The sequence below is a fragment of the Eleutherodactylus coqui genome, chromosome 4 (assembly GCF_035609145.1).
Source record: "Eleutherodactylus coqui strain aEleCoq1 chromosome 4, aEleCoq1.hap1, whole genome shotgun sequence".
Lineage (NCBI taxonomy): Eukaryota > Metazoa > Chordata > Amphibia > Anura > Eleutherodactylidae > Eleutherodactylus > Eleutherodactylus coqui.
In genome coordinates this window covers 226,253,858-226,398,036 of record NC_089840.1, presented here as the reverse complement: position 1 = coordinate 226,398,036, position 144,179 = coordinate 226,253,858, and the positions used below count along the sequence as shown (strand labels likewise).

Here is a 144,179-nt window from a genome sequence, read left to right as displayed (position 1 = left end):
TTTAAAAAAAAAGGGAAACATTCTATTTGGCCTGCCTCTGACAGTCCTCAGCGTTCTGGGTACGTGTGTGGTGGGTGGAGAACGTAAAGAAATCATACGCAGCCAACTACGTTTAACAGCAGGCTTGCGCCAATTTATTTCCTGCCTGGGAAAAATCACCGCTCTGCTGTAGTTAATAACTCTGCAACCCTGCAGTTCTGTGACACATTTGCAGGGCCAGAAGACATATTTATTATTGATTGAATATACGCAGTGGGCCTTTCCTTTAAAAAAAAGGGAAAACATTCTATTTGGCCTGCCTCTGACAGTCCTCAGCGTTCTGGGTACGTGTGTGGTGGGTGGAGAACGTAAACAAAAATCATACGCAGCTAGCTAAGTTTAACAGCAGGCTTGCGCCAATTTATTTCCTGCCTGGGAAATCAAATCACTGGTAATACAGCATGCTGAGGGGTAGGGGTAGGCCTAGAGGACGTGGACGCGGCCGAGGACGCGGAGGGCCAAGTGAGGGTGTGGGCACAGGCCGAACTCCTGATCCAGGTGTATCGCAGCCAACTGCTGCGCGATTACGAGAGAGGCACGTTTCTGGCGTCCCCGCATTCATCGCACAATTAATGGGTCCACGCGGGAGACCTTTATTAGAAAATGAGCAGTGTGAGCAGGTCCTGTCGTGGATGGCAGAAAGTGCTTCGAGCAACCTATCGTCCACCCACAGTTCTGCGCCGTCCACTGCTGCAAATCCGAATCCTCTGGCTGCTGCTCCTCCTTCCTCCCAGCCTCCTCACTCCACTACAATGACACATGCTCAGGAGCGGGAAGACTCCCAGGAACTGTTCTCGGGCCCCTGCTCAGATTGGGCAGCAGTGGTTCCTCTCCCACCAGAGGAGTTTATCGTCACTGATGCCCAACCATTGGAAAGTTCCCGGGGTCCGGGGGATGAGGCTGGGGACTTCCGGCAACTGTCTCAAGACCTTTCAGTGGGTGAGGAGGACGATGACGATGAGACACAGTTGTCTATCGGTCAGGTAGTAGTAAGGGCAGTAAGTCCGAGGGAGGAGCGCACAGAGGATTCGGAGGAAGAGCAGCAGGACGATGAGGTGACTGACCCCACCTGGTTTGCAACGCCTACTCAGGACAGGTCTTCAGAGGGGGAGGCAAGGGCAGCAGCAGGGCAGGTTGCAAGAGGCAGTGCGGTGGCCAGGGGTAGAGGCAGGGCCAGACCGAATAATCCACCAACTGTTTCCCAAAGCGCACCCTCGCGCCATGCCACCCTGCAGAGGCCAAGGTGCTCTAAGGTCTGGCAGTTTTTCACAGAGACGCCTGACGACCGACGAACATTGGTGTGCAACCTTTGTCGCGCCAAGATCAGCCGGGGAGCCACCACCAACAGCCTCACCACCACCAGCATGCGCAGACATATGATGGCCAAGCACCCCACAAGGCGGGACGAAGGCCGTTCACCGCCTCCGGTTTGCACCGCTGCCTCTCCCCCTGTGCCCCAACCTGCCACTGAGATCCAATCCCCCTCTGAGGACACAGGCACTACAGTCTCCTGGCCTGCACCCACACCCTCACCTCCGCTGTCCTCGGCCCAATCCAGCAATGTCTCGCACCGCACCGTCCAGCCGTCGCTAGCGCAAGTGTTTGAGCACAAGCGCAAGTACGCCGCCACGCACCCGCACGCTCAAACGTTAACCGTCCACATAGCCAAATTTATCAGCCTTGAGATGCTGCCGTATAGGGTTGTGGAAACAGAGTCCTTCAAAAGTATGATGGCGGCGGCGGCCCCGCGCTACTCAGTTACCAGTCGCCACTACTTTTCCCGATGTGCCGTCCCAGCCTTGCACGACCACGTCTCCCGCAACATTGTACGCGCCCTCACCAACGCGGTTACTGCCAAGGTCCACTTAACAACGGACACGTGGACAAGCACAGGCGGGCAGGACCACTACATCTCCCTGACGGCACATTGGGTGAATTTAGTGGAGGCTGGGACAGAGTCAGAGCCTGGGACCGCTCACGTCCTACCCACCCCCAGAATTGCGGGCCCCAGCTCGGTGGTGGTATCTGTGGCGGTGTATGCTTCCTCCACTAAAGCACCCTCCTCCTCCTCCTCCTCCTCCTCCAACGCAATCTCTGTCTCGCAATCAAGATGTGTCAGCAGCAGCGCGTCGCCAGCAGTCGGTGTCGCGCGTCGTGGCAGCACAGCGGTGGGCAAGCGTCAGCAGGCCGTGCTGAAACTACTCAGCTTAGGAGATAAGAGGCACACGGCCCACGAACTGCTGCAGGGTCTGACAGAGCAGACCGACCGCTGGCTTGCGCCGCTGAGCCTCCAACCGGGCATGGTCGTGTGTGACAACGGCCGTAACCTGGTGGCGGCTCTGCAGCTCGGCAGCCTCACGCACGTGCCATGCCTGGCCCACGTCTTTAATTTGGTGGTTCAGCGCTTTCTGAAAAGCTACCCACGCTTGTCAGACCTGCTCGTAAAGGTGCGCCGGCTCTGCGCACATTTCCGCAAGTCCCACACGGACGCTGCCACCCTGCAGACCCTGCAACATCGGTTTACTCCGCCAGTGCACCGACTGCTGTGCGACGTGCCCACACAGTGGAACTCTACACTCCACATGTTGGCCAGGCTCTATGAGCAGCGTAGAGCTATAGTGGAATACCAACTCCAACATGGGCGGCGCAGTGGGAGTCAGCCTCCTCAATTATTTTCAGAAGAGTGGGCCTGGTTGGCAGCCATCTGCCAGGTCCTTGGAAACTTTGAGCAGTCTACCCAGGTGGTGAGCGGCGATGCTGCAATCATTAGCGTCACCATTCCTCTGCTATGCATCTTGAGAAGTTCCCTGCAAAGCATAAAGGCAGCCGCTTTGCGCTCGGAAACAGAGCCGGGGGAAGACAGCATGTCGCTGGATAGTCAGAGCACCCTCCTGTCTATATCTCAGCGCGTTCAGGAGGAGGAGGAGCATGAGGAGGATGAGGAGGAGGGGGAAGAGACAGCTTGGCCCACTGCTGACGGTACCCATGCTGCTTGCCTGTCATCCTTTCAGCGTGTATGGCCTGAGGAGGAGGAGGATCCTGAAAGTGATCTTCCTAGTGAAGACAGCCATGTGTTGCGTACAGGTACCCTGGCACACATGGCTGACTTCATGTTAGGATGCCTTTCTCGTGACCCTCGCGTTACACGCATTCTGGCCACTACGGATTACTGGGTGTACACACTGCTCGACCCATGGTATAAGGAGAACCTTTCCACTCTCATTCCCGAAGAGGAAAGGGGTTCGAGAGTGTTGCTATACCACAGGACCCTGGCGGACAAGCTGATGGTAAAATTCCCATCCGACAGCGCTAGTGGCAGAAGGCGCAGTTCCGAGGGCCAGGTAGCAGGGGAGGTGCGGATATCGAGCAGCATGTACAGCACAGGCAGTACAACAGTCTTTAAGGCCCTGGACAGCTTTATGGCTCCCCAGCAAGACTGTCGGCGGGAGCACTGTAAAAGGATGGTGAGGGAGTACGCAGCCGATCGCACGACCGTCCTCCCTGACGCCTCTGCCACCTACAACTACTGGGTGTCGAAGCTGGACACGTGGCCTGAACTCGCGCTGTATGCCCTGGAGGTGCTTGCTTGTCCTGCGGCTAGCGTCCTGTCAGAGAGGGTGTTTAGTGCGGCTGGGGGAATCATCACAGATAAGCGTACCCGCCTGTCAACCGACAATGCCGACAGGCTTACACTCATCAAGATGAACAAAGCCTGGATTTCCCCAGACTTCTCTTCTCCACCAGCGGACAGCAGCGATACCTAAGCAATACGTAGGCTGCACCCGCGGATGGAAGCATCGTTCTCTCTCACCATCCAAAACGGGGACATTTCTGCTTCATCAATCTGTGTATAATATTCCTCCTCCTCCTCCTCCTGCTCCTCCTCCTGAAACCTCACGTAATCACGCCGAACGGGCAATTTTTCTTAGGGCCACAAGGCTCACTCATATAATTTTTCTAAACAATTTTTATACGTTTCAATGCTCTTAAAAGCGTTGAAACTTTAACTTGAACCAATTTTTCGTTAAACTGGGCTGCCTTCAGGCCTAGTTACCACTTAAGCCACATTAACCAAAGCGATTAATGGGTTTCACCTGCCATCTTGGTTGGGCATGGCCAATTTTTTCTGAGGTACATTAGTACTGTTGGTACACCAATTTTTTTGGGCCCTCACCTACAGTGTAATCATAGTAATTTCTATGTTCTTCGCCTGCACTCATGGTACAGAAAGGTGTGTGTGGTTGGCCTACACTTTAGCTACATAAATGTAACTGGGGCCTTGTCTATACTGCAGCTACTGAAATGTGAAAGAGACTGTTATCTCCCTAAACTGCTGCAATGGGAATGTTACTGGGGCCTGTCTTGAGTGCTACTATTACTGAAATGGAACTTTGACTGCGCTCCCCCTATACTGCTGCTAGTGATATGTTAGTGGGGCCTGTCCCTAATGCTACCGCTGAAATGTTAATAATTGTGGGCTCTGCCTATACCGCTGCTAATGGTATGTCACTGGGGTGTGGAAACAGAGGCTTCACAAAGACATGATGGTGGCGAGGCCATTTCCCACCAACGCTGTTACTGTTAGGGCGCCCACCCACTGGCGTTTGCGATTTCCGTGCGTGAAAAACGCCGTTTTGCGATTTCCGTGCGTGAAAAACGCCGTTTTTCCCGCATTTTTCCCGCGTTTTTCGCGGCGTTTTTTGCCCCGTTTTCGCGGCGTTTTCATTAATTTCCATTGACTTTCATGGGTGCATTAGGAGAAAAATAAGGACACATATGCAACTGACAGTTCCTATGTTAAAAAACGCCACGCAACGCAACGCAAAACGCCAGTGGGTGGGAGTACATTCAATTCTAATGGCACTTGAGAAAAAACGCAAAACGCAGAGAAACGCAAATCGCCAGTGGGTGGGCGCCCTTAAGGTGCATATAACAACGGACACGTGTAGAGGACACATAGTGCCTCCAAAGCATCCCCCTCCTCCTCCAACAATGAAAACATTCTTGGCAAATACCTTTGCATTGGTCCGTCTGGTGGCAGTCCAAGAATTTCACCTTTAATGACACAACAAGAGAGCACCACCACCATCCCCCCGCCACGGCCCACTTAATCCTGGCCACATTCCCAAAACCAACTACATAAAACCGCGCTACCAGGTCCGCAGTCATGACCACATTACCACCAACGAGGTTACTGTTAAGGTACATATTACCAGTCAGACTGGGGCATGCAGTGTGGGCCGAAGCCCACCTGCATTAAGCACGACATTACTACCTCAGCTGTGTTGGGCAATGCAATGGGATATTTTTATGTACCGCCGGTGGGTTCCAGGGAGCCACCCATGCTGTGGGTCCACAGGGAATTATAAATGCATCTGTTTCCACTTCTAAAGAACCCCAGTCAGGCTGGGGCATGCAGTGTGGGCCGAAGCCCACCTGCATTAAGCACAACATTACTACCTCAGCTGTGTTGGGCAATGCAATGGGATATTTTTATGTACCGCCGGTGGCTTCCTGGCACCCACCCATGCTGTGGGTCCACAGAGAATTATAAATGCATCTGTTTCCACTTCTAAAGAACCCCAGTCTGACTGGGGCATGCAGTGTGGGCCGAAGCCCACCTGCATTAAGCACGACATTACTACCTCAGCTGTGTTGGGCAATGCAATGGGATATATGTATGGACCGCCGGTGGCTTCCTGGCACCCACCCATGCTGTGGGTCCACAGAGAATTATAAATGCATCTGTTTCCACTTCTAAAGAACCCCAGTCTGACTGGGGCATGCAGTGTGGGCCGAAGCCCACCTGCATTAAGCACGACATTACTACCTCAGCTGTGTTGGGCAATGCAATGGGATATTTTTATGTACCGCCGGTGGGTTCCAGGGAGCCACCCATGCTGTCGGTCCACAGGGACTTCACAATAGGGAGTTGTACCTGCCTGTGTCTATGAATTAAAAAGCCCGGTCTGACTGGGGCATGCAGACACCTTGACAGAATGAATAGTGTGTGGCACATAAGTTCCCCATAGCTATGCCCACGTGTGCAGCTCCTGATGGCGGTGGCACAGGATTGGATTTCTCATTGCTTCTGTACAGCATTGTGGGCTATCATCCCGCCCCTTTTAAAGAGGGTCGCTGCCTAGCCGTGCCAACCCTCTGCAGTGTGTGCCTGCTTTTCCTGTGGCAGACGCACTTATAAATAGACATGAGTGTGGCGTGGCATGAGGGCAGCTGAAGGCTGGGCAGGGACAGTTTGGTGTGCGCTGTGGACACTGGGTCGTGGGGGGGGGGGTTGGGCAGCATGTAACCCAGGAGAAGTGGCAGCGGAGTGTCATGCAGGCAGTGATTGTGCTTTGTTGGAGGTAGTGTGGTGCTTAGCTAAGGTATGCTTTGCTAATGAGGGCTTTTCAGAAGTAAAAGTTGTTGGGAGGGGGGGGGCACTCTTGCCGCTATTGTGGCTTAATAGTGGGACCTGTGAACTTGAGATGCAGCCCAACATGTAGCCCCTCGCCTGCCCTATCCGTTGCTGTGTCGTTCCCATCACTTTCTTGAATTGCCCAGATTTTCACACATGAAAACCTTAGCGAGCATCGGCGAAATACAAAAATGCTCGGGTCGCCCATTGACTTCAATGGGGTTCGTTACTCGAAACGAACCCTCGAGCATCGCGATAATTTCATCCCAAGTAACGAGCACCCGAGCATTTTGGTGCTCGCTCATCTCTAAATAGAACCCATTCATATCAGTAGGTTCATTCTCATGAGTGTGTCTTGGACCTGCTCTATTTTTGTGTGTATCTGCGCACCAAGGGCCTCATAGAAGTCTATGCGAGGTGTGCAAATGTGCACTTAATATATATGCGCAAATTTGCAATACACCATGCAATACGGGCAGTATGAACTCTAGATATGGCGCTGGCTAAGCTGCCAGATGAACTAGTAGAAGTATGCCTGTGAGTATCTATATGTGCTTATATGTGTGCATACACATGTATATTTAGGTGTGTACGTACTTGGATGTGTCAAGAGAATAAGGGTTGGGTGAGTATCATTACGGTAGTACGGACAGAGCATATAAATATATTTTATGTTGTGATAAAACCTTCATGAAACTCCTTAAAGGGCATCAATAGGGGTAAAAAGTAATAAAAATATTATAGGTAGTAACAATGAGGGAAATAATCAGAGACCCCAATAACACCGTTGTAGGGAGATACTGCTGAAGAGCCTCAGCTTTAGGCCTCTTTAACACAGGCTACAGCGATCTCACATCTGTGTTCTGTGCGATATTGCTGCGATTTTGTATTGCTACAAAGTCATGATGGCTGTGATTGGTTCATTGATTGCTGCCATGATTGCCTGAGCTGTGGCGCTCAAGAACCAATCAGAGCCAGTGCTTCCTGGATGCAGGGTTTTTGAACCCCTGACAAGGAAACGCTGGGGAACAACTACAAGCAAGTGTGCCAGGGGCCTGCAAGGAGACGTGCAGTGGAGCAGACAGCGCCTCTTAGGTAATGTATTGTGGGACATGGGGCGGAGGGTGGGGTGCTCAGTAGACGGGCACTTGCTCTACTCGCAGGGACCGAAGAGACATCTAATTCCCGCTATTTAACTCTTTACACGCCGCGGTCATGGCAAAATTAGCTAAACAGAAAGTAAATTTCTTTAAAAAGTGTAAAATAAGTTGCCAAAACCCCCCCAAAACTATATAAATTTGGTATTGGTGTAATCGTACTGGCCTGCAGAATTATATTAACATGTTATATATACTCCATGGTGAACACTGTTAAAAATAACATTAAAAACATATCAAAATTACAGATTTTTTTTTGTATAAATTCTTTATTTATAAATTTTGGGGTGGATACTGAAAGAAAAAAAGGAAATCCGCTTATCGGGATCAAAAACCGGGAAGCATGTGGGAAAGAAAAACAAGAAACAGTTTCTCTGCGAACATGCAGAGCAATATTAGAATACCAAATTAAAAGCTGACTATTCTGTTTAAGTAAGAGGGAATTTTTTGCTCCCTGACTACATTCAGCAGATATACTGTCTAATATAGTCTGAAATAAAAAGCAATCAAAACCTTATATGTTCCCAAAAATTGGATAAATGAAGACTAGAGTTCATCTCACAAAAAAACCAAGCCTTTATAGAGCTCCGTCTAAACTTCGTGTCTCCGGATCGTGCTGACCCCGAGAATAATGTTATCATGGTATGTATTTTGTAAAATATTATAAAAATGAAATCCAAAAAACTAAATGACAGAATTCTCTGTTTTACCCCCAATCCCCCTAAATAATTTATAAAGGTTCTACAGTACATTATACATATGTAAAAATGATGTCATTAAAAATGAAACTTGTCCTGCCAAAAACAAGACCTCATACTGCGGTGTCGACTGAAAAATTAAAAAGTTATGGCTCTTGGAATGCGATGATGAAAAAAATAGAAAAACTAGTTGGCCATTAAGGCACAAACAGTCTGGGTCACTAAGGGTTAATGTTTCAAACTTTATACACACAACAGCAGCAACATGACAAGCAGATGACATCATAGACATCATGTGATGTCACAATTGGTGCAGCTGGTTAAAGTTCTAATGCTGAACCACCTTGTGTCATTTCAGCCTGACATCCTGAAGAGGACGAATCCAAGTATGCGACTCCTTGCTTAGTGCTGAGGCCTCGTACACACTTTCTCAGCTATACGATGTGTGACATCTGGGCGCGCCCTTAGATTGTAAACTTTTAGGACTAGAGTTTCTACTGCATATTAGTCTGTAAGCTCTTAAGAGCAGAGTTTCTATTGTACACTACATTGTAAGCTCTTAGGAGCAGGTTGTATAACATGTCGCTTTCTTTACAGGATCCTGAGCTTATAATAATATACAGATACAGCAATATGCAGCAGGACAGATTAGATCCGGGGTGATATCCGATCGCCACATCTGGGGTCAGGAAGGAATTTTTTTTCCCCTGATGACTTTCCGGGGGTTTTCTTCGCCTTCCTCTGGATCTCGGGGTCCAGGGATTCTCATCTCAGAACAATGGTGTGAACGGACGCAGGAAGTTCTGTGGTCTCCACCGGGCTGACATTAGAGTCTCTGAGAGCCTTCTATTATTTATTAAAGGGCCGGTAATGTTTTATTACAATGTTGCTTATTGCTATTTCAATAAAGACATTAAAAATATACATATTGTGATGCTTGTTTTTTATCCGCTCGTCTTACGTGCTGGCCATAATGAGAGCGATTGCTGCTGATTAGTGTTCCAGAAGTACAAATAGACTTATCCTGCATACATAAAGATGTGTATCATCTCCTAAAGACATGGCGGCAGCTGCTGAGGGACAGAAACTCTGGTGGACTCCACATACAGAGAACAGAGAACATATCACTCCACCCATAATGCCAAATCCTGTCTCACGTTACATAACAAGCGTTATGGGGGTTCAGTGTCTATTCTAGGGTCACTAACATTGTGTGTCCTCCAGTCTACACAACATACTACCTGAAAGCTGAAGGTTGGGACAGGAAGAGTAACCAAGTACAGAAGACGAAGAGGTTTTGTATAAAAACAGGAAACAGACTGACGAGTAGAGATGAGCGAGCACACTCGTCTGAGTATTAGGGTGCTCGAGATGCTCGTTACTCGAGACGAACACCACGCGGTACTCGAGTCAATTCCATTTCCCTTTCCTGCATGTTTAGCGCCATTTTCTAGCCAATAAACATGCGGGGAAGGCATTACCACTTCCTGCTGTGACGTGCCAGCCCTCTGCCCGCCAACAGCAGTGAGTGGCTGGGCCGATCAGGTGACCGCCGAGTACTTAAAATGGTCCCGCCCACGGCTCGTCTCAGACGCATGCTGGCAGTGGTTAGGGAAAGTACTGCAGCTGATATGGGGAAAGTGTAAGGCCTCATGTCCACGGGGAAAATCAGGCCCGCTACGGATTCTCCATGGAGAATCTGCAGCGGGTCCCTCCTGCCCCGCGGACATGAGCGCTGAAAATAGGAATTTAAAAGAATTAACTCACCCGCAGCGGGCCGGGAAGGTCTTCTCTTCCTCACGGCCGGATCTTCTTTTTCGGCCGGCGGATGAACACGTCACGCCGGCGGCACGTCGCCGGCGTGCCGCGCGCATGCGTCGGGCACATCCGCCGAGCCGAAGCAAGAAAGAGCCGGCTGTGAGGCAGAGAAGACCTTCCCGGTCCGCTGCGGGTGAGTTAATTCTTTTAAATTCCTATTTTAGGTCTCCCGCGGATCCACCCAGCTTCCATAGGCTTCAATAGAAGCCCATGCTGCTTGCCTGTCATCCTTTCAGCGTGTATGGCCTGAGGAGGAGGAGGAGGAGGATCCTGAAAGTGATCTTCCTAGTGAAGACAGCCATGTGTTGCGTACAGGTACCCTGGCACACATGGCTGACTTCATGTTAGGATGCCTTTCTCGTGACCCTCGCATTACACGCATTCTGGCCACTACGGATTACTGGGTGTACACACTGCTCGACCCATGGTATAAGGAGAACCTTTCCACTCTCATTCCCGAAGAGGAAAGGGGTTCGAGAGTGTTGCTATACCACAGGACCCTGGCGGACAAGCTGATGGTAAAATTCCCATCCGACAGCGCTAGTGGCAGAAGGCGCAGTTCCGAGGGCCAGGTAGCAGGGGAGGTGCGGAGATCGAGCAGCATGTACAGCACAGGAAGTACAACAGTCTTTAAGGCCCTGGACAGCTTTATGGCTCCCCAGCAAGACTGTCGGCGGGAGCACTGTAAAAGGATGGTGAGGGAGCACGTAGCCGATCGCACGACCGTCCTCCCTGACGCCTCTGCCACCTACAACTACTGGGTGTCGAAGCTGGACACGTGGCCTGAACTCGCGCTGTATGCCCTGGAGGTGCTTGCTTGTCCTGCGGCTAGCGTCCTGTCAGAGAGGGTGTTTAGTGCGGCTGGGGGAATCATCACAGATAAGCGTACCCGCCTGTCAACCGACAGTGCCGACAGGCTTACACTCATCAAGATGAACAAAGCCTGGATTTCCCCAGACTTCTCTTCTCCACCAGCAGTCAGCAGCGATACCTAAGCAATACGTAGGCTGCACCCGCGGATGGAAGCATCGTTCTCTCTCACCATCCAAAACGGGGACATTTCTGCTTCATCAATCTGTGTATAATATTCCTCCTCCTCCTCCTCCTCCTGCTCCTCCTCCTGAAACCTCACGTAATCACGCCGAACGGGCAATTTTTCTTAGGGCCACAAGGCTCACTCATATAATTTTTCTAAACAATTTTTATACGTTTCAATGCTCTTAAAAGCGTTGAAACTTTAACTTGAACCAATTTTTCGTTAAACTGGGCTGCCTCCAGGCCTAGTTACCACTTAAGCCACATTAACCAAAGCGATTAATGGGTTTCACCTGCCATCTTGGTTGGGCATGGCCAATTTTTTCTGAGGTACATTAGTACTGTTGGTACACCAATTTTTTGGGCCCTCACCTACAGTGTAATCATAGTAATTTCTATGTTCTTCGCCTGCACTCATGGTACAGAAAGGTGTGTGTGGTTGGCCTACACTTTAGCTACATAAATGTAACTGGGGCCTTGTCTATACTGCAGCTACTGAAATGTGAAAGAGACTGTTATCTCCCTAAACTGCTGCAATGGGAATGTTACTGGGGCCTGTCTTGAGTGCTACTATTACTGAAATGGAACTTTGACTGCGCTCCCCCTATACTGCTGCTAGTGATATGTTAGTGGGGCCTGTCCCTAATGCTACCGCTGAAATGTTAATAATTGTGGGCTCTGCCTATACCGCTGCTAATGGTATGTCACTGGGGTGTGGAAACAGAGGCTTCACAAAGACATGATGGCGGCGAGGCCATTTCCCACCACTGCTGTTACTGTTAAGGTGCATATAACAACGGACACGTGTAGAGGACACATAGTGCCTCCAAAACATCCCCCTCCTCCAACAATGAAAACATTCTTGGCAAATACTTTTGCATTGGTCTGTCTGGTGGCAGTCCAAGAATTTCACCTTTAATGACACAACAAGAGAGCACCACCACCATCCCCCCGCCACGGCCCACTTAATCCTGGCCACATTCCCAAAACCAACTACATAAAACCGCGCTACCAGGTCCGCAGTCACCACCACATTACCACCAACGAGGTTACTGTTAAGGTACATATTACCAGTCAGACAGGGGCATGCAGTGTGGGCCGAAGCCCACCTGCATTAAGCACGACATTACTACCTCAGCTGTGTTGGGCAACGCAATGGGATATTTTTATGTACCGCCGGTGGGTTCCAGGGAGCCACCCATGCTGTGGGTCCACAGGGAATTATAAATGCATCTGTTTCCACTTCTAAAGAACCCCAGTCAGACTGGGGCATGCAGTGTGGGCCGAAGCCCACCTGCATTAAGCACAACATTACTACCTCAGCTGTGTAGGGCAATGCAATGGGATATTTTTATGGACCGCCGGTGGCTTCCTGGCACCCACCCATGCTGTGGGTCCACAGAGAATTATAAATGCATCTGTTTCCACTTCTAAAGAACCCCAGTCTGACTGGGGCATGCAGTGTGGGCCGAAGCCCACCTGCATTAAGCATGACATTACTACCTCAGCTGTGTTGGGCAATGCAATGGGATATTTTTATGTACCGCCGGTGGGTTCCAGGGAGCCACCCATGCTGTGGGTCCACAGGGAATTATAAATGCATCTGTTTCCACTTCTAAAGAACCCCAGTCAGACTGGGGCATGCAGTGTGGGCCGAAGCCCACCTGCATTACGCACGACATTACTACCTCAGCTGTGTTGGGCAATGCAATGGGATATATTTTGGACCGCCGGTGGCTTCCTGGCACCCACCCATGCTGTGGGTCCACAGAGAATTATAAATGCATCTGTTTCCACTTCTAAAGAACCCCAGTCTGACTGGGGCATGCAGTGTGGGCCGAAGCCCACCTGCATTAAGCACGACATTACTACCTCAGCTGTGTTGGGCAATGCAATGGGATATTTTTATGTACCGCCGGTGGGTTCCAGGGAGCCACCCATGCTGTCGGTCCACAGGGACTTCACAATAGGGAGTTGTACCTGCCTGTGTCTATGAATTAAAAAGCCCGGTCTGACTGGGGCATGCAAACACCTTGACAGAATGAATAGTGTGTGGCACATAAGTTCCCCATTGCTATGCCCACGTGTGCAGCTCCTGATGGCGGTGGCACAGGATTGGATTTCTCATTGCTTCTGTACAGCATTGTGGGCTATCGCCCCGCCCCTTTTAAAGAGGGTCACTGCCTAGCCGTGCCAACCCTCTGCAGTGTGTGCCTGCGGTTCCTCGTCATGGCAGATGCACTTCTAAATAGACATGAGGGTGGTGTGGCATGAGGGCAGCTGAAGGCTGTGCAGGGACACTTTGGTGTGCGCTGTGGGGGGGAGGGGGGGCGGTTGGACAGCATGTAACCCAGGAGAAGTGGCAGCGGAGTGTCATGCAGGCAGTGATTGTGCTTTGTTGGAGGTAGTGTGGTGCTTAGCAAAGGTATGCCATGCTAATGAGGCCTTTTCAGAAGTAAAAGTTTTTGGGAGGGGGGGGGGCCCACTCTTGCCGCTATTGTGGCTTAATAGTGGGACCTGTGAACTTGAGATGCAGCCCAACATGTAGCCCCTCGCCTGCCCTATCCGTTGCTGTGTCGTTCCCATCACTTTCTTGAATTGCCCAGATTTTCACACAAGGAAACCTTAGCGAGCATCGGCGAAATACAAAAATGCTCGGGTCGCCCATTGACTTCAATGGGATTCGTTACTCGAAACGAACCCTCGAGCATCGCGATAATTTCGTCCCAAGTAACGAGCGCCCGAGCATTTTGGTGCTCGCTCATCTCTAAATAGAACCCATTCATATCAGTAGGTTCATTCTCATGAGTGTGTCTTGGACCTGCTCTATTTTTGTGTGTATCTGCGCACCAAGGGCCTCATAGAAGTCTATGGGAGGTGTGCAAATGTGCACTTAATATATATGCGCAAATTTGCAATACACCATGCAATACGGGCAGTATGAACTCTAGATATGGCGCTGGCTAAGCTGCCAGATGAACTAGTAGAAGTATGCCTGTGAGTATCTATATGTGCTTATATGTGTGCATACACATGTATATTTAGGTGTGTACGTACTTGGATGTGTCAAGAGAATAAGGGTTGGGTGAGTATCATTACGGTAATACGGACAGAGCATATAAATATATTTTATGTTGTGATAAAACCTTCATGAAACTCCTTAAAGGGCATCAATAGGGGTAAAAAGTAATAAAAATATTATAGGTAGTAACAATGAGGGAAATAATCAGAGACCCCAATAACACCGTTGTAGGGAGATACTGCTGAAGAGCCTCAGCTTTAGGCCTCTTTAACACAGGCTACAGCGATCTCACATCTGTGTTCTGTGCGATATTGCTGCGATTTTGTATTGCTACAAAGTCATGATGGCTGTGATTGGTTCATTGATTGCTGCCATGATTGCCTGAGCTGTGGCGCTGAAGAACTAATCAGAGCCAGTGCTTCCTGGATGCGGGGTTTTTGAACCCCTGACAAGGAAACGCTGGGGAACAACTACAAGCAAGTGTGCCAGGGGCCTGCAAGGAGATGTGCAGTGGAGCAGACAGCGCCTCTTAGGTAATGTATTGTGGGACATGGGGCGGAGGGTGGGGTGCTCAGTAGACGGGCACTTGCTCTACTCGCAGGGACCGAAGAGACATCTAATTCCCGCTATTTAACTCTTTACACGCCGCGGTCATGGCAAAATTAGCTAAACAAAAAGTAAATTTCTTTAAAAAGTGTAAAATAAGTTGCCAAAACCCCCCCAAAACTATATAAATTTGGTATTGGTGTAATCGTACTGGCCTGCAGAATTATATTAACATGTTATATATACTGCATGGTGAACACTGTTAAAAATAACATTAAAAACATATCAAAATTGCAGATTTTTTTTGTATAAATTCTTTATTTATAAATTTTGGGGTGGATACTGAAAGAAAAAAAGGAAATCCGCTTATCGGGATCAAAAACCGGGAAGCATGTGGGAAAGAAAAACAAGAAACAGTTTCTCTGCGAATATGCAGAGCATTATTAGAATACCAAATTAAAAGCTGACTATTCTGTTTAAGTAAGAGGGAATTTTTTGCTCCCTGACTACATTCAGCAGATATACTGTCTAATATAGTCTGAAATAAAAAGCAATCAAAACCTTATATGTTCCCAAAAATTGGATAAATGAAGACTAGAGTTCATCTCACAAAAAAACCAAGCCTTTATAGAGCTCCGTCTAAACTTCGTGTCTCCGGATCGTGCTGACCCTGAGAATAATGTTATCATGGTATGTATTTTGTAAAATATTATAAAAATGAAATCCAAAAAACTAAATGACAGAATTCTCTGTTTTACCCCCAATCCCCCTAAATAATTAATAAAGGTTCTACAGTACATTATACATATGTAAAAATGATGTCATTAAAAATGAAACTTGTCCTGCAAAAAACAAGACCTCATACTGCGGTGTCGACTGAAAAATTAAAAAGTTATGGCTCTTGGAATGCGATGATGAAAAATAGAAAAACTAGTTGGCCATTAAGGCACAAACAGTCTGGGTCACTAAGGGTTAATGTTTCAAACTTTATACACAACAGCAGCGACATGACAAGCAGATGACATCATAGACATCATGTGATGTCACAATTGGTGCAGCTGGTTAAAGTTCTAATGCTGAACCACCTTGTGTCATTTCAGCCTGACATCCTGAAGAGGACGAATCCAAGTATGCGACTCCTTGCTTAGTGCTGAGGCCTCGTACACACTTTCTCAGCTATACGATGTGTGACATCTGGGCGCGCCCTTAGATTGTAAACTTTTAGGACTAGAGTTTCTACTGCATATTAGTCTGTAAGCTCTTAAGAGCAGAGTTTCTATTGTACACTAGATTGTAAGCTCTTAGGAGCAGGTTATATAACATGTCGCTTTCTTTACAGGATCCTGAGCTTATAATAATATACAGATACAGCAATAGGCAGCAGGACAGATTAGATCCGGGGTGATATCCGATCGCCACATCTGGGGTCAGGAAGGAATTTTTTTTCCCCTGATGACTTTCCGGGGGTTTTCTTAGCCTTCCTCTGGATCTCGGGGTCCAGGGATTCTCATCTCAGAACAATGGTGTGAACGGGCGCAGCAAGTTCTGTGGTCTCCACCGGGCTGACATTAGAGTCTCTGAGAGCCTTCTATTATTTATTAAAGGGGCGGTAATGTTTTATTACAATGTTGCTTATTGCTATTTCAATAAAGACATTAAAAATATAGATATTGTGATGTTTGTTTTTTATCGTCTTATGTGCTGGCCATAATGAGAGCGATTGCTGCTGATTAGTGTTCCAGAAGTACAAATAGACTTATCCTGCATACATAAAGATGTGTATCATCTCCTAAAGACATGGCGGCAGCTGCTGAGGGACAGAAACTCTGGTGGACTCCACATACAGAGAACAGAGAACATATCACTCCACCCATAATGCCAAATCCTGTCTCACATTACATGACAAGTGTTATGAGGGTTCAGTCTCTATTCTAGGGTCACTAATAGAGATGAGCGAGCACCAAAATGCTCGGGTGCTCGTTACTCGGGACGAAATTCCCGCGATGCTCGAGGGTTCATTTCGAATAACGAACCCCATTGAAGTCAATGGGCGACCCGAGCATTTTTGTATTTCGCCGATGCTCGTTAAGGTTTCCATGTGTGAAAATCTGGGCAATTCAAGAAAGTAATGGGAACGACACAGCAACGGATAGGGCAGGCGAGGGGCTACATGTTGGGCTGCATCTCAAGTTCACAGGTCCCACTATTAAGCCACAATGCCGGCAAGAGTGCCCCCCCCTCCCAACAATTTTTACTTCTGAAAAGCCCTCATTAGCATGGCATACCTTAGCTAAGCACCACACTACCTACAACAAAGCACAATCACTGCCTGCATGACACTCTGCTGCCACTTCTCCTGGGTTACATGCTGCCCAACCCCCCTCCCCCCTGCACGACGCAGTGTCCACAGCGCACACCAAACTGTCCCTGCGCAGCCTTCAGCTGCACTCATGCCACACCACCCTCATGTCTATTTATAAGTGCGTCTGCCATGAGGAGGAACTGCAGGCACACACTGCAGAGGGTTGGCACGGCTAGGCAGCGACCCTCTTTAAAAGGGGTGGGGCGATAGCCCGCAATGCTGTACAGAAGCAATGAGAAATATAATCCTGTGCCACCGCCATCAGGAGCTGCACACGTGGGCATAGCAATGGGGAACCTATGTGCCACACACTATTCATTCTGTCAAGGTGTCTGCATGCCCCACTCAGACCTGGCTTTTTAATTCATAGACACAGGCAGGTACAACTCCCTATTGTGATGTCCCTGTGGACCCACAGCATGGGTGGGTGCCAGGAAGCCACCAGCGGTACATAAAAATATCCCATTGCATTGCCCAACATAGCTGAGGTAGTAATGTCATGCTTAATGCAGGTGGGCTTCGGCCCACACTGCATGCCCCAGTCAGACTGGGGTTCTTTACAAGTGGACACATGTAGGTTAAACTCCGTGTGCACCTACAGCATGGGTGGCTCCCTGGAACCCACCGGCGGTACATAAAAATATCCCATTGCATTGCCCAACACAGCTGAGGTAGTAATGTCGTGCTTAATGCAGGTGGGCTTCGGCCCACACTGCATGCCCCAGTCTGACTGGGGTTCTTTAGAAGTGGAAACAGATGCATTTATAATTCCCTGTGGACCCACAGCATGGGTGGCTCCCTGGAACCCACCGGCGGTACATAAAAATATCCCATTACATTGCCCAACACAGCTGAGGTAGTAATGTCGTGCTTAATGCAGGTGGGCTTCGGCCCACACTGCATGCCCCAGTCAGACTGGGGTTCTTTACAAGTGGACACATGTAGGTTAAACTCTGTGTGCACCTACAGCATGGGTGGCTCCCTGGAACCCACCGGCGGTACATAAAAATATCCCATTGCATTGCCCAACACAGCTGAGGTAGTAATGTCGTGCTTAATGCAGGTGGGCTTCGGCCCACACTGCATGCCCCAGTCAGACTGGTAATTTGTACCTTAACAGTAACCGCGTTGGTGGTAATGTGGTGGTGACTGCGGACCTAGTAGCGCGGTTTTATTTTGTTGGTTTTTCGGAATGTGGCCAGGATTAAGTGGGCTGTGGCGGGGGATGTTTTTGAGGCACTACGTGTCCTCTCCACGTGTCCGTGGTTATATGCACCTTAACAGTAACAGCGTTGGTGGGAAATGGCCTCGCCGCCATCATGTCTTTGGGAAGCCTCTGTTTCCACACCCCAGAGACATACCATTAGCAGCGGTATAGGCAGAGCCCATAATTAGTAACATTTCAGCCGTAGCATTAGGACAGGCCCCACTAACATATCACTAGCAGCATTATAGGGGGAGCACAGTATTAGTTCCATTTCAGTAATAGTAGCACTCAAGACAGGCCCCAGTAACAATTCCGAAGCAGCAGTATAGTGGGAGCGCAGTCTTCGTTCCATTTCAGTAATAGTAGCACTCAAGACAGGCCCCAGTAACAATTCCGAAGCAGCAGTATAGTGGGAGCGCAGTCTTCGTTCCATTACAGTAGCTGCAGTATAGACAAGGCCCCAGTTACATTTATGTAGCTAAAGTGTAGGCCAACCACACACACCTTTCTGTACCATGAGTGCAGGCGAAGAACATAGAAATTACTATGATTACACTGTAGGTGAGTGCCCAAAAAAATTGGTGTACCAACAGTACTAATGTACCTCAGTAAAAATTGGCCATGCCCAGCCAAGATGGCAGGTGAAACCCATTAATCGCTTTGGTTAATGTGGCTTAAGTGGTAACTAGGCCTGGAGGCAGCCCAGTTTAACGAAAAATTGTTTCAAGTTAAAGTTCCAACGCTTTTAAGAGCATTGAAACGTATAAAATTTTTTTAGAAAAATTATATGAGTGAGCCTTGTGGCCCTAAGAAAAATTGCCCGTTCAGCGTGATTACGTGAGGTTTCAGGAGGAGGAGCAGGAGGAGGAGGAGGAATATTATACACAGATTGATGAAGCAGAAATGTCCCCGTTTTGGATGGTGAGAGAGAACGATGCTTCCATCCGCGGGGGCAGCCTACGTATTGCTTAGGTATCGCTGCTGTCCGCTGGTGGAGAAGAGAAGTCTGGGGAAATCCAGGCTTTGTTCATCTTGATGAGTGTTAGCCTGTCGGCACTGTCGGTTGACAGGCGGGTACGCTTATCTGTGATGATTCCCCCAGCCGCACTAAACACCCTCTCCGACAAGACGCTAGCCGCAGGACAAGCAAGCACCTCCAGGGCATACAGCGCTAGTTCAGGCCACGTGTCCAGCTTCGACACCCAGTAGTTGTAGGTGGCAGAGGCGTCACGGAGGACGGTCGTGCGATCGGCTACGTACTCCCTCACCATCCTTTTGCAGTGCTCCCGCCGACTCAGCCTTGACTGGGGAGCGGTGACACAGTCTTGCTGGGGAGCCATAAAGCTGTCCAGGCCCTTAAAGACTGTTGCACTGCCTGTGCTGTACATGCTGCTCGATCTCCGCACCTCCCCTGCTACCTGGCCCTCGGAACTGCGCCTTCTGCCACTAGCGCTGTCGGGTGGGAATTTTACCATCAGCTTGTCCGCCAGGGTCCTGTGGTATAGCAACACTCTCTATTCTGACTCAATAACATGGCTGTAAGCGTATCGGCTGAAGTAACTTCTCTTGTAGTTATGAACCAGTACTCACACCAGGTATATGTTGTCAGACAGCATCCAACTCGACTGCAGAGGCATGGGAGAAGATTCCAGGGTTTATTCAGGTATCTTGTATAATGCACATTCAGCAGTAGGTAAAAAGAGTGATGGTTAGCCAGAGCACAGAGTAGAGACCAAAGACATAAGCTATAGACAGGAAACTCCCCAGCAGGAGGAAAGGGAGGGGTTATGCAACACAGGGGGGTACAGAGAGCCAGGAGGGACAAACTAAAGAAGGCAAGCACTTACAGATACAGTACAGGTTATACATGTCAATGAATAGAGTCAGGTAGATGAGACATGACACTCCCCGTCTGAAATCTTTAGATTTCACTGAATACTGTTTTGACATAATGTCCTTCAAAGTCCAGAAATTCTTGTTTAACCTAAAAAACAAGTAAACGAATGCAACAGCAATAATAAATGAACAAATCAACTGTTGTGGCAAAGGTAATCCACAGGTGGACTTCTTCAGATTCTCTCGGTTGCAGTCTGCGGTGATATGCTCCCCGCCATGAGCTGTGTAGGATAATCAAGCTTCCTTAGGTGACTTCCTGCCTTGGAAGAAAAGGCACTAGTTCAAATTCTGTGACTGTAGGGTGTGCCTTACACATATGCCAACCACTAAACTTTGACGATGCGTTCTTTACAAAACACTGAGCAATGTGAGTTAGTCTGCCAATAGCTTGCACGAGAGATCTCCATGTCGAGAAACGTTCAAAGCGATGTGACTTCAGCTTCACCTTAGAAGTTACAGAAGTGTAAAGTGTAGAACTTAGGGCTCTGATTTCCTTGTCAGACGCAGGGTCCACCAGATCATAGATGGCATTGGTAGGTAACAAACAAGGATCTTCGTATAGAAAACTTGGAGGTGAAGACCATATGTGGTCTAGCAGATCTGATGTTGGTGCGGCTCTTGTTCCCCGGTCGGCTGGATTAAGTTCTGTAGGGATGTAATGCCACTGGTTAGGGGTGGAGAAACTTCTGATCCTTTCTACTCGGTGTCCTACATACACGTAGAATTGTTTTGTTTGGTTGTGTATATAACCGAGAACAACCTTACTGTCTGTGTAAAAGGTGAATGAATCAAATGCGACGTCCATTTCATCCCTTATCACTTCGGCGATCTCTACTGCTAGCACGGCTGCACAGAGTTCAAGTCTTGGTATGGAATGCGCAGGTTTTGGGGTTAGTTTGGCCTTACCTAGTACGAATCCACAGTGTAGCTCATTGTTGGCTCCTGAGATCTTCAGATAGGCCACTGCGGCTATGGCTTCCATTGATGCATCAGAGAAGATGTGTATTTCCCTTTTGACAGCAGCTGAAAGAGAACTGGGAGCATAACAGCGCGGTACTTGGAGTTGTTCTAATACTTTCAAGGACCTTTTCCATTTTTCCCACCTTTGTTGTTTCTCAACAGGTAAGGGAGCGTCCCAATCCATATTCTCAGTAGTAAGCTGTCTCAGAAGTATCTTGCCCTGAATAGTGATGGGGGCTATGAATCCGAGAGGATCATAAAAACTGTTCACGACCGATAAAACTCCACGCTTGGTGAAAGGTTTGTTGCAAGCTAATACTTGAAATATAAATGTATCTTGTTCGATATTCCAGAGCAATCCTAGGCTGCGTTGTATAGGAAGAACCTCAGAGCTGAGGTCAAGGTCCCGCAAGTTGATTGCATGATCGTCAGATGGAAAGGCCTTCATTACTTCCTTGCTGTTGGAGGTAATCTTGTGAAGCCTAAGGTTTGCGGCAGACAGCATTTCCTTGGTTCTGGTGAGGAGATCAATCGCCTCTGCGCTTGTGGGTAAGGATTTAAGTCCGTCGTCTACGTAGAAGTTCTTCTCGACGAATTGCCGAGCATCCGATCCGTGCTCCTTCTCACCTTCTTGGGCTGTCCTCCTCAGTCCATAGATTGCTACAGCAGGTGATGGACTGTTGCCAAAGACATGTACCTTCATCCGGTAATCTATGACCTCTTTGCTGACATCATTGTCCTTGTGCCATAGAAACCTGAGATAGTTTCTGTCATCTTCCTTAACGATGAAGCAATGGAACATCTGCTGGATGTCAGCCATAACCGCAACGGGTTCTTGTCTGAAGCGAATTAGAACGCCCATGAGGCTGTTGTTTAGGTTAGGGCCTGTGAGGAGAAGGTTGTTGAGAGAGACACCTTCATGCTGAGCACTGGAATCAAACACAACTCTGATTTGTTCAGGCTTGCGGGGGTGATACACGCCAAAGGACGGAAGGTACCAGCATTCTTCTCCTTCCCTTACCGGTGGCGCAGGTTCTGCATGGTCTCTATCGAATACCTTCTGCATGAAGTCTACGAAATGTTTTTTCATTACTGGTTTTCTCTCAAGAGTGCGTTTCAGAGAGGAGAATCTAGTGGTAGCTTGCTGCCTATTGTTAGGTAGCTTTACTCTTGGAGAACGGAAGGGTAAGGGAGCTACCCAGCTATTGGAGTCATCTTGGGTGAATTCCCTTTCCATGACCTTGAGAAATTCAATGTCTTCTCTAGCAGGTGCCAACTTGTTATCGTCACTTGTTGTATTGAACACTGTTGATCCAAGACTGTCATCCCAGAGGAAAGTGTTTGTACTGTCTTGTTGGTCGTGGTGCCACTTACTGTTAGTCAGTTTCTCCTTCACCCGATAATGGTGTGGGCATGGATGAAAATAAGTACCGCGACCATTTGGCAAGATGTGTGTTTTAAATGAGGAAATCTTGGTTGGCTTTTTCATCTTGTCTATACAGACATTGCCTATGATGACCCATCCTAAGTCAAGGCGCTGGGCAAATGGTGCATCATGAGGTCCATTAATTTGCTGACGTATTTTGTGCACCCTAAGAATGTCTCTACCCAGCAGAAGTAGAATCTCTGTGCTCTTGTCAAGGGCTGGTATTTCGTTAGCTATAGCCCTTAGGTGGGGATGATGGAAAGCGGCCTCTGGTGTAGGGATCTCTCCCCTATTGGATGGTATCTGATTACATTCAACAAGTGTGGGCAAGGGTATCTCAAGGTTGCCCTTAAGAGAGGCTACTACAAGTCCGCTGGCTCTTCTCCCCGAGACCTCTGTCACTCCACTACATGTACCCAAGGTGTATGGGTAAACATCTCCCTTTATGTTAAACAAATCAAAGAGTTCTGACCTTGCAAGTGATCGGTTGCTCTGGTCATCGAGGATGGTGTACACCTTCATAGTCCTTTCTGGTTGACCCTGGGGGTACACATCGACTAGGCATATCCTTGCACAGGACTGGTCACAAATGCCTTCTCCACAGACTTCTGTGCATGAAGAAGATACAGTGGTAGGACTTTCTGCTTGATCTGTGTTCTCCCCGCCGTACGTTGGTGGGGTAGGGAAACTTGTAGCTGGTGCGGTTCTAGGTTGAGATGGATGAAGAGCTTGTACATGATCTTCACGACCACACTCAATGCATTTGATGGCATTTTTACAGTCTTTAGCGATGTGTTCAGTAGAAGCGCAACATCTGAAACATACCCCAAACTTCTTTAGAAGCTCCTTGCGTTCCTGGAGTGGTTTCTTCCTGAAGCCGATGCACTTCTTGAGGGGATGAGGCTTCTTATGTAAGGGACACAGGCGATTAGGGTTTTCAACCTTTTCATCTTGATTGCTCTTGTAACTGACTCCCTGTGAAGCTGACAAAGTAGAGGGAAAAATATCAGTCTTTTTTACTGACACTGGACCTCTGCGGCCTTTGTAGTCGATGCGTGGGTTGTCAGACTTGAATAGATGTGGACCGGGATTGGATTCCTCATAGGAGAAGCTTGGATCGTTCTTGGATTCTGCAATGTTTTTGATGAACTCACAGAAGTAGGCAAATGGAGGAAAGGAGACTTGATTTTCTCTCTTATATCTTGACCCCAGAGCGGTCCACTTCTCTTGAAGGTTGTATGGCAGCTTTGACACGATTGGGTTTACTCCACGAGCAGTGTCCAGGTAACTGAGGCCAGGTAGGTGAGTGTCTCCCTTGGCCAGCTGTAGCTCTAGCAGTAAGTCACAGAGCTCTTGGAATTTCTGATTGTCTTTACCAGATATCCTTGGAAAGGCTTGCAGACGTTTGAACAGAGCGTTTTCTATTGCTTCGGGACTACCATAGGTTCTCTCCAGTCTCTCCCAAGCGGCTGCAAGGCCTGCTGCTGGATTTTCAATGTGGACAGATCTGAGTCTCTTTACTCGTTCTGTAGACTGTGGGCCAAGCCACCGGATCAGTAGATCTAGTTCTTCCGAAGCAGTAATGCCGAGATCGTGAGTTGCAGTTCTGAAGGCACATTTCCAGCCTCTGTAATTCTCAGGCTGGTCGTCGAACCTTATCAGTCCTGTCTTGGTGAGCTCACGACGTACCATGTATTTTGCAAACTCTGACATGTCGGTTTTCTCTGACTTCAGGTGTGAAATTGGTTGAGTGGTGCTAATCACATCGTTTGTGGTGTTTTGCATGAGAGACGTAGGTACATATGGGGCTGCCAGGGTATTCAGCCTGGGAGCTGGTTTGAAGTCCATAGGTTTGGTGACATGTGGATATGGAACCATGTAATTGCTAGAGGTTTGGAGAACCGCTGGTATTTTGAATTGTCCATGAATACCGGTATATTGAGCTTGCTGGGGTGCAGAGCCTTGGTGCTCCATATAGGATGGAAGGTTGGTGTGAGGAACGAGCGGAGTTCTGTGCTGACTTTGCATGCCTGGTGCTGTGGAAGGATGTGCGGCCTGCCGCTCTGGAGAGACGTCTGTTTTGTCTGGAATGTTTGCGGCAGGTGGGGAATTGAAGCATTGGCTTAGTACATAGTCTCTTGTACGCTTGAGAGGTTCCTCTGCATCCATTCCGCTGAAGTCAATGCTGTCTCTTTCGCTCTGACTCGCGGCTTGTTCTAAAACTCTTAACCTTGCTACGGCTGTAGCATGTTCGCATTGTTTCTCCAGAGCCTCTATTTCCGCCTTTCTATGTGCAGCTTCCACTTCTGCCTTTCTATGTGCAGCTTCCACTTCCGCTTCCTTATGTGCAGCTTCCACTTCTGCTTCCTTATGCGCAGCTTCCACTTCCGCTCTCTTCTGCGCAAAGACGGCCTGTATCTTAGTCGCTTCCACTTCTACGCGTGCTTTTAGAAGCTGCTCACTGAGGGTGGAATGCTTTGAAGATCGTGACCTAGATGTACGCTTGGAGTGCCTGGTAGAGTCAGAAATGTGAGATGACACCTTCTGAAGTTGCGCAATTCTCACTTCTGTCTTAGACTTAATGTCGCGTACTAAGCTGTCTCTTCCTACACTGAGATGTTGGAAGCTTTGCAATTCCTCTATGGAATCCTCTGTGTTTAATTTTCTCAAAGCATTTTCGTACTCCTGGACCTTTATATTATAATGTTCATACGTTGCACAAAGCTGTTGCAGGGCTCCCTCTAGTGGTGACACGTGGAGTGAAGACAGACTCTGCTGAATGTTGGAGACATGACTTAGTAATGTTTCCCACAGTTTCAAAATGTCAGAGGAAAGTTCCTGCTTGAGACTTTCAAGGTTCTCTCTAACTTTCCAGGTTGGCTTATTAGAGCGTCTGTCTCTCTCACTAGACTGCAGACTAGGGTCCATGCTAGCTTGTGCCTCAGAGTGTCCTTCAGCCATGATGCAGCACACAGGATGGAGGTAACACTGAGGAGAGTTATAGCTTGGTGGGAGGTTATGAGCTGCAGCTGTGGTTGTATGTGGAGCTGCTGGAGGAGTCTTTACAGCAGTGTCTGGCTGTATTTATACACTCTTTTTACTATTCTGACTCAATAACATGGCTGTAAGCGTATCGGCTGAAGTAACTTCTCTTGTAGTTATGAACCAGTACTCACACCAGGTATATGTTGTCAGACAGCATCCAACTCGACTGCAGAGGCATGGGAGAAGATTCCAGGGTTTATTCAGGTATCTTGTATAATGCACATTCAGCAGTAGGTAAAAAGAGTGATGGTTAGCCAGAGCACAGAGTAGAGACCAAAGACATAAGCTATAGACAGGAAACTCCCCAGCAGGAGGAAAGGGAGGGGTTATGCAACACAGGGGGGTACAGAGAGCCAGGAGGGACAAACTAAAGAAGGCAAGCACTTACAGATACAGTACAGGTTATACATGTCAATGAATAGAGTCAGGTAGATGAGACATGACACTCTCGAACCCCTTTCCTCTTCGGGAATGAGACTGGGAAGGTTCTCCTTATAGCGTGGGTCGAGCAGTGTGTACACCCAGTAATCCGTAGTGGCCAGAATGCGTGTAACGCGAGGGTCACGAGAAAGGCATCCTAACACGAAGTCAGCCATGTGTGCCAGGGTACCTGTACGCAACACATGGCTGTCCGCACTAGGAAGATCACTTTCAGGATCCTCCTCCTCCTCCTCCTCCTCAGGCCATACACGCTGAAATGATGACAGGCAAGCAGCATGGGTACCGTCAGCAGTGGGCCAAGCTGTCTCTTCCCCCTCCTCCTCATCCTCCTCATGCTCCTCCTCCTCCTCCTGAACGCGCTGAGATATAGACAGGAGGGTGCTCTGACTATCCAGCGACATACTGTCTTCCCCCGGCTCTGTTTCCGAGCGCAAAGCGGCTGCCTTTATGCTTTGCAGGGAACTTCTCAAGATGCATAGCAGAGGAATGGTGACACTAATGATTGCAGCATCGCCGCTCACCATCTGGGTAGACTGCTCAAAGTTTCGAAGGACCTGGCAGATGTCTGCCAACCAGGCCCACTCTTCTGAAAAGAATTGAGGAGGCTGACTCCCACTGCGCCGCCCATGTTGGAGTTGGTATTCCACTATAGCTCTACGCTGCTCATAGAGCCTGGCCAACATGTGGAGCGTAGAGTTCCACTGTGTGGGCACGTCGCACAGCAGTCGGTGCACTGGCAGATTAAACCGATGTTGCAGTGTCCGCAGGGTGGCAGCGTCCGTGTGGGACTTGCGGAAATGTGCGCAGAGCCGGGGCACCTTTACGAGCAGGTCTGACAAGCGTGGGTAGCTTTTCAGAAAGCGCTGAACCACCAAATTAAAGACGTGGGCCAGGCATGGCACGTGCGTGAGGCTGCCGAGCTGCAGAGCCGCCACCAGGTTACGGCCGTTGTCACACACGACCATGCCCGGTTGGAGGCTCAGCGGCGCAAGCCAGCGGTCGGTCTGCTCTGTCAGACCCTGCAGCAGTTCGTGGGCCGTGTGCCTCTTATCTCCTAAGCTGAGTAGTTTCAGCACAGCCTGCTGTTGCTTGCCCACTGCTGTGCTGCCACGACGCGCGACACCGACTGCTGGCGACGCGCTGCTGTGGCTGACACATCTTGATTGCGAGACAGAGGTTGTGTTGGAGGAGGAGGAGGAGGAGGGTGGTATAGTGGAGGAAGCATACACCGCCGCATATACCATTACCGAGCTGGGGCCCGCAATTCTGGGGGTGGGTAGGACGTGAGCGGTCCCAGGCTCTGACTCTGTCCCAGCCTCCACTAAATTCACCCAATGTGCCGTCAGGGAGATGTAGTGGCCCTGCCCGCCTGTGCTTGTCCACGTGTCCGTTGTTAAGTGGACCTTGGCAGTAACCGCGTTGGTGAGGGCGCGTACAATGTTGCGGGAGACGTGGTCATGCAGGGCTGGGACGGCACATCGGGAAAAGTAGTGGCGACTGGGAACTGAGTAGCGCGGGGCCGCCGCCGCCATCATACTTTTGAAGGACTCCATTTCCACAACCCTATACGGCAGCATCTCAAGGCTGATAAATTTGGCTATCTGGACGGTTAACGCTTGAGCGTGCGGGTGCGTGGCGGCGTACTTGCGCTTGCGCTCAAACACTTGCGCTAGCGACGGCTGGACGGTGCGGTGCGAGACATTGCTGGATTGGGCCGAGGACAGCGGAGGTGAGGGTGTGGGTGCAGGCCAGGAGACGGTAGTGCCTGTGTCCTCAGTGGCAGGTTGGGGCACAGGGGGAGAGGCAGCGGTGCAAACCGGAGGCGGTGAACGGCCTTCGTCCCACCTTGTGGGGTGCTTGGCCATCATATGTCTGCGCATGCTGGTGGTGGTGAGGCTGTTGGTGGTGGCTCCCCGGCTGATCTTGGCGCGACAAAGGTTGCACACCACTGTTCGTCGGTCGTCAGGCGTCTCTGTGAAAAACTGCCAGACCTTAGAGCACCTTGGCCTCTGCAGGGTGGCATGGCGCGAGGGTGCGCTTTGGGAAACAGTTGGTGGATTATTCGGTCTGGCCCTGCCTCTACCCCTGGCCACCGCACTGCCTCTTGCAACCTGCCCTGCTGCTGCCCTTGCCTCCCCCTCTGAAGACCTGTCCTGAGTAGGCGTTGCAAACCAGGTGGGGTCAGTCACCTCATCGTCCTGCTGCTCTTCCTCCGAATCCTCTGTGCGCTCCTCCCTCGGACTTACTGCCCTTACTACTACCTGACCGATAGACAACTGTGTCTCATCGTCATCGTCCTCCTCACCCACTGAAAGGTCTTGAGACAGTTGCCGGAAGTCCCCAGCCTCATCCCCCGGACCCCGGGAACTTTCCAATGGTTGGGCATCAGTGACGATAAACTCCTCTGGTGGGAGAGGAACCACTGCTGCCCAATCTGAGCAGGGGCCCGAGAACAGTTCCTGGGAGTCTTCCCGCTCCTGAGCATGTGTCAATGTAGTGGAGTGAGGAGGCTGGGAGGAAGGAGGAGCAGCAGACAGAGGATTCGGATTTGCAGCAGTGGATGGCGCAGAACTGTGGGTGGACGATAGGTTGCTCGAAGCACTTTCTGCCATCCACGACAGGACCTGCTCACACTGCTCATTTTCTAATAAAGGTCTCCCGCGTGGACCCATTAATTGGGCGATGAATGTGGGGACGCCAGAAACGTGCCTCTCTCCTAATCGCGCAGCAGTTGGCTGCGATACACCTGGATCAGGAGTTCGGCCTGTGCCCACACCCTCACTTGGCCCTCCGCGTCCTCGGCCGCGTCCGCGTCCTCTAGGCCTACCCCTACCCCTCAGCATTCTGTATTACCAGTGATTTGATTTTCCAGGCAGGAAATAAATTGGCGCAAGCCTGCAGGCCAAATATACTTTTTTCCCTTTTTTTTTAAAAGGAAAGGCCCACTGCGTCTATTCAATGAATAATAAGTTTAATAACTGTGTTGTGCCCCTGCAAATATGTCACAGAACTTTAGTGTTGCAGAGTTAGTAACTATAGCTGAGCAAGGAATTTCACAGGCAGGAAAGAAAGTGGCGCAAGCCTGCTGTAAAACGTAGCTGGTTGCGTCTGATTTTTTTACGTTCTCCACGCAGCACACACGTACCCAGAGCCCCAAGGACTGTCAGAGGCAGGCCAAATATACTTTTTTCCCTTTTTTTTTTAAAAGGAAAGGCCCACTGCGTCTATTCAATGAATAATAAGTTTAATAACTGTGTTGTGCCCCTGCAAATGTGTCACAGAACTTTAGTGTTGCAGAGTTATTAACTACAGCTGAGCAAGGAATTTCACAGGCAGGAAAGAAAGTGGCACAAGCCTGCTGTAAAACGTAGCTGGTTGCGTCTGATTTTTTTACGTTCTCCACGCAGCACACACGTACCCAGAGGCCCGAGGACTGTCAAAGGCAGGCCAAATATACTTTTTTCCCTTTTTTTTTTAAAGGAAAGGCCCACTGCGTCTATTCAATGAATAATAAGTTTAATAACTGTGTTGTGCCCCTGCAAATGTGTCACAGAACTTTAGTGTTGCAGAGTTATTAACTACAGCTGAGCAAGGAATTTCACAGGCAGGAAAGAAAGTGGCGCAAGCCTGCTGTAAAACGTAGCTGGTTGCGTATGAATTTTTTACTATCTCCACCCACCACACACGTACACAGAACGCTGAGGACTGACAGAGGCAGGGCACATAGAATATTTCCCTTTTTTTAAAAAGAAAAGGCCCACTGACTATATTCAATCAGATAAGAAATCTGTTCCACAGAAATACAGTTATATGAAGTGCAGCAGAGCGGTGATTTTTCCCAGGAAGGCAGGAAATAAATTGGCGCAAGCCTGCTGTTAAACGTAGCTGGCTGCGTATGAATTTTTTACTATCTCCACCCACCACACACGTACACAGAACGCTGAGGACTGACAGAGGCAGGGCACATAGAATTTTTCCCTTTTTTTAAAAAGAAAAGGCTCACTGACTATATTCAATCAGATAAGAAATCTGTTCCACAGAAATGCAGTTATATGAAGTGCAGCAGAGCGGTGATTTTTCCCAGGAAGGCAGGAAATAAATTGGCGCAAGCCTGCTGTTAAACGTAGCTGGCTGCGTATGAATTTTTTACTATCTCCACCCACCACACACGTACACAGAACGCTGAGGACTGACAGAGGCAGGGCACATAGAATTTTTCCCTTTTTTTAAAAAGAAAAGGCCCACTGACTATATTCAATCAATAATATATGTCTTTTGGCCCTGCCTACACAATTCTCTCCCTGTAGTATTACTGCAGGGCGCAATGCTCTGCACAGCCGATTTTGAAAAAAAATAATATGCAACACTGCTAACAGCAGCCTGCACAGTACTGCACACGGTTAAATGTGGCCCTAAGAAGGACCGTTGGGGTTCTTGAAGCCTACACTCACTCCTAACACTCTCCCTGCCTAACCACAACTTCTGTCCCTGGACTATTACTGCAGGGCGCAATGCTCTGCAGACAGCCGATTTTGGAAAAAAAAAATTGTGCAACACTGCTAACAGCACCCTCCACAGTACTGCACACGGATAGATGTGGCCCTGAGAAGGACCGTTGGGGTTCTTGAAGCCTACACTCACTCCTAACGCTCTCCCTACAGCAGCACCAGCAGCAGCACTTTCCGTCAGCTAACTCAGTCACAAGGCATCTGAGGCGAGCTGCGGGAGGGGCCGACTTTTATACTCGGGTGACATCTGATCTCCCCAGCCACTCACAGCATGGGGGTGGTATAGGGCTTAAACGTCACAGGGGGAAGTTGTAATGCCTTCCCTGTCTTTCAATTGGCCAGAAAAGCGCACTAACGTCTCAGAAAGGAAACTGAAAGTAACCGAAACATCGCGTGGTACTCGTTACGAGTAACGAGCATCCCGAACACGCTTATATTCGCCCGAGCATCAAGCTCGGACGAGTACGTTCGCTCATCTCTAGTCACTAACATTGTGTGTCCTCCAGTCTACACAACATACTACCTGAAAGCTGAAGGTTGGGACAGGAAGAGTAACCAAGTACAGAAGACGAAGAGGTTTTGTATAAAAACAGGAAACAGACTGACGAGTAGAGATGAGCGAGCACACTCGTCTGAGTATTAGGGTGCTCGAGATGCTCGTTACTCGAGACGAACACCACGCGGTACTCGAGTCAATTCCATTTCCCTTTCCTGCATGTTTAGCGCCATTTTCTAGCCAATAAACATGCGGGGAAGGCATTACCACTTCCTGCTGTGACGTGCCAGCCCTCTGCCCGCCAACAGCAGTGAGTGGCTGGGCCGATCAGGTGACCGCCGAGTACTTAAAATGGTCCTGCCCACGGCTCGTCTCAGACGCATGCTGGCAGTGGTTAGGGAAAGTACTGCAGCTGATATGGGGAAAGTGTAAGGCCTCATGTCCACGGGGAAAATCAGGCCCGCTACGGATTCTCCATGGAGAATCTGCAGCGGGTCCCTCCTGCCCCGCGGACATGAGCGCTGAAAATAGGAATTTAAAAGAATTAACTCACCCGCAGCGGGCCGGGAAGGTCTTCTCTTCCTCACGGCCGGATCTTCTTTTTCGGCCGGCGGATGAACTCGTCACGCCGGCGGCACGTCGCCGGCACGTCGTCGGCGTGCCGCGCGCATGCGCCGGGCACATCCACTGAGCCGAAGCAAGAAAGATCCGGCCGTGAGGAAGAGAAGACCTTCCCAGTCCGCTGCGGGTGAGTTAATTCTTTTAAATTCCTATTTTAGGTCTCCCGCGGATCCACCCAGCTTCCATAGGCTTCAATAGAAGCCCGCGGGAGCCGTCCCCGCGGGAGACCCGCACGAAAATGGAGCATGGTCCAGATTTTTTCATGCTCCACTTTTTTTTAAATCACTTTTATTGACCATCTGCGGGTATTTATCTACCCGCGGGTGGTCAATGCATCCCTATGGGGTGCAGATCCGCGTGCGGGAGAAGAGTTAAAATCCGCTGCGGATTTTAATTCTTCTTTTGCCCGTAGACATGGGGCCTTAGAGTAGGATCCTGTCGTCAAGAACCCCAAGGGTCCTTCTTAGGGCTACTCCTTATTGTGTGCATTATAGTTGTGGCTGGCTGGGAGCAGTAGTGCACCAATTTTCTTTTTAAATATATATCTCTCTGCAGGGCATTACAGCTCTCCTTCTGCAGTGCATTAGGCAGAGTTGAGGGAAAGAGCTGCTTATATAGGGAACGTGTTTGAGTAGGATCCTGTCTTCAAGAACCCCAACGGTCCTTCTTAGGGCTACTCCCCATCGTGTGCATTACAGTTGTGGCTGGCTGGGAGCAGTAGTGCACCTTTTTTAATATATATATATATATCTGCAGAGCATTACAGCTCTCAGTCTGCAGTGCATTAGGCAGAGGTCACACCGCGAAACAGTACTCTAATATTTCCTGGGACACTGCAGATCATTGCAGCTATACCGCCCTATGTGTGCAGTGCCTTAGGCAGGGGGCTCACTCTCATCGCTAAACAGAACTTTAATATTTCCTGGCCCACTGCAGATCATTGCAGCTATACCATTCTATGTGTGCAGTGCCTTAGGCAGAGGGCTCACTGTCATCGCTAAATGGTACGCAAATATTTCCTGGCCCACTCCAGATCATTGCAGCTATACCGTCCCATGTGTGCAGTGCCTTAGGCAGAGGGCACACTCTCATCGCTAAATAGTACTCTAATATTTCTGGGGACACTGCAGATCATTGCAGCTATACCGTTATATGTGTGCAATGACTTAGGCAGAGGGCTCACTCTCATCGCTAAATAGTACGCAAATATTTCCTGGCCCACTGCAGATCATTGCAGCTATACCGTCCTATGTGTGCAGCAAAGAATCCCCCAACTGTTTCCCACAGCACCCCCTCGCGGCAAGCCTCTGTGCAGAGGGCTAGATGTTCAAAGGTGTGGAGGTTTTTCAGTGAGAGCACGGACGACCGACAAACAGTGGTGTGCAACGTGTGCCGCACCAAGATCAGCCGGGGAGCCACCACTACCAGCCTCACCACCACCAGCATGTGCAGGCATGTGATGGCCAAGCACCCCACAAGGTGGGACGAAGGCCATTCAGCGCCTCCGGGTAACACCACAATCTGCCACAAAGATCCAATCCCCTTCACAGGACGCTGTCTTTGCTTTCAATTCCTGGTTATTGTTACAAGGCTTGTATAAAGAGTCTAACGTTAATTTGAAGAAATGCTGTCTTCCAATAGGTGGTACTGTGGAGGGTTTGAGTTAGCTCCCTTATCTGCATATTACTCTAAAGTGCATGAATGGCTTTTTAAGCTTTCTCACTCAACGTCTAGGTGCTCTCCCTAAGGAGAAAAGATAGCGTTTCTGACCCTCATCACAGGCCTCTCTCCAGCAAAGCCAGAATCCTGCTGGCCAGGATTGAACAAACATCTTTTAATACTTTTTTACTGACCGATACTGGAAGTGTCATATACTCTTTTAGTAAAACGTTTAATGTCAGTTTAGGATAAATCCAAAACTTTCTTTAAAACAATAAAAAAAAACCTCTTTGACAGTAAAGATATAATATATACAGGCCATACATATTCTTCTTAGACTTCTGGCCCATTTAGATGAAGCAGTTTTCATAGACCGTTGGTTACTAGAGTGGGTACAGCAGAATCTCTGGGGTCCCATAAACTAGATTTCATTGGGGATAATTGCAGCCTCACATAGCATTCAGTTTATTAAATGGATTGTACCTAGAGATGAGCGAGCACGGAAATGCTTGGGTGCTCGTTGCTCAAGTCGAACTTTTCGCGATGCTCGAGAGCTCGTTTCGAGTAACGAACCCCACAGAAAGGGATAGGGCAGGGCAGGGGCAGCATGCAGGGCTGCATCTCAGGCTCCCCGGTCCCACTATTAAGCCACAATAGGGGCAATAGTCTGCCCCCTCCCAACAATTGTTAATTTGGACAAACCCTCATTAGCAAGGCACACCTTAGCTAAGCACCACACTATCTGCAACCAAGGGCAATCACTGCCTGCGGGTGACACCGCTGCCTCTTCTCCTGGGTTACATGCTGCCCAACCCCCCGCACGACCCTACGTCCACAGCACACACAAAAGTTTCCCTGCGCAGCCTTCAGCTGCCCTCATGCCACACGCTCGCTTCATAGCTACACCATCCTCATGTCTATTAATAAGTGCGTACTGGATGAGCAGTAACCGGATGCACACACTGCAGAGGGTTGGCAGGGCCAGGCAGCGACCCTCTTTGAAACGGCACGGTCTTCATTCCAATCCTGTGCCACCTCCGTCAGGAGCTGCAAACGTGGCCATAAAGGGGACTCAGGTGCCAGCACTTTTACACATCTCCACAATGCAGCAATACTCAGTGTGGGAAGCACATAAGTGGGCCCAAGGTCAAGCTCGTTCCCAGCCTCCATCTTGTGTGACCCAAGGTGCCGCGAGTTACATAGCAATGGGGAATCTATGTGCCCACACACTATTCATTTTGTGTTGGTGTCGGATAGCTCAATCGACACCGCAAGGGGAAAGCCATCTGCACAATGCCCCCTACCCAACTCAGTCAGTGTCTTTGTGTCAGACAGGTCAAACACCGCTATGGGAAGTCTGTGTGCACCCACAGCATAGGTGGGTCCTAGGCAACCCAAGACATGAACCATGAAGAAATCAGAGTGCCCAAACATGGCAGACTTTTACTGTGCCGAGGACATAGTCTTCAGCCCACACCCTCAGCAATCGCAGGCATGAAGCGGACTTTGATGCTAGTCCACCTGTGAAGGTCTCAATAAATCAGTTACGTTTTCTTTCACCGCTCCAAAGACTGGATTAGCCAGGAAAAAGTTCCACAGGCCCATCATCATTCCAATCTTGTGCCACCTCCGTCACAAAAATTGTCAGGAGCCGCAAACGTAAGCATAAAGGGGACTCAGGTGCGAGCACTTCTACACATCTCCACAATGCAGCAATACTCTGTGTGGGAAGCACATGAGTGGACCCAGGGTCAGGCTCAATCCCAGGCTCTCCTTGTGTGACCTAAGGTGCTGTGAGTTACCGTGTGGTGTTCATCTCAAGCACCCTAATACTCGAGCGAGCATCAAGCTCGGACGAGTGTGCTCACTTATCTCTACTGACGATTAATAATGTAAGGCGTCTTAGGCCTAGTGCCCACGGCCGTGCCGTGCTCCGCAAGTGGAATACCGCAGCGGAGCCTGTCACGGCATCCTCCCCCGAGACCCCATACTTACCTCCGGATCCGCCGCACGACGTCCTGCATAACGCTCCGGAGCGCATGCGCAGTAGAGCGCATGACGTGCCGGCAGTGTCATGTGACGCGGCTGGCGGTAGGCGGGGATGCGGTTTCGCTCTATCTTCCGCTGTGCTTACAGCGGATAGATAGCGTGACAGACGGCTTCCATTGACTGCAATGGAAGCCATCCGCGCGCGACACCCGCGGCAAAATAGAAAATGCCACGGGTAAGTATGTATGATTTCACGATGCGGAATTCCACGGTGGAATTCCGCACTATGAGCATTGTGCTATTAGGTTCAATAGAACCTAATAGCTGCTGGGCAATGTGACGGATTTCCGCTGCGTGATACGCGGCGGAAATCCGCTCGTGGGAATTAGCCCTTAACAAGAAAGTGGAGACTTGGATCATTTTCATTCATATCGAAACAATGGAAATCCATTAAAGTGGATGTTTTGGGCAAAATGATAAGTTGTTAAAGTCTTTCTCATTTAAATACAAGCAGTATATGTACTGAAGTTTCACCTCTGCACGGGAGTCAGGAAGGATAGCTGGTGGTCTCACAAGTGTTGCGTTGACCGCTATCTAAATGCCTGAGGGCGGCTTCAGACGACTGTATTTGCTTGTGTTTTTGCATGTGTGAAATATTTTTCTGCAATATGCAGAGAATAGAACCCATTCATATCAGTAGGTTCATTCTCATGAGTGTGTCTTGGACCTGCTCTATTTTGTGTGTATCTGCGCACCAAGGGCCTCATAGAAGTCTATGGGAGGTGTGCAAATGTGCACTTAATATATATGCGCAAATTTGCAATACATCATGCAATACGGGCAGTATGAACTCTAGATATGGCGCTGGCTAAGCTGCCAGATGAACTAGTAGAAGTATGCCTGTGAGTATCTATATGTGCTTATATGTGTGCATACACATGTATATTTAGGTGTGTACGTACTTGGATATGTCAAGAGAATAAGGGTTGGGTGAGTATCATTACGGTAGTACGGACAGAGCATATAAATATATTTTATGTTGTGATAAAACCTTCATGAAACTCCTTAAAGGGCATCAATAGGGGTAAAAAGTAATAAAAATATTATAGGTAGTAACAATGAGGGAAATAATCAGAGACCCCAATAACACCGTTGTAGGGAGATACTGCTGAAGAGCCTCAGCTTTAGGCCTCTTTAACACAGGCAACAGCGATCTCACATCTATGTTCTGTGCGATATTGCTGCGATTTTGTATTGCTACAAAGTCATGATGGCTGTGATTGGTTCATTGATTGCTGCCATGATTGCCTGAGCTGTGGCGCTCAAGAACCAATCAGAGCCAGTGCTTCCTGGATGCGGGGGTTTTGAACCCCTGACAAGGAAACGCTGGGGAACAACTACAAGCAAGTGTGCCAGGGGCCTGCAAGGAGACGTGCAGTGGAGCAGACAGCACCTCTTAGGTAATGTATTGTGGGACATGGGGCGGAGGGTGGGGTGCTCAGTAGACGGGCACTTGCTCTACTCGCAGGGACCGAAGAGACATCTAATTCCCGCTATTTAACTCTTTACATGCCGCGGTCATGGCAAAATTAGCTAAACAGAAAGTAAATTTCTTTAAAAAATGTAAAATAAGTTGCCAAAACCCCCCAAAACTATATAAATTTGGTATTGTTGTAATCGTACTGGCCTGCAGAATTATATTAACATGTTATATATACTGCATGGTGAACACTGTTAAAAATAACATTAAAAACATATGAAAATTGCAGATTTTTTTTGTATAAATTCTTTATTTATAAATTTTGGGGTGGATACTAGAGATGAGCGAACGTACTCGTCCGAGCTTGATGCTCGGGCGAATATTAGCGTGTTCGAGATGCTCGTTACTCGTAACGAGTACCACGCGGTGTTCGGATTACTTTCACTTTCATCTCTGAGACGTTAGCGCGCTTTTCTGGCTAATTGAAAGACAGGGAGGGCATTACAACTTCCCCCTGTGACGTTCAAGCCCTATACCACCCCCTGCTGTGAGTGGCTGGGGAGATCAGATGTCACCCGAGTATAAAAGTCGGCCCCTCCGGCGGCTCGCCTCAGATGCCTTGTGTGTTAGCTGAGGGACAGTGCTGCTGGTGCCGGAGCTGCTGTAGGGAGAGCGTTAGTAGTGAGTGTAGGCTTCAAGAACCCCAACGGTCCTTCTTAGGGCCACATTTAACCGTGTGCAGTACTGTGCAGGCTGCTGTTAGCAGTGTTGCATTTTTTTTTTTTTTTTAAATCGGCTGTGCAGAGCATTGCGCCCTGCAGTAATACTACAGGGACAGAATTGTGTAGGCAGGGCCAGAAGACATATATTATTGATTGAATATAGTCAGTGGGCCTTTTCTTTAAAAAAAAAGGAAAACGTTCTATTTGGCCTGCCTCTGACAGTCCTCAGCGTTCTGGGTACGTGTGTGCTGGGATGAGAACGTAAAGAAATCATACGCAGCCAGCTACGTTTACCAGCAGGCTTGCGCCAATTTATTTCCTGCCTGGGAAAAATCACCGCTCTGCTGTAGTTAATAACTCTGCAACCCTGCAGTTCTGTGACACATTTGCAGGGCCAGAAGACATATTTATTATTGATTGAATATACGCAGTGGGCCTTTCCTTTAAAAAAAAAGGGAAAACATTCTATTTGGCCTGCCTCTGACAGTCCTCAGCGTTCTGGGTACGTGTGTGGTGGGTGGAGAACGTAAACAAAAATCATACGCAGCCAGCTACGTTTAACAGCAGGCTTGCGCCAATTTATTTCCTGCCTGGGAAAAATCACCGCTCTGCTGTAGTTAATAACTCTGCAACCCTGCAGTTCTGTGACACATTTGCAGGGCCAGAAGACATATTTATTATTTATTGAATATACGCAGTGGGCCTTTCCTTTAAAAAAAAAGGGAAAACATTCTATTTGGCCTGCCTCTGACAGTCCTCAGCGTTCTGGGTACGTGTGTGGTGGGTGGAGAACGTAAAGAAATCATACGCAGCCAGCTACGTTTAACAGCAGGCTTGCGCCAATTTATTTCCTGCCTGGGAAAAATCACTGCTCTGCTGCACTTCATATAACACTGCAGTTCTGTGGAACACATTTCTTATCTGATTGAATATAGTCAGTGGGCCTTTTCTTTAAAAAAAAAAGGGAAAACATTCTATTTGGCCTGCCTCTGACAGTCCTCAGCGTTCTGGGTACGTGTGTGGTGGGTGGAGAACGTAAAGAAATCATACGCAGCCAGCTACGTTTAACAGCAGGCTTGCGCCAATTTACTTCCTGCCTGGGAGAAATCACCGCTCTGCTGTAGTTAATAACTCTGCAACCCTGCAGTTCTGTGACACATTTGCAGGGCCAGAAGACATATTTATTATTGATTGAATATACGCAGTGGGCCTTTCCTTTAAAAAAAAAGGGAAAACATTCTATTTGGCCTGCCTCTGACAGTCCTCAGCGTTCTGGGTACGTGTGTGGTGGGTGGAGAACGTAAACAAAAATCATACGCAGCCAGCTACGTTTAACAGCAGCCTTGCGCCAATTTATTTCCTGCCTGGGAAAAATCACCGCTCTGCTGCACTTCATATAACACTGCAGTTCTGTGGAACACATTTCTTATCTGATTGAATATAGTCAGTGGGCCTTTTCTTTAAAAAAAAAGGGAAACATTCTATTTGGCCTGCCTCTGACAGTCCTCAGCGTTCTGGGTACGTGTGTGGTGGGTGGAGAACGTAAAGAAATCATACGCAGCCAGCTACGTTTAACAGCAGGCTTGCGCCAATTTATTTCCTGCCTGGGAAAAATCACCGCTCTGCTGTAGTTAATAACTCTGCAACCCTGCAGTTCTGTGACACATTTGCAGGGCCAGAAGACATATTTATTATTGATTGAATATACGCAGTGGGCCTTTCCTTTAAAAAAAAGGGAAAACATTCTATTTGGCCTGCCTCTGACAGTCCTCAGCGTTCTGGGTACGTGTGTGGTGGGTGGAGAACGTAAACAAAAATCATACGCAGCTAGCTAAGTTTAACAGCAGGCTTGCGCCAATTTATTTCCTGCCTGGGAAATCAAATCACTGGTAATACAGCATGCTGAGGGGTAGGGGTAGGCCTAGAGGACGTGGACGCGGCCGAGGACGCGGAGGGCCAAGTGAGGGTGTGGGCACAGGCCGAACTCCTGATCCAGGTGTATCGCAGCCAACTGCTGCGCGATTACGAGAGAGGCACGTTTCTGGCGTCCCCACATTCATCGCACAATTAATGGGTCCACGCGGGAGACCTTTATTAGAAAATGAGCAGTGTGAGCAGGTCCTGTCGTGGATGGCAGAAAGTGCTTCGAGCAACCTATCGTCCACCCACAGTTCTGCGCCGTCCACTGCTGCAAATCCGAATCCTCTGGCTGCTGCTCCTCCTTCCTCCCAGCCTCCTCACTCCACTACAATGACACATGCTCAGGAGCGGGAAGACTCCCAGGAACTGTTCTCGGGCCCCTGCTCAGATTGGCAGCAGTGGTTCCTCTCCCACCAGAGGAGTTTATCGTCACTGATGCCCAACCATTGGAAAGTTCCCTGGGTCCGGGGGATGAGGCTGGGGACTTCCGGCAACTGTCTCAAGACCTTTCAGTGGGTGAGGAGGACGATGAGGATGAGACACAGTTGTCTATCGGTCAGGTAGTAGTAAGGGCAGTAAGTCCGAGGGAGGAGCGCACAGAGGATTCGGAGGAAGAGCAGCAGGACGATGAGGTGACTGACCCCACCTGGTTTGCAACGCCTACTCAGGACAGGTCTTCAGAGGGGGAGGCAAGGGCAGCAGCAGGGCAGGTTGCAAGAGGCAGTGCGGTGGCCAGGGGTAGAGGCAGGGCCAGACCGAATAATCCACCAACTGTTTCCCAAAGCGCACCCTCGCGCCATGCCACCCTGCAGAGGCCAAGGTGCTCTAAGGTCTGGCAGTTTTTCACAGAGACGCCTGACGACCGACGAACAGTGGTGTGCAACCTTTGTCGCGCCAAGATAAGCCGGGGAGCCACCACCAACAGCCTCACCACCACCAGCATGCGCAGACATATGATGGCCAAGCACCCCACAAGGTGGGACGAAGGCCGTTCACCGCCTCCGGTTTGCACCGCTGCCTCTCCCCCTGTGCCCCAACCTGCCACTGAGATCCAATCCCCCTCTGAGGACACAGGCACTACCGTCTCCTGGCCTGCACCCACACCCTCACCTCCGCTGTCCTCGGCCCAATCCAGCAATGTCTCGCACCGCACCGTCCAGCCGTCGCTAGCGCAAGTGTTTGAGCACAAGCGCAAGTACGCCGCCACGCACCCGCACGCTCAAACGTTAACCGTCCACATAGCCAAATTTATCAGCCTTGAGATGCTGCCGTATAGGGTTGTGGAAACAGAGTCCTTCAAAAGTATGAAAGTATGATAGCGGCGGCGGCCCCGCGCTACTCAGTTACCAGTCGCCACTACTTTTCCCGATGTGCCGTCCCAGCCCTGCACGACCACGTCTCCCGCAACATTGTACGCGCCCTCACCAACGCGGTTACTACCGAGGTCCACTTAACAACAGACACGTGGACAAGCACAGGCGGGCAGGGCCACTACATCTCCCTGACGGCACATTGGGTGAATTTAGTGGAGGCTGGGACAGAGTCAGAGCCTGGGACCGCTCACGTCCTACCCACCCCCAGAATTGCGGGCCCCAGCTCGGTGGTGGTATCTGTGGCGGTGTATGCTTCCTCCACTAAAGCACCCTCCTCCTCCTCCTCCTCCTCCAACGCAATCTCTGTCTCGCAATCAAGATGTGTCAGCAGCAGCGCGTCGCCAGCAGTCGGTGTCGCGCGTCGTGGCAGCACAGCGGTGGGCAAGCGTCAGCAGGCCGTGCTGAAACTACTCAGCTTAGGAGATAAGAGGCACACGGCCCACGAACTGCTGCTGGATTTCCCCAGACTTCTCTTCTCCACCAGCGGACAGCAGCGATACCTAAGCAATACGTAGGCTGCACCCGCGGATGGAAGCATCGTTCTCTCTCACCATCCAAAACGGGGACATTTCTGCTTCATCAATCTGTGTATAATATTCCTCCTCCTCCTCCTCCTGCTCCTCCTCCTGAAACCTCACGTAATCACGCCGAACGGGCAATTTTTCTTAGGGCCACAAGGCTCACTCATATAATTTTTCTAAACAATTTTTATACGTTTCAATGCTCTTAAAAGCGTTGAAACTTTAACTTGAACCAATTTTTCGTTAAACTGGGCTGCCTCCAGGCCTAGTTACCACTTAAGCCACATTAACCAAAGCGATTAATGGGTTTCACCTGCCATCTTGGTTGGGCATGGCCAATTTTTTCTGAGGTACATTAGTACTGTTGGTACACCAATTTTTTGGGCCCTCACCTACAGTGTAATCATAGTAATTTCTATGTTCTTCGCCTGCACTCATGGTACAGAAAGGTGTGTGTGGTTGGCCTACACTTTAGCTACATAAATGTAACTGGGGCCTTGTCTATACTGCAGCTACTGAAATGTGAAAGAGACTGTTATCTCCCTAAACTGCTGCAATGGGAATGTTACTGGGGCCTGTCTTGAGTGCTACTATTACTGAAATAGAACTTTGACTGCGCTCCCCCTATACTGCTGCTAGTGATATGTTAGTGGGGCCTGTCCCTAATGCTACCGCTGAAATGTTAATAATTGTGGGCTCTGCCTATACCGCTGCTAATGGTATGTCACTGGGGTGTGGAAACAGAGGCTTCACAAAGACATGATGGCGGCGAGGCCATTTCCCACCACTGCTCTTACTGTTAAGGTGCATATAACAACGGACACGTGTAGAGGACACATAGTGCCTCCAAAACATCCCCCTCCTCCAACAATGAAAACATTCTTGGCAAATACCTTTGCATTGGTCTGTCTGGTGGCAGTCCAAGAATTTCACCTTTAATGACACAACAAGAGAGCACCACCACCATCCCTCCGCCACGGCCCACTTAATCCTGGCCACATTCCCAAAACCAACTACATAAAACCGCGCTACCAGGTCCGCAGTCACCACCACATTACCACCAACGAGGTTACTGTTAAGGTACATATTACCAGTCAGACTGGGGCATGCAGTGTTGGCCGAAGTCCACCTGCATTAAGCACGACATTACTACCTCAGCTGTGTTGGGCAATGCAATGGGATATTTTTATGTACCGCCGGTGGGTTCCAGGGAGCCACCCATGCTGTGGGTCCACAGGGAATTATAAATGCATCTGTTTCCACTTCTAAAGAACCCCAGTCAGACTGGGGCATGCAGTGTGGGCCGAAGCCCACCTGCATTAAGCACAACATTACTACCTCAGCTGTGTTCGGCAATGCAATGGGATATTTTTATGGACCGCCGGTGGCTTCCTGGCACCCACCCATGCTGTGGGTCCACAGAGAATTATAAATGCATCTGTTTCCACTTCTAAAGAACCCCAGTCTGACTGGGGCATGCAGTGTGGGCCGAAGCCCACCTGCATTAAGCACGACATTACTACCTCAGCTGTGTTGGGCAATGCAATGGGATATTTTTATGGACCGCCGGTGGGTTCCTGGCACCCACCCATGCTGTGGGTCCACAGGGAATTATAAATGCATCTGTTTCCACTTCTAAAGAACCCCAGTCAGACTGGGGCATGCAGTGTGGGCCGAAGCCCACCTGCATTACGCACGACATTACTACCTCAGCTGTGTTGGGCAATGCAATGGGATATATTTATGGACCGCCGGTGGCTTCCTGGCACCCACCCATGCTGTGGGTCCACAGAGAATTATAAATGCATCTGTTTCCACTTCTAAAGAACCCCAGTCTGACTGGGGCATGCAGTGTGGGCCGAAGCCCACCTGCATTAAGCACGACATTACTACCTCAGCTGTGTTGGGCAATGCAATGGGATATTTTTATGTACCGCCGGTGGGTTCCAGGGAGCCACCCATGCTGTCGGTCCACAGGGACTTCACAATAGGGAGTTGTACCTGCCTGTGTCTATGAATTAAAAAGCCCGGTCTGACTGGGGCATGCAAACACCTTGACAGAATGAATAGTGTGTGGCTCATAAGTTCCCCATTGCTATGCCCACGTGTGCAGCTCCTGATGGCGGTGGCACAGGATTGGATTTCTCATTGCTTCTGTACAGCATTGTGGGCTATCGTCCCGCCCCTTTTAAAGAGGGTCGCTGCCTAGCCGTGCCAACCCTCTGCAGTGTGTGCCTGCTTTTCCTGTGGCAGACGCACTTATAAATAGACATGAGTGTGGCGTGGCATGAGGGCAGCTGAAGGCTGGGCAGGGACAGTTTGGTGTGCGCTGTGGACACTGGGTCGTGGTGGTGGGGGGGTTGGCAGCATGTAACCCAGGAGAAGTGGCAGCGGAGTGTCATGCAGGCAGTGATTGTGCTTTGTTGGAGGTAGTGTGGTGCTTAGCTAAGGTATGCTTTGCTAATGAGGGCTTTTCAGAAATAAAAGTTGTTGGGAGGGGGGGGGCACTCTTGCCGCTATTGTGGCTTAATAGTGGGACCTGTGAACTTGAGATGCAGCCCACCATGTAGCCCCTCGCCTGCCCTATCCGTTGCTGTGTCGTTCCCATCACTTTCTTGAATTGCCCAGATTTTCACACATGAAAACCTTAGCGAGCATCGGCGAAATACAAAAATGCTCGGGTCGCCCATTGACTTCAATGGGGTTCGTTACTCGAAACGAACCCTCGAGCATCGCGATAATTTCGTCCCAAGTAACGAGCGCCCGAGCATTTTGGTGCTCGCTCATCTCTAAATAGAACCCATTCATATCAGTAGGTTCATTCTCATGAGTGTGTCTTGGACCTGCTCTATTTTTGTGTGTATCTGCGCACCAAGGGCCTCATAGAAGTCTATGGGAGGTGTGCAAATGTGCACTTAATATATATGCGCAAATTTGCAATACACCATGCAATACGGGCAGTATGAACTCTAGATATGGCGCTGGCTAAACTGCCAGATGAACTAGTAGAAGTATGCCTGTGAGTATCTATATGTGCTTATATGTGTGCATACACATGTATATTTAGGTGTGTACGTACTTGGATATGTCAAGAGAATAAGGGTTGGGTGAGTATCATTACGGTAATACGGACAGAGCATATAAATATATTTTATGTTGTGATAAAACCTTCATGAAACTCCTTAAAGGGCATCAATAGGGGTAAAAAGTAATAAAAATATTATAGGTAGTAACAATGAGGGAAATAATCAGAGACCCCAATAACACCGTTGTAGGGAGATACTGCTGAAGAGCCTCAGCTTTAGGCCTCTTTAACACAGGCAACAGCGATCTCACATCTGTGTTCTGTGCGATATTGCTGCGATTTTGTATTGCTACAAAGTCATGATGGCTGTGATTGGTTCATTGATTGCTGCCATGATTGCCTGAGCTGTGGCGCTGAAGAACTAATCAGAGCCAGTGCTTCCTGGATGCGGGGTTTTTGAACCCCTGACAAGGAAACGCTGGGGAACAACTACAAGCAAGTGTGCCAGGGGCCTGCAAGGAGACGTGCAGTGGAGCAGACAGCGCCTCTTAGGTAATGTGTTGTGGGACATGGGGCGGAGGGTGGGGTGCTCAGTAGACGGGCACTTGCTCTACTCGCAGGGACCGAAGAGACATCTAATTCCCGCTATTTAACTCTTTACACGCCGCGGTCATGGCAAAATTAGCTAAACAAAAAGTAAATTTCTTTAAAAAGTGTAAAATAAGTTGCCAAAACCCCCCCAAAACTATATAAATTTGGTATTGGTGTAATCGTACTGGCCTGCAGAATTATATTAACATGTTATATATACTGCATGGTGAACACTGTTAAAAATAACATTAAAAACATATCAAAATTGCAGATTTTTTTTGTATAAATTCTTTATTTATAAATTTTGGGGTGGATACTGAAAGAAAAAAAGGAAATCCGCTTATCGGGATCAAAAACCGGGAAGCATGTGGGAAAGAAAAACAAGAAACAGTTTCTCTGCGAACATGCAGAGCATTATTAGAATAACTGATTAAAAGCTGACTATTCTGTTTAAGTAAGAGGGAATTTTTTGCTCCCTGACTACATTCAGCAGATATACTGTCTAATATAGTCTGAAATAAAAAGCAATCAAAACCTTATATGTTCCCAAAAATTGGATAAATGAAGACTAGAGTTCATCTCACAAAAAAACCAAGCCTTTATAGAGCTCCGTCTAAACTTCGTGTCTCCGGATCGTGCTGACCCCGAGAATAATGTTATCATGGTATGTATTTTGTAAAATATTATAAAAATGAAATCCAAAAAACTAAATGACAGAATTCTCTGTTTTACCCCCAATCCCCCTAAATAATTAATAAAGGTTCTACAGTACATTATACATATGTAAAAATGATGTCATTAAAAATGAAACTTGTCCTGCAAAAAACAAGACCTCATACTGCGGTGTCGACTGAAAAATTAAAAAGTTATGGCTCTTGGAATGCGATGATGAAAAAAACTGAAAAACTAGTTGGCCATTAAGGCACAAACAGTCTGGGTCACTAAGGGTTAATGTTTCAAACTTTATACACACAACAGCAGCGACATGACAAGCAGATGACATCATAGACATCACGTGATGTCACAATTGGTGCAGCTGGTTAAAGTTCTAATGCTGAACCACCTTGTGTCATTTCAGCCTGACATCCTGAAGAGGACGAATCCAAGTATGCGACTCCTTGCTTAGTGCTGAGGCCTCGTACACACTTTCTCAGCTATACGATGTGTGACATCTGGGCGCGCCCTTAGATTGTAAAGTTTTAGGACTAGAGTTTCTACTGCATATTAGTCTGTAAGCTCTTAAGAGCAGAGTTTCTATTGTACACTAGATTGTAAGCTCTTAGGAGCAGGTTGTATAACATGTCGCTTTCTTTACAGGATCCTGAGCTTATAATAATATACAGATACAGCAATAGGCAGCAGGACAGATTAGATCCGGGGTGATATCCGATCGCCACATCTGGGGTCAGGAAGGAATTTTTTTTCCCCTGATGACTTTCCGGGGGTTTTCTTCGCCTTCCTCTGGATCTCGGGGTCCAGGGATTCTCATCTCAGAACAATGGTGTGAACGGGCGCAGGAAGTTCTGTGGTCTCCACCGGGCTGACATTAGAGTCTCTGAGAGCCTTCTATTATTTATTAAAGGGCCGGTAATGTTTTATTACAATGTTGCTTATTGCTATTTCAATAAAGACATTAAAAATATAGATATTGTGATGTTTGTTTTTTATCGTCTTATGTGCTGGCCATAATGAGAGCGATTGCTGCTGATTAGTGTTCCAGAAGTACAAATAGACTTATCCTGCATACATAAAGATGTGTATCATCTCCTAAAGACATGGCGGCAGCTGCTGAGGGACAGAAACTCTGGTGGACTCCACATACAGCGAACATATGACTCCACCCATAATGCCAAATCCTGTCTCACATTACATGACAAGTGTTATGGGGGTTCAGTCGCTATTCTAGGGTCACTAACATTGTGTGTCCTCCAGTCTACACAACATACTACCTGAAAGCTGAAGGTTGGGACAGGAAGAGTAACCAAGTACAGAAGACGAAGAGGTTTTGTATAAAAACAGGAAACAGACTGACGAGTAGAGATGAGCGAGCACACTCGTCTGAGTATTAGGGTGCTCGAGATGCTCGTTACTCGAGACGAACACCACGCGGTACTCGAGTCAATTCCATTTCCCTTTCCTGCATGTTTAGCGCCATTTTCTAGCCAATAAACAAGCGGGGAAGGCATTACCACTTCCTGCTGTGACGTGCCAGCCCTCTGCCCGCCAACAGCAGTGAGTGGCTGGGCCGATCAGGTGACCGCCGAGTACTTAAAATGGTCCCGCCCACGGCTCGTCTCAGACGCATGCTGGCAGTGGTTAGGGAAAGTACTGCAGCTGATATGGGGAAAGTGTAAGGCCTCATGTCCACGGGGAAAATCAGGCCCGCTACGGATTCTCCATGGAGAATCTGCAGCGGGTCCCTCCTGCCCCGCGGACATGAGCGCTGAAAATAGGAATTTAAAAGAATTAACTCACCCGCAGATTGTAAACTTTTAGGACTAGAGTTTCTACTGCATATTAGTCTGTAAGCTCTTAAGAGCAGAGTTTCTATTGTACACTAGATTGTAAGCTCTTAGGAGCAGGTTGTATAACATGTCGCTTTCTTTACAGGATCCTGAGCTTATAATAATATACAGATACAGCAATAGGCAGCAGGACAGATTAGATCCGGGGTGATATCCGATCGCCACATCTGGGGTCAGGAAGGAATTTTTTTTCCCCTGATGACTTTCCGGGGGTTTTCTTCGCCTTCCTCTGGATCTCGGGGTCCAGGGATTCTCATCTCAGAACAATGGTGTGAACGGGCGCAGCAAGTTCTGTGGTCTCCACCGGGCTGACATTAGAGTCTCTGAGAGCCTTCTATTATTTATTAAAGGGCCGGTAATGTTTTATTACAATGTTGCTTATTGCTATTTCAATAAAGACATTAAAAATATAGATATTGTGATGTTTGTTTTTTATCGTCTTATGTGCTGGCCATAATGTTCTGGATCATAGTTTTCTCCGGCAGGTTTTGGGGTATTTTGTAGCTTCCGAATTGTATCGTGTGCACACATCGTCGACCAGATCAGACACAAATGCTGGTCTAAAACTGGGAGAGTCTCTACAATGTATAGAGGCTCAGGCTTTTTATTATAACACATGATAACCGCCCTTCAATGGGCGTGCAACAGATTACATCAGTAACATATAAGATTCTCATTTGTCGAGATCATATAGAATCTCCCACCTCTCTGCCCACCCTCTCCAAGTGCTGATGTGGCATGGACTCTGTCCTAGCTCCAGTCATTTCTGTGTGCGTGGCAACCCATTGTTTTGAGAGGTCTCTGTGTGGGGGGTAATATGGCTAGGAAAACACTCAGTGTTGGACAAGTATATACATATAATCCTATGACCTTTAACTCTTAGAGGCTTCTTGTGCAATTTGTGTAATCAGAGCAAATACCATAATTAGATTGTGTGTTCATTACCCTCCACTAAGTTAAAAGTCATTACAACAGCATAATACATTTGGTTTATACAAATCGATAGACATTTTACACTAAATAATCATCATCTCTATCACAATAATGAGAGCGATTGCTGCTGATTAGTGTTCCAGAAATACAAATAGACTTATCCTGCATACATAAAGATGTGTATCATCTCCTAAAGACATGGCGGCAGCTGCTGAGGGACAGAAACTCTGGTGGACTCCACATACAGAGAACAGAGAACATATCACTCCACCCATAATGCCAAATCCTGTCTCACGTTACATAACAAGCGTTATGGGGGTTCAGTGTCTATTCTAGGGTCACTAACATTGTGTGTCCTCCAGTCTACACAACATACTACCTGAAAGCTGAAGGTTGGGACAGGAAGAGTAACCAAGTACAGAAGACGAAGAGGTTTTGTATAAAAACAGGAAACAGACTGACGAGTAGAGATGAGCGAGCACACTCGTCTGAGTATTAGGGTGCTCGAGATGCTCGTTACTCGAGACAAACACCACGCGGTACTCGAGTCAATTCCATTTCCCTTTCCTGCATGTTTAGCGCCATTTTCTAGCCAATAAACATGCGGGGAAGGCATTACCACTTCCTGCTGTGACGTGCCAGCCCTCTGCCCGCCAACAGCAGTGAGTGGCTGGGCCGATCAGGTGACCGCCGAGTACTTAAAATGGTCCCGCCCACGGCTCGTCTCAGACGCATGCTGGCAGTGGTTAGGGAAAGTACTGCAGCTGATATGGGGAAAGTGTAAGGCCTCATGTCCACGGGGAAAATCAGGCCCGCTACGGATTCTCCATGGAGAATCTGCAGCGGGTCCCTTCTGCCCCGCGGACATGAGCGCTGAAAATAGGAATTTAAAAGAATTAACTCACCCGCAGCGGGCCGGGAAGGTCTTCTCTTCCTCACGGCCGGATCTTCTTTTTCGGCTGGCGGATGAACTCGTCACGCCGGCGGCACGTCACCGGCACGTCGTTGGCGTGCCGCGCGCATGCGCCGGGCACATCCGCCGAGCCGAAGCAAGAAAGATCCGGCCGTGAGGAAGAGAAGACCTTCCCGGTCCGCTGCGGGTGAGTTAATTCTTTTAAATTCCTATTTTAGGTCTCCCGCGGATCCACCCAGCTTCCATAGGCTTCAATAGAAGCCCGCGGGAGCCGTCCCCGCGGGAGACCCGCACGAAAATGGAGCATGGTCCAGATTTTTTCATGCTCCATTTTTTTTAAAATCACTTTTATTGACCATCTGCGGGTATTTATCTACCTGCGGGTGGTCAATGCATCCCTATGGGGTGCAGATCCGCGTGCAGGAGAAGAGTTAAAATCCGCTGCGGATTTTAATTCTTCTTTTGCCCGTGGACATGAGGCCTTAGAGTAGGATCCTGTCGTCAAGAACCCCAAGGGTCCTTCTTAGGGCTACTCCTTATTGTGTGCATTATAGTTGTGGCTGGCTGGGAGCAGTAGTGCACCAATTTTCTTTTTAAATATATATCTCTCTGCAGGGCATTACAGCTCTCCTTCTGCAGTGCATTAGGCAGAGTTGAGGGAAAGAGCTGCTTATATAGGGAACGTGTTTGAGTAGGATCCTGTCTTCAAGAACCCCAACGGTCCTTCTTAGGGCTACTCCCCATCGTGTGCATTACAGTTGTGGCTGGCTGGGAGCAGTAGTGCACCTTTTTTAATATATATATATATATATATCTGCAGAGCATTACAGCTCTCAGTCTGCAGTGCATTAGGCAGAGGTCACACTGCGAATCAGTACTCTAATATTTCCTGGGACACTGCAGATCATTGCAGCTATACCGCCCTATGTGTGCAGTGCCTTAGGCAGAGGGCTCACTCTCATCGCTAAACAGAACTCTAATATTTCCTGGCCCACTCCAGATCATTGCAGCTATACCGTCCCATGTGTGCAGTGCCTTAGGCAGAGGGCACACTCTCATCGCTAAATAGTACTCTAATATTTCCGGGGACACTGCAGATCATTGCAGCTATACCGTTATATGTGTGCAATGACTTAGGCAGAGGGCTCACTCTCATCGCTAAATAGTACGCAAATATTTCCTGGCCCACTGCAGATCATTGCAGCTATACCGTCCTATGTGTGCAGCAAAGAATCCCCCAACTGTTTCCCACAGCACCCCCTCGCGGCAAGCCTCTGTGCAGAGGGCTAGATGTTCAAAGGTGTGGAGGTTTTTCAGTGAGAGCACGGACGACCGACAAACAGTGGTGTGCAACGTGTGCAGCACCAAGATCAGCCGGGGAGCCACCACTACCAGCCTCACCACCACCAGCATGTGCAGGCATGTGATGGCCAAGCACCCCACAAGGTGGGACGAAGGCCATTCACCGCCTCTGGGTAACACCACAATCTGCCACAAAGATCCAATCCCCTTCACAGGACGCTGTCTTTGCTTTCAATTCCTGGTTATTGCTACAAGGCTTGTATAAAGAGTCTAACGTTAATTTGAAGAAATGCTGTCTTCCAATAGGTGGTACTGTGGAGGGTTTGAGTTAGCTCCCTTATCTGTATATTACTCTAAAGTGCATGAATGGCTTTTTAAGCTTTCTCACTCAACGTCTAGGTGCTCTCCCTAAGGAGAAAAGATAGCGTTTCTGACCCTCATCACAGGCCTCTCTCCAGCAAAGCCAGAATCCTGCTGGCCAGGATTGAACAAACATCTTTTAATACTTTTTTACTGACCGATATTGGAAGTGTCATATACTCTTTTAGTAAAACGTTTAATGTCAGTTTAGGATAAATCCAAAACCTTTTTAAAACAATAAAAAAACTCTTTGACAGTAAAGATATAATATATACAGGCCATACATATTCTTCTTAGACTTCTGGCCCATTTAGATGAAGCAGTTTTCATAGACCGTTGGTTACTAGAGTGGGTACAGCAGAATCTCTGGGGTCCCATAAACTAGATTTCATTGGGGATAATTGCAGCCTCACATAGCATTCAGTTTATTAAATGGATTGTACCTAGAGATGAGCGAGCACGGAAATGCTTGGGTGCTCGTTGCTCAAGTCGAACTTTTCGCGATGCTCGAGAACTCGTTTCGAGAAACGAACCCCACAGAAAGGGATAGGGCAGGGCAGGGGCAGCATGCAGGGCTGCATCTCAGGCTCCCCGGTCCCACTATTAAGCCACAACAGGGGCAATAGTCTGCCCCCCCCCCCCCAACAATTGTTAATTTGGACAAACCCTCATTAGCAAGGCACACCTTAGCTAAGCACCACACTATCTGCAACCAAGGGCAATCACTGCCTGCGGGTGACACCGCTGCCTCTTCTCCTGGGTTACATGCTGCCCAACCCCCCGCACGACCCTACGTCCACAGCACACACAAAAGTTTCCCTGCGCAGCCTTCAGCTGCCCTCATGCCACACGCTCGCTTCATAGCTACACCACCCTCATGTCTATTAATAAGTGCGTACTGGATGAGCAGTAACCGGATGCACACACTGCAGAGGGTTGGCAGGGCCAGGCAGCGACCCTCTTTGAAACGGCGCGGTCTGCATTCCAATCCTGTGCCACCTCCGTCAGGAGCTGCAAACGTGGCCATAAAGGGGACTCAGGTGCCAGCACTTTTACACATCTCCACAATGCAGCAATACTCAGTGTGGGAAGCACATAAGTGGGCCCAAGGTCAAGCTCGTTCCCAGCCTCCATCTTGTGTGACCCAAGGTGCCACGAGTTACATAGCAATGGGGAATCTATGTGCCCACACACTATTCATTTTGTGTTGGTGTCGGATAGCTCAATCGACACCGCAAGGGGAAAGCCATCTGCACAATGCCCCCTACCCAACTCAGTCAGTGTCTTTGTGTCAGACAGGTCAAACACTGCTATGGGAAGTCTGTGTGCACCCACAGCATAGGTGGGTCCTAGGCAACCCAAGACATGAACCATGAAGAAATCAGAGTGCCCAAACATGGCAGATTTTCACTGTGCCGAGGACATAGGCTTCAGCCCACACCCTCAGCAATCGCAGGCATGAAGCGGACTTTGATGCTAGTACACCTGTGAATGTCTCAATAAATCAGTTACGTTTTCTTTCACTGCTCCAAAGACTGGATTAGCCAGGAAAAAGTTCCACAGGCCCATCATCATTCCAATCTTGTGCCACCTCCGTCACAAAAATTGTCAGGAGCCGCAAACGTAGGCATAAAGGGGACTCAGGTGCGAGCACTTCTACACATCTCCACAATGCAGCAATACTCTGTGTGGGAAGCACATGAGTGGACCCAGGGTCAGGCTCAATCCCAGGCTCTCCTTGTGTGACCTAAGGTGCTGTGAGTTACCGTGTGGTGTTCATCTCAAGCACCCTAATACTCGAGCGAGCATCAAGCTCGGACGAGTGTGCTCACTTATCTCTACTGACGATTAATAATGTAAGGCGTCTTAGGCCTAGTGCCCACGGCCGTGCCGTGCTCCGCAAGTGGAATACCGCAGCGGAGCCTGTCACGGCATCCTCCCCAGAGACCCCATACTTACCTCCGGATACGCCGCACGACGTCCTGCATAACGCTCCGGAGCGCATGCACAGTAGAGCGCATGACGTGCCGGCAGTGTCATGTGACGCGGCTGGCAGTAGGCGGGGATGCGGTTTCGCTCTATCTTCCGCTGTGCTTACAGCGGATAGATAGCGTGACAGACGGCTTCCATTGACTGCAATGGAAGCCATCCGCGCGCGACACCCGCGGCAAAATAGAAAATGCCACGGGTAAGTATGTATGATTTCACGATGCAGAATTCCACGGTGGAATTCCGCACTATGAGCATTGTGCTATTAGGTTCAATAGAACCTAATAGCTGCTGGGCAATGTGACGGATTTCCGCTGCGTGATACGTGGCGAAAATCCGCTCATGGGAATTAGCCCTTAACAATAAAGTGGAGACTTGGATCATTTTCATTCATATCGAAACAATGGAAATCCATTAAAGTGGATGTTTTGGGCAAAATGATAAGTTGTTAAAGTCTTTCTCATTTAAATACAAGTAGTATATGTACTGAAGTTTCACCTCTGCACGGGAGTCAGGAAGGATAGCTGGTGTTCTCACAAGTGTTGCGTTGACCGCTATCTAAATGCCTGAGGGCGGCTTCAGACGACTGTATTTGCTTGCGTTTTTGCATGTGTGAAATATTTTTCTGCAATATGCGGAGAATAGAACCCATTCATATCAGTAGGTTCATTCTCATGAGTGTGTCTTGGACCTGCTCTATTTTTGTGTGTATCTGCGCACCAAGGGCCTCATAGAAGTCTATGGGAGGTGTGCAAATGTGCACTTAATATATATGCGCAAATTTGCAATACACCATGCAATACGGGCAGTATGAACTCTAGATATGGCGCTGGCTAAGCTGCCAGATGAACTAGTAGAAGTATGCCTGTGAGTATCTATATGTGCTTATATGTGTGCATACACATGTATATTTAGGTGTGTACGTACTTGGATGTGTCAAGAGAATAAGGGTTGGGTGAGTATCATTATGGTAATACGGGCAGAGCATATAAATATATTTTATGTTGTGATAAAACCTTCATGAAACTCCTTAAAGGGCATCAATAGGGGTAAAAAGTAATAAAAATATTATAGGTAGTAACAATGAGGGAAATAATCAGAGACCCCAATAACACCGTTGTAGGGAGATACTGCTGAAGAGCCTCAGCTTTAGGCCTCTTTAACACAGGCTACAGCGATCTCACATCTGTGTTCTGTGCGATATTGCTGCGATTTTGTATTGCTACAAAGTCATGATGGCTGTGATTGGTTCATTGATTGCTGCCATGATTGCCTGAGCTGTGGCGCTGAACAACTAATCAGAGCCAGTGCTTCCTGGATGCGGGGTTTTGAACCCCTGACAAGGAAACGCTGGGGAACAACTACAAGCAAGTGTGCCAGGGGCCTGCAAGGAGACATGCAGTGGAGCAGACAGCGCCTCTTAGGTAATGTATTGTGGGACATGGGGCGGAGGGTGGGGTGCTCAGTAGACGGGCACTTGCTCTACTCGCAGGGACCGAAGAGACATCTAATTCCCGCTATTTAACTCTTTACATGCCGCGGTCATGGCAAAATTAGCTAAACAAAAAGTAAATTTCTTTAAAAAGTGTAAAATAAGTTGCCAAAACCCCCCCAAAACTATATAAATTTGGTATTGGTGTAATCGTACTGGCCTGCAGAATTATATTAACATGTTATATATACTGCATGGTGAACACTGTTAAAAATAACATTAAAAACATATCAAAATTGCAGATTTTTTTTGTATAAATTCTTTATTTATAAATTTTGGGGTGGATACTGAAAGAAAAAAAGGAAATCCGCTTATCGGGATCAAAAACCGGGAAGCATGTGGGAAAGAAAAACAAGAAACAGTTTCTCTGCGAACATGCAGAGCATTATTAGAATACCAAATTAAAAGCTGACTATTCTGTTTAAGTAAGAGGGAATTTTTTGCTCCCTGACTACATTCAGCAGATATACTGTCTAATATAGTCTGAAATAAAAAGCAATCAAAACCTTATATGTTCCCAAAAATTAGATAAATGAAGACTAGAGTTCATCTCACAAAAACACAAGCCTTTATAGAGCGCCGTCTAAACTTCGTGTCTCCGGATCGTGCTGACCCCGAGAATAATGTTATCATGGTATGTATTTTGTAAAATATTATAAAAATGAAATCCAAAAAACTAAATGACAGAATTCTCTGTTTTACCCCCAATCCCCCTAAATAATTAATAAAAGTTCTACAGTACATTATACATATGTAAAAATGATGTCATTAAAAATGAAACTTGTCCTGCCAAAAACAAGTCCTCATACTGCGGTGTCGACTGAAAAATTAAAAAGTTATGGCTCTTGGAATGCGATGATGAAAAATAGAAAAACTAGTTGGCCATTAAGGCACAAACAGTCTGGGTCACTAAGGGTTAATGTTTCAAACTTTATACACAACAGCAGCGACATGACAAGCAGATGACATCATAGACATCATGTGATGTCACAATTGGTGCAGCTGGTTAAAGTTCTAATGCTGAACCACCTTGTGTCATTTCAGCCTGACATCCTGAAGAGGACGAATCCAAGTATGCGACTCCTTGCTTAGTGCTGAGGCCTCGTACACACTTTCTCAGCTATACGATGTGTGACATCTGGGCGCGCCCTTAGATTGTAAGCTCTTAGGAGCAGAGTTTCTACTGCATATTAGTCTGTAAGCTCTTAAGAGCAGAGTTTCTATTGTACACTAGATTGTAAGCTCTTAGGAGCAGGTTATATAACATGTCGCTTTCTTTACAGGATCCTGAGCTTATAATAATATACAGATACAGCAATAGGCAGCAGGACAGATTAGATCCGGGGTGATATCCGATCGCCACATCTGGGGTCAGGAAGGAATTTTTTTTCCCCTGATGACTTTCCGGGGGTTTTCTTCGCCTTCCTCTGGATCTCGGGGTCCAGGGATTCTCATCTCAGAACAATGGTGTGAACGGGCGCAGCAAGTTCTGTGGTCTCCACCGGGCTGACATTAGAGTCTCTGAGAGCCTTCTATTATTTATTAAAGGGCCGGTAATGTTTTATTACAATGTTGCTTATTGCTATTTCAATAAAGACATTAAAAATATAGATATTGTGATGTTTGTTTTTTATCGTCTTATGTGCTGGCCATAATGAGAGCGATTGCTGCTGATTAGTGTTCCAGAAGTACAAATAGACTTATCCTGCATACATAAAGATGTGTATCATCTCCTAAAGACATGGCGGCAGCTGCTGAGGGACAGAAACTCTGGTGGACTCCATATACAGAGCAGAGAACATATCACTCCACCCATAATGGCAAATCCTGTCTCACGTTACATAACAAGTGTTATGGGGGTTCAGTCTCTATTCTAGGGTCACTAATAGAGATGAGCGAGCACCAAAATGCTCGGGTGCTCGTTACTCGGGACGAAATTCCCGCGATGCTCGAGGGTTCATTTCGAATAACGAACCCCATTGAAGTCAATGGGCGACCCGAGCATTTTTGTATTTCGCCGATGCTCGTTAAGGTTTCCATGTGTGAAAATCTGGGCAATTCAAGAAAGTGATGGGAACGACACAGCAACGGATAGGGCAGGCGAGGGGCTACATGTTGGGCTGCATCTCAAGTTCACGGGTCCCACTATTAAGCCACAATGCCGGCAAGAGTGCTCCCCCCCCCCCCCCCTCACAACAATTTTTACTTCTGAAAAGCCCTCATTAGCATGGCATACCTTAGCTAAGCACCACACTACCTACAACAAAGCACAATCACTGCCTGCATGACACTCTGCTGCCACTTCTCCTGGGTTACATGCTGCCCAACCCCCCTCCCCCCTGCACGACGCAGTGTCCACAGCGCACACCAAACTGTCCCTGCGCAGCCTTCAGCTGCACTCATGCCACACTCTGGCCTCATAGCCACACCACCCTCATGTCTATTTATAAGTGCGTCTGCCATGAGGAGGAACTGCAGGCACACACTGCAGAGGGTTGGCACGGCTAGGCAGCGACCCTCTTTAAAAGGGGTGGGGCGATAGCCCACAATGCTGTACAGAAGCAATGAGAAATATAATCCTGTGCCACCGCCATCAGGAGCTGCACACGTGGGCATAGCAATGGGGAACCTATGTGCCACACACTATTCATTCTGTCAAGGTGTCTGCATGCCCCACTCAGACCTGGCTTTTTAATTCATAGACACAGGCAGGTACAACTCCCTATTGTGAAGTCCCTGTGGACCCACAGCATGGGTGGGTGCCAGGAAGCCACCAGCGGTACATAAAAATATCCCATTGCATTGCCCAACATAGCTGAGGTAGTAATGTCGTGCTTAATGCAGGTGGGCTTCGGCCCACACTGCATGCCCCAGTCAGACTGGGGTTCTTTACAAGTGGACACATGTAGGTTAAACTCCGTGTGCACCTACAGCATGGGTGGCTCCCTGGAACCCACCGGCGGTACATAAAAATATCCCATTGCATTGCCCAACACAGCTGAGGTAGTAATGTCGTGCTTAATGCAGGTGGGCTTCGGCCCACACTGCATGCCCCAGTCTGACTGGGGTTCTTTAGAAGTGGAAACAGATGCATTTATAATTCCCTGTGGACCCATAGCATGGGTGGCTCCCTGGAACCCACTGGCGGTACATAAAAATATCCCATTACATTGCCCAACACAGCTGAGGTAGTAATGTCGTGCTTAATGCAGGTGGGCTTCGGCCCACACTGCATGCCCCAGTCAGACTGGGGTTCTTTACAAGTGGACACATGTAGGTTAAACTCTGTGTGCACCTACAGCATGGGTGGCTCCCTGGAACCCACCGGCGGTACATAAAAATATCCCATTGCATTGCCCAACACAGCTGAGGTAGTAATGTCGTGCTTAATGCAGGTGGGCTTCGGCCCACACTGCATGCCCCAGTCAGACTGGTAATATGTACCTTAACAGTAACCGCGTTGGTGGTAATGTGGTGGTGACTGCGGACCTAGTAGCGCGGTTTTATTTTGTTGGTTTTTCGGAATGTGGCCAGGATTAAGTGGGCTGTGGCGGGGGATGTTTTTGAGGCACTACGTGTCCTCTCCACGTGTCCGTGGTTATATGCACCTTAACAGTAACAGCGTTGGTGGGAAATGGCCTCGCCGCCATCATGTCTTTGGGAAGCCTCTGTTTCCACACCCCAGAGACATACCATTAGCAGCGGTATAGGCAGAGCCCAGAATTAGTAACATTTCAGCCGTAGCATTAGGACAGGCCCCACTAACATATCACTAGCAGCATTATAGGGGGAGCACAGTATTAGTTCCATTTCAGTAATAGTAGCACTCAAGACAGGCCCCAGTAACAATTCCGAAGCAGCAGTATAGTGGGAGCGCAGTCTTCGTTCCATTTCAGTAATAGTAGCACTCAAGACAGGCCCCAGTAACAATTCCGAAGCAGCAGTATAGTGGGAGCGCAGTCTTCGTTCCATTACAGTAGCTGCAGTATAGACAAGGCCCAAGTTACATTTATGTAGCTAAAGTGTAGGCCAACCCCACACACCTTTCTGTACCATGAGTGCAGGCGAAGAACATAGAAATTGCTATGATTACACTGTAGGTGAGTGCCCAAAAAAATTGGTGTACCAACAGTACTAATGTACCTCAGTAAAAATTGGCCATGCCCAGCCAAGATGGCAGGTGAAACCCATTAATCGCTTTGGTTAATGTGGCTTAAGTGGTAACTAGGCCTGGAGGCAGCCCAGTTTAACGAAAAATTGTTTCAAGTTAAAGTTCCAATGCTTTTAAGAGCATTGAAACGTATAAAAATTTTTTAGAAAAATTATATGAGTGAGCCTTGTGGCCCTAAGAAAAATTGCCCGTTCAGCGTGATTACGTGAGGTTTCAGGAGGAGGAGCAGGAGGAGGAGGAGGAATATTATACACAGATTGATGAAGCAGAAATGTCCCCGTTTTGGATGGTGAGAGAGAACGATGCTTCCATCCGCGGGTGCAGCCTACGTATTGCTTAGGTATCGCTGCTGTCCGCTGGTGGAGAAGAGAAGTCTGGGGAAATCCAGGCTTTGTTCATCTTGATGAGTGTTAGCCTGTCGGCACTGTCGGTTGACAGGCGGGTACGCTTATCTGTGATGATTCCCCCAGCCGCACTAAACACCCTCTCCGACAAGACGCTAGCCGCAGGACAAGCAAGCACCTCCAGGGCATACAGCGCTAGTTCAGGCCACGTGTCCAGCTTCGACACCCAGTAGTTGTAGGTGGCAGAGGCGTCACGGAGGACGGTCGTGCGATCGGCTACGTACTCCCTCACCATCCTTTTACAGTGCTCCCGCCGACTCAGCCTTGACTGGGGAGCGGTGACACAGTCTTGCTGGGGAGCCATAAAGCTGTCCAGGCCCTTAAAGACTGTTGCACTGCCTGTGCTGTACATGCTGCTCGATCTCCGCACCTCCCCTGCTACCTGGCCCTCGGAACTGCGCCTTCTGCCACTAGCGCTGTCGGGTGGGAATTTTACCATCAGCTTGTCCGCCAGGGTCCTGTGGTATAGCAACACTCTCGAACCCCTTTCCTCTTCGGGAATGAGACTGGGAAGGTTCTCCTTATAGCGTGGGTCGAGCAGTGTGTACACCCAGTAATCCGTAGTGGCCAGAATGCGTGTAACGCGAGGGTCACGAGAAAGGCATCCTAACATGAAGTCAGCCATGTGTGCCAGGGTACCTGTACGCAACACATGGCTGTCCTCACTAGGAAGATCACTTTCAGGATCCTCCTCCTCCTCCTCCTCCTCCTCCTCAGGCCATACACGCTGAAATGATGACAGGCAAGCAGCATGGGTACCGTCAGCAGTGGGCCAAGCTGTCTCTTCCCCCTCCTCCTCATCCTCCTCATGCTCCTCCTCCTCCTCCTGAACGCGCTGAGATATAGACAGGAGGGTGCTCTGACTATCCAGCGACATACTGTCTTCCCCCGGCTCTGTTTCCGAGCGCAAAGCGGCTGCCTTTATGTTTTGCAGGGAACTTCTCAAGATGCATAGCAGAGGAATGGTGACACTAATGATTGCAGCATCGCCGCTCACCATCTGGGTAGACTGCTCAAAGTTTCGAAGGACCTGGCAGATGTCTGCCAACCAGGCCCACTCTTCTGAAAAGAATTGAGGAGGCTGACTCCCACTGCGCCGCCCATGTTGGAGTTGGTATTCCACTATAGCTCTACGCTGCTCATAGAGCCTGGCCAACATGTGGAGCGTAGAGTTCCACTGTGTGGGCACGTCGCACAGCAGTCGGTGCACTGGCAGATTAAACCGATGTTGCAGTGTCCGCAGGGTGGCAGCGTCCGTGTGGGACTTGCGGAAATGTGCGCAGAGCCGGGGCACCTTTACGAGCAGGTCTGACAAGCGTGGGTAGCTTTTCAGAAAGCGCTGAACCACTAAATTAAAGACGTGGGCCAGGCATGGCACGTGCGTGAGGCTGCCGAGCTGCAGAGCCGCCACCAGGTTACGGCCGTTGTCACACACGACCATGCCCGGTTGGAGGCTCAGCGGCGCAAGCCAGCGGTCGGTCTGCTCTGTCAGACCCTGCAGCAGTTCGTGGGCCGTGTGCCTCTTATCTCCTAAGCTGAGTAGTTTCAGCACGGCCTGCTGACGCTTGCCCACCGCTGTGCTGCCACGACGCGCGACACCGACTGCTGGCGATGCGCTGCTGCTGCTGACACATCTTGATTGCGAGACAGAGGTTGCGTTGGAGGAGGAGGAGGAGGAGGGTGGTTTAGTGGAGGAAGCATACACCGCCGCATATACCACCACCGAGCTGGGGCCCGCAATTCTGGGGGTGGGTAGGACGTGAGCGGTCCCAGGCTCTGACTCTGTCCCAGCCTCCACTAAATTCACCCAATGTGCCGTCAGGGAGATGTAGTGGCCCTGCCCGCCTGTGCTTGTCCACGTGTCCGTTGTTAAGTGGACCTTGGCAGTAACCGCGTTGGTGAGGGCGCGTACAATGTTGCGGGAGACGTGGTCATGCAGGGCTGGGACGGCACATCGGGAAAAGTAGTGGCGACTGGGAACTGAGTAGCGCGGGGCCGCCGCCGCCATCATACTTTTGAAGGACTCCATTTCCACAACCCTATACGGCAGCATCTCAAGGCTGATAAATTTGGCTATCTGGACGGTTAACGCTTGAGCGTGCGGGTGCGTGGCGGCGTACTTGTGCTTGCGCTCAAACACTTGCGCTAGCGACGGCTGGACGGTGCGGTGCGAGACATTGCTGGATTGGGCCGAGGACAGCGGAGGTGAGGGTGTGGGTGCAGGCCAGGAGACGGTAGTGTTTGTGTCCTCAGAGCGGGGTTGGATCTCAGTGGCAGGTTGGGACACAGGGGGAGAGGCAGCGGTGCAAACCGGAGGCGGTGAACGGCCTTTGTCCCACCTTGTGGGGTGCTTGGCCATTATATGTCTGCGCATGCTGGTGGTGGTGAGGCTGTTGGTGGTGGCTCCCCGGCTGATCTTGGCGCGACAAAGGTTGCACACCACTGTTCGTCGGTCGTCAGGCGTCTCTGTGAAAAACTGCCAGACCTTAGAGCACCTTGGCCTCTGCAGGGTGGCATGGCGCGAGGGTGCGCTTTGGGAAACAGTTGGTGGATTATTCGGTCTGGCCCTGCCTCTACCCCTGGCCACCGCACTGCCTCTTGCAACCTGCCCTGCTGCTGCCCTTGCCTCCCCCTCTGAAGACCTGTCCTGAGTAGGCATTGCAAACCAGGTGGGGTCAGTCACCTCATCGTCCTGCTGCTCTTCCTCCGAATCCTCTGTGCGCTCCTCCCTCGGACTTACTGCCCTTACTACTACCTCACCGATAGACAACTGTGTCTCATCGTCATCGTCCTCCTCACCCACTGAAAGGTCTTGAGACAGTTGCCGGAAGTCCCCAGCCTCATCCCCCGGACCCCGGGAACTTTCCAATGGTTGGGCATCAGTGACGATAAACTCCTCTGGTGGGAGAGGAACCACTGCTGCCCAATCTGAGCAGGGGCCCGAGAACAGTTCCTGGGAGTCTTCCCGCTCCTGAGCATGTGTCAATGTAGTGGAGTGAGGAGGCTGGGAGGAAGGAGGAGCAGCAGACAGAGGATTCGGATTGGCAGCAGTGGACGGCGCAGAACTGTGGGTGGACGATAGGTTGCTCGAAGCACTTTCTGCCATCCACGACAGGACCTGCTCACACTGCTCATTTTCTAATAAAGGTCTCCCGCGCTAGCGACGGCTGGACGGTGCGGTGCGAGACATTGCTGGATTGGGCCGAGGACAGCGGAGGTGAGGGTGTGGGTGCAGGCCAGGAGACGGTAGTGTTTGTGTCCTCAGAGCGGGGTTGGATCTCAGTGGCAGGTTGGGACACAGGGGGAGAGGCAGCGGTGCAAACCGGAGGCGGTGAACGGCCTTTGTCCCACCTTGTGGGGTGCTTGGCCATTATATGTCTGCGCATGCTGGTGGTGGTGAGGCTGTTGGTGGTGGCTCCCCGGCTGATCTTGGCGCGACAAAGGTTGCACACCACTGTTCGTCGGTCGTCAGGCGTCTCTGTGAAAAACTGCCAGACCTTAGAGCACCTTGGCCTCTGCAGGGTGGCATGGCGCGAGGGTGCGCTTTGGGAAACAGTTGGTGGATTATTCGGTCTGGCCCTGCCTCTACCCCTGGCCACCGCACTGCCTCTTGCAACCTGCCCTGCTGCTGCCCTTGCCTCCCCCTCTGAAGACCTGTCCTGAGTAGGCATTGCAAACCAGGTGGGGTCAGTCACCTCATCGTCCTGCTGCTCTTCCTCCGAATCCTCTGTGCGCTCCTCCCTCGGACTTACTGCCCTTACTACTACCTCACCGATAGACAACTGTGTCTCATCGTCATCGTCCTCCTCACCCACTGAAAGGTCTTGAGACAGTTGCCGGAAGTCCCCAGCCTCATCCCCCGGACCCCGGCAACTTTCCAATGGTTGGGCATCAGTGACGATAAACTCCTCTGGTGGGAGAGGAACCACTGCTGCCCAATCTGAGCAGGGGCCCGAGAACAGTTCCTGGGAGTCTTCCCGCTCCTGAGCATGTGTCAATGTAGTGGAGTGAGGAGGCTGGGAGGAAGGAGGAGCAGCAGACAGAGGATTCGGATTTGCAGCAGTGGACGGCGCAGAACTGTGGGTGGACGATAGGTTGCTCGAAGCACTTTCTGCCATCCACGACAGGACCTGCTCACACTGCTCATTTTCTAATAAAGGTCTCCCGCGTGGACCCATTAATTGGGCGATGAATGTGGGGACGCCAGAAACGTGCCTCTCTCCTAATCGCGCAGCAGTTGGCTGCGATACACCTGGATCAGGAGTTCGGCCTGTGCCCACACCCTCACTTGGCCCTCCGCGTCCTCGGCCGCGTCCACATCCTCTAGGCCTACCCCTACCCCTCAGCATTCTGTATTACCAGTGATTTGATTTTCCAGGCAGGAAATAAATTGGCGCAAGCCTGCAGGCCAAATATACTTTTTTCCCTTTTTTTTTAAAAGGAAAGGCCCACTGCGTCTATTCAATGAATAATAAGTTTAATAACTGTGTTGTGCCCCTGCAATTATGTCACAGAACTTTAGTGTTGCAGAGTTATTAACTACAGCTGAGCAAGGAATTTCACAGGCAGGAAAGAAAGTGGCGCAAGCCTGCTGTAAAACGTAGCTGGTTGCGTCTGATTTTTTTACGTTCTCCACGCAGCACACACGTACCCAGAGCCCCGAGGACTGTCAGAGGCAGGCCAAATATACTTTTTTCCCTTTTTTTTTAAAAGGAAAGGCCCACTGCGTCTATTCAATGAATAATAAGTTTAATAACTGTGTTGTGCCCCTGCAAATGTGTCACAGAACTTTAGTGTTGCAGAGTTATTAACTACAGCTGAGCAAGGAATTTCACAGGCAGGAAAGAAAGTGGCACAAGCCTGCTGTAAAACGTAGCTGGTTGCGTCTGATTTTTTTACGTTCTCCACGCAGCACACACGTACCCAGAGCCCCGAGGACTGTCAAAGGCAGGCCAAATATACTTTTTTCCCTTTTTTTTTTAAAGGAAAGGCCCACTGCGTCTATTCAATGAATAATAAGTTTAATAACTGTGTTGTGCCCCTGCAAATGTGTCACAGAACTTTAGTGTTGCAGAGTTATTAACTACAGCTGAGCAAGGAATTTCACAGGCAGGAAAGAAAGTGGCGCAAGCCTGCTGTAAAACGTAGCTGGTTGCGTATGAATTTTTTACTATCTCCACCCACCACACACGTACACAGAACGCTGAGGACTGACAGAGGCAGGGCACATAGAATTTTTCCCTTTTTTTAAAAAGAAAAGGCCCACTGACTATATTCAATCAGATAAGAAATCTGTTCCACAGAAATGCAGTTATATGAAGTGCAGCAGAGCGGTGATTTTTCCCAGGAAGGCAGGAAATAAATTGGCGCAAGCCTGCTGTTAAACGTAGCTGGCTGCGTATGAATTTTTTACTATCTCCACCCACCACACACGTACACAGAACGCTGAGGACTGACAGAGGCAGGGCACATAGAATTTTTCCCTTTTTTTAAAAAGAAAAGGCTCACTGACTATATTCAATCAGATAAGAAATCTGTTCCACAGAAATGCAGTTATATGAAGTGCAGCAGAGCGGTGATTTTTCCCAGGAAGGCAGGAAATAAATTGGCGCAAGCCTGCTGTTAAACGTAGCTGGCTGCGTATGAATTTTTTACTATCTCCACCCACCACACACGTACACAGAACGCTGAGGACTGACAGAGGCAGGGCACATAGAATTTTTCCCTTTTTTTAAAAAGAAAAGGCCCACTGACTATATTCAATCAATAATATATGTCTTCTGGCCCTGCCTACACAATTCTCTCCCTGTAGTATTACTGCAGGGCGCAATGCTCTGCACAGCCGATTTTGAAAAAAAATAATATGCAACACTGCTAACAGCAGCCTGCACAGTACTGCACACGGTTAAATGTGGCCCTAAGAAGGACCGTTGGGGTTCTTGAAGCCTACACTCACTCCTAACACTCTCCCTGCCTAACCACAACTTCTGTCCCTGGACTATTACTGCAGGGCGCAATGCTCTGCAGACAGCCGATTTTGAAAAAAAAAAATTGTGCAACACTGCTAACAGCACCCTCCACAGTACTGCACACGGATAGATGTGGCCCTGAGAAGGACCGTTGGGGTTCTTGAAGCCTACACTCACTCCTAACGCTCTCCCTACAGCAGCACCAGCAGCAGCACTTTCCCTCAGCTAACTCAGTCACAAGGCATCTGAGGCGAGCTGTGAGAGGGGCCGACTTTTATACTCGGGTGATATCTGATCTCCCCAGCCACTCACAGCATGGGGGTGGTATAGGGCTTAAACGTCACAGGGGGAAGTTGTAATGCCTTCCCTGTCTTTCAATTGGCCAGAAAAGCGCACTAACGTCTCAGAAAGGAAACTGAAAGTAACCGAAACATCGCGTGGTACTCGTTACGAGTAACGAGCATCCCGAACACGCTTATATTCGCCCGAGCATCAAGCTCGGACGAGTACGTTCGCTCATCTCTAGTCACTAACATTGTGTGTCCTCCAGTCTACACAACATACTACCTGAAAGCTGAAGGTTGGGACAGGAAGAGTAACCAAGTACAGAAGACGAAGAGGTTTTGTATAAAAACAGGAAACAGACTGACGAGTAGAGATGAGCGAGCACACTCGTCTGAGTATTAGGGTGCTCGAGATGCTCGTTACTCGAGACGAACACCACGCGGTACTCGAGTCAATTCCATTTCCCTTTCCTGCATGTTTAGCGCCATTTTCTAGCCAATAAACATGCGGGGAAGGCATTACCACTTCCTGCTGTGACGTGCCAGCCCTCTGCCCACCAACAGCAGTGAGTGGCTGGGCCGATCAGGAGACCGCCGAGTACTTAAAATGGTCCTGCCCACGGCTCGTCTCAGACGCATGCTGGCAGTGGTTAGGGAAAGTACTGCAGCTGATATGGGGAAAGTGTAAGGCCTCATGTCCACGGGGAAAATCAGGCCCGCTACGGATTCTCCATGGAGAATCTGCAGCGGGTCCCTCCTGCCCCGCGGACATGAGCGCTGAAAATAGGAATTTAAAAGAATTAACTCACCCGCAGCGGGCCGGGAAGGTCTTCTCTTCCTCACGGCCGGATCTTCTTTTTCGGCCGGCGGATGAACTCGTCACGCCGGCGGCACGTCGCCGGCACGTCGTTGGCGTGCCGCGCGCATGCGCCGGGCACATCCACTGAGCCGAAGCAAGAAAGATCCGGCCGTGAGGAAGAGAAGACCTTCCCAGTCCGCTGCGGGTGAGTTAATTCTTTTAAATTCCTATTTTAGGTCTCCTGCGGATCCACCCAGCTTCCATAGGCTTCAATAGAAGCCCGCGGGAGCCGTCCCCGCGGGAGACCCGCACGAAAATGGAGCATGGTCCAGATTTTTTCATGCTCCATTTTTAAAAAAATCACTTTTATTGACCATCTGCGGGTATTTATCTACCCGCGGGTGGTCAATGCATCCCTATGGGGTGCAGATCCGCGTGCGGGAGAAGAGTTAAAATCCGCTGCGGATTTTAATTCTTCTTTTGCCCGTAGACATGGGGCATTAGGCAGAGTTGAGGGAAAGAGCTGCTTATATAGGGAACGTGTTTGAGTAGGATCCTGTCTTCAAGAACCCCAAGGGTCCTTCTTAGGGTTACTCCTTATTGTGTGCATTATAGTTGTGGCTGGCTGGGAGCAGTAGTGCACCAATTTTCTTTTTAAATATATATCTCTCTGCAGGGCATTACAGCTCTCCTTCTGCAGTGCATTAGGCAGAGTTGAGGGAAAGAGCTGCTTATATAGGGAACGTGTTTGAGTAGGATCCTGTCTTCAAGAACCCCAACGGTCCTTCTTAGGGCTACTCCCCATCGTGTGCATTACAGTTGTGGCTGGCTGGGAGCAGTAGTGCACCTTTTTTAATATATATATATATATCTGCAGAGCATTACAGCTCTCAGTCTGCAGTGCATTAGGCAGAGGTCACACCGCGAAACAGTACTCTAATATTTCCTGGGACACTGCAGATCATTGCAGCTATACCGCCCTATGTGTGCAGTGCCTTAGGCAGGGGGCTCACTCTCATCGCTAAACAGAACTTTAATATTTCCTGGCCCACTGCAGATCATTGCAGCTATACCATTCTATGTGTGCAGTGCCTTAGGCAGAGGGCTCACTCTCATCGCTAAATGGTACGCAAATATTTCCTGGCCCACTCCAGATCATTGCAGCTATACCGTCCTATGTGTGCAGTGCCTTAGGCAGAGGGCACACTCTCATCGCTAAATAGTACTCTAATATTTCCCGGGACACTGCAGATCATTGCAGCTATACCGTTATATGTGTGCAATGACTTAGGCAGAGGGCTCACTCTCATCGCTAAATAGTACGCAAATATTTCCTGGCCCACTGCAGATCATTGCAGCTATACCGTCCTATGTGTGCAGCAAAGAATCCCCCAACTGTTTCCCACAGCACCCCCTCGCGGCAAGCCTCTGTGCAGAGGGCTAGATGTTCAAAGGTGTGGAGGTTTTTCAGTGAGAGCACGGACGACCGACAAACAGTGGTGTGCAACGTGTGCCGCACCAAGATCAGCCGGGGAGCCACCACTACCAGCCTCACCACCACCAGCATGTGCAGGCATGTGATGGCCAAGCACCCCACAAGGTGGGACGAAGGCCATTCAGCGCCTCCGGGTAACACCACAATCTGCCACAAAGATCCAATCCCCTTCACAGGACGCTGTCTTTGCTTTCAATTCCTGGTTATTGTTACAAGGCTTGTATAAAGAGTCTAACGTTAATTTGAAGAAATGCTGTCTTCCAATAGGTGGTACTGTGGAGGGTTTGAGTTAGCTCCCTTATCTGTATATTACTCTAAAGTGCATGAATGGCTTTTTAAGCTTTCTCACTCAACGTCTAGGTGCTCTCCCTAAGGAGAAAAGATAGCGTTTCTGACCCTCATCACAGGCCTCTCTCCAGCAAAGCCAGAATCCTGCTGGCCAGGATTGAACAAACATCTTTTAATACTTTTTTACTGACCGATACTGGAAGTGTCATATACTCTTTTAGTAAAACGTTTAATGTCAGTTTAGGATAAATCCAAAACCTTTTTAAAACAATAAAAAAAACCTCTTTGACAGTAAAGATATAATATATACAGGCCATACATATTCTTCTTAGACTTCTGGCCCATTTAGATGAAGCAGTTTTCATAGACCGTTGGTTACTAGAGTGGGTACAGCAGAATCTCTGGGGTCCCATAAACTAGATTTCATTGGGGATAATTGCAGCCTCACATAGCATTCAGTTTATTAAATGGATTGTACCTAGAGATGAGCGAGCACCGAAATGCTTGGGTGCTCGTTGCTCAAGTCGAACTTTTCGCGATGCTCGAGAGCTCGTTTCGAGTAACGAACCCCACAGAAAGGGATAGGGCAGGGCAGGGGCAGCATGCAGGGCTGCATCTCAGGCTCCCCGGTCCCACTATTAAGCCACAATAGGGGCAATAGTCTGCCCCCTCCCAACAATTGTTAATTTGGACAAACCCTCATTAGCAAGGCACACCTTAGCTAAGCACCACACTATCTGCAACCAAGGGCAATCACTGCCTGCGGGTGACACCGCTGCCTCTTCTCCTGGGTTACATGCTGCCCAACCCCCCGCACGACCCTACGTCCACAGCACACACAAAAGTTTCCCTGCGCAGCCTTCAGCTGCCCTCATGCCACACGCTCGCTTCATAGCTACACCATCCTCATGTCTATTAATAAGTGCGTACTGGATGAGCAGTAACCGGATGCACACACTGCAGAGGGTTGGCAGGGCCAGGCAGCGACCCTCTTTGAAACGGCACGGTCTTCATTCCAATCCTGTGCCACCTCCGTCAGGAGCTGCAAACGTGGCCATAAAGGGGACTCAGGTGCCAGCACTTTTACACATCTCCACAATGCAGCAATACTCAGTGTGGGAAGCACATAAGTGGGCCCAAGGTCAAGCTCGTTCCCAGCCTCCATCTTGTGTGACCCAAGGTGCTGCGAGTTACATAGCAATGGGGAATCTATGTGCCCACACACTATTCATTTTGTGTTGGTGTCGGATAGCTCAATCGACACCGCAAGGGGAAAGCCATCTGCACAATGCCCCCTACCCAACTCAGTCAGTGTCTTTGTGTCAGACAGGTCAAACACCGCTATGGGAAGTCTGTGTGCACCCACAGCATAGGTGGGTCCTAGGCAACCCAAGACATGAACCATGAAGAAATCAGAGTGCCCAAACATGGCAGACTTTTACTGTGCCGAGGACATAGTCTTCAGCCCACACCCTCAGCAATCGCAGGCATGAAGCGGACTTTGATGCTAGTACACCTGTGAAGGTCTCAATAAATCAGTTACGTTTTCTTTCACCGCTCCAAAGACTGGATTAGCCAGGAAAAAGTTCCACAGGCCCATCATCATTCCAATCTTGTGCCACCTCCGTCACAAAAATTGTCAGGAGCCGCAAACGTAAGCATAAAGGGGACTCAGGTGCGAGCACTTCTACACATCTCCATAATGCAGCAATACTCTGTGTGGGAAGCACATGAGCAGACCCAGGGTCAGGCTCAATCCCAGGCTCTCCTTGTGTGACCTAAGGTGCTGTGAGTTACCGTGTGGTGTTCATCTCAAGCACCCTAATACTCGAGCGAGCATCAAGCTCGGAAGAGTGTGCTCACTTATCTCTACTGACGATTAATAATGTAAGGCGTCTTAGGCCTAGTGCCCACGGCCGTGCCGTGCTCCGCAAGTGGAATACCGCAGCGGAGCCTGTCACGGCATCCTCCCCAGAGACCCCATACTTACCTCCGGATCCGCCGCACGACGTCCTGCATAACGCTCCGGAGCGCATGCGCAGTAGAGCGCATGACGTGCCGGCAGTGTCATGTGACGCGGCTGGCGGTAGGCGGGGATGCGGTTTCGCTCTATCTTCCGCTGTGCTTACAGCGGATAGATAGCGTGACAGACGGCTTCCATTGACTGCAATGGAAGCCATCCGCGCGAGACACCCGCGGCAAAATAGAAAATGCCACGGGTAAGTATGTATGATTTCACGATGCGGAATTCCACGGTGGAATTCCGCACTATGAGCATTGTGCTATTAGGTTCAATAGAACCTAATAGCTGCTGGGCAATGTGACGGATTTCCGCTGCGTGATACGCGGCGGAAATCCGCTCGTGGGAATTAGCCCTTAACAATAAAGTGGAGACTTGGATCATTTTCATTCATATCGAAACAATGGAAATCCATTAAAGTGGATGTTTTGGGCAAAATGATAAGTTGTTAAAGTCTTTCTCATTTAAATACAAGCAGTATATGTACTGAAGTTTCACCTCTGCACGGGAGTCAGGAAGGATAGCTGGTGGTCTCACAAGTGTTGCGTTGACCGCTATCTAAATGCCTGAGGGCGGCTTCAGACGACTGTATTTGCTTGTGTTTTTGCATGTGTGAAATATTTTTCTGCAATATGCAGAGAATAGAACCCATTCATATCAGTAGGTTCATTCTCATGAGTGTGTCTTGGACCTGCTCTATTTTGTGTGTATCTGCGCACCAAGGGCCTCATAGAAGTCTATGGGAGGTGTGCAAATGTGCACTTAATATATATGCGCAAATTTGCAATACACCATGCAATACGGGCAGTATGAACTCTAGATATGGCGCTGGCTAAGCTGCCAGATGAACTAGTAGAAGTATGCCTGTGAGTATCTATATGTGCTTATATGTGTGCATACACATGTATATTTAGGTGTGTACGTACTTGGATGTGTCAAGAGAATAAGGGTTGGGTGAGTATCATTACGGTAATACGGGCAGAGCATATAAATATATTTTATGTTGTGATAAAACCTTCATGAAACTCCTTAAAGGGCATCAATAGGGGTAAAAAGTAATAAAAATATTATAGGTAGTAACAATGAGGGAAATAATCAGAGACCCCAATAACACCGTTGTAGGGAGATACTGCTGAAGAGCCTCAGCTTTAGGCCTCTTTAACACAGGCAACAGCGATCTCACATCTGTGTTCTGTGCGATATTGCTGCGATTTTGTATTGCTACAAAGTCATGATGGCTGTGATTGGTTCATTGATTGCTGCCATGATTGCCTGAGCTGTGGCGCTCAAGAACCAATCAGAGCCAGTGCTTCCTGGATGCGGGGGTTTTGAACCCCTGACAAGGAAACGCTGGGGAACAACTACAAGCAAGTGTGCCAGGGGCCTGCAAGGAGACGTGCAGTGGAGCAGACAGCGCCTCTTAGGTAATGTATTGTGGGACATGGGGCGGAGGGTGGGGTGCTCAGTAGACGGGCACTTGCTCTACTCGCAGGGACCGAAGAGACATCTAATTCCCGCTATTTAACTCTTTACACGCCGCGGTCATGGCAAAATTAGCTAAACAGAAAGTAAATTTCTTTAAAAAGTGTAAAATAAGTTGCCAAAACCCCCCCAAAACTATATAAATTTGGTATTGGTGTAATCGTACTGGCCTGCAGAATTATATTAACATGTTATATATACTGCATGGTGAACACTGTTAAAAATAACATTAAAAACATATCAAAATTGCAGATTTTTTTTGTATAAATTCTTTATTTATAAATTTTGGGGTGGATACTAGAGATGAGCGAACGTACTCGTCCGAGCTTGATGCTCGGGCGAATATTAGCGTGTTCGAGATGCTCGTTACTCGTAACGAGTACCACGCGGTGTTCGGATTACTTTCACTTTCATCTCTGAGACGTTAGCGCGCTTTTCTGGCTAATTGAAAGACAGGGAAGGCATTACAACTTCCCCCTGTGACGTTCAAGCCCTATACCACCCCCCTGCTGTGAGTGGCTGGGGAGATCAGATGTCACCCGAGTATAAAAGTCGGCCCCTCCCGCAGCTTGCCTCAGATGCCTTGTGAGTTAGCTGAGGGACAGTGCTGCTGGTGCCGGAGCTGCTGTAGGGAGAGCGTTAGGAGTGAGTGTAGGCTTCAAGAACCCCAACGGTCCTTCTTAGGGCCACATCTATCCGTGTGTAGTAGTGTGGAGGCTGCTGTTAGCAGTGTTGCCCATTTTTTTTTTTTTCAAAATCGGCTGTGCAGAGCATTGCGCCCTGCAGTAATACTACAGGGACAGAAGTGGTGGTTAGGCAGGGAGAGTGTTAGGAGTGAGAGTAGGCTTCAAGAACCCCAACGGTCCTTCTTAGGGCCACATTTAACCGTGTGCAGTACTGTGCAGGCTGCTGTTAGCAGTGTTGCATTTTTTTTTTTTTTTAAATCGGCTGTGCAGAGCATTGCGCCCTGCAGTAATACTACAGGGACAGAATTGTGTAGGCAGGGCCAGAAGACATATTTATTATTGATTGAATATACGCAGTGGGCCTTTTCTTTAAAAAAAAAAAGGGAAACATTCTATTTGGCCTGCCTCTGACAGTCCTCAGCGTTCTGGGTACGTGTGTGGTGGGTGGAGAACGTAAAGAAATCATACGCAGCCAGCTACGTTTAACAGCAGGCTTGCGCCAATTTATTTCCTGCCTGGGAAAAATCACCGCTCTGCTGTAGTTAATAACTCTGCAACCCTGCAGTTCTGTGACACATTTGCAGGGCCAGAAGACATATTTATTATTGATTGAATATACGCAGTGGGCCTTTCCTTTAAAAAAAAGGGAAAACATTCTATTTGGCCTGCCTGTGACAGTCCTCAGCGTTCTGGGTACGTGTGTGGTGGGTGGAGAACGTAAACAAAAATCATACGCAGCCAGCTACGTTTAACAGCAGGCTTGCGCCAATTTATTTCCTGCCTGGGAAAAATCACCGCTCTGCTGTAGTTAATAACTCTGCAACCCTGCAGTTCTGTGACACATTTGCAGGGCCAGAAGACATATTTATTATTGATTGAATATACGCAGTGGGCCTTTCCTTTAAAAAAAAAGGGAAAACATTCTATTTGGCCTGCCTCTGACAGTCCTCAGCGTTCTGGGTACGTGTGTGGTGGGTGGAGAACGTAAAGAAATCATACGCAGCCAGCTACGTTTAACAGCAGGCTTGCGCCAATTTATTTCCTGCCTGGGAAAAATCACCGCTCTGCTGTAGTTAATAACTCTGCAACCCTGCAGTTCTGTGACACATTTGCAGGGCCAGAAGACATATTTATTATTGATTGAATATACGCAGTGGGCCTTTCCTTTAAAAAAAAGGGAAAACATTCTATTTGGCCTGCCTCTGACAGTCCTCAGCGTTCTGGGTACGTGTGTGGTGGGTGGAGAACGTAAACAAAAATCATACGCAGCCAGCTACATTTAACAGCAGCCTTGCGCCAATTTATTTCCTGCCTGGGAAAAATCACCGCTCTGCTGCACTTCATATAACACTGCAGTTCTGTGGAACACATTTCTTATCTGATTGAATATAGTCAGTGGGCCTTTTCTTTAAAAAAAAAGGGAAACATTCTATTTGGCCTGCCTCTGACAGTCCTCAGCGTTCTGGGTACGTGTGTGGTGGGTGGAGAACGTAAACAAAAATCATACGCAGCTAGCTAAGTTTAACAGCAGGCTTGCGCCAATTTATTTCCTGCCTGGGAAATCAAATCACTGGTAATACAGCATGCTGAGGGGTAGGGGTAGGACTAGAGGACGTGGACGCGGCCGAGGACGCGGAGGGCCAAGTGAGGGTGTGGGCACAGGTCGAACTCCTGATCCAGGTGTATCGCAGCCAACTGCTGCGCGATTACGAGAGAGGCACGTTTCTGGCGTCCCCACATTCATCGCACAATTAATGGGTCCACGCGGGAGACCTTTATTAGAAAATGAGCAGTGTGAGCAGGTCCTGTCGTGGATGGCAGAAAGTGCTTCGAGCAACCTATCGTCCACCCACAGTTCTGCGCCGTCCACTGCTGCAAATCCGAATCCTCTGGCTGCTGCTCCTCCTTCCTCCCAGCCTCCTCACTCCACTACAATGACACATGCTCAGGAGCAGGAAGACTCCCAGGAACTGTTCTCGGGCCCCTGCTCAGATTGGGCAGCAGTGGTTCCTCTCCCACCAGAGGAGTTTATCGTCACTGATGCCCAACCATTGGAAAGTTGCCGGGGTCCGGGGGATGAGGCTGGGGACTTCCGGCAACTGTCTCAAGACCTTTCAGTGGGTGAGGAGGACGATGACGATGAGACACAGTTGTCTATCGGTCAGGTAGTAGTAAGGGCAGTAAGTCCGAGGGAGGAGCGCACAGAGGATTCGGAGGAAGAGCAGCAGGAAGATGAGGTGACTGACCCCACCTGGTTTGCAACGCCTACTCAGGACAGGTCTTCAGAGGGGGAGGCAAGGGCAGCAGCAGGGCAGGTTGCAAGAGGCAGTGCGGTGGCCAGGGGTAGAGGCAGGGCCAGACCGAATAATCCACCAACTGTTTCCCAAAGCGCACCCTCGCGCCATGCCACCCTACAGAGGCCAAGGTGCTCTAAGGTCTGGCAGTTTTTCACAGAGACGCCTGACGACCGACGAACAGTGGTGTGCAACCTTTGTCGCGCCAAGATCAGCCGGGGAGCCACCACCAACAGCCTCACCACCACCAGCATGCGCAGACATATGATGGCCAAGCACCCCACAAGGTGGGACGAAGGCCGTTCACCGCCTCCGGTTTGCACCGCTGCCTCTCCCCCTGTGCCCCAACCTGCCACTGAGATCCAATCCCCCTCTGAGGACACAGGCACTACCGTCTCCTGGCCTGCACCCACACCCTCACCTCCGCTGTCCTCGGCCCAATCCAGCAATGTCTCGCACCGCACCGTCCAGCCGTCGCTAGCGCAAGTGTTTGAGCACAAGCGCAAGTACGCCGCCACGCACCCGCACGCTCAAACGTTAACCGTCCACATAGCCAAATTTATCAGCCTTGAGATGCTGCCGTATAGGGTTGTGGAAACAGAGTCCTTCAAAAGTATGATGGCGGCGGCGGCCCCGCGCTACTCAGTTACCAGTCGCCACTACTTTTCCCGATGTGCCGTCCCAGCCCTGCACGACCACGTCTCCCGCAACATTGTACGCGCCCTCACCAACGCGGTTACTGCCAAGGTCCACTTAACAACGGACACGTGGACAAGCACAGGCGGGCAGGGCCACTACATCTCCCTGACGGCACATTGGGTGAATTTAGTGGAGGCTGGGACAGAGTCAGAGCCTGGGACCGCTCACGTCCTACCCACCCCCAGAATTGCGGGCCCCAGCTCGGTGGTGGTATCTGTGGCGGTGTATGCTTCCTCCACTAAAGCACCCTCCTCCTCCTCCTCCTCCAACGCAACCTCTGTCTCGCAATCAAGATGTGTCAGCAGCAGCGCGTCGCCAGCAGTCGGTGTCGCGCGTCGTGGCAGCACAGCGGTGGGCAAGCATCAGCAGGCCGTGCTGAAACTACTCAGCTTAGGAGATAAGAGGCACACGGCCCACGAACTGCTGCAGGGTCTGACAGAGCAGACCGACCGCTGGCTTGCGCCGCTGAGCCTCCAACCGGGCATGGTCGCGTGTGACAACGGACGTAACCTGGTGGCGGCTCTGCAGCTCGGCAGCCTCACGCACGTGCCATGCCTGGCCCACGTCTTTAATTTGGTGGTTCAGCGCTTTCTGAAAAGCTACCCACGCTTGTCAGACCTGCTCGTAAAGGTGCGCCGGCTCTGCGCACATTTCCGCAAGTCCCACAGGGACGCTGCCACCCTGAAGACCCTGCAACATCGGTTTACTCCGCCAGTGCACCGACTGCTGTGCGACGTGCCCACACGGTGGAACTCTACGCTCCACATGTTGGCCAGGCTCTATGAGCAGCGTAGAGCTATAGTGGAATACCAACTCCAACATGGGCGGCGCAGTGGGAGTCAGCCTCCTCAATTATTTTCAGAAGAGTGGGCCTGGTTGGCAGACATCTGCCAGGTCCTTCGAAACTTTGAGCAGTCTACCCAGGTGGTGAGCGGCGATGCTGCAATCATTAGCGTCACCATTCCTCTGCTATGCATCTTGAGAAGTTCCCTGCAAAGCATAAAGGCAGACGCTTTGCGCCCGGAAACAGAGTCGGGGGAAGACAGCATGTCGCTGGATAGTCAGAGCACCCTCCTGTCTATATCTCAGCGCGTTCAGGAGGAGGAGGAGCATGAGGAGGATGAGGAGGAGGGGGAAGAGACAGCTTGGCCCACTGCTGACGGTACCCATGCTGCTTGCCTGTCATCCTTTCAGCGTGTATGGCCTGAGGAGGAGGAGGATCCTGAAAGTGATCTTCCTAGTGAAGACAGCCATGTGTTGCGTACAGGTACCCTGGCACACATGGCTGACTTCATGTTAGGATGCCTTTCTCGTGACCCTCGCGTTACACGCATTCTGGCCACTACGGATTACTGGGTGTACACACTGCTCGACCCATGGTATAAGGAGAACCTTTCCACTCTCATTCCCGAAGAGGAAAGGGGTTCGAGAGTGTTGCTATACCACAGGACCCTGGCGGACAAGCTGATGGTAAAATTCACATCCGACAGCGCTAGTGGCAGAAGGCGCAGTTCCGAGGGCCAGGTAGCAGGGGAGGTGCGGAGATCGAGCAGCATGTACAGCACAGGCAGTACAACAGTCTTTAAGGCCCTGGACAGCTTTATGGCTCCCCAGCAAGACTGTCGGCGGGAGCACTGTAAAAGGATGGTGAGGGAGTACGTAGCCGATCGCACGACCGTCCTCCCTGACGCCTCTGCCACCTACAACTACTGGGTGTCGAAGCTGGACACGTGGCCTGAACTCGCGCTGTATGCCCTGGAGGTGCTTGCTTGTCCTGCGGCTAGCGTCCTGTCAGAGAGGGTGTTTAGTGCGGCTGGGGGAATCATCACAGATAAGCGTACCCGCCTGTCAACCGACAGTGCCGACAGGCTTACACTCATCAAGATGAACAAAGCCTGGATTTCCCCAGACTTCTCTTCTCCACCAGCGGACAGCAGCGATACCTAAGCAATACGTAGGCTGCACCCGCGGATGGAAGCATCGTTCTCTCTCACCATCCAAAACGGGGACATTTCTGCTTCATCAATCTGTGTATAATATTCCTCCTCCTCCTCCTCCTGCTCCTCCTCCTGAAACCTCACGTAATCACGCTGAACGGGCAATTTTTCTTAGGGCCACAAGGCTCACTCATATAATTTTTCTAAACAATTTTTATACGTTTCAATGCTCTTAAAAGCGTTGAAACTTTAACTTGAACCAATTTTTCGTTAAACTGGGCTGCCTCCAGGCCTAGTTACCACTTAAGCCACATTAACCAAAGCGATTAATGGTTTTCACCTGCCATCTTGGTTGGGCATGGCCAATTTTTTCTGAGGTACATTAGTACTGTTGGTACACCAATTTTTTGGGGCCCTCACCTACAGTGTAATCATAGTAATTTCTATGTTCTTCGCCTGCACTCATGGTACAAAAAGGTGTGTGTGGTTGGCCTACACTTTAGCTACATAAATGTAACTGGGGCCTTGTCTATACTGCAGCTACTGAAATGTGAAAGAGACTGTTATCTCCCTAAACTGCTGCAATGGGAATGTTACTGGGGCCTGTCTTGAGTGCTACTATTACTGAAATGGAACTTTGACTGCGCTTCCCCTATACTGCTGCTAGTGATATGTTAGTGGGGCCTGTCCCTAATGCTACCGCTGAAATGTTAATAATTGTGGGCTCTGCCTATACCGCTGCTAATGGTATGTCACTGGGGTATGGAAACAGAGGCTTCACAAAGACATGATGGTGGCGAGGCCATTTCCCACCAACGCTGTTACTGTTAGGGCACCCACCCACTGGCGTTTGCGATTTCCGTGCGTGAAAAACACCGTTTTGCGATTTCCGTGCGTGAAAAACGCAGTTTTTCCTGCGTTTTTCGCGGCGTTTTTTGCCGCGTTTTCGCGGCGTTTTCGCGGCGTTTCCATTAATTTCCATTGACTTTCATGGGTGCATTAGGAGAAAAATAGGGACACATATGCAACTGACAGTTCCTATGTTAAAAAACGCCACGCAACGCAACGCAAAACGCCAGTGGGTGGGAGTACATTCAATTCTAATTGCACTTGAGAAAAAACGCAAAACGCAGAGAAACGCAAATCGCCAGTGTGTGGGCGCCCTTAAGGTGCATATAACAACGGACACGCGTAGAGGACACATAGTGCCTCCAAAACATCCCCCTCCTCCTCCAACAATGAAAACATTCTTGGCAAATACCTTTGCATTGGTCCGTCTGGTGGCAGTCCAAGAATTTCACCTTTAATGACACAACAAGAGAGCACCACCACCATCCCCCCGCCACGGCCCACTTAATCCTGGCCACATTCCCAAAACCAACTACATAAAACCACGCTACCAGGTCCGCAGTCACCACCACATTACCACCAACGAGGTTACTGTTAAGGTACATATTACCAGTCAGACTGGGGCATGCAGTGTGGGCCGAAGCCCACCTGCATTAAGCACGACATTACTACCTCAGCTGTGTTGGGCAATGCAATGGGATATTTTTATGTACCGCCGGTGGGTTCCAGGGAGCCACCCATGCTGTGGGTCCACAGGGAATTATAAATGCATCTGTTTCCACTTCTAAAGAACCCCAGTCAGACTGGGGCATGCAGTGTGGGCCGAAGCCCACCTGCATGAAGCACAACATTACTACCTCAGCTGTGTTGGGCAATGCAATGGGATATTTTTATGTACCGCCGGTGGCTTCCTGGCACCCACCCATGCTGTGGGTCCACAGAGAATTATAAATGCATCTGTTTCCACTTCTAAAGAACCCCAGTCTGACTCTGGCATGCAGTGTGGGCCGAAGCCCACCTGCATTAAGCACGACATTACTACCTCAGCTGTGTTGGGCAATGCAATGGGATATATTTATGGACCGCCGGTGGCTTCCTGGCACCCACCCATGCTGTGGGTCCACAGAGAATTATAAATGCATCTGTTTCCACTTCTAAAGAACCCCAGTCTGACTGGGGCATGCAGTGTGGGCCGAAGCCCACCTGCATTAAGCACGACATTACTACCTCAGCTGTGTTGGGCAATGCAATGGATATATTTATGGACCGCCGGTGGCTTCCTGGCACCCACCCATGCTGTGGGTCCACAGAGAATTATAAATGCATCTGTTTCCACTTCTAAAGAACCCCAGTCTGACTGGGGCATGCAGTGTGGGCCGAAGCCCACCTGCATTAAGCACGACATTACTACCTCAGCTGTGTTGGGCAATGCAATGGGATATTTTTATGTACCGCCGGTGGGTTCCAGGGAGCCACCCATGCTGTCGGTCCACAGGGACTTCACAATAGGGAGTTGTACCTGCCTGTGTCTATGAATTAAAAAGCCCGGTCTGACTGGGGCATGCAGACACCTTGACAGAATGAATAGTGTGTGGCACATAAGTTCCCCATTGCTATGCCCACGTGTGCAGCTCCTGATGGCGGTGGCACAGGATTGGATTTCTCATTGCTTCTGTACAGCATTGTGGGCTATCGTCCCGCCCCTTTTAAAGAGGGTCGCTGCCTAGCCGTGCCAACCCTCTGCAGTGTGTGCCTGCTTTTCCTGTGGCAGACGCACTTATAAATAGACATGAGTGTGGCGTGGCATGAGGGCAGCTGAAGGCTGGGCAGGGACAGTTTGGTGTGCGCTGTGGACACTGGGTCGTGGGGGGGGGGGGGGGGGGGTTGGGCAGCATGTAACCCAGGAGAAGTGGTAGCGGAGTGTCATGCAGGCAGTGATTGTGCTTTGTTGGAGGTAGTGTGGTGCTTAGCTAAGGTATGCTTTGCTAATGAGGGCTTTTCAGAAGTAAAAGTTGTTGGGAGGGGGGGGGCACTCTTGCCGCTATTGTGGCTTAATAGTGGGACCTGTGAACTTGAGATGCAGCCCAACATGTAGCCCCTCGCCTGCCCTATCCGTTGCTGTGTCGTTCCCATCACTTTCTTGAATTGCCCAGATTTTCACACATGAAAACCTTAGCGAGCATCGGCGAAATACAAAAATGCTCGGGTCGCCCATTGACTTCAATGGGGTTCGTTACTCGAAACGAACCCTCGAGCATCGCGATAATTTCGTCCCAAGTAACGAGCACCCGAGCATTTTGGTGCTCGCTCATCTCTAAATAGAACCCATTCATATCAGTAGGTTCATTCTCATGAGTGTGTCTTGGACCTGCTCTATTTTTGTGTGTATCTGCGCACCAAGGGCCTCATAGAAGTCTATGAGAGGTGTGCAAATGTGCACTTAATATATATGCGCAAATTTGCAATACACCATGCAATACGGGCAGTATGAACTCTAGATATGGCGCTGGCTAAGCTGCCAGATGAACTAGTAGAAGTATGCCTGTGAGTATCTATATGTGTGCATACACATGTATATTTAGGTGTGTACGTACTTGGATATGTCAAGAGAATAAGGGTTGGGTGAGTATCATTACGGTAATACGGACAGAGCATATAAATATATTTTATGTTGTGATAAAACCTTCATGAAACTCCTTAAAGGGCATCAATAGGGGTAAAAAGTAATAAAAATATTATAGGTAGTAACAATGAGGGAAATAATCAGAGACCCCAATAACACCGTTGTAGGGAGATACTGCTGAAGAGCCTCAGCTTTAGGCCTCTTTAACACAGGCTACAGCGATCTCACATCTGTGTTCTGTGCGATATTGCTGCGATTTTGTATTGCTACAAAGTCATGATGGCTGTGATTGGTTCATTGATTGCTGCCATGATTGCCTGAGCTGTGGCGCTGAAGAACTAATCAGAGCCAGTGCTTCCTTGATGCGGGGTTTTTTGAACCCCTGACAAGGAAACGCTGGGGAACAACTACAAGCAAGTGTGCCAGGGGCCTGCAAGGAGACGTGCAGTGGAGCAGACAGCGCCTCTTAGGTAATGTATTGTGGGACATGGGGCGGAGGGTGGGGTGCTCAGTAGACGGGCACTTGCTCTACTCGCAGGGACCGAAGAGACATCTAATTCCTACTATTTAACTCTTTACACGCCGCGGTCATGGCAAAATTAGCTAAACAAAAAGTAAATTTCTTTAAAAAGTGTAAAATAAGTTGCCAAAACCCCCCCAAAACTATATAAATTTGGTATTGGTGTAATCGTACTGGCCTGCAGAATTATATTAACATGTTATATATACTGCATGGTGAACACTGTTAAAAATAACATTAAAAACATATCAAAATTGCAGATTTTTTTTGTATAAATTCTTTATTTATAAATTTTGGGGTGGATACTGAAAGAAAAAAAGGAAATCCGCTTATCGGGATCAAAAACCGGGAAGCATGTGGGAAAGAAAAACAAGAAACAGTTTCTCTGCGAACATGCAGAGCATTATTAGAATACCAAATTAAAAGCTGACTATTCTGTTTAAGTAAGAGGGAATTTTTTGCTCCCTGACTACATTCAGCAGATATACTGTCTAATATAGTCTGAAATAAAAAGCAATCAAAACCTTATATGTTCCCAAAAATTGGATAAATGAAGACTAGAGTTCATCTCACAAAAAAACCAAGCCTTTATAGAGCGCCGTCTAAACTTTGTGTCTCCGGATCGTGCTGACCCTGAGAATAATGTTATCATGGTATGTATTTTGTAAAATATTATAAAAATGAAATCCAAAAAACTAAATGACAGAATTCTCTGTTTTACCCCCAATCCCCCTAAATAATTAATAAAGGTTCTACAGTACATTATACATATGTAAAAATGATGTCATTAAAAATGAAACTTGTCCTGCAAAAAACAAGACCTCATACTGCGGTGTCGACTGAAAAATTAAAAAGTTATGGCTCTTGGAATGCGATGATGAAAAAATAGAAAAACTAGTTGGCCATCAAGGCACAAACAGTCTGGGTCACTAAGGGTTAATGTTTCAAACTTTATACACACAACAGCAGCGACATGACAAGCAGATGACATCATAGACATCATGTGATGTCACAATTGGTGCAGCTGGTTAAAGTTCTAATGCTGAACCACCTTGTGTCATTTCAGCCTGACATCCTGAAGAGGACGAATCCAAGTATGCGACTCCTTGCTTAGTGCTGAGGCCTCGTACACACTTTCTCAGCTATACGATGTGTGACATCTGGGCGCGCCCTTAGATTGTAAACTTTTAGGACTAGAGTTTCTACTGCATATTAGTCTGTAAGCTCTTAAGAGCAGAGTTTCTATTGTACACTAGATTGTAAGCTCTTAGGAGCAGGTTGTATAACATGTCGCTTTCTTTACAGGATCCTGAGCTTATAATAATATACAGATACAGCAATAGGCAGCAGGACAGATTAGATCCGGGGTGATATCCGATCGCCACATCTGGGGTCAGGAAGGAATTTTTTTTCCCCTGATGACTTTCCGGGGGTTTTCTTCGCCTTCCTCTGGATCTCGGGGTCCAGGGATTCTCATCTCAGAACAATGGTGTGAACGGGCGCAGCAAGTTCTGTGGTCTCCACCGGGCTGACATTAGAGTCTCTGAGAGCCTTCTATTATTTATTAAAGGGCCGGTAATGTTTTATTACAATGTTGCTTATTGCTATTTCAATAAAGACATTAAAAATATAGATATTGTGATGTTTGTTTTTTATCGTCTTATGTGCTGGCCATAATGTTCTGGATCATAGTTTTCTCCGGCAGGTTTTGGGGTATTTTGTAGCTTCCGAATTGTATCGTGTGCACACATCGTCGACCAGATCAGACACAAATGCTGGTCTAAAACTGGGAGAGTCTCTACAATGTATAGAGGCTCAGGCTTTTTATTATTACACATGATAACCGCCCTTCAATGGGCGTGCAACAGATTACATCAGTAACATATAAGATTCTCATTTGTCGAGATCATATAGAATCTCCCACCTCTCTGCCCACCCTCTCCAAGTGCTGATGTGGCATGGACTCTGTCCTAGCTCCAGTCATTTCTGTGTGCGTGGCAACCGATTGTTTTGAGAGGTCTCTGTGTGGGGGGTAATATGGCTAGGAAAACACTCAGTGTTGGACAAGTATATACATATAATCCTATGACCTTTAACTCTTAGAGGCTTCTTGTGCAATTTGTGTAATCAGAGCAAATACCATAATTAGATTGTGTGTTCATTACCCTCCACTAAGTTAAAAGTCATTACAACAGCATAATACATTTGGTTTATACAAATCGATAGACATTTTACACTAAATAATCATCATCTCTATCACAATAATGAGAGCGATTGCTGCTGATTAGTGTTCCAGAAGTACAAATAGACTTATCCTGCATACATAAAGATGTGTATCATCTCCTAAAGACATGGTGGCAGCTGCTGAGGGACAGAAACTCTGGTGGACTCCACATACAGAGAACAGAGAACATATCACTCCACCCATAATGCCAAATCCTGTCTCACATTACATGACAAGTGTTATGGGGGTTCAGTCTCTATTCTAGGGTCACTAACATTGTGTGTCCTCCAGTCTACACAACATACTACCTGAAAGCTGAAGGTTGGGACAGGAAGAGTAACCAAGTACAGAAGACGAGGAGGTTTTGTATAAAAACAGGAAACAGACTGACGAGTAGAGATGAGCGAGCACACTCGTCTGAGTATTAGGGTGCTCGAGATGCTCGTTACTCGAGACGAACACCACGCGGTACTCGAGTCAATTCCATTTCCCTTTTCTGCATGTTTAGCGCCATTTTCTAGCCAATAAACATGCGGGGAAGGCATTACCACTTCCTACTGTGACGTGCCAGCCCTCTGCCCGCCAACAGCAGTGAGTGGCTGGGCCGATCAGGTGACCGCCGAGTACTTAAAATGGTCCCGCCCACGGCTCGTCTCAGACGCATGCTGGCAGTGGTTAGGGAAAGTACTGCAGCTGATATGGGGAAAGTGTAAGGCCTCACGTCCACGGGGAAAATCAGGCCCGCTACGGATTCTCCATGGAGAATCTGCAGCGGGTCCCTCCTGCCCCGTGGACATGAGCGCTGAAAATAGGAATTTAAAAGAATTAACTCACCCGCAGCGGGCCGGGAAGGTCTTCTCTTCCTCACGGCCGGATCTTCTGTTTCGGCCGGCGGATGAACTCGTCACGCCGGCGGCACGTCGCCGGCGTGCCGCGCGCATGCATCGGGCACATCCGCCGAGCCGAAGCAAGAAAGATCCGGCCGTGAGGAAGAGAAGACCTTCCCGGTCCGCTGCGGGTGAGTTAATTCTTTTAAATTCCTATTTTAGGTCTCCCGCGGATCCACCCAGCTTCCATAGGCTTCAATAGAAGCCCGCAGGAGACCCGCACGAAAATGGAGCATGGTCCAGATTTTTTCATGCTCCATTTTTTTTAAAATCACTTTTATTGACCATCCGCGGGTATTTATCTACCCGCGGGTGGTCAATGCATCCCTATGGGGTGCAGATCCGCGTGCGGGAGAAGAGTTAAAATCCGCTGCGGATTTTAATTCTTCTTTTGCCTGTAGACATGAGGCCTTAGAGTAGGATCCTATCGTCAAGAACCCCAAGGGTCCTTCTTAGGGCTACTCCTTATTGTGTGCATTATAGTTGTGGCTGGCTGGGAGCAGTAGTGCACCAATTTTCTTTTTAAATATATATCTCTCTGCAGGGCATTACAGCTCTCCTTCTGCAGTGCATTAGGCAGAGTTGAGGGAAAGAGCTGCTTATATAGGGAACGTGTTTGAGTAGGATCCTGTCTTCAAGAACCCCAACGGTCCTTCTTAGGGCTACTCCCCATCGTGTGCATTACAGTTGTGGCTGGCTGGGAGCAGTAGTGCACCTTTTTTTAATATATATATATATATATCTCTGCAGAGCATTACAGCTCTCAGTCTGCAGTGCATTAGGCAGAGGTCACACCGCGAAACAGTACTCTAATATTTCCTGGGACACTGCAGATCATTGCAGCTATACCGCCCTATGTGTGCAGTGCCTTAGGCAGGGGGCTCACTCTCATCGCTAAACAGAACTCTAATATTTCCTGGCCCACTGCAGATCATTGCAGCTATACCATTCTATGTGTGCAGTGCCTTAGGCAGAGGGCTCACTCTCATCGCTAAATGGTATGCAAATATTTCCTGGCCTACTCCACATCATTGCAGCTATACCGTCCTATGTGTGCAGTGCCTTAGGCAGAGGGCACACTCTCATCGCTAAATAGTACTCTAATATTTCCGGGGACACTGCAGATCATTGCAGCTATACCGTTATATGTGTGCAATGACTTAGGCAGAGGGCTCACTCTCATCGCTAAATAGTACTCTAATATTTCCTGGCCCACTGCAGATCATTGCAGCTATACCGTCCTATGTGTGCAGCAAAGAATCCCCCAACTGTTTCCCCCTCGCGGCAAGCCTCTGTGCAGAGGGCTAGATGTTCAAAGGTGTGGAGGTTTTTCAGTGAGAGCACGGACGACCGACGAACAGTGGTGTGCAACGAGATCAGCCGGGGAGCCACCACTACCAGCCTCACCACCACCAGCATGTGCAGGCATGTGATGGCCAAGCACCCCACAAGGTGAGACGAAGGCCATTTACCGCCTCCGGGTAACACCATCACCTCTTCCCCTGTACCACAACCTGCCACAAAGATCCAATCCCCTTCACAGGACGCAGGCAGGAGCACCCCCCAGCCTGCACCCACACCCTCACCTCCACGGTCCTCCACTCCATTTAGCAATATCTCTCAGCTAACGCAAGCATTAGAGCGAAAGCAGAAATACGCCACCACCCACCCGCATGCAGAAGCTTTAAACGTGCACATTGCCAAATTAATCAGCCGTGAAATGATGCTGCCGTACAGGCTTGTGGAAACGGAGACTTTCAAAAACAGGATGTCGGCGGCAGTCCCACGCTACTCGGTCTCCAGTCGCCACTATTTTTCCCGGTGTGCTGTCCCTGCCCTACACCAGCACATCTCCCGCAACATTACCCGTGCCCTCAACAACGCATTTACTGGGAAGGTCCACTTAACGACGGACAAGTGGACAAGTACTGTCGGGCAGGGCCACTATATCTCCCTGGGTGAACTTGGTGGAGGCTGGGACTGAGTCAGAGCCTGGGACCACTCACGTGCTACCCACACCAAGAATAGCGGTTCCAACCTCGGTGCTGGTATCTGTGGCATATTATGCCACCTCCTTCAAAACCCCCCCTCCTTCTCCTCCGCCACCTCTCAATTACGAAGTGTAAGCACGTCGCCAGCAGTCGGTAGCATGCAAGCGTCAGCAAGCCGTGCTGAAACTAATTAGCTTAGATGACAAGAGACACGCGGCCACTGAGCTGTTACAGGGTCTGACGGAGCAGACCGACCTTTGCCTTTCGCCGCTGAGCTTCCAACTGGGCATGGTCGTGTGTGACAACGGCCGTAACCTGGTGGCGGCTCTACAGCTTGGCCGCATCACACACATGCCATGCCTGGTGCATGTCTTTAATCTGGTGGTTCAGCGGTTTCTGAAAAACTAAACCAACTTGTCTGACCTGCTAGGCAACGTGCGCCGCGTGTGCGCAAATTTCCGCAAGTCCACCATGGATGCTGCCACCCCCAGGACAGTGCAATATCGGTTTCAGCTGCCAAAGCACCGACTGCTGTGCGACGTGCCCACGCGCTGGAATTCTACGCTGCACATGTTGGCCAGGCTGTACGAGCAGCATAGAGCAATTGTGGAATACCAGCTGCAACATGGACGGCGGAGTGGTAGTCAGGCTCCGCAGTTCTTTACAGAGGAGTAGGCATGGATGGCCGACATCTGCCAGGTCCGTCGAAACTTTGAGGAGTCTACCCAAATGGTGAGCGGCGATGCGGCCATCATTAGCATTACCACCCCGCTGCTTTGCCTGCTGAGAAGTTTGCTGCTAAGCATAAAGGCCGACGCTTTGCGGTTAGAAGAGGAGACAGGGGATGACAGTATGTCGCTTGATAGCCAGACCACCCTCACATCTATATCTGAACAGGTTTTGGAGGAGGAAGAGGGGGAGGGTGAGGAGGAGTAGGAGGTGGAAGAGACTGCTGGCCACACTGCAGAGGGTACCCATGCTGCTTGTCTGTCATCTGTTCAGCATGTATGGGCTGAAGAGGAGGAGGAGCATCCTCCTAGTGAGAACAGCTATGTGTTGCGTACTGGCACTCTGGCACACTGATTTCATGTTAGGCTGCCTTTCCCATGAGCCTCGTGTTAGACGCATTCTGGCGAACATGGATTACTGGGTGTACACCGTTCTCGACCCTCGGTATAAGAAGAACCTTTCCATTCTCATTCCCAAAGAGGAAAGGGGTACGAGAGTGATACAATACCACAGTGCCCTGGTGGAAAAAGTGATGCTAAAGTTCCCATCTGACAGTGCTAGCAGTAGAAGACGCAGTTCAGAGGGCCAACTAGCAGGGGAGGTGTGGGGATTAGGCAGCATGTCCAGCGCAGGCAGGGGAACACTCTCCAAGGCCTTTGCCATTTTTATGGCTCCCCAGCAAGACTGTGTCACAACTCTCCAGTCAAGGAGGGACCACTGTAATAAAATGGTGAGGGATTTCATAGCCGACTGTACCACCGTCCTCCGTGATGCCTCTTCTCCAAACCCTGCAGTATGATTTTCGGGGAAGGGCTTGAAATATCTTAGCTATTCATGAATGAATAGCTAAGCACTATCTGTAATTGGCTGAGCGCTCAGCCAATAGCTAAGCACTAGCTGCTATTGGCTGAGCGCTCAGCCAATCAGCACAGCTCTTCCAGGAGGTGGGGATTTTTAAATCCCCGCCAGCTGAAAGTTCTGGACAGCAGTGTCTCGGAGCCAGCCGGAGGACGCGGCTTAGCGGCTGAGAGGTGAGTAATTTATTTTTAACTTTTTTTACCACTTATTGATGCTTTTCAGGGAGAGGATTTATATTTCAACCCCTACCCGAAAATCATACTAAAGGGTTTGCGAAAAACCACTGCTTTCAATTGGACCGGCAGCAGCGCCGATCCCATTGAAAGCAATGGGATAGCATGCTGCACTTCTGCCACAGCTGTGACAGTTGTGGCAGAGGATTCCTTCATCCCCGCAGGGATGAAGGAAACTCCTGCCACAGCTGTCACAGCTGTTGTGACAGCTGTGGCAGAAGTCTGCGGTATTCTCCATATCTTTTCAATGGGGCTAGCGCTGCTGCCGCTGGCCCCATTGAAAAGACTGGTGATTAGAGATGAGCGAGCACCAAAATGCTCGGGTGCTCGTTACTCGAGACGAACTTTTCGCGATGCTCGAGGGTTCGTTTCGAGTAACGAACCCCATTGAAGTCAATGGGCGACCCGAGCATTTTTGTATATCGCCGATGCTCGCTAAGGTTTTCATTTGTGAAAATCTGGGCAATTCAAAAAAGTGATGGGAACGACACAGCAACGGATAGGGCAGGCGAGGGGCTACATGTTGGGCTGCATCTCAAGTTCACAGGTCCCACTATTAAGCCACAATAGCGGCAAGAGTGGGCCCCCCCCCCTCCCAACAACTTTTACTTCTGAAAAGCCCTCATTAGCAATGCATACCTTGGCTAAGCACCACACTACCTCCAACAAAGCACAATCACTGCCTGCATGACACTCCGCTGCCACTTCTCCTGGGTAACATGCTGCCCCCCCCCCCCCACGACCCAGTGTCCACAGCGCACACCAAACTGTCCCTGCCCAGCCTTCAGCTGCCCTCATGCCACGCCACCCTCATGTCTATTTATAAGTGCGTCTGCCAGAGGAACCGCAGGCACACACTGCAGAGGGTTGGCACGGCTAGGCAGCGACCCTCTTTAAAAGTGGCGGGGCGATAGTCCACAATGCTGTACAGAAGCAATGAGAAATCCAATCCTGTGCCACCTCCATCTGGAGCTGCACACGTGGGCATAGCAATGGGGAACCTATGTGCCACACACTATTCATTCTGTCAAGGTGTCTGCATGCCCCAGTCAGACTGCGTTTTTTTATAAATAGTCACAGGCAGGTACAACTCCGCAATGGGAATTCCGTGTGCACCCACAGCATGGGTGGCTCCCTGGAACCCACCAGCTGTACATAAATGTATCCCATTGCAGTGCCCTGGACAGCAGAGCTAACGTCAGATTAAATGCAGGTGGGCTTCGGCCCACACTGCATGCCCCAACCGGACCAGGGTTTTTAATTCATAGACACAGGCAGGTACAACTCCCTATTGTGAAGTCCCTGTGGACTGACAGCATGGGTGGGTGCCATGAAGCCACCGGCAGTACATAAATATATCCCTTTGCATTGCCCATCACAGCTGAGGTAATAATGTCATGTTTAATGCAGGTGGGCTTCGGCCCACACTGCATGCCCCAGTCAGACTGGGGTTCTTTAGAAGTGGACACATGCAGTTAGAACTCCCTGTGGACCCACAGCATGGGTGGGTGCCAGGAAGCCACCGGCGGTACATTAATATATCCCATTGCATTGCCCATCACAGCTGAGGTAATAATTAGAGATGAGCGAACGTACTCGTCCGAGCTTGATGCTCGGGCGAATATTAGGGTGTTCGGGATGCTCGTTACTCTTAACGAGCACCACGCGGTGTTCCGGTTACTTTCAATTTCCTCTCTGAGACGTTAGCGCGCTTTTCTGGCCAATTGAAAGACAGGGAAGGCATTACAACTTCCCCCTGTGACGTTCAAGCCCTATACCACCCCCCTGCTGTGAGTGGCTGGGGCGATCAGATGTCACCCGAGTATAAAAGTTGGCCCCTCCCGCGGCTCGCCTCAGATGCCTTGTGAGTTAGCTGAGGGAAAGTGTTGCTGCTGGTGCTGCTGTAGGGAGAGTGTTAGGAGTGAGTGTAGGCTTCAAGAACCCCAACGGTCCTTCTCAGGGCCACATCTATCCGTGTGCAGTACTGTGGAGGGTGCTGTTAGCAGTGTTGCACAAATTTTTTTTTTTCAAAATCGGCTTTCTGCAGAGCATTGCGCCTTGCAGTAATACTACAGGGACAGAAGTGGTGCTTAGGTAGGGAGAGTGTTAGGAGTGAGTGTAGGCTTCAAGAACCCAAACGGTCCTTCTTAGGGCCACATCTATCCGTGTGCAGTACTGTGCAGGCTGCTGTTAGCAGTGTTGCATATTTTTTTCTTTTCAAAATCGGCTGTCTGCAGAGCATTGCGCCCCGCATTAATAGTCCAGGGACAGAAGTGGTGGTTAGGCAGGGAGAGTGTTAGGAGTGAGTGTAGGCTTCAAGAACCCCAACGGTCCTTCTTAGGGCCACATCTATCCGTGTGCAGTACTGTGCAGGCTGCTGTTAGCAGTGTTGCATATTTTTTTCTTTTCAAAATCGGCTGTCTGCAGAGCATTGCGCCCCGCATTAATAGTCCAGGGACAGAAGTGGTGGTTAGGCAGGGAGAGTGTTAGGAGTGAGTGTAGGCTTCAAGAACCCCAACGGTCCTTCTTAGGGCCACATCTATCCGTGTGCAGTACTGTGCAGGCTGCTGTTAGCAGTGTTGCATATTTTTTTCTTTTCAAAATCGGCTGTCTGCAGAGCATTGCGCCTTGCAGTAATACTACAGGGAGAGAATTGTGTAGGCAGGGCCAGAAGACATATATTATTGATTGAATATAGTCAGTGGGCCCTCCGTTTCCAAAAAAGGGAAAAATTGTATTTGTCCTGCAGTCTTGCGCCAATTTATTTCCTGCCTGGGAAAAGTAACCGCTGTGCTGCACTTCATATAACTGCATTTCTGTGCAACACATATCTTATCTGATTGAATATAGTCAGTGGGCCCTCCGTTTCCCAAAAAGGGAAACATTCTATTTGTCCTGCAGGCTTGCGCCAATTTATTTGCTGCCTGTGAAAAGTCTCCGCTCTGCTGCACTTCATATAACTGCATTTCTGTGCAACACATATCTTATCTGATTGAATATAGTCAGTGGGCCCTCCGTTTCCCAAAAAGGGAAACATTAAATTTGTCCTACAGGCTTGCGCCAATTTATTTCCTGCCTGTGAAAAGTCTCCGCTCTGCTGCACTTCATATAACTGCATTTCTGTGCAACACATATCTTATCTGATTGAATATAGTCAGTGGGCCCTCCGTTTCCCAAGAAGGGAAACATTCTATTTGTCCTGCAGGCTTGCGCTAATTTATTTGCTGCCTGTGAAAAGTAACCGCTCTGCTGCACTTCATATAACTGCATTTCTGTGCAACACATATCTTATCTGATTGAATATAGTCAGTGGGCCCTCCGCTTCCCAAAAAGGGAAACATTCTATTTGTCCTGCAGGCTTGCGCTAATTTATTTGCTGCCTGTGAAAAGTAACTGCTCTGCTGCACTTCATATAACTGCATTTCTGTGCAACACATATCTTATCTGATTGAATATAGTCAGTGGGCCCTCCGCTTCCCAAAAAGGGAAACATTCTATTTGTCCTGCAGGCTTGCGCCAATTTATTTCCTGCCTGGGAAAAGTAACCGCTGTGCTGCACTTCATATAACTGCATTTCTGTGCAACACATATCTTATCTGATTGAATATAGTCAGTGGGCCCTCCGTTTCCCAAAAAGGGAAACATTCTATTTGTCCTGCAGGCTTGCGCCAATTTATTTGCTGCCTGTGAAAAGTCTCCGCTCTGCTGCACTTCATATAACTGCATTTCTGTGCAACACATATCTTATCTGATTGAATATAGTCAGTGGGCCCTCCGTTTCCCAAAAAAGGAAACATTCTATTTGTCCTGCAGGCTTGCGCCAATTTATTTGCTGCCTGTGAAAAGTCTCCGCTCTGCTGCACTTCATATAACTGCATTTCTGTGCAACACATATCTTATCTGATTGAATATAGTCAGTGGGCCTCCGATTCCCAAAAAGGGAAACATTCTATTTGTCCTGCAGGCTTGTGCCAATTTATTTGCTGCCTGTGAAAAGTCTCCGCTCTGCTGCACTTCATATAACTGCATTTCTGTGGAACTGATTTCTTATCTGATTGAATATAGTCAGTGGGCCTTTTCTTTTTTAAAAAAGGGAAAAATTCTATGTGCCCTGCCTCTGTCAGTCCTCAGCGTTCTGTGTACGTGTGTGGTGGGTGGAGATAGTAAACAAATCATACGCAGCCAGCTACGTTTAACAGCAGGCTTGCGCCAATTTATTTCCTGCCTGGGAAATCAAATCACTGGTAATACACCATGCTGAGGGGTAGGGGTAGGCCTATAGGACGTGGACGCGGGCGAGGACGCGGAGGCCCAAGTCAGGGTGTGGGCACAGGCCGAGCCAGTGCGGTGGCCAGGGGTAGAGGCAGGGCCAGACCGAATAATCCACCAACTGTTTCCCAAAGCGCCCCCTCGCGCCATGCCACCCTGCACAGGTCAAGGTGCTCTACGGTGTGGCAGTTTTTCACAGAGACGCCTGACGACCGACGAACAGTGGTGTGCAACCTTTGTCGCGCCAAGATCAGCTGGGGAGGCACCACCAACAGTATGCGCAGGCATATGATGGCCAAGCACCCCACAAGGTGGGACGATGCCCGTTCACCGCCTCCGGTTTGCACCACTGCCTCTCCCCCTGTGCCCCAACCTACCACTGAGATCCAACCCCCCTCTGAGGACACAGGCACTACCGTCTCCTGGCCTGCACCCACACCCTCACCTCCGCTGTCCTCGGCCCCATCCAGCAATGTCTCTCAGCGTAGCGTCCAGACGTCGCTAGCGCCACAGTTTGAGCGCAAGCGCAAGTACGACGCCATGCACCCGCACGCTCAAGCGTTAAACGTGCACATTGCAAAATTGATCAGCCTAGAGATGCTGCCGTATAGGCTTGTGGAAACGGAGGCTTTCAAAAGCATGATGGCGGCGGCGGCCCCGCGCTACTCGGTTCCCAGTCGCCACTACTTTTCCCGATGTGCCGTCCCAGGCCTGCACGACCACGTCTCCCGCAACATTGTACGCGCCCTCACCAACGCGGTTACTGCCAAGGTCTACTTAACAACAGACACGTGGACAAGCACAGGCGGGCAGGGCCACTATATCTCCCTGACGGCACATTGGGTGAATTTAGTGGAGGCTGGGACAGAGTCAGAGCCTGGGACTGCTCACGTCCTACCCACCCCCTGAATTGCGTGCCCCAGCTCGGTGGTGGTATCTGCGGGGGTGTATGCTTCCTCCACTAAACCACCCTCCTCCTCCTCCTACGCAACCTCTGTCTCGCAATCAAGATGTGTCAGCAGCAGCACGTCGCCAGCAGTCGGTGTCACGCGGCGTGGCAGCACAGCGGTGGGCAAGCGTCAGCAGGCCGTGCTGAAACTACTCAGCTTAGGAGAGAAGAGGCACACGGCCCACGAACTGCTGCAGGGTCTGACAGAGCAGACCGACCGCTGGCTTGCGCCGCTGAGCCTCCAACCGGGCATGGTCGTGTGTGACAACGGCCGTAAGCTGGTGGCGGCTCTGCAGCTCGGCAGCCTCACGCACGTGCCATGCCTGGCCCATGTGTTTAATTTGGTGGTTCAGCGCTTTCTGAAAAGCTACCCCCACTTGTCATACCTGCTCAGAAAGGTGCGCCGGATCTGCGCACATTTCCGCAAATCACACATGCACGCTGCCACCCTGCGGACCCTGCAACATCGGTTTAATCTGCCAGTGCACCGACTGCTGTGCGACGTGCCCACACAGTGGAACTCTACGCTCCACATGTTGGCCAGACTCTATGAGCAGCGTAGAGCTATAGTGAAATACCAACTCCAACTTGCGCGGCGCAGTGGGAGTCAGCCTGCTCAATTATTTACAGAAGAGTGGGCCTGGTTGGCAGCCATCTGCCAGGTCCTTGGAAAATTTGAGGAGTCTACCCAGGTGGTGAGCGGCGATGCTGCAATCATTAGCGTCACCATTCCTCTGCTATGCATCTTGAGAAGTTCCCTGCAAAGCATAAAGGCAGACACTTTGCGCTCAGAAACAGAGCCGGGGGAAGACAGTATGTCGCTGGATAGTCAGAGCACCCTCCTGTCTATATCTCAGCGCGTTCAGGAGGAGGAGGAGGAGCATGAGGAGGATGAGGAGGAGGGGGAAGAGACAGCTTGGCCCACTGCTGACGGTACCCATGCTGCTTGCCTGTCATCCTTTCAGCGTGTATGGCCTGAGGAGGAGGAAGAGGAGGAGGAGGAGGATCCTGAAAGTGATCTTCCTAGTGAAGACAGCCATGTGTTGCGTACAGGTACCCTGGCACACATGGCTGACTTCATGTTAGGATGCCTTTCTCGTGACCCTCGCGTTACACGCATTCTGGCCACTACGGATTACTGGGTGTACACACTGCTCGATCCACGGTATAAGGAGAGCCTTTGCACTCTCATTCCCGAAGAGGAAAGGAGTTCGAGAATGATGCTATACCACAGGGCGCTGGTGGACAAACTGATGGTAAACTTCCCATCCGACAGCGCTAGTGGCAGAAGGCGCAGTTCCGAGGGCCAGGTAGCAGGGGAGGCGCAGAGATCAGGCAGCATGTACAGCGCAGGCAGGGGAACATTCTCCAAGGCCTTTGACAGCTTTATGGCTCCCCAGCAAGACTGTGTCACCGCTCCCCAGTCAAAGCTGAGTCGGCGGGAGCACTGTAAAAGGATGGTGAGGGTGTACGTAGCCGATCGCACGACCGTCCTCCCTGACGCCTCTGCCCCCTACAACTACTGGGTGTCGAAGCTGGACACGTGGCCTGAACTCGCGCTGTATGCCCTGGAGGTTCTTGCTTGTCCTGCGGCTAGCGTCTTGTCAGAGAGTGTGTTTAGTGTGGCTGGGGGAATCATCACAGATAAGCGTACCCACCTGTCAACCGACAGTGCCGACAGGCTTACACTCATCAAGATGAACAAAGCCTGGATTTCCCCAGACTTCTCTTCTCCACCAGCGGACAGCAGCGATACCTAAGCAATACGTAGGCTGCACCCGCGGATGGAAGCATCGTTCTCCAACACTACCATTACATCTTTAGGCCTAATTCTCACGGGCGGATTTCTGCCGCGTATGACACGGCGGAAATCCGCGGTGTTGCCCCGCAACTATTAGGTTCTATTGAACCTAATAATGTAGAGCTCGCGGTGCGGAATTCCACCGTGGAATTCCGCCCGGTGAAAGTACACGTACATGCCGCGGGCGTACGCGCAGATGGCTTCCATTGCAGTCAATGGAAGCCGTCTGTCACGGTATCTTCCGCTGTAGCACAGCAGAAGATAGCGTGAAAACGCTTCTCCGCCCACCGACGCCCGCATCATATGACGCGGCCGGCGTGTCATGCGCTGCACTGCACGGGTTGCGGGACGTTGCGCAGCGGATCCGAAGGTGAGTATGGGGTCTCTGGGGAGGGGGGCATAATTCCGCTTGCGGAGCCCGTCACGGCCCTGGGCACTAGGCCTTATTCTATATTCAGCTAAATAAGCTACAGTCCTGAATTATACAGTGAGGAGGATGGCTGTGATCTCCTTTGTTATAACTATGTGACAGGCACCTCTAATCATCATCAGTAACTGTGATAGGAATGTTGCATCCCCATCTCGGCAGTTTCTACTGGGGCCACTATGGGGGCTACTATTATTGCTGAGGCCACTGTGGGTGTCAGTATTGCTACTGAGGCTACTGTGGGGGACACTATTGCTTTTCAGGCTACTGTGGGGATCACTGGTACTACTGGGGCTAATGTGGGGGTCACTATTACTATTAGGGGCAATATACAGAGACAATATTATGACTGGGGCCGATATAGGGGACACTATTGCTAGTGAGGCCACTGTGGGGGTCACTATTACTACAGAGACTAGTGTGGGTTCACTATTACTACTGAGGCCATTGTGGGTGACACTATTATTACTGGGGCCACTGTGGTGGTCACTATTACTACTGAGGCCAATATAGGGGACACTATTACTACAAGGGTTGATATAGGGGGTCAATATTGCTATTGATGCCACTGTGGGAGTCACTATTACTACTGAGACCACTGTGAGAGTCACTATTGCTCCTGGGGCCACTGTGGGAGTCACTATTACTTTTGAGGTCACAGTATTGCTACTAAGCCCAGAGTAAAAATCATACATCGTGATAAGCCCTTCCCCCTGACCACACCCTTTTGTACTGCTTTGACCTTTGGAAAATCTGGTCACCTTACACTAGCTCACTTATATATACTGGAAGGAGAGCTACATAATAAACTTAAAAAAATCACTGCAATGGCCCTATAACCCCTTAACTCTACTGGACATAAGTTTATGTCCTAGTGGTGGTATACTTAATGGAGCAGGACATAAATTGCGTCCTGTGGATGGCACAGGTTCAGAAGCTGAACCCACGCCATCCCGCAGCAGAAGCCAGCTATGACTGATAGCTGGCCTCCCGCTGCAATAACAGGTAATAACGGCGATCCCTGTTGCTAATCCCTACGTGCCACGATATATGTACATTGTGGCAGATAAAGGGTTCACAGAGGGAGCATCACTGGGCCAAGAGGAAGCAAGATACTTGTTTCCCAGCTTGCCATTGCCTATGATCGCTATTGTAAGCAATGAGGTATTGCAGTACAGAAGTACTGCAATGCATAATCATAGTGATCACAGCTGTCATGGTTCAATTCACGTACAAGGACATGAAAAATATCAAACAAAATTAAAAAAACAACTTTTTTTGTGCATTTTCCCGTACTTGTAAAAAAAATGAAAAATGTTAAAAAAATGTCAAATATTTGGTATCATCGTATTTGTAACGAGTCACGACCTGTACAATAAATTGAACTGCACAAAAAAACTGTGATAAAAACCCTAAAAAATATTGGCAAAATGTTTACTTTGTTCATTTTGCCTCCCAAAAAAACACAAAAAACATCGAAAAAGCCAACTCGCCATGAGTTGTACCAAAATGGTACAAATAAAAACAAAAGCCCATCATTCAAAAAACAAGCCCTCAAAGAGCTTTGTCCATTGAAAAGTAAAAAAGTTATGGGACCTCGAATGCAATGATATAGAAAAATTAATAATTTTCAAAAAATGTTTTTTATTATTGTGTAGAAAAACCTAAAAAACCTTTCTCTCCCTGCTTTCTAAAAAATAAATACAATTTTTGCACCCAAAACGGTACCAACGAAAACTACAGTTCACCACTCAAAAAACAAGCGCACATACGGCCATGTTGACGGAAAAATTAGAAAGCTATGGCTTTTGAAAAGTGGAGATGAAAATAACAGAAAATCGCTGTCGTCCTTTGGGTCAAAATAGGCCCTGTCCTCAAGGGGTTAAGCAGAACGCTACCATCTTACACTATTATATTGGTACTGGAACTGCGCTGCCCACTTAGCCACGTAATCTATATTTTGGCTCTTATGTAATAAACAATGGGACTTCTGAGGAATTGTTCTTCATTTAAAAAAAATATAAAAAATATTAAAGGGAATCTGTCGGCACCTTTTAGCCCCGTAAACTAATCTTATGGCCTCACAGTAGTTCCCCTCTGAGTCCAGGAATGTAAGTTTTATGCTCACTTTCTCCGCCGCTCGCCAGTGCATTGAGTAGTAACATTAGATTGGGAGGACTACTTAGTGAGGCGCTCAATGTACTGCAGCGGCTTGTCTGAGCGCTGACACCGAGGGAACAACAGGGAAGTATAAGGCTAATTTCACACAAACGTATTTGCGGAGGCTTTTCCGCACGTGAACAATTCGCCAGTATAACGCGACCAAGCAATGCCTTTGCTTTCAATGGCGTCATTCAGACTTACCTTTTCTTCCAAGGAAAATATTTGTGCGAGCAAAGATAGGACCTGCTCTATCTTTGTAGGATGCATCTTTTATACGGGCCGTGAAAAGGTACGTCTTGCCCTGTCTTTGTCCGGGTTATGCAGAAAGCTGCTATAGACCTCTATGGCAGCTAAAAAAAAGGGAGAGGGAGGAATTTAACATGCGTACAACATAGGAAAAATAAGACAACTCCCCATGATTAGGCATTTAATTTCCATTCCAAGCCTTTCTTTCCGGTCGTTGCTTGCGATGGTTCAGCGTGTTTTTTTACATATGCGCTGCAGCGCACGGTTTGAGTGGCTTTAAATACGCCAATTAAGATCAAGAGATGAGCTTTGTAATTCATTCATGTGTTAATACATTCCGTACGAGCGAACGTATTTATGCATGTGTTCGTGTGAATAACCCCTAAGGCTGGCTTCACAGGGGCCTATTTGCGCGCACAATATGCAGAGAATAGAACCTATTGATTTCAATTGCATCATTCATATTTCTGTATTTTGCGCTTACATTTTGGTTGCTCAAAAAAACATGGGGTGTCTGCAAATGCGTGCGCAATACACAAGGAGATGCATGAAACACTGCGTAATTCCACTGGGGAAAAAAACGTACAGATAGTCTTCTACTTGCGAACGTTCGAGTTACGAACTTTGCAAGATAAGAACTATCTGTCCTGCACAGCATAATGTAATGCTATGGCATTACATCATACTGTGCAGACACCGGACAGGCTTCTATTAGAGATGAGCGAAGACACTCATCCGAGCTTGATACTCATTAGAGTATTAGGGTACTCGAGATGCTCGTTACTCAAGACGAACACCACGGGGTATTCAAGTCAATTTCATCTCCCTTCCCCGCATGTTTAGTGCCATTTTCTAGCCAATAAACATGCGGGGACGGCATTACCACTTCCTGCTGTGATGTACCAGCCCTCTGCCCGCCAACAGCAATGAGTGGCTGGCGGGATCAGGTGACCGCTGAGTACTTAAACTGGTCCCGCCCCGCAGCTCGCCTCAGACGCATGCTGGCAGAGGTTAGGGAAAGAGCTGATGCTAATATAGGGAAAGTGTTAGAGTAGGATCCTCTCTTCAAGAACCCCAACGGTGCTTCTTAGGGCTACTCCTCATTGTGTGCATTACTGTTGGGGCCGGCGGGGAGCAGTAGCGCACCGATTTTTTTTTTAAGCATCTAGGCCATTACAGCTATACTGTAGTGTGTGTGCTGTGCATTAGGCAGAGGTCTCATCGCTAAATAGTACGCAAACATTTCCTGGACCACTGCAGATCATTTCAGCTATACCGTTCCATGTGTGCAGTGCCTTAGGCAGAGGTCTCACTCTCATCGCTAAATAGTAAGCAAATATTTCCTGTGCCACTGCAGAACAGCATTTCACAGATACTATTCTCTGTGTTGGGTGAAGTAGCCACGGTTATTCGCACTATCCACTGGCTTTAGAGTTTTCTGCCCCTGTGCAGAGCGTGTCGCAATAACTTTTTCTTGGGTGTGGTGAAGTAGCCCCAGTTAGCAGCACTATCCACTGGCTCTATAGCTTTCTGCCCCTGTGAAGAGCATCTCAAAATACCCTTTCCTTGGGTGCGGGGAAGTAGCCGCAGTTAGCAGCACTATTCACTGGCTCTATAGCTTTCTGCCCCTGTGCAGAGCATCTCAAAATACCCTTTCCTTGGGTGTGGTGAAGTAGCCGCAGTTCGCAGTACTATCCACTGGCTTTAAAGCTTTCTGCCCCTGTGCAGAGCATCTCACAATACCCTTTCCTTGGGTGCGGTGAAGTAGCCGCAGTTATTCGCACTATCCACTGGCTTTAGAGTTTTCTGCCCCTGTACAGAGCGTCTCGCAATACGTTTTTCTTGGGTGCGGTGAAGTAGCCGCAGTTAGCAGCACTATCCACTGGCTGTATAGCTTTTTTGCCCCTGTGCAGAGCATCTCAAAATACCCTTTCTTTGGGTGCAGGGCAGTAGCCACAGTTAGCAGCACTATCCACTGGCTGTATAATTTTCTGCCCCTGTGCAGAGCATCTCCCAATACCCTTTCCTTGGGTGTGGTGAAGTAGCCGCAGTTAGCAGCACTATCCACTGGCTGTATAGCTTTCTGCCCCTGTGCAGAGTGTCTCACAATACCCTTTCCTTGGGTGTGGTGAAGTAGCCGCAGTTATTCACACTATCCACTGGCTTTATAGCTTTCTGCCCCTGTGAAGAGCATCTCACAAAACCCTTTTCTTGGGGGGGGGGGGGGGTTGAGGTAGCCTCAGTTACCAGCACTATCCACTGGCTTTCTAGTTTTCTCCCACTCCATAGAGCCTCTCTTCTCTACAAGTCTCTGTGAGTGGTCAATGATCCCTAGGTATCAGCGCAAGATAGCGGTCTAATTTTTCCCAGTCACAGCATAGAGCCTCCGGTATCTACAAGTCTCTGTGCGCGGTGAATTAGCCCCAGTTCTCAGCGCTGTACGGTGGGGTAATTTGTGCAGCAGCAGGACAGGTTGGAAGAGGCAGTGGGGTGGCCAGGGGGAGAGGCAGGCCCAGAGCCAAGAATCCGCCAACTGTTTCCCACAGCACCCTCTCGCAGCAAGCCTCCATGCAGACAGCTAGGTGTTCAAATGTGTGGATGTTTTTAAGTGAGAGCGCGGACGACTAACGAACAGTGGTGTGCAACCTGTTCCGTACCAAAATCAGCCGGGGAGCCACCACTACCAGCCTGACCACCACCAGCATGCGCAGGCATATGATGGCCAAAAATCCCACAAGGTGGGACGAAGGCCATTCACCGCCTCTGGGTCACACCACTGCCTCTTCCCCTATGCCACAACCTGCCACACTGATCCAATTCACCTCCCAGGATGCAGGCACGAGCGCTTCCTGGCCTGCACCTACACCCTCACCTCCACAGTCCTTCACTCCATTCAGCAATGTCTCTCAGTGCAGCATTCAGCTGTCGCTAACACAAGCGTTGGAGTGAAAGCGGAAATACGCCGCCACCCACCCGCATGCACAAGCTTTAAACGTGCAGATTGCCAAATTAATTAGCCTGGAGATGCTGCTGTGCAGGCTTGTGGAAACGGAGGCTTTCAAAAACACGATGGCAGCGGCAGTCCCGCACTACTCGGTCCCCAGTCGCCACTATTTTTCCCCGCCCCACACCAGCACGTCTCCCGCAACATTAATCGTGCCCTCACCAACGCAGTTACTGGAAAGATCCACTTAACAATGGACACGTGGACAAGTACTGGCGAGCAGAGACACAATATCTCCCTGTCGGCACATTGGTTGAATTTGTTGGAGGCTGGGACCGAGTCAGAGCATGGGACCCCTCACGTGCTACTCACACCAAGAATAGCGGGTCCTACCTTGGTGCTGGTATCTTCGGCGTATTATCCCACCTCCTCCAAAAACCCCCCTCCTCCTCCTCCGCCACCTCTACCTCTCAATTAAGAAGTGTGAGCACGTTGCCAGCAGTCGGTAGCGCACGGCAGCACAGTCGTGGGTAAGCATCAGCAAGCCATACTGAAACTAATCAGCTTAGGTGACAAGAGGCACACGGCCCCTAAGCTGTTACAGGGTCGGACAGAGCAGACCGATCTCTGGCTTTCGCTGCTGAGCCTCCCACCGGGCATGGTCGTGTATGACAATGGCTGTAACCTGGTGGCAGCTCTGCAGATTGGCAGCCTCACACACGTGCCATGCCTGGGCCATGTCTTTAATCTGGTGGTTCAGCGGTTTCTGAAAAGCTACCCCCACTTGTCTGACCTGCTTCGCAAGGTGCGCCGCGTCTGCGCACATTTCCGCAAGTCCACCACGGATGCTGCCACCCAGAGCACCAACTGCTGTGCGACATGCCAACGTGCTGGAATTCTATGCTGTCCATGTTGGCCAGGCTGTATGAGCAGCGTAGCGCAATTGTGGAATACCAGCTGCAACATGGGCAGCAGACTGGTAGTCAGCCTCCGCAGTTCTTTACAGAGGAGTGGGCATGGATGGCAGACATCTGCCAGGTCCTCAGAAACTTTGAGGAGTCTACCTAAATGGTGAGCTGCGATGCGGCCATCATTAGCATTACCATTCCGCTGCTTTGCCAGCTGAGAAGTTCTCTGCAAAGCATAAAGGCCGATGCTTTGCGGTTGGAACAGGAGACAGGGGATGACAGTATGACCCTTGATAGCCAGACCACCCTCATGTCTATATCTCAGCACATTTTGGAGGAGGGGGAGGGAGAGGAGGAGGAGGAGGAGGAAGAGACAGTTGGCCACACTGCAGAGGGTACCCATGCTGCTTGCCTCTCATCTGTTCAGTGTGTATGGGCTGAAGAGGAGGAGGATCCTGAAAGTCATCCCCCTAGTGAGGACAGCGATGTGTTGCATACTGGGACCCTGGCACACATGGCTGACTTTATGTTAGGCTGCCTTTCCCGTGACCCTCGCGTTAGACGCATTCTGGCCAACATGGATTACTGGATGTACACCCTTCTAGACCCACGGTATAAGGAGAACCTTTCCACTCTCATTCCTGAAGAGGAAAGGGGTACGAGAGTGATGCAATACCACACGACCCTGGTGGAAAAAGTGATGCTAAAGTTCCCATCTGACAGCGCTAGCGGCAGAAGACACAGTTCAGAAGGCCAACTAGCAGGGGAGGCGTGGGGATCAGGCAGCATGTCCAGCACAGGGAGAGGAACACTCTCCAAGACCTTTGCCAGTTTTATGGCTCACCAGCAAGACTGTGTCACCACTCCCCAGTCTAGGCTGAATCGGAGTGAGCACTGTAAAAAGATGGTGAGGGAGTACATAGCCGGTTGTACCATCGTCCTCCGTGATCCCTCTGCTCCATACAACTATTGGGTGTCAAAGCTGGACACATGGCATGAACGTGCGCTGTACGCCCTGGGGGTGCCGGCCTGCCCTGACGCTAGCGTCTTGTCAGAGAGGGTGTTTAGTACAGCTGGGGGGATCATCACGGATAAACGTACCCACCTGTCAACTGCCAGCGCAGACATGCTAACACTCATAAAGATGAACAAAGGCTGGATTTCCCCAGACTTCTCTTCTTCACCAATGGAAAGCAGCGAATCCTAAAGATTCTTTTAGCTGCAACAGGAGAAATATGCATCCTCTATCATCCCAAAAAAGGGGAGAAGTAGCTTGGTCTATCCCTCTCGGATATTACTCCTCCTCCTCCTCAAACAGCATGTCATCATGCTGAACCGCCAATTTTTCTGCAGGCCAAAAGGCTCTGTTAAAACCAATATTTTCGGAGGGCTGCCTCCAGGCTCTGTTACAGATTAAGCAAAAGCGAGCTGTTTTGGGGTTTCACCTGCCCTTGTGGTTAGGCAATTTTTAAGGGGTACACTTGTAGTCTTGGTACACCAATTTTTCAGGCCTTCGCCTATACTCTTGGCAAACTAATTTTTTCAGATGTTCGCCTATACTGTTGGTACACCAATTTTTCAGGCTTTCGCCTGTACTCTTAGTCAACAAAGTTTTCCTGCCATCGCATATACTCTTGGCAAACCAATGTTTGTGGAGTTCGCCAATACTCTTGCAACAGAAATGTTTGAGGGCTTCGCAGATACTCAAGCTACAGAAATGTTTCCGGTGTCTGCCCATACTCTTGCTACTAAAAGGTTTGAGGGGTACGCCTGTACTCTTGCTACTGAAATGTTTCCGGGGTCCGCCCATACTCTTGCTACTGAAAATTTTGAGGGGTTCGCCTATACTCTTGCAACAGAAAAGTTTCAGGGATTCGCCTATACTCTTGCTACAGAAATGTTTCAGGGGTCCGCCTATACACTTGCTACTAAATGGTTCAGGGGTTTACCTATACTCTTGCTACAGAAATGTTTCCGGGGTCTGCCCATACTCTTGCTACCGAAAGGATTAAGGGGTTCACCTACACTCTTGCAACAGAAAAGTTTCAGGGATTCGCCTATAGTCTTGCAACAGAAATATTTCAGGGGTCCGCCTATACACTTGCTACTGAAAGGTTTGAGGGGTTCGCCTATACACTTGCTACTGAAAGGTTTGAGGGGTCCACCTATTCTCTTGCAACAGAAATGTTTCAGGGGTTCACCTATACTCTTGCTACAGAAATGTTCCCAGGGTCCGCCCATATTCTTACTACTAAAATGTTTGAGGGGTTCGCCTATACTCTTGCTATAGAAATGTTTCCGGGGTCCGCCCATACTCTTGCTACTGAAAGGTTTGAGGGGTTCGCCTATACTCTTGCAACAGAAAAGTTTCACGGATTCGCCTATACTTTTGCTACTGAAATGTTTCAGGGGCCCGCCTATACACTTGCTACTGAATGGTTTGAGGGAATCGCCTATAGACTTGCTACTGAAAGGTTTGAGGGGTCCGCCTATACTCTTGCAAGAGAAAAGTTTCAGGGGTTCGCCTATGCTGTGGGTGCACAAAGATTTCCCATTTCGGTCTTTTAGCTATCTGGCACAAATACACTGAATGACTTGGGCAGAAGTGTGGGCCGAGGTCCTGGGTGGGGTGAAACTCTGCCATGTTTAAGCACTCTGATTTCTTCATGTGTAATACTGTCTTTGAGTTTCATGGGCTCGCCTATGCTGTGGGTGCACAAAGATTTCCCATTGCTGAGTTTTACCTATCTGGCACAAATATACTGACTGACTGGGTTGGGCGCAGAAGGCTTTCCCATTGCGGTGTTCAGCTATCTGACACCTACACAGAACGAAGTGTGTGGGGACACATGGAGTTCCCATTGCTATGTAACTCGCGGCACCTTGAGTCACACAAGGTGGAGTCTGTGACCAAGCCTGACCCTGGTCTCGCTCACGTGCTTCTCACACAGAGCATTGCGGGTCCTACCTCGGTCATGGTTTCGCGGCCTTATTATGCCACCTCCTCCTCCTGCTTGGGGCCTCTGGATCAGCGTTGCTCGGCATGTATTATCTCTCGTGCTACAAATTCCCAAAGTTATCCGAGATACTGGATTGGAGAATTCACAGGAAGCGTAACTGATTTCACAGGGTCACTGCATATGTGTGCTGGCTACTTTAGCAACACCTTCGGCTTCAAACCAATCTGTGGTGTTAGTATGCGCTGCTGCGTTATGGAGATGTGTAGAAGTGCTGGCACCTGAATCTCCTTTATGCCCAGGTTTGCGGCTCCTGACAATTTTGTGACGGAGGTGGCACGGGATTGGAATGATGATTGTACGTCAATTTATCATCAATTGTCATCAGCATTGTGGGCTATCGCCCACACTTTCAAAGAGAGTCGCTACCTGGCCCTGCCAACCCTCTGCAGTTTGTGTATAAATAGACATGAGGGTGGTGGGGCTATGAGGAGAGCGTGGGGCATGAGGCCAGCTGAACACTGCGCAGGGAAACTTTTGTGTGCGTTGTGGATGCAGGCTTGTGCAGGGGGTTGGACAGCAATACCAGCATGTAACCCAGGAGAAGAGGCAGCGGTGTCACCCACAGGCGGTGATTGTCCTTGGTTGCAGCTAGTGTGGTGCCTAGCTAAGATGTGCCAGCGCGTGTGCCTTGCTAATGAGGGTCTGTCCCAAGTAAATAGTTAGGGGGGTGACCGCCAGGCTCTTACCCCATTTTGGCTTAATAGTGAGACCTGGGAGCCTCAGATGCAGCCATGCATGCTGCCCCTGCCGTTCCCTATCCATTTCTGTGGTGTTTTCATGACTTTCTGATGTTTTCAGGAGTTTCTCAAATCAACCCCTATGCAGAGCATCGGTCTCATACAAAATGCTCGAGTCGCCCATTGACTTCAATGGGGGTCATTACTCGAAACGAGCTCTTGAGCATTACGAAAAGTTCGACTCAAGTACCGAGCACCCGAGCATTTTGGTGCTCGCTCATCTCTAATCATAACCATATTATTTGTTATTTATATTTTTTAAAAATTCCAATCTTTCCAACAGTCATATACTCATTAGCCTACTCGATTTACTCATATACTATTTAGGAGAAGGATAGTTAAAGTCTTTTTTTGTATCGAAAGATGGCAGTGATTTTTTCTGTTTTTTCCATTCATTTAGGGAGGAGTCCGGTTTTCTGAGAATTTTTTCGTCTTGATTTTTGAAATCAGCATACTCAATTACATAAAACCTGAAATGTGCCTTCAATTCAGACAAAAAGGTCTCCGACATTACAGGCTAATGCACGTGTATATTTAGGTGTGTACGTATTTGGATGTGTGAAGAAAATAAGGGTTGGGTGAGTGTCATTAGTATGGACAAAGCAAATAAATATATGTTATACTATGATAAAACCTTCATGAAACTCCTTAAAAGGCATCAATAGTAAAAAAGTAATACAAAAATTATAGGTAGTAACAATGAGGGAAATAATCAGAGACCCCAATAACGCCTTTGTAGGGAGATACTGCTGAAGGGCCTCAGCTTTAGGCCTCTTTAACACGGGCAACAGCGATATCGCCGCAAGAAAATTGCTGTGATATCACATCTGTGTTCTGTGCAATATTGCTGTGATTTTGTAGTGCTACAAAGTCACGCATGGCACTACAAAGTCATGATGGCTGTGATTGGTTCATCGAGTGCTGACGTGATTGCCTGAGCCGTGGCGCTCTGGAACCAATCAGAGCCAGTACTTCCTGGAGGCGGGGTTTGAACCCCTGAAAAGGAAGCGCTGGGGAAAAACTACAAGCAAGTGTGCCAGGGGCCTGCAAGGAGACGTGCAGTGGAGCAGACAGCGCCTCTTAGGTAATGTATTGTGGTACACTGGGGGTGGGGTGCTCAGCAGACTTGCTCTACTAGCAGAGACGGAAGAGACATCTAATTCCCGCTATTAAACTCTTCACACGCCGCGGTCATGGCAAAATTAGCTAAACAAAAAATAAATTTCTTTTAAAAAGTCTAAAAAAACTGTCGCCAAAACCCCCTCAAGACTATATAAATTTGGTATTGGTGTAATCGTACTGGCCTGCAGAATTATATTAACATGTTACATATACTGCATGGTGAACACTGTTAAAAATAACATTAAAAACATATCAAAATTGCAGATTTGTTTGTATAATTTCTTTATTTATAAATTTTGGGGTGGATATTGGAAGAAAAAAAGGAAATCAACTTCTTGGGATCAAAACCCGGGAAGCATGTGGGAAAGAAAAACAAGAAACAGTTTCTCTGCGAACATGCAGAGCATTATTAGAATAACTAATTAAAAGTGGACGATTCTGTTTAATTAAGAGGGATTTTTTGCTCCCTGACTACATTCAGCAGATATACTGTCTAACTCAAAACTGCAGATTTTGTTAGTCTGAAATAAAAAGCAATCAAAATCTTATATGTTCCCAAAAACTGGATAAATGAAGACTAGAGTTCATCTCACAAAACACAAGCCAAGCCTTTATAGAGCTCCGTCTAAACTTTGTGTCTCCGGATCGTGCTGACCCCGAGAATAATGTTATCATGGGATTTATTTTGCTAAATATTTTAAAGATAAAATCCAAAAAACTAGATGACAGAATTCCCTTTTTTTCCCCCAATCCCCCTAAAAAAATTAATAAAGGTTCTACAGGGCATTATACATATGTAAAAATGATGTCATTAAAAAAATGAAACTTGTCCCGCAAAAAACAAGTCCTCATACTGCGATGTCGACTGAAAAATTAAAAAGTTATGGCTCTTGGAATGCGAAGATGAAAAAAACTGAAAAACTAGTTGGTCATTAAGGCGCAAACAGTCTGGGTCACTAAGGGTTAATATTTCAAACTTTATACACACAACAGCAGCCACATGACAAGCAGATGACATCATAGACATCACGTGATGTCACAATTGGTGCAGATGGTTAAAGTTCTAATGCTGAACCACCTTGTGTCATTTCAGCCTGACATCATGAAGAGGACGAATCCAAGTATGTGACTCCTCGCTTAGTGCTGAGGCCTTGTCACACATGGTATAGCTGAGAAAGTGTGTACATCTGGGGGTTGGGCCATTAGGTTGTAAGCTCTTAGGAGCAGAGTTTCTACTGTATAGTATTAGTCTGTAAGCTCTTAAGAGCAGAGTTTCTATTGTACACTAGATTGTAAGCTCTTAGGGGCAGGTTGTATAATATGTCGCTTTCTTTACAGGATCCTGAGCTTATAATAATATACAGATACAGCAATATGCAGCAGGACAGATTAGATCCGGGGTGATATCCGATCGCCACATCTGGCGTCAGGAAGGAATTTTTTTTCCCCCTGATGTAGAACTTTCCGGGGGGTTTTCTTCGCCTTCCTCTGGATCTCGGGGTGCAGGGATTCTCATCTCAGAACAATGGTGTGAACGGGTGCAGCAAGTTCTGTGGTCTCCACCGGGCTGACATTAGAGTCTCTGAGAGCCTTCTGTTATTTATTAAAGGGCCAGTAATGTTTTATTACAATGTTGCTTATTGCTATTTCAATAAAGACATTAAAATTATACATATTGTGATGCTTGTTTTTTATCCGCTCGTCTTACGTGCCATAATGAGAGCGATTGCTGCTGATCAGTGTTGCAGAAGTACAAATAGACTTATCCTGCATACATAAAGACGTGTATCATCTCCTAAAGACATGGCGGCAGCTGCTGCGGGACAGAAACTCTGGTGGACTCCATATACAGAGAGCAGAGAACATATCACTCCACCCATAATGGCAAATCCTGTCTTAAGTTACATTACAAGTGTTATGGGGTTTAGTCTCTATACTAGGGGGCACTAACATTGTGTGTCCTCAAGTCTACACAACATACTACCTGATAGCTGAAGGTTGGGCCAGGAAGAGTAACTGAGTACAGAAGACGAAGAGGTCTTGTATGAAAACAGGAAACAGACTGACGAGGTATCATTCAAATGTGCTGTCTGTGTTTCTGCCATGAGCCGCAGAGCTGCGATCCATTGGGGATGCATCCTGTGGCTATGAGGAAATGTTGTGTGGGGCAGAGTGTTAAGGTAGCAGAATGCAGTCTTAAGCTCTCGCTCACAAACTGAAGGTTGCGGGTTCAATCCCCACATGCTTCTGTTACGTCCGCTGGGTGCACTCAAGCGCTGCTCCACAGGTAGGATGCAAACGTGTCCATTTGAAACTGCAACCACACAGATATATCACTTGCACGGACCAATTGCATCTCTCCAGGAGGAAGAATGAACAACTCTCCCTAACTGATCAGGGAAAGAGGGGCACCTCTGCCTAAAAGTGGAGCCATAAAGCGGAGCCATAACCCCACTGTCTTTCTCTACTGACTTGGCTATGCCTAATCAGGGAGCTAGAGAGATGCACTAAACACTCAGAACACAACACTGTTCACACACACACTGTACACAGAACAGTACTGCACAGACCTAACATACGTCGCTGTAAACACCAACATATAGTGTAACACATACCACATAGAACAGGACTGTACACATCAAATGTCTGGCCACTTGCACAGACATACAACACAAGTCACTGTTCACACTAACATACAACAGGTAGTGCATACAACACGGACCCCACCCAGAGCTCACATGCATACCAATGGCAAACCAAAGCAGCCAAGTGTCCCCACTCCAGGGGAATAGGGAGAGTCAGCCACCATGCTGACATAGGGAGCAGTGTCAGGCATCACCCATCTGACCCACACATAGGACATCAGACGTCTGTGGGCCGCACCTGCCCAGGGATAGGGAGAAACCTGCAGGTCGCCTGCTTCTATGTGGTCACAGTACCGCACACTACACAATGCACTGACCCCAGAAACTGTAAGAAGGGGAGGGACAGCAGGTGTCCAGACCATCTTCCGAGAAGGAGAGAGACACTTCAAACAAGCATGCAACCACTAGCTCTGTGTGAGATAAACAGTGATACATAAGGCACTAAAATGACCAGCAATCTCTCCCAAGAGTTTGCTGGTATTTATCTGCTGCAAACCAGGGGGATTGGCTGCTGGAGGATACCACATCCAGCTAGCTCAATTAACCCCTACCTGTGAAGGTGTGCACGAGGAAGCCTGTAGAACCACAGGTCCCAGATGCACAACTGTAATAGGTTCGGGTAGCCGGCTGAAGATTAACTCAGCCTTCTATCCTTCTGAAGATGGTAAAATGAGTACCCAGCTTGCTGGGGGGTAATAAATAAAAATTATTGGAAAGTGCTGCGGAATAAGTTAGCGCTATACAAATAACAAGCCTTCCCATTTCGGTGTTTTAGCTATCTGGCACAAATACACTGACTGACTTGGGTAGGGTGCAGACGGCTTTCCCATTGCAGTGTTTTACCTATCTGGCACAAATACGCTAAATGACTTGGGCAGAAGTGTGGCCCGAGGTCCTGGGTGGGGTGAAACTCTGCCATATTTGGGCACTCTGATTTCTTCATGTGTTATACTGTCTTTGGGTTTCATGGACTCGCCTATGCTGTGGGTGCACAAAGATTTCCCATTGCAGTGTTTTAGCTATTTGGCACAAATACGCTGAATGACTTGGGCAGAAGTGTGGCCCGAGGTCCTGGGCGGGGTGAAACTCTGCCATGTTTGGGCACTCTGATTTCTTTATGTGTAATACTGTCTTTGGGTTTCATGCGCTCGCCTATGCTGTGGGTGCACAAAGGTTTCCCAGCGCAATGTTCAGCTATCTGGCACAAATACACTGAATGACTGGGTAGGGTGGAGACTGCTTTCCCAGTGCAATGTTCTGCTATCTGACACCTACACAGAATGAAGTGTGTGGGGACACACAAATTTGCAATAGCTATGTAACTCATGGCACCTTGGGTCACACAAGGTGGAGGCTGGGACCGAGCCTGACCCTGGGCCCAGCTCACATGCTTCCCACACAGAGTATTGCGGGTCCTACCTCGGTCATGGTTTCTCAGGCTTATTTTGCCACCTCCTCTTCCTGCTTGGGGTTTGGGGATCTGCACTGGTCGACATGTATTATCTCTCGTGCTACAAATTAGCACAGTTATCTGAGATACTGGATTGGAGCATTCACAGGAAGCGTAACAGATTTATTGAGACTTTCACAGGGTCACTGTATAGCTGTGGTGGCTACTTTTGCGACACCTCCTGCTTGAAACCAATCTTTGGTATTAGTATGCGCTGCTGTATTGTGGAGATGTGTAGAAGTGCTGGCACCTGAGTCCCCTTTATGCCCACGTTCACACGGGTGACAAAGTCGCACGATTTTGCAGCATTGCTACACTGCTACAAATCACATGTATAAGAAGCCCCTGCTTTCCTATGGGTTACTTCACACATGCGATATTGTGCAGCATGCGACAATCAGACACAAAAACCTCGTGGGTCCCGCTATATGCACGCGACTCGTAAGGTTTCATAGTTCATGTTTCCCTATGAAGCCTTTCTCTCTGTTGCATTGCACGAAAATGAGATTTTTGCACGGTGCGATGCAACTATGACAGTAGGAAATACTGCTTCCAAAGCTAAAATTTAAGCCCTGGCTGCAGAAAAGAAAAAAAAAACACACATACTTCACCTCTCTTGCGCTGTCAGCCCGGCCGCATCTGCTCCCCAGGTCGTGGCATTGATCTTCTTCTCTTCTCGCCGGGGATTCAAAAATCACAGCCATTCATCGAGTGCTGGCTGTGATATGAATCCCCAGCCAGAAGAGAGGAAGATGATCACTGCCGGGGACCCGAGGAGAAGATACGGCCGGGCTGACTTTGTAGCACCACATGTGACTTTGTAGCGCTACAAAGTTGCAGCATCACCGCGATAAGTAGCAGCGATATCGCATGGACCAGCGAAGCGATATCACTGCAATTTTCCAGCAGCTATGCCGTGTGAACGAGCCCCTAGCAACACAGATTTCCTGCTGCTGTTGTCAGTCACCAAATAATCTGTCCGTGGAGCGATGAGATTAATAACTGAAGTCCCTAATCTGCATGAAACAGTTCAAGGTTAGGGCTCATACCCACAAGCTTTGCGGTATACGCTCGTGGATTTACGCCATGGAAGTAGCAGGTTTAAAAACACTGGTGCCGGCGACTGGTCGCGGAATTCCGCCACAGATTTCCGTGGGCTCCATTAATACTATATTTATGGAGACCTTCGGCTGTGGAAATCCACAATAAAATAGAGCATGCAGCGTTTTTTTCCCACAGCAGAAATCCGCGGCAAAGTTCCGCATGTGAGCACTGGCAGGCAGAAAGCTATTAGGTTCAATAGAAGCTAATAGCTGCGGAATTCCATCATCGGAAACGCAGAAGAAATCCGTCCGTGGGCATTAGCCCTAAATCGCAGAATGAGACTGAATTCATTGTCTGATAAGAGCATTTTCTTATCTAGAATCTTATTTAGAGGTTCAGATCTATAAAAGTTTCTTTTTATTGCAGGTAAACAGAATTTTTAAAAACTTGAGGTAAGAGAATAAATATCAGGGCTTGCAGATAACCCGTTAAAGAACAGAAACCTCTCAAAGTTTTTCAGGAGCTAGAACTGTTTTTAAAATTTTTCTGTCAACATGCTGTATGAGGGTTTGTTTTTTGTGGGACAAGCTGTATTTTTTAAAAGCTGTATTTATTTTGCCATACGATGCATTGAAAAACTTTTAAGCATTTTTAAGTGGAATGAAATAGATAAAAAATACACATTTAACCCTTTCCAATCCAATGTCGGGCCTGCCCCGACATCATAATTTCCCTCCACAGCTCCGATGTCGGGGCAGGCCCGACACTGCAGTGCAGGAGTGCATCTGCACCCGATCATCAGACACATCGGGTACAGATACACTCCTGCACTGGTCCTCATTGAGGACCCCTGAGGAGAAGGCAGAAAGGGTTTTTAACCCTTTCTGCCTTCTCCTTTACACATTACATAGCGCTCAATTAGTACTATGTAATGCACGGAGATTCTGGCCGGCGATCATGTGACCGCCGCTGTCATCTGATCCCCAGGGGTCACATGAATGCCGAGCCGGGAGCCTGCAACGTGGGGGGGCCTGCTTACCTGTCCGGCGTCTTCCGCATTCTCCCTTCTGTCTCCCGGCTCGGCGATCATGTGACCGCTGGGTGCCACCTGACCCCAGCGGTCACATGATCGCCGAGCTGGGAGGCAGAGGGAGAATGCGGAAGATGCCAGACAGGTAAGCAGCCCCCCCCACGGTGCAGTGAGCACCTGCACCCACCTGAACTCTGTCAGTTCAGGAGGGTGCAGGGCAATGTATTTTTTCTCATCTATTCTCACCAGCTCCAATTTATTTGGAGCTGGGGAGAATGAATGAGAAAAAATAATTGGATTGGAAAGGGTTAACGATTACGGTTCAAAAATATTTTATTGTTATTTTTATTAACAAACGCCAAAAGTGGTTCCATCATAAACTGTCGCAAACATTTTGTGGAAACATAATGCAATACAAATCCTCATAAAATCAAGTGAGATATAACAATGAAGAAATCCAGTGTTCATCTAGTCAATGGCCGCGGCGGGATTTCCCACAGAATTTCCGCCCTTGCCCGCTGCCATAGGATTGCATTAGATAACGCAATCCTAGGCAGATGGCCGTGATATGTCAGCGTGAAAATACACGCAGAAAACAAATCGGGGCATGCTCTCTTTCTGTGCGGGTCTCGCAGAGGCACACAGAAATGTCAGTAGTGACTGCCCGGCTCCTCTGTGCGCATGCGCCGGCTGGCCTGCAGCCGGCACACAGGGCAGAGAAGAGACGCCAGGAGCGGGTAAGCCGCAGGGCTGTGCAGGGGCACGGGTCCGCATCCGGCTGCGAGAATTCTCGCAGTGGGATCCGACCCGGCCGTCTGCGGGCGCCAATAATGTTCCCTATCCCTCCGCATGAAATACAAGGACCAAAGAAAAAAAGGCCCTACGTAAAAACGAGGGAGTATTTCAAAAAGGAAAATAAACACCTAAGGCGAGAACAAAAAATAGCAGATGAAAGTGACTAAAAAAGGATAATTATATCCTGGGGATGATGGGAATTGCCCAATGTGAACCCATCTCCAAACAACTAAGTTAGAATGAAGCTTAGAAACCCAGACCGCCGATTATGATGTTTAAACACCATTATGAAGCCCGGACTCTAGAAGAAGAACGGAACTGAATCCAAGTCGCCCAGCTACTATTGTGTTTAGTAAGTTTGTTTCGTCTCCCGCACATAAGTCTCCATGTATTTAAGATTATCCACAGCCTCCAGTCACATCAACCTCATGGAGGCGTGGGGGAATCTCCATTTTCTGGGGATAGTTTGTCTCATTGCAATTAGGAAGCAATTTCAGAGTGATCGTTGGGTCTTTGCGACCGAGCCCGCTAACCATTGCACCATTAAAAAATTATTTCTTTGGCAATATACTAAGACCCATAACTTTTTTTAGTTTTCCGTTGGTAATGCTGTGTGGGCGCTTGCTTTTTGCAGGGCGACTTTGTAGTTTTTATTTGTACTATTTGAAGGTACGTATGACTTTTTGATCACTTTCACTGGTCAACACTGAAATTGTTACTGACTTTAAAAGGCCCTAATCTGTAGTATCTTGGTGTGCTGAACACGAATATGACCATGAACATTTTTTATTGGCTCTCGTTTTGACGTTTCAGAAAGGACGGTAATCTGGTGTTCTGTTCCGATATTGAGGGCCTCATGAATGCCTTAGAAATCACTCATGACCCAGAAGAATGGAGACTATTTGTAGACTCTTGGAAACTGAGTCTTAGGGCTGTGCTTTTGCACAATGGAAACCATCTTCTATCAATTCCAGCAGCGCATGGTGTCCACATGAAAGAGACGTACAATAACTTAGAGCAGCTACTGAATTCCAAGTACAGCTGACACCTCTGTGGTGATTGGAAGGTAGTTGCCCTTTTAATAGGACTGCAGCAGGGATATACAAGATACATATGCTTCTTATGTGAGTAGGATAGCCGAGCAAGGACACTGCACTACTTGCGGAAGGAATGGACTCACAGACAAAATATAGCAGTTGGAGAGAAGAATATCCAGCACCCAGCTTTGGTCAAGGCTCACAAAATCCTGCTACCACCCCTTCACATCAAACTAGGTTTGATGAAGAATTTCATAAAAGCTATAGACCGGACTTCGCCAGCTTTCCGATACCTTCATGAAGAATTCCCATGCTGGCAGACTCTTGCTGGACACTCCACAGAGATGCTCCCGAACAGCTGGACAAGAGACAAGCAAGGAAATCTAAGACGTAGTCTATGACGTGATGTTCTTACAGGTGTTAACCAGAGGCCTATTACTATTGGCATGCATTTTGTGATGTAAACGACTATTGCAGATTACAAAAAAAATAGAGCCAATTTTGCATTTTGTGTTGAACACATGTGAAGTGATAAGAAATGACTCATTTTATTTCAATAACATGAATTTTGTAAACGTTTGTTAACCAGTGTTTCTATTCCAATTTCTTTAGCAGATGGGATGCACAATAAAAAAGCAATTTTGGCATTGTTTTTTTTCCTAAGACGTTCTCCGTGTAGGACAAATAATTATATATTTTAATAGCTTGGACTTTTACAGACGTGACAATACCAAATAGGTTTATTATATTTAGTTAACTTTTAAGTGAAAAATGGTCTAGGGCTCATTCAGACGAATTTAATGAATGGCTGACTACTGCCTCTGATTGGCTGAGTTCTCTGACCAATCAGAGGCAGCGCTCAGCTGTCATTCAATGAATAGCTGATCGCTCACTCTGATTGGACACAGCGCTCAGCTAATCAGAGGCTGCGCTTTCAGGAGGCAAGGACTTTTCAATCCCCGACCCCCAGATACAGATGCAGACTGACAGGGATGGGGAGAAGAGCCGAATAGCGGTTCAGGAAGGGGGGGAACATTTTTTTTTCTTTTTTCACAGCTAGGGATGATTTTCAGGGTAGGGCTTATATGTCTAGCACCCCTTCTGAACATCATCACTGCAGGGGTTGCCTTCATCCCATTGCTTTCAACGGGGTGGCAGCAGCGCTGGCCCCATTGAAAATAATGGGATAGCAGTGACAGGATTCTTTCGTCCCAGCTACAGCCCTCTCATCACTGAACACTGTGACAGTCCTGTCAACAATCTCCTGCTTTGTTTACAGGTTGCCACATAGAGACCATCGGCTTGTCAGAAGCAAGCCGATGGTCTCTGTGGCAGGGAGAGCTAGCGCTTGGCTGTGAGAGGATAGCTAGGTACTAGCTCTTACAGCAGAGATCAGAGAAAACCTCCGATCTCTGCTGTGTTAACCCTTTACATGCTGCAGTCTATGTGACCGCAGCATGTAAAGGGCTGTCACTGCATCATGTAAAGGGCTGTCACCATCGGACCCCCGGAATGTGATCAGGGGTCCTGATGGGTCCCTGTGGAAGTCCCCTAAAGGGACAAAAAAAATTAAAAATTTTAAAAAATAAAAATAAAAAAGGTTAAAAATTATTTAAAAAATTATAAAAACACTTGTCTCCCTTTACTTTGTAAAAAATCAAAAATACAATCACACATGTGGTATCCATGCGTCATAATGACCCAGAGAAGGAAGTTAATACATTATTTAACCCCTTAATGACATGGCCCCTTTTTTTCTTTTTTCCCCATTTCTTTTTTTCCTCCCCCCTGTTTAAAAAATCACAACTTGTCCCGCAAAAAACAAGCCCTTATATGGCCATGTCAATGGAAAAATGAAAAAGTTATGGCTCTTGAGACGCAGCTGCAAAATTAGTTGAAATTCAATGATTAGACCATTTTAAAAAACCTGCCCTGGTGGGCACGACAGGGTGGTAGGAAACCCGCCACTCAAGGGGTTAATGCCCTGTAGATTAAAAGGATCATACTATGCAGCATTACACGTAAAAACGATATTCCGCTAACCTTTTTATTCCTTATCTTCTCCTTGTAAAGCTGACCTAAAGATGGCGCCACCAGGGTACTTCCCATGATGCGCTGCTCTCTCTCCTCTTGAGCGTGCGCGCTCCTGACGACGCCGGTCGAATGACTGAAAGACTGGCGTCATTAAGAGAGGCGCGTGCTGTGATGGGAAAAGCAATATCAAGCTGTGAGTGACGGCCTGATATCGCTCTCTCCATCCATGTGAGTCTCCTGGATGCGCAGCGTTTCATGTGAAAACAGCCACGTACCCCTGCGGGGAATCCCTTTACTGCTTTCAACGGGGCCGGCAGCCGCGCGGGACATTGCCTGTCTTTTCAATGCGGCCAGCGGCAGCCCCGGGCATGGCCGGGATGAAGGAATCCTCTGCCACAGCTGTGACAGCTGTGGCAGAAGTGCAGCATGCTATCCCATTGCTTTAAATGGGATCGGCGTTGCTGCCGATCCCATTAAAAGCAGTGGTTTTTGGAAAACCCTGCAGCATGATTTTCGGGGAAGGGCTTGAAATATAAGCACTTCCCTGAAAATCATCAATAAGTGGTAAAAAATTTTTTTTTAAAAGTACTCACCTATCCGCTGCTCACACGCGTCCTCCAGCTGGCTCCCCGACATTGCTATTGGCTGAGCGCTCAGCCAATTACAGATAGTTCTTAGCTATTCATTCATGAATAGCTAAGATAGTGCTATTCATTAATGAATAGCTAAGCACTATTTGTAATTGACTGAGCGCTCAGCCAATAGCTAAGCACTAGCTGCTATTGGCTAATCGCTCAGCCAAGCAGCACAGCCCTTTCAGGAGGCATTTTTAAATCCCCGCCTGCTGAAAGTGCTGGATAGCAGTGTCGGGGAGCCAGCCGGAGGACGCGTGTGAGCGGCGGATAGGTGAGTACTTTTTTTTTTTACATTTTTTTACCACTTATTGATGATTTTCAGGGAAGGAAGGGCTTATATTTCAAGCTCTTCCCCGAAAATCATGCTGCAGGGTTTGCCAAAAACCACTGCTTTCAATTGGACCGGCAGCAGCGCCGATCCCCTTGAAAGCAATGGGATAGCATGCTGCACTTCTGCCACAGCTGTGGCAGAAGTCCACGGTATTCTCCTCATCTTTTCAATGGGGCTAGCGTAGCTGCCGCTTGCCCCATTGAAAAGACTGGCGATATCCCAGTTTCATTGCGGCTTCTTTCTTGCGCTGTGAGGCAAGCGTTTTCACTTGCTCTCGCAGCGCAAGATAGAAAATGTCACCAGTGGGTGTCCGCCCTCAATGGGAGAGCATTGCGATCACTTACCACTGCTGGTGATAGCTCTGACAGGAGATTCCTTCAACTCCCCGGCATGTCCCCTCATCACTGAACACTGTGACATCATTGTCACATCATTTTCACATCATTGTCACATCATTGTCACAGTGTCCAGTGATATGGAGACATGCTGGGGAGATGAAGGAATCTCCTGCTACAGTTGTCACCAGCAGGAGCAGGAGATCCCAATGCTCTCCCATTGAAACTATTTAAAAGTGAGAGTATTCCCACAGTGGCCCACACAAACACACAGTGGCCCCCACGATGCACCTACATAGTGCCCCCACAGTGCTCCTACAAGGTGTACCCACAGTGCCACCACATGGTGCACCTAGTTAGTGCCCCCCATGGTGCACTTAGATAGTGGCCCCACAAGTAGCACCTGCACAGTGCCCCCACATGGTGCACACACAGTGCCCCTACATGGTGCACCTTTATAGTGCCCCCACACAGTGCCCCTATATGGTGCCCCCACATGGTGCACATGCATAGTGTTCCCCTCAGTTCTCCTACAAAGTCCCCGTACATGGTGCCCCCATATGGTGCACAACACGGTGCCCCCATGCTGTTCGCACAGTGCGCCCCCACATAACATAGTGCCCCCACAGTGCGCGCCTCCCTGCACAGGCAGGATTACACTGAGAGGAGACACCTATATATAGATAAAACAGGACCCAACATTCACAATAGTCACTGCTCACCTCCTCCCATCACTGCACAGACAGGATTACACTGAGAGGAGACACCCATATGTAAAAAACACAGGAGGCACCATTCACAATAGTCACAGTTCACCTCCTGCCATCCCTGCACAGACAGGATTACACTGAGAGGTGACATCTATATATAGATAACACAGGAGCCACCATTCACAATAATCACAGCTCACCTCCTCTCCTCCCTGCACAGACAGGATTACACTGAGAGGTGACAACTAGATATAGATAACACAAGACCCACTATTCACAATAAGCACAGCTCCCCTCCCTGCACAGGCAGGATTACACTAAGCGAGAACACCTATATATAGATAACACAGGACCTACCATTTACAATAGTCACAGCTCACCTCCTCCCCTCCCTGCACAGGTAGGATTACACTGAGGTGCTCCCAAATAGTACCCCCATAATGCACCCCCAACATAACATAGTACCCCTATACTGCTCCCGCATAGTGCGCCCCCACATAACATGGAGCCCCATAGCGCTCCCACATAGTGTTCCCACATGGTGCTACCACAGTGCCCCCACATAACATGGTGCTCCCACATAGTGCCCCCACACGGCGTACCCACAGTGCCCCCACATGGTGAACCTACATAGTGCCCCCACAGTGCCTCTAGATGGTGCACCTACATAGTGCCCCCACAGTGCCTCTACATGGTGCACCTATATAGTGCCCGCCCATACAGTGCCGCCACATGGTGCTCCCATAGAGCCTGCCCACATATCATAGTGCTGCCATATTGCTCCCACATAGTGCTCCCACAGTATACCCCCACAGTGCACCCCCACATAACATAGTATCCCCACAGTGCTCGCCTCCCTGCACAGGCAGGATTACACTGAGAGGAGACACCTATATATAGATAACACAGCACCCAACATTCACAATAGTCACTGCTCACCTCCTCCCATCCCTGCACAGGCAGGATTACACTGGATGGGAGGCTGGCTGGGTCAGTCAGTGGCAGCGCCAGTAATACTACCCCTCACAACTCTTATTGTGCCCCCACATGGTGCTACCACAGTGACTTCACCTAGTGCCTCCACATAACATAGAGCCCCCATAGTGCTCCCACATAGTGCCCCCACATGGTGCTACCAGTGCCCCCCCCCTCACAGTGCCCCAACATGGTGATCGTGCAGTGTGCCCCCAACTAACATAGTGCCCCCACATAGCATAGTGAAACACTCCATAATAGCCACAGCAGCATCAGCGCCCCCTCCATATTAGCCTCAGCAACATCACTGCACCGACAATAGCAGCCGCAGCAGCATCAGTGCTCCCCCAATAGTTGCTCCAGCAGTAATAGTAACCCTCAATAATTGCCCCAGCGGTAATAGTGACCCCCAATAGTTGCTCCAGCACTAATAGTGACCCCCAGCAATTACCTCAGCACTAATAGTGTCCCCCAATAATTGCCCCAGCGGTAACAGTGCCCCCCAATAATTGCAGAAGTGATAGTGACCCCCAGTAATTAGCACTGCTGGGACAATTATTGAGGGGTCACTCACTGCTGGGGCAATTATTGGGGGTCACTATCACTGCTAGGGGAGTCACTATTTTTGCTGGGGCAACTGCCCTTGCAATAATAGTGACCCCCAATAATTGCCCCAGAAGTGATAGTGACCCCCAATAATTGCCCCAGCAGTAATAATATGGGGCTTCACTATCACTGCTGGGGCAATCATTGGGGATCACTATCACTGCTGGGATAGTTACCCCTTAATAATTGCTCCAGCAGTAATTGTGACACACAGTAATTACCCAGCAGTGATAATGACACCAAGTGATCATCACTGCTGTAGCAATTATTGGGGATTACTATCACTGCTTGGGCAATTACAAACCTGTCCCAGTACCGCACCCGAACCGAACAGTGATAGCCCGACAGCGACCACCCCGCCCTCGGCACAACAAGTTACAGCAACAGCCCCCCCTCCGGCCACCAACCCGCCCCTGTGCAACAAGTAATGGTAACAGCCCTCCCTCCCCACACCCCGTGCGACAAGTTAGGGTAACAGGCCCCCCTCCCCCGTACGACAAGTTTATGTGACAGCCCCCCCACCCCCTGTGCGACAAGTAATAGTAACAGCCCTCCCTCCCCACACCCCGTGCGACAAGTTAGGGTAACAGGCCCCCTCCCCCGTGTGACAAGTAATAGTGACAGCCCCCCTCCCCACACTCACCCACGCCCCATGCGACAAGAAATGGTGACATCCCCCCCATGCAACAAGTAATGGTGACAGACCCCTTTCCCCCACCCAACCCCCGTGCGACGGGTAATGGTGACACCCCCACCCCCCAAACGACAAGTAATGGTGACAGCCCACCTCCCCCTACACACCCCCTGTGCAACAAGTAATTGTGACAGCCCCCCATCCCACCACCCACTTTCCCCCGTGCGACAAGTTATGGTGACAGCCCACCCCCCTGTGTGACAAGTTATGGTGACAGACCCCACACCGACACAGCCCCCGCCCCCGCCCCTAGTAATAATACTTACCCTCCAGCTGAGACCGGCAGACCCTCACCGCGAACTGCCGCGCGAACCCGAGACAGCAAGCGCTACTGCGCATGCGCGAAGACACAGGCACGCACTCACAGCCCAAGGAGCGCTACTGCGCATGTGCAAACAAACGGAACGCGAGTCCACAGTTCGACTAGAGGAGAAGACAGAAGCAAGAAATTTGTCGGAACCAGGGACAACAGGACCGTCAACACAAGAAGGGGGCACTCCTGTAAGTATATATCTTCTGTATGGCTCATTAACAATGCACAATGTATATTACAAAGTGCTTTGTAATTGCCATACAGAAGTGCATACATACACTTGTCTTGGCCAGACAACCCCTTTAAGGTTTTTTTTTTTATTTAAATAGATTTTATTTTTGAAATATTTTTAAAAAAAATTAATAATCCTAATTTTTTTTGGTCCCCATTGGTGATTTGACCTTGCAACAGTTTGGTCACTTCTACAGTAGTATATAGTATTATTAACGATGCTTTATTGAGAGCTGACTGTGACAGAGCTTAATAGACTGCAATACATGGCAGACCCAGGAACCTTCCCTTGATTCTGGGCTGCCATGTGAACCCATCTGCACCTCACAATACCTTCATGTAGAAGCTCCTCTTTTCATTTTACCCATGAACTCATAACCTTTTTACTCATTTAAATAAAGAAAATATCAATCTCGTAATTGTTCTATCTTCCTTCATTAAATAACATGAGGTATTGGTTTATATCTTGGCCAAAATACGCAAACATGTCAAGTTCCACCATTGTGTTAACTTATCCAGGTCTTAGGGCTTCTTCACATGGCCGTGTTTGTGCACGTTTTTTCATCACTGAAACTTATTCTTCATTGTGTGGATGCAAATGAACAATAAATAATATATTGAGGAGATGCCAGTGACTGCTCAGTGTGTTTATATATGCACTGGGTATGGTCTGCCAGTAAAAAAAAGTCATGTACTGACAATGCAGTGGCATGAATAGATGACCTGGCAGATACTCCAACACCCCAAGTGCACCAAACGTACTAACACCACGCTATGCCAATATAAAATCAAAGTGTATGGACAAAGTAGAATGCAATACAGAGGTGTTAGTTTCCACCGCTTTTGGCCAAGATATGTAAGCTCGCAACCCACGTCAAGGGTCCTCATTACCTTGCGAGTTCCCTATCCTAAAAAAAAAACAACAAAAAAAAAAACCAGGCAAACACATGGAAAACAAGCTCCATGCACAGCAGATGTTGCCATAGCCAAATTTCTAGGGGTTGTTTAGTTGTGAACTTTTGGTGGCCTATCATCAGTTTAGGTCATCAATAGTAGAGTGATGTGGATCCATCACACAATACCCTCACCAATTAGCTGTTTACCAGGCCAGGGTGATTGTACACTGAGCTGATTTCTGTAGGAAGCATATAGCTCCTTTCACATTGTAGCGGCCTTGCTTTGTGGTGCAGTCCAAATTCCCTTTGAAAACTGCCCTGGGAATAGAGCTGTCTTCTTTCTGCAGAAATCAGCTGAGTGCTTGACTACATTAACCTATGTCTGTGAATACACCCTGGCGGATATGCTAGCGAAGGCCTATTCTAAAGATAGGCTATCAATCATTTGCAAATGGACAACCCCTTTTAATTATGGCCCTACAAGGCAGCAGTGATAATCTCTAAGACACCATGCTGCCCACAAATACATAATAACACAGGCTGAAGAGAGACAATGTCCATCTAGTTCAGCCTGTTCCCCCCCCCCCTGTTGATCCAGAGGAAGGCAAAAAACCCCCAATGAAGCAGAAGCCAATTTAGCCCATTGGAGGAAAAAATTCCTTCCCGACTCCATAATGACAGTCAGAATAATCCCTGGATCAACATTTTGAAAGTTGGTACAGCAGATTGATGTTATCTATGCAGCAAGACAAGATGGCCAATATTTCTAGCAGTAGAGGAAGAGTTGAAGCATGGAGAATGTCAGCTGAACTGATAAGCCAATGGTGAATGTGGAATGAGTGGTTGTTGAGAAAAGGTAGTAAATTAGATTGATGTTTTCTCAACTTCTACACATTCTCCATCGACTTATCAATTAAGCCCACATTCTCCACGGTCAATATCTTTCCCTTCTGCTCCCAACATGGGGCATCTTCTCCTGCTGTATAGAAAACATCAATGTGCTGAACCACCTTTTGTCACTTTCCACACATTCTACATTCTCCCTCGGCTTGTCATTTAAGTCCATGTTCTATATGCTCAAAATCATTCTCTACTGCTCTAAATGAGGCACATGTTGTCCTGATGCATAAATACCATCATTCTGCTGTACCACCTTATCATGTTAATCCAGAGGAAGGCAAAAAACCCCCAATGAGGCAGAAGCCAATTTAGCCCATTGGGGGAAAAAATTCCTTCCCGACTCCATAATGGCAGTCAGAATAATCCCTGGATCAACATTTTGAAAGTTGGTATAGCAGATCGATGTTATCTATGCAGGAGGACAAGATGCCCAATATTTCTAGCAGTAGAGTAAGATGTGGAGCATGAAGAATGTCAGCTGAACTGATAAGCCGATGTAGAATGTGGAATTAGTGGAAGTGGAGAAAAGGTGGTAAAATAGATTGATGTTTTCCCAACTTCTACACATTCTCCCTTGGCTTATCATTTAAGTCCACAGTCTCCATGATTAAAATCTTTCTCTACTGCTCTAAATGAGGCACATGTTGTCCTGATGCATAAATACCATCATTCTGCTGTACCACCTTATCTTGTTGATCCAGAGGAAGGCAAAAAAACCCCAATGAGGCAGAAGCCAAATTAGCCCATTGGGGGAAAAAATTCCTTCCCGACTCCATAATGGCAGTCAGAATAATCCCTGGATCAACATTTTGAAAGTTGGTACGGCAGATCGATGTTATCTATGCAGCAAGACAAGATGCCCAATATTTCTAGCAGTACAGTAAGATGTGGAGCATGGAGAATGTCGGCTGAACTGATAAGCCAATGGGGAATGTGGAATGAGTGGTTGTTGAGAAAAGGGAGTAAATTAGATTGATGTTTTCCCAACTTCTACACATTCTCCCTCGGCTTGTCATTTAAGTCCATGTTCTCCATGCTCAAAATCTTTCCCTACTGCTCTAAATGTGGCACATGTTGTCCTGATGCATGAATATCATCATTCTGCTGTACCACCTTATCTTGTTGATCCAGAGGAAGGCAAAAAAAACCCAATGAGGCATTGGGGGAAAAAAATCCTTCCTGACTCCATAATGGCAGTCAGAATAATCCCTGGATCAACATTTTGAAAGTTGGTACAGCAGATCGATGTTATCTATGCAGCAGGACAAGATGCCCAATATTTCTAGCAGTAGAGTAAGATGTGGAGCATGGAGAATGGCGGCTGATCCAGAATAATCCCTGGATCAACATAAAATAGATTGATGTTTTATCATTGCCCATTTCCCCTCCCTTCCAATCGCAGGCTTACCTCTTGTTCCTCCCTGCTGGTTCTGTGCAATGGAAGGGGCGGAGCTAAGCATAGGAGCCCATGCAGCGGCCGATGTTCCTGGACTATCTTTTGGGCCCAATGTAAAAACGCCCGGAGCTATATTGGCTTGGAAATACGCCCGTGTGATCTGATGCATTGGAACACAGGTTGTGTTAAATTGCTGTCTGTCAAGGCTCTGGACGATATTATGGTCATTTCCATATGCGGGGAGCAGCCCATGAATACATTGCGGCAGAAGGAAAGGCTTCTTCACCTCCGTCCAGAAGGGATTCCCAATTCTGAGATCACGTGGGAAACGGCACATTCATCTCCAATATTGTCTTTAACCCAAAGTCTGCCGGCCAATCCAAGGAGCAGACTTGTTGTTCCAGGTACTGAGCCAAAAACTGAAGAGGAAGATACATGGGAGTGCTGGCATAGATCTTGCCCAGTGAGACCAACTTCAGGTTCAGCAGTTGCATCCTGTCGGCAGCATCCATCTCTACGCTGTCCTTCAACTCTGTTTGTATGATTTCCTTCCATATCTGCTGCACCAAGAAAGCATTAGAAAAAGAAGCACATCTAAGGATTGCAAGCTTGCACTCTGAAAGCTGGAATGGGTCTGCAAATTTCTCATACAGAGCTGTAAGGTCGATTACCTGTGAATCAAGCTGTGCCGCAGCAGTCTGTGCTGGGGGATGTTGGGAGTATTTCCTGAGTAGCACTTTCTGGATTTCAAGCTGTACTTTAGCGACATCCATTAAGTCTTCCAGCTTATGTATGAGTTCTGAATCTTCAGCACGTCCATACTGGCCATTGGTGGTTCTGGCACACAAGATGGCTCTAGATAAGTATTCAATCCTTCCTTTCAGAGAGATGTTGGGGCTCTCGTAGTCCGCTAGTTTGGCCATCACCCTGGCAGCTTTGATGGGACTTCCCTTCTTCTGGTAGTAACAGAACAATAAATTCATGTAGCGCACTTCGTTGTCCTCATGGTTGGACATGCGCACCAAATGAGACTCCAGAAAAGGTGACTTCAGCTCCAGCAGGACGTCTGTGAGATCAACCTTGATGAGCCAGTTGAATAACACAATATGGAAGAATTCATCTGCAGAGCGCGGAAGCAATTCCAGTATCTGGTGAAAAAGAAGTCCAGAGGGGCCGTGCTTTGTGGTTACTCTTCGGGGAGCAGATTTCCTTTGGTTGACCAGCTCTTGCAGTAAATCAATGATGATTTTGTAGCTGTGCATCTTGGTTTCAAATGCTTGTAAGCCCAACTCATCGCCTTCGGGCTCACCGTTCTTCAGATAGCGCAAACCAAGGCCTTGCGGATCCTTGTTTCCAGCATATGTAAGGCACAGCTGTACTACACCCTCATAAAAACACTGCTGTCTGTACTTGCCACAAACACTAGCCAAGTCAAGAAGGTGACATACTTTCTGGTACTCCTGCAGTGACGCGCGCAGCAATTGTTCTTTATCATACTTGTTGTTGACTTGAAGGGATCGTTGTATAAGTACATAAGCCTTGGACAATATGGCATCTTCACTGCTGTAAAATATCGGGCACATGTGCTGCAGGTAAGAGATCACCTCATCCGTATTTACATTGTGACGGATATGGCAGTCGATCAATGATGCGATGAGAGTCTTGGTCAGCTTCTTCCCCCGGATGACTAGATCTTTAAAGGTCATGTTTTTCAGCTGCTTCTGCAACTCCTTGCGAAGCCCAGACACTACCTGGTGAAAGTGGGGCTCACAGAACTGGTTCCACACCGCTAAGGTTTGGCAGGTCTTCTTCACCAACTGGTGAATTCCTTGAAGGGAGGTCTTCTCCGTTAGCGGGGCCTCAGTGTGACACTCGTCATGTACCTCTTGGTGATGGCAGGTGTTGGTATCACGCTTTAGGAAACTGAAGGCTTTTCCAGAACTGTTCTTCAGCTTCTGCCTTGTGCCGGTGGTCGCCCTGTTGCCACGAGGGATCGTGCTCTCATATTTAGACTTTAGATCTCTGAGGGTGCCCGTTCCAAAATTAAAATTTCTCTCCAGAAATTCTTGTAAGTCTCTGAGGTCTCGTAGAGCTGATTGCAGAAGTTCTCCGGAGATGCCACTATCCATTTTTATGAAGTCACCGTTGTCATTCTTGCATGTTCTTTCGACTATGAGGTCTTTATCCCAGATGAGGTGAATAATGCTGGTAAAATAGATGTAAATCCCATTGTGTCCTCCAGAAAAATGTTGTTGAGTTGAACCCTGGAAGCGTTTATTTGGTATCTGGCTACGTGTGGGTAAGGGTGACCCAACAGATATGGTGTTATTTGCCCTGGTGTTATTGGGTGCGGGAAGTGAAGAGTTATTCTTCACCTGCGCTATTCCTCCATATCTGAAAAATACCTCAGTAGCCCAGGTAGACAGCTTCTGATCGGAGGCAGCAGTAGAACACGCAAGGTGTAAACTAGCTGCACAGGCCTGGTCCGGGTGATACACCTTAAAAAGTTGTTCAGTCTTCTGCTCATCTTCATCTTCATAAGCGTCGATGAGAGGATCCTGAAGCTGCTCCACCGGTCTGACCAGAGAGAAGATATGGCTTCCATGTGCGGAGAGCACAACAAACATTCTGGCTGGAACCATATGTTGTTGGACGGAAGAGTCCTTGACAGACGCAATTACACAGGAATGACCCCGCAGATGTTTTACGGCATGTGTTTCCATTAATTGGTTCTGAAATGGGACGCAGTTATGGTTGATGCACCATAGTTGGTCATAGACGGCGTTTTCAGCAGCTGCCATAAGGAAAACGCCATCGCTATAAAGCACTTGATGGACGTTTGATGGCTTGTCCACGGTGGCAGAGTCTATAAATCCGGGCGGTAGGCGAATATGGACTAAATCCAATCGCCAGGGCTGAGCTGCGGGCCGCTTTGACGGGGCGGATGTAAAGTAAAGGCGGACGCCGGCGCCAGTAATAGCCACCAAGTCACAATTCACAGATTCTGAATCTTCAATGACAGCAATCTGAATGATGGGCCTGAAGAGTGACGGGTCGGCTGTCTTGGCGATCCCTACAGCAGCGGATACAATGGCGTCCTGGAATACTGACGCCTTTTTGGTTATTCCGCTGCCATCTGGACCCAAGTCATAGACCTGTAGTACGCCGCTCTCAGAGCGGGTATACAAGATGTTCCGGCTGTCATCCACAGCGATCTGAACGACGGGGTCATGTCTGCTTAGAAGCCAGGAGGCGAGCAGCACGCCGGCCGCGCTCCGCGTACAGTTAATAATCTGCCACTTGGGGCTAAGCCAGCCGGCTTCAGCCCGGTAGACCACTTCATACAAGCAGCCGGATGTACCAGACAGAAAGATGCGCCCATTGTGTGTGCCGGCGACAGATACGTAGGTATCTTCTGCAGCGGCAGAATACAAGGGCTCTTCTAGCAGCTGGATCTGCCCAGAAGGGTTGTCATGGGGATCTTCAGGCTGCAGACAGCTCACTCCTAATACAACAAGTGTGACCGGAGTGGCAATGATTAGCAGATGGGATGTCTGTGGCTGGACGACACCTTCTTGAGGTCTGACCAGTCCAGCACACACGATTGTGTCCCTGAGGCCACCAAAGCGAGTGACATTCCGGCCGGTGCGGAAGTCCCACAGGAAGAGGTCACTGCTAATGGCCAGCCAAGCCTGGCTGATCTCAGGGAACACTCCCATCATGCAATGCGTGTTCTTCATGGGGTTAAAATAATCTAACATCTCCGGGGGAAGCGGCACTGTGTGCACAGCGCTGACCACCGGGAGTGTGGGGGCGACACCGAGCAGATGAGGGGCCTGCAGAGGGTAATCAGCAGGGGAGTTACCTGACAGAGCAGGGCTGTCCCGAAGGTCCAGGGCGGATGACAAGTCCCTGTAGGCTGAGGCCTCGTGCAGCAGGCGCTGGATCCTCTTCTTGGCTGCGTCCATCGCGTCGTCCATACGGGTTGAGCGCGACTCTCAACTGTCAGTTGAGCCGTGTGCAGTCTGTTGTGACATCAGGTGCGCGCGGGAGGACACGTGACCCGCGGAGCTCGAGCGGGGTTTGACAGCTCACGTGACTCCTGTCTCTTCTTCCTGCAGAACTGCAACACAGAGTAGCCGGGAGGCATATTAACACATTCTGCCGCAGTTCTACAGCGCGGCCGATTCAGCCAATCAGCTGGCTGGAATCGGCACCACGTGACACAGCGGCGTGCCCGCGCATTGCCGTGCACGATGAGCTGTGCCCGCGCGTCACGTGGGCTGTGACGTCACCGTGCCTTGCATTTGCCCGCGGATTTTGAACAGTATTGATCTACGGAGGAAGCAAGCTGATGGTTGGAGCCTTTTCCCCAATTTACAAGATGGGAGAGTAAGATTTGTGCGCTACGTGTGGTGAGTACCCACCTGAGATTTGTGCGCTGTGCGCTACGTGTGGAGACGCGGTTACCTGAGATTTGTGCGCTGTGCGCTACGTGTGGAGACGCGGTTACCTGAGATTTGTGCGCCGTGCGCTACGCTGTGCGCTACGTGTGGAGACGCGGTTACCTGAGATTTGTGCGCTGTGCGTGTGGAGACGCGGTCACCTGAGATTTGTGCGCTACGTGTGGAGACGCGGTTACCTGAGATTTGTGCGCCGTGCGCTACGCTGTGCGCTACGTGTGGAGACGCGGTTACCTGAGATTAATGCGCCGTGCGCTACGCTGTGCGCTTCGTGTGGAGACGCGGTTACCTGAGATTAATGCGCTGTGCGCTACGCTGTGCGCTACGTGTGGAGACGCGGTCACCTGAGATTTGTGCGCCGTGTGCTGCGCTGTGCGCTACGTGTGGAGACGCGGTTACCTGAGATTTGTGCGCTGTGCGCTACGCTGTGCGCTACGTGTGGAGACGCGGTTACCTGAGATTTGTGCGCTATGTGTGGAGACGCGGTTACCTGAGATTTGTGCGCCGTGCGCTACGCTGTGCGCTACGTGTGGAGACGCGGTTACCTGAGATTAATGCGCCGTGCGCTACGTGTGGAGACGCGGTCACCTGAGATTTGTGCGCTGTGCGCTACGTGTGGAGACGCGGTCACCTGAGATTTGTGCGCCGTGCGCTACGCTGTGCGCTATGTGTGGAGACGCGGTCACCTGAGATTTGTGCGCCGTGCGCTACGCTGTGCGCTACGTGTGGAGACGCGGTTACCTGAGATTTGTGCGCCGCGCGCTACGTGTGGAGACGCGGTTACCTGAGATTTGTGCGCTGTGCGCTACGCTGTGCGCTATGTGTGGAGACGCGGTCACCTGAGATTTGTGCGCCGTGCGCTACGCTGTGCGCTACGTGTGGAGACGCGGTTACCTGAGATTTGTGCGCCGCGCGCTACGTGTGGAGACGCGGTTACCTGAGATTTGTGCGCTGTGCGCTACGCTGTGCGCTATGTGTGGAGACGCGGTCACCTGAGATTTGTGCGCCGTGCGCTACGCTGTGCGCTATGTGTGGAGACGCGGTTACCTGAGATTTGTGCGCCGTGCGCTACGTGTGGAGACGCGGTTACCTGAGATTTGTGCGCTATGTGTGGAGATGCGGTTACCTGAGATTTGTGCGCCGTGCGCTACGCTGTGTGCTATGTGTGGAGACGCGGTTACCTGAGATTTGTGCGCCGTGCGCTATGTGTGGAGACACGGTTACCTGAGATTTGTGCGCCGTGCGCTACGCTGTGCGCTATGTGTGGAGACGCGGTTACCTGAGATTTGTGCGCCGTGCGCTACGCTGTGCGCTATTTGTGGAGACGCGGTTACCTGAGATTTGTGCGCTGTGCGCTACGCTGTGCGCTACGTGTGGAGACGCGGTTACCTGAGATTTGTGCGCTGTGCGCTACGTGTGGAGACGCGGTCACCTGAGATTTGTGCGCTGTGCGCTACGTGTGGAGACGCGGTCACCTGAGATTTGTGCGCCGTGCGCTACGTGTGGAGACGCGGTCACCTGAGATTTGTGCGCTGTGCGCTACGTGTGGTGAGCACGTCACCTGAGATTTGTGCGCTGTGCGCTACGTGTGGAGACAACACCCAAGATTTGTGCGCTACGTGTGGTGAGTACGTCACCTGAGATTTGCGCGACGCCACCTGGCGCAACCTGTCTTTTTTTGCAGATTTGTGCGCCTTATTGCAAAATTACGTGTGGAGAGGATCCTGACGTTTGGACGCGTTTCGAGAAGAATTTCGCTTTGCTAGGACACCACCTGACATCACTCAGCGAGGTAAGCTGTTGCATCTGCCCAAATTTTCATCGCGTGCATCTGCTCATATGCGCATATTTGGCGCATATTTGCAGGTTTTCGCTTGCATCTGCTGATATGCGCATATTTGCAGGTTTTCGCTTGCATGTGGTGATATGCTCTCCGTTTTCCACAGGACGACTCGTGTGGAGAGGAACCTGACATTTGGCTGCGTTTTGTACAACGTACGGAACCGGAGATGGGCGTTTTAGGTGCTGATCTCACATTTGCCCCCCGCCTTTTGGAGAGGACGACTCTTCTGGAGAGGAATTTCGCTTCGCTAGGACACCACCTGACGTCACTCGGCGAGGTAAGCTGCTGCATCTGCCACATTTTTCATTGCTTGCATCTGCTCATATGTACATGCATGCCTGTATGCGTACATGCATGCATGCCTGTATGCGTACATGCATGTATGCGTGCGTGCATGCATGCCTGTATGCGTACACGCATGCCTGTATGCGTACACGCATTCATGCCTGTATGCGTGCATGCATGCCTGTATGCGTACACACATTCATGCCTGTATGCGTGCGTGCATGCCTGTATGCGTGCGTGCGTGCCTGTATGCGTGCGTGCGTGCCTGTATGCGTGCGTGCGTGCCTGTATGCGTGCGTGCGTGCCTGTATGCGTGCGTGCGTGCCTGTATGCGTGCGTGCGTGCCTGTATGCGTGCGTGCGTGCCTGTATGCGTGCGTGCGTGCCTGTATGCGTACGTGCATGCCTGTATGCGTACGTGCATGCCTGTGTGCGTGCGTGCATGCCTGTGTGCGTACGTGCATGCATGCCTGTATGCGTGCGTGCATGCATGCCTGTATGCGTGCGTGCATGCATGCCTGTATGCGTGCGTGCATGCATGCCTGTATGCGTGCGTGCATGCATGCCTGTATGCGTGCGTGCATGCCTGTATGCGTACGTGCATGCCTGTATGCGTACGTGCATGCCTGTGTGCGTGCGTGCATGCCTGTGTGCGTGCGTGCATGCCTGTGTGCGTACGTGCATGCATGCCTGTATGCGTGCATGCATGCCTGTATGCGTGCGTGCATGCATGCCTGTATGCGTGCGTGCATGCATGCCTGTATGCGTGCGTGCATGCATGCCTGTATGCGTGCGTGCATGCATGCCTGTATGCGTGCGTGCATGCATGCCTGTATGCGTGCGTGCATGCATGCCTGTATGCGTGCGTGCCTGTGTGCATGCCTGTATGCGTATATGCGTGCATGCCTGTATGCGTGCCTGTATGCGTACATGTGTGCATGCCTGTATGCGTACGTGCGTGCTTGTATGCGTACGTGCGTGCCTGTGTGCGTGCGTGCGTGCCTGTGTGCGTGCGTGCGTGCCTGTGTGCGTGCGTGCGTGCCTGTGTGCGTGCGTGCGTGCCTGTGTGCATGCATGCGTGCGTGCGTGTATGTATACGTGCGTGCGTGGATACGTGCGTGCGTGGATACGTGCGTGCATGCGTGTATACGTGCATGCCTGTGTGTGTATACATGCGTGCGTGCATGCCTGTATGTATGTATGTCTAATTCTTCTGTCCAGGTTGGGGGAGTAGTGGTCATTGTAAGTGGGTTGAGCGGATCTAGGAATCAGTAATAATGGTGGGATGTGACTGTTAACCTGCTGATTTCTCATTTCCTGCAGATCTGATGTCCTTGAGAACGGGAAGGCTGGCGGACAGTGAAGAGACCCTCGACGTTCAGCAATCTTGAAACCCTTCTTTTTATGAACTGTTTTTTCCCAGTGACTCCCTTTTTTTTTTAATACGTTTAAAAAAAAAAAAAAAGAATTATGACGGAGGATCCTGAAAAACTGCGCAATATTTTACTGCAATCCAGTAAACAGAAAAGACCCATAAACACAGCCGCCTTTGGTCTATATCACGGAATGAACCTTGTTGTAACATCCACACTAGCAATAAATTATAAAATCTGAATTGGGTGGAGTCTGTCGTGTTTTGACTATACGTTGCAGTTGGCGGTGTGCCCTGTCCTGCTCCTGATGCAGTTGGCGGTGTGCCCTGTCCTGCTCCTGATGCAGTTGGCGGTGTGCCCTGTCCTGCTCCTGATGCAGTTGGCGGTGTGCCCTGTCCTGCTCCTGATGCAGTTGGCGGTGTGCCCTGTCCTGCTCCTGATGCAGTTGGCGGTGTGCCCTGTCCTGCTCCTGATGCAATTGGAGGTGTGCCCTGTCCTGTTCCTGATGCAGTTGGCGGTGTCTGTTATGTGGCATGTGTATGACTCCTGTTCTGTGGTGTGGCTCCTCGGATCTGCTAGGGCCCAGTTCTTAAGATCGCTGGGCCGCCCTCTTACTCGGCTGATGTCCCCGCTTAGGTAGGGCCACTGTCATCCCCCCTGTAGCACAGGCTTGGTTGCCTGGATACTGTGTGACTCTCCTGTGTTCCCGGTGTGCGTGTATACTACTAGACTACCACTCCTTTAGTCACGATCGTGTGGGCCCTCTGCTTTATCTGCTCACACGATTGTAACAGTCTGTTCAGAAAGCCACTGACTACTCCTTTCTTTTTGGGCCCAGTGGTGCATACAGACATAACATTAGGGCCACACTGTGTATACTTGTGAACACGAGACAAAACAGGGGTATCCATTTCGGAGGTTCAATCCTCCTTTTGATGTGCAATATAGAAAAAAAAAGGTCTTGAAAAGGACATGTTTTCTAAAAATTAAATATTATTTGGTCTCCTAAATTGCATTCATTCCTAAAAATAAATGTGGGGCCAAAATACTCCTGACCCTCTCAGAGAATACATTAAGGCCTCATGTCCACGGGGAAAATCTGGCCCGCTCCGGATTCTCCATGTAGAATCCGTAACGGGTCCCTCCTGCCCCGCGGACATGAGCGCTGAAAATAACAATAAATCAGAATAAACTCACCTCCCATCCGCTCCGTTTCTTCTCTTCGCCGCGGCACCATCTTCTCTCAGTCGCGGCCGGATCATTTTGCTTTGGCCCGGCGCATGTGCGGGGCACGTCACCGACGTCATCATGCACATCCGCTGAGCTGAAGAAAGAAGATCCGGCCGCGACGAGAGAAGATGACGCCGCAGCGAAGGAAGTATCCGGAGCGTGTGAGAGGTAAGTTAATTCTGATTTATTGTTATTTTCAGCGCTCATGTCCGCGGGGCAGGAGGGACCCGCTGCAGATTCTACATGGAGAATCCGTAGCGGGCCTGATTTTCCCCGTAGACATGAGGCCTAAGTGTTCCTCTAAATTCTGAAAAGAAATGTTAAATTTGTACGTCTCCTAAATGGAAAAAATAAATTTACAAAGGTTTTAAACCGTGCATCCAGAATAAAGTGAACAGATGGAAATCTATATGTTCGCAGAGATTTGTACAGAATGTTTGCACTTATTTTATATATGACATTTGACAATGTGAAAAAATGAAAATTCAAAATTGTGCAAAGTAGCAATTTTAATAAATATACACAACTTTTAACAGTCCTTTTTTACTACCTAACAGAAGTACAACAAGGGGAAGAAAAAAATGTCAGTCACTTGGATATGCAAAACCTTTACGGACTTATGATATGTCAAGTGACACATGTAAAGTTCCAAATTTTCGGTCTGTCACTAAGGCGCAAACAGGCTTGTTCTCTAAGGGGATAAATAGCTTAGTGTATAAACTGTGAACCGACTAACGAGGGACAGTGAGCAGCATCACATGCAACCTGACAATCTTCATCGTACTGCTCCATCAGATCCTGATGATGTATTTCCATAGCAGGTGATGGGCCATTTCCAGCTTTTAAGCGTCCTCCGGAGCCAACATCTGGGAACTTCTGGCTCTCTGGTGATTCAACTCTGGTTGCGAGCAGCGGAAACGGTTACCACAGTGCAAGATTCTGACCAAAACGTATCAGCTGACCTATAACGAGGAAGAAAAAAAAAATTAACCCTGCCTGCAATTGGCTTAATTCCGTGGGTTTTCATAGTTCTTGCACTGTCCCTGCTTTTCTTCACTCCTACTTTAATAGATAAAGACATCGTATTTGGACAATTGGTATGTTTCTCCGAAGGTTTGTTCAGTTAGTGCAGATTAGGTGCAGTATTGGGATGGAACCTGTACGTTTGCTAAAATAAGTAATTAAATACTCAAATCTGATGTAATGTCTTTTTCGGCCAATAAGACGAATTTAACACAGCAAGTGTGTGTGTGTGAGAGAGAGGGGGTGGCTGAGTAAGTGGGTGAGCATACATGCATGTATACATACATACATGCATGTACGCATAAGGCATGTACGCATACAAGCACGCACGTACGCATAAGGCATGTACGCATACAAGCACGCACGTACGCATACAGGCACGCATACACGCACACAGGCACGCATACAGGCACGCACGCATGTACGCATACAGGCACGCATACAGGCACGCACGCATATACGCATACAGGCACGCATAGAGGCATGTACGCATACAGGCACGCATACAGGCATGCACGCATATACGCATACAGGCATGCACACATGTACGCATACAGGCATGCACGCATATACGCATACAGACATGCACGCATGTACGCATACACGCATGTACACATACAGGCATGCACGCATACAGGCATGCACGCATATACGCATACAGGCACGCATACAGGCATGCACGCATGTACGCATACAGGCACGCATAGAGGCATGCACGCATGTACGCATACAGGCACGCATACAGGCATGCACGCATATACGCATACAGGCACGCATACAGGCATGCACGCATATACGCATACAGGCATGCATACAGGCATGCACACATGTACGCATACAGGCATGCACACATATACGCATACAGGCATGCACGCATACACGCATGTACGCATACAGGCATGCAGGCATATACGCATACAGGCACGCATACAGGCATGCACGCATGTACGCATACAGGCACGCACGCATGTACGCATACAGGCACGCACGCATATACGCATACAGGCACGCACGCATATACGCATACAGGCACGCATACAGGCATGCACACATGTACGCATACAGGCATGCACGCATATACGCATACAGGCATGCACGCATGTACGCATACAGGCATGCACGCATGTACGCATACAGGCATGTACGCATACAGGCATGCACGCATGTACGCATACAGGCATGCACGCATGTACGCATACAGGCAGGCACGCATGTACGCATACAGGCAGGCACGCATGTACGCATACAGGCAGGCACGCATGTACGCATACAGGCAGGCACGCATGTACGCATACAGGCAGGCACGCATGTACGCATACACGTATGTACGCATACAGGCATACACGCATGTACGCATACAGGCAGGCATGCATGTACATATGAGCAGATGCAAGCAATGAAAAATTTGGCAGATGCAGCAGCTTACCTCGCCGAGTTATGTCAGGTGGTGTCCTAGCAAAGCGAAATTCCTCTCCAGAAGAGTCGTCCTCTCCAAAAGGCGGGGGGCAAATGTGAGATCAGCACCTAAAACGCTAATCTCCGGTTCCGTACGTTGTACAAAACGCAGCCAAATGTCAGGTTCCTCTCCACACGAGTCGTCCTGTGGAAAACGGAGAGCATATCACCACATGCAAGCGAAAACCTGCAAATATGCGCATATCAGCAGATGCAAGCGAAAACCTGCAAATATGCGCCAAATATGCGCATATGAGCAGATGCACGCGATGAAAATTTGGGCAGATGCAGCAGCTTACCTCGCTGAGTGATGTCAGGTGGTGTCCTAGCAAAGCGAAATTCTTCTCGAAACGCGTCCAAACGTCAGGATCCTCTCCACACGTAATTTTGCAATAAGGCGCACAAATCTGCAAAAAAAGACAGGTTGCGCCAGGTGGCGTCGCGCAAATCTCAGGTGACGTACTCACCACACGTAGCGCACAAATCTTGGGTGTTGTCTCCACACGTAGCGCACAGCGCACAAATCTCAGGTGACCGCGTCTCCACACGTAGCGCACGGCGCACAAATCTCAGGTGACCGCGTCTCCACACGTAGCGCACAGCGCACAAATCTCAGGTGACCGCGTCTCCACACGTAGCGCACAGCGCACAAATCTCAGGTAACCGCGTCTCCACACGTAGCGCACAGCGTAGCGCACAGCGCACAAATCTCAGGTAACCGCGTCTCCACAAATAGCGCACAGCGTAGCGCACGGCGCACAAATCTCAGGTAACCGCGTCTCCACACATAGCGCACAGCGTAGCGCACGGCGCACAAATCTCAGGTAACCGTGTCTCCACACATAGCGCACGGCGCACAAATCTCAGGTAACCGCGTCTCCACACATGGCACACAGCGTAGCGCACGGCGCACAAATCTCAGGTGACCGCGTCTCCACACATAGCGCACAGCGTAGCGCACGGCGCACAAATCTCAGGTGACCGCGTCTCCACACGTAGCGCACAGCGCACAAATCTCAGGTGACCGCGTCTCCACACGTAGCGCACGGCGCATTAATCTCAGGTAACCGCGTCTCCACACGTAGCGCACAGCGTAGCGCACGGCGCACAAATCTCAGGTAACCGCGTCTCCACACATAGCGCACAAATCTCAGGTAACCGCGTCTCCACACGTAGCGCACAAATCTCAGGTAACCGCGTCTCCACACGTAGCGCACAGCGTAGCGCACAGCGCACAAATCTCAGGTAACCGCGTCTCCACACGTAGCGCACAGCGCAGCACACGGCGCACAAATCTCAGGTGACCGCGTCTCCACACGTAGCGCACAGCGTAGCGCACAGCGCATTAATCTCAGGTAACCGCGTCTCCACACGAAGCGCACAGCGTAGCGCACGGCGCATTAATCTCAGGTAACCGCGTCTCCACACGTAGCGCACAGCGTAGCGCACGGCGCACAAATCTCAGGTAACCGCGTCTCCACACGTAGCGCACAAATCTCAGGTGACCGCGTCTCCACACGCACAGCGCACAAATCTCAGGTAACCGCGTCTCCACACGTAGCGCACAGCGTAGCGCACGGCGCACAAATCTCAGGTAACCGCGTCTCCACACGTAGCGCACAGCGCACAAATCTCAGGTAACCGCGTCTCCACACGTAGCGCACAGCGTAGCGCACAGCGCACAAATCTCAGGTGGGTACTCACCACACGTAGCGCACAAATCTTACTCTCCCATCTTGTAAATTGGGGAAAAGGCTCCAACCATCAGCTTGCTTCCTCCGTAGATCAATACTGTTCAAAATCCGCGGGCAAATGCAAGGCACGGTGACGTCACAGCCCACGTGACGCGCGGGCACAGCTCATCGTGCACGGCAATGCGCGGGCACGCCGCTGTGTCACGTGGTGCCGATTCCAGCCAGCTGATTGGCTGAATCGGCCGCGCTGTAGAACTGCGGCAGAATGTGTTAATATGCAGCCGGGAGGCATATTTGGGATTTCAGCCGCAGTTCAGTAGCAGTGAGCGATTCCAGCGACCTGATTGGTTGTTGGGGACACACCCCCTTTGGAGATGTGCACGGGGTAGTTAAACAAGCAGCAGCACGGCCGTAGGAGGGTCGGCAACTAAGCCCAAGCCTAAACCCTAACCCTAAGGTTGCTTGAATTGCTGAGTTTAGGCAGAACTGGGGAAGAAAAAGTTAATATGCCCTCCGCAGGATTACATCATGGTGAGCGGCTCTGCGGAGCCTCGGAGCTCCTACTGCGCCCACGGAGAGAAGCTTCACTCTGCTGCACGTCTGGTGTATGTAGTCTGCTCATATGTGTGTATATTTGCTGTATACTATGTATGTGTTAATATGCTGTATACTATGTATAGTGTGTGTATATATGCTCTATACTATGTTTGTGTGTGTATATATGCTGTATACTATGTATGTGTGTGTATATGGCTGTATACTATGTATGTGTGTCCATATGGCTGTATACTACCGGTATGTATAGTTTGTATATATGGCTGTATACTGCAGTGTGTGTATATGGTAGTATAATACACTGTGGGCATAGTGTGTATATTCTATATGTAGTACACTGTATATAGATATGCCTGTATACTATGTATAGTGCGTGTATATATGCTGTATACTATGTATAGTGTGTATATATGGCTGTATACTATGTATGTGTGTATATATGGCTGTATACTATGTATGTGTGTATATATGGCTGTATACTATGTATGTATGTATATATGGCTGTATACTATGTATAGTGTGTGTATATATGCTGTATACTATGTATGTGTGTGTATATGGCTGTATGCTATGTATAGTGTGTCTATATGGCTGTATACTACTGGTATGTATAGTGTGTATATATGGCTGTATACTACAGTGTGCAGTGTGTGTATATGGTAGTATAATACACTGTGGACATAGTGTGTATATTCTATATGTAGTACACTGTATATAGATATGCCTGTATACTACACTGTATAGTTGGTATACATTGTATATGACTATGGTCCCCTGCACACGGGCGGAAATTCCACGGCGGGATTTCTCGCAGAATTTCCGCCTGTGCCCGCCTGCATAGGATTGCATTGCAAAACGCAATCCTATGCAGACGGCCGTGATTTGTCCGTGTGAAATCACACGCGGTAAACAAATCATGACATGTTCTATTTCTGTGCGGGTCTCACAGAGGCCCACACAGAGATGTCACCCCTGGCACGCCGCCTCCGCTCTGCGCATGTGCCCGCTGGGTGGCAGCCTGCACATCACAGAGTGGAGAAGACGCGGAAGAAGGTGAGCCGCACTGCTCACTGCCGGGGCGCGGGTCGGATCCTGCTGCGAGAATTCTCCGACCCAGCCGTCTGCAGGCGGCCTAAATAATACACCGTGTGCATGCTGTGAATGCACATTATACCTTGTGTGCATACTGTCTGTATATGATGCTCTGGATGTTGTATAACGTTTGTATATGTGTGTTCTATATAAATATTCCCAGCGCTGCAGTGAACGGACTCCAACAGACATATAAATGTGCCGGACCTACTTCACAGGGTGCCTCACACCGAGTGCACCCCTCATCTAAAGAAGCGTTGTATAATCCCCTGGGCCCGCCCCTTCCGCATGGTCCGGACCGCTCGCTGGGGATTTTTATTTAGTTTCTGCTATTGTCTATCTCTCTCCGGTTTATACTTATATATTCGTATTTCCCTCCGATGCTCTCCATGATGTGATGTCGTAAGGACTGGCGACCAGCATATCTATCACCTCAACCACCCGATTATCTGGTTCTTCCTGCCGGCCTGGATCTTTGACCCACCGGCGCTCCCCAGGGAAACCCGGTTACCTCAGGGTGAGATAAAAATATTATATTTATTAAATTGGTAAATATAAATCCCCCCCCCCCACTCTGGGGCGCTGCCTTCTGATCTCTGTTCTGTATATATATATATATATATATATATATATATATATATATATATGATAGAGTATATGTGTCCGACCCCATATTCCTGTGTAGAAGGCGTGTATGGCCGGTGGATGATGGTGCTGTATGTATGGTGTGAGCGCTATGCGCATACGGGTGTTGTGTGTGTGTATATATATATATATATATATACTGGCTGATATACTCGGCTTCGCCCCAGTTAGTTTGGTACAGAGAACAGGAACCGAGGATTATAGTATGTTCCCCATTTTGCCTGGTTCTTCACGTTACCCAGGAAACACCGCGTGGAGGTGACCACGTGCTTCCTTGGCTAGAATTGTATAATCCAGTTGTGACCCCGTTACTTTTCCTACTTAGGATCTAAGGAACAGTTGCGCCAAATGTCATGTTTGTCCGCCATGGGGAGTAAGGCCGCTCTCACACAGCCCGCTTTTTACTGCGATGCTTAATCGCGGCACAACGCCTCCATTGATTTCAGTGGTGTTCTGCCGACTAGCGCTCGGACGCAGCATGTCTAACGCTGTGATTTTCAAGCGCTGTCTGCTCTATTTTCGTGCATTTTAGCACTTTTTAACGCACCTCATCACCCATAGTGGGGCGCTTCAAAAAACGCTGACAAATAGTGGAATGCCTTAGAAAAGGCCGCGCGAAATCGCAGTAAAACGCCATGATGTGCTAATGCGTGCGTGAGAGCGGCCTTGGGGAATTAGTGATGAGTCAGGCCGGCTTCACACGGGCAAGATTCTCCCACGAGTCTTGTGCCTTGCGGGATGTGAATATGATCCCCATTCTTTTGAACGGGGTCATACGCATGAGCGATTGTTTACCCACATTGCACCACAAAGCGATACAGGAAAAGAATCGCGACACGTACCGTCTTTGGGCGCGCCTTCACATCGCAGCGGCCATTGTTGTCAGTGGGGCCGGCGGCAGCATCGCTCCATGTGCTAGATGCACGCGATGCAATGAGGCGTCTCACCAATGAGAACAATGGTAGAAACTCCGTGATCAGCCGCGGCGGAGGATCGCTACTTCTCCGAAGTGATGCCAGATGTTTTTAATACAAAAGACGCCTCGCATCCGCGGTGAAATCGCACGTTGACGAGCGCAGTGTGAAGTCAGCCTCAGAGTCGGTCAGTGAGGGCTCACATTATATATAAAATGTGTGATAACTGTCGTTATCTGTATATACAGGGGGCATATGGGATGTACAGAAGTGTATATATGATGCAAGTGATGGTTATATATTTTTTGCTCTGTATATATGTGTTTTAACCCCTTAATGACACGGCCCTTGTTTTTCCATTTTCGCTTTTTCCTCTCCCCTTTTAAAAAATCATAACTCCTTCATTTATTCATCGACGTCGCTCTATGAGGGCTTGTATTTTGCGGGCCGAGTTGTGTTTTTCAGTGGTACTATATAATGTACTATATAATGTACAGAAAAACTTCTCAGTGGAGTGAAATGGAAATAAAACTAAATTCCGCCATCTTGGGTGTGTCTTGTTTTTACGGCGTACAGACTGCAACAAGAATGACCTGATAACTTTATTCTATGGGTCAGTACGAATACTTATAATACCAAAGTTATATAGGTTTTTTTGGGGCTGTACTCCTTTTTTTTGTTTTTCGAAGATATGTAATTTTTAAAAATTATTTCCTGCTGCCATCGTCTGACAACTATAACTTTTTCATTTTTTCGACATAGTTGTGTGACATCTCATTTTGTGCGGGACGCCCCGTTGTTTCCATTGCTACCATTCTGGCGTACATACGGCTTTTTGATCATTTTTTATTACATTTTTTCTTGGATATAGGGGTGACCAAAAAAGCACAATTCTGGTGTTCTTTATTTTTATGTTCCGAGGTGAGCGAACCTACTCGTTTCGAGTAATTACTCAATCGAGCACCGCGATTTTCGAGTACTTCTGTACTCGGGTGAAAAGATTCGGGGGGCGGCGTGGCGGAGCGGGGGGTAGTAGCGGGGAACAGGGGGGAGTCCTCTCTCTCTCCCTCTCCCCCCCACTCACCCACGGCGCCCCCCGAATCTTTTCGCCCGAGTACGGAAGTACTCGAAAATCGCGGTACTCAGGCAAAAAAGGGGCTTGGCCGAGTAGGCTCGCTCATCTCTAGTTCTGATGATGTTCACCATGCAGGGTAAATAATGCATTACTTTGATAGATCAGACTTTTACGGACGCTGCGATACTAAATATGTATTTTTGTATTACTATTTAGATCCCTTTATTATAAATATGGCAAAAGGGTTTTTTTTTTACTTTTATTAGCTTTTTTAATTTAATAATCAGTAAAAATGTAATTTTACCTTTTTTGTTAGTCCCCAGAGGGGACAACAACTTGTGATGCGTTGATCGCTCCTACAGTATGATCTAATGTATAGCATTACATCATACCGCGATCTGTGGTCCTGTGATGTTAAGCGGTTAACCCCTTATGGACATGGCCTATTTTGGGCTTAAGAACGCAACGATTTCTGAGGGATTTTCATTTACAGTTTTCAAGAGCCACAACTTTTAATTTTCCAGTCGACACAGTCGTATAAGGTCTTATGTTTTGCGTGGTCAACTATAGTTTTTATTAATTAATTCTGCCATTGTTTTTAATTTTTTTTTTTACAGCGACAATCTAAGGCCTCATGTCCACGGGGAAAATCAGGCCCGCCGCGGATTCTTCATGTAGAATCCCGCAGCGGGTCCCTCCTGCCCCGCGGACATGATGCCTAAAAATCAGAATAAACTCACCTGCTCCAGAGGATGCGGATCTTCCTTCCTTCGCGGCCGGATCTTCATTCTCCGACCCGGCGGATGTGCTCGACACGCCGGCGGCGTGCCGCGCACATGCGCTGGGCACATCTGCCGGGCCAAAGAAAGAAGATCCGGCCGCGAAGAAGGGAAGAACCGCATCGTCCGGAGCAGGTGAGTTTAATTCTGGTACGGGTCTCCCGCGGATCCGGACGGCTTCGATAGGCCTCAATAGAAGCCTGCGGGAGTCGTCCCCGCGGGAGACCCGCACGAAAATGGAGCATGTCCATTTTTTTTCCCGCACGCGGATCCACGCCTGATGCGGGAAATGACATCCAAAGGTATTTAACTACCTGCGGGTGTGCAATGCATCCCTATGAGGCGCGGATCCGCGTGCAGGAGAAACGCTGCGGATTCTAAGCGCGTGGACATGAGGCCTAACAGTATAAATGACGCAATACATTTTTTCTGCGGTTCGATACGTTTACCACGATGCCAAAAACATAATTTTTTTTAGGTTTTTCCACTTCATCACATTCAAAGTCACATAACGTTTTTGATTTTTTCATGGACAGAGCTTTGTCAGGGCTTGTTTTTTGCGTCACGAACTGTAGTTTTTATTTGTACCATTTCGGGGTACATATGGCTCTTTGGATTGCCTTTATTGCTCTTTTTTGGAGGTATTTGCTGCGCAGGATAATTCGTGTGCTCATTACGGACACAATGATACCACATATGTGAGGTTTTTCTGAAATTAGTAATTTTTTTTCTTGCAAATAGCGGTAAACAAGTAAAAAACCAAGGTATTTTATTTTATTTCTTTACATTATTTCTTTAGTTTATTTACACTGTTTATTTCCCTGAGGGCTTATTCAGACGTCCGTATATTGTCCTGGTTTTTACACCCGCCCAATATACGGTGTCCCTTTCTGCAGGGGGAGGAGGCGGGCCGGGAGCAGTGCACTGAGCTCCTGCCCCCTCTATGCCCCTCGCCACTGTTTACAATGGAAGGGGCAGGAGGGTGGGGATGGCAGAGATAAGTTTCACCTCATCCTGCCCCCTCCGATTGCATATAGTGGCGAAGGGCAGAGATGGGGCGGGAGCTCAGTGCACTGCTCCTGGACCAGCCCACCTCCTCCACCTGCAGAAAGGGACACCGTATATCGGACAGGCGTGAATAAGCCCTGAAGCGGACCTGCTCCATAGCAGCAGTGATTGC

General features: G+C 48.9%; 2 long non-coding RNA genes and 1 pseudogene across 4 annotated transcripts; 1 reads left to right on the top strand and 2 right to left on the bottom strand.

Annotated features, from left to right (window-relative positions):
- Positions 1-23,141: 23,141 nt before the first annotated feature.
- Positions 23,142-128,668, bottom strand: LOC136626620 (nuclear pore complex protein Nup155 pseudogene; annotated as a pseudogene).
- A 45-nt stretch (positions 128,669-128,713) lies between these two features.
- LOC136626077 (uncharacterized) lies at positions 128,714-132,779 on the top strand. 2 transcript variants are annotated; one of them, XR_010792628.1, is made up of 4 exons: positions 128,714-128,989; positions 130,722-130,829; positions 130,984-131,157; positions 132,488-132,779. It is a non-coding gene; the product is annotated as an uncharacterized lncRNA (long non-coding RNA). The 2 variants fall into 2 exon arrangements; XR_010792627.1 differs by lacking the exon at positions 128,714-128,989 and having other exon boundaries at positions 130,548-130,829.
- Positions 132,780-134,258: 1,479 nt separating this feature from the next.
- LOC136626076 (uncharacterized) lies at positions 134,259-138,223 on the bottom strand. 2 transcript variants are annotated; one of them, XR_010792626.1, is made up of 4 exons: positions 137,950-138,223; positions 136,545-136,652; positions 136,217-136,390; positions 134,259-134,729 (listed from the first exon to the last, which is right to left on the bottom strand). It is a non-coding gene; the product is annotated as an uncharacterized lncRNA (long non-coding RNA). The 2 variants fall into 2 exon arrangements; XR_010792625.1 differs by lacking the exon at positions 137,950-138,223 and having other exon boundaries at positions 136,545-136,805.
- Between the last annotated feature and the right edge of the window lie 5,956 nt (positions 138,224-144,179).